Source organism: Molothrus aeneus, chromosome 1 (genome assembly GCF_037042795.1).
Source record: "Molothrus aeneus isolate 106 chromosome 1, BPBGC_Maene_1.0, whole genome shotgun sequence".
Lineage (NCBI taxonomy): Eukaryota > Metazoa > Chordata > Aves > Passeriformes > Icteridae > Molothrus > Molothrus aeneus.
Genome location: NC_089646.1, coordinates 2,017,902 through 2,160,577, shown reverse-complemented (window position 1 = coordinate 2,160,577; position 142,676 = coordinate 2,017,902). Strand labels below are relative to the sequence as shown.

At 47.1% G+C, this 142,676-nt stretch overlaps 1 protein-coding gene across 1 annotated transcript; it reads left to right on the top strand.

The window, feature by feature from the left end:
• The first annotated feature begins 25,053 nt into the window (after positions 1 to 25,053).
• On the top strand, positions 25,054 to 84,241 carry WNT9A (Wnt family member 9A). Its single transcript, XM_066553351.1, has 4 exons — positions 25,054 to 25,148; positions 67,220 to 67,479; positions 73,473 to 73,735; positions 83,768 to 84,241. Exons 1-4 carry the CDS (start codon positions 25,054 to 25,056, stop codon positions 84,239 to 84,241), a joined length of 1,092 nt encoding a protein of 363 aa, XP_066409448.1.
• Positions 84,242 to 142,676: the final 58,435 nt, after the last annotated feature.

Here is a 142,676-nt window from a genome sequence, read left to right as displayed (position 1 = left end):
AGCCAGGAGGGATCCACGAGGATCAACGGGTCCAAATCTTGGTCCTGCCCAGGACAAGCCCAAAATCACACTGTGGTTTAATAAGTGAGGACAAGGGAGAAAATGTAACCCCCTGAGGGAGGCTGCATCCTTCCCCAGTCCCCACGTCCTCCACCTCCTCCCAGCTGGCTCACACCAAACCCTCTTCCCAAATTTTAGGCTCCTCCCATTATAGGAATGTGTTTTGTGTTGATGGAGTGACAAATCTATTTTTTTGGTTTTGTTTTAAAAAGGAAAGAAGTTTAGAAGTTTTTTTTTCTTTGATTAGGTGAAAAAGGCATTTTATAGGCTTAGAGGACTTCAAACTTAAGGATAGCTAATTGGACAGGAGCTAAAAAGTTTTGCTTGGGCAATTTACTAGAAAAAGAAGAGAACAAAGGATCCATGAGGATCAACAGATCCAAATCCTGGTCCTGCCCAGGACAAGCCCAAAATCACACTGTGGTTTAATAAGGGAGCACAAGGGAGAAAATGCAACCCCCAGTTTTGCACCTGAGGGAGGCTGCATCCTTCCCCAGTCCCCACATCCTCCACCTCCTCCCAGCTGGCTCACACCAAACCCTCTTCCCAAATTTTAGGCTCCTCCCATTATAGGAATGTGTTTTGTGTTGATGGAGTGACAAATCTATTTTTTTGGTTTTGTTTTAAAAAGAAAAGAAGTTTAGAAGTTTTTTTTTTTCTTTGATTAGGTGAAAAAGGCATTTTATAGGCTTAGAGGACTTCAAACTTAAGGATAGCTAATTGGACAGGAGCTAAAAAGTTTTGCTTGGGCAATTTAGTAGAAAAAGAAGTGAGCAAAGAAACTGATCACTTTTGTGAGGTGTTTTACCAAGAGCAAGAACCTCTTGCACCTAGATTGCTTTTTCTCTGTAAAGAGTTTGTTAATTTGCTTTTTATTAAATCTTTTGTATTTCCAACACTGCAACAGAAGCCATCCTGCTGATTTTATGCCTCCAAAAGTAGCTGAGCTATCTTAGGTGAAAAAAAGACCTCCAAGAGCTGATGAGACCTGGCTCGAGGAGGCTCCTATTGCTTCAGGCCAAGACTAGAAACTGACTTCCACTAGCAAGGCCACCTTCAGCCCCTAAATCTTCACTCACCATAAAAGCTGCTGCTGGAGATTTATCCCAGCCTGGCCTGCCAATCCCAGGCTTTGCTGCAACTTGCAGGAGCCCTTAAACCTTCAGTGTGGCTTTGCTTCAAGACAGGACCTGAAGGAAGGATGGCCGAGGTCCAGCCTGTGCTGGAAGTGCCAACAAGCCTTGGCCTCCTCACACATACTTGGGAGGATTTAAAGGCAGTGGTTAAATGGGATGGGAATTGCTTTTATCTGCCCAGCAGCCAAGGCCAGCAGGAACACGCTCTTGGAAGCTGCACACCGTCTTTTTTGTGTTCAAAAGCTTTTTTGGCTTTTGAAGGTGTCCCAGTGGAGGAACCCAGGGCACAGGGGATCCTCCCTTTCCTCCACGTGGGACTGGCACCATGATATTTTCTGAAAAGTCCCTTCTCCAGGATTTTTCTCCTGAGAAGCTGAGAAGCCTCAGAAAAGAAATGTAAACAATAATTATCTGATCACGTCTCCCTGTGTTTTGCTGCTTTGGAATGTGGCAGGTGCATCTTTGATTGGTTCCACGTGAATTGTTTTTAATTAATGACCAGTCCCAGTCCAGCTGTGTCGGGACTCTGGTCCGTCATGGGATTTTATTTTATTTTATTTTATTTTATTTTATTTTATTTTATTTTATTTTATTTTATTTTATTTTATTTTATTTTATTTTATTTTATTTTATTTTTTTTAATTCCATATTTTACTTTTATTATTTTTATTTATTTTTCAATATTTTTATTTATTTATTATTCCATATTTTATTTTATTCCATTTTTTTAAATTTTTACTGTATTCAATTCTTTTTCAGACTTCTGTCTGTATCCTTTCTTTATAATTTAGTATAATTTTAATATATAATATAATGTAATATAATATAATATAATATTTATTATAATATAGTATTTAGTATAATATAATATATTATAAAATAATATGATATAATATCATTTCATAAAATAATAAATCAGTCTTCTGAGAACTTGGAGTCAATTCTCATCTCTCACCTCGTCCTGGGGACCCTCACAATTGGTGACAACATGGGACCACACAGAGCTGGAGACACCCAGGGCAGCCCCTGCCTAGCCCTGGACTAACTGGGACAGGCTGGGGCTGAAATTAGAGTTAATTAATTCCATAATCATGGAATATCCTGAGTGGGAAGGGACATGCAGGGGTCATTGATCCAGATGCTGGTCCTGCACAACAATCCCACCCTGGGCATCCCTGGGAGTGTTGTACAAACTCTCCTGGAGCCTCAAGGCTGTGCCCATTCCCTGGGGGGCCTGGGCAGTGCCCAGCACCCTCTGGGAGAAGAAGTTTTCACTGATTTCCACCCTAAAGCTCCCCTGGCACAGCTCCAGCCCTTCCCTGAGTGCTGCCACAGTCACAGGGAGGAGAGATCCACACCTGCTCTCCCCTTCCCCTCAGGAGGAAGCTGCACCTGAACCATTCAGGGTGGTGGGGACCTCAGGAGGGGCCTGGTTTTGGGTGGGATGGATGTGACACCCCTCAGGAGGGGCCTAATTTTGGGAAGGTGGATGTGAGACCCCTCAGGAGGGGCCTGGTTTGGGAAGGTGGATGTGAGACCTCTCAGGAGGGGCCTGGTTTTAGGAAGGGGTGGATGTGAGACCCCTCAGGAGGGGTCTGGTTTTGAGGGGTGGATGTGAGACCCCTCAGGAGGGGTCTGGTTTTGAGGGGTGGATGTGAGACCCCTCAGGAGGGGCCTGGTTTTGGGAAGGTGGATGTGAGACCCCTCAGGAGGGGCCTGGTTTTGAGGGATGGATATGAGACCCCTCAGGAGGGGCCTGGTTTGGGGAAGGTGGATGTCAGACCCCTCAGGAGGGGCCTGGTTTTTGGGAGGGATGGATGTGAGACCCCTCAGGAGGGGCCTGGTTTGGGAAGGTGGATGTGAGACCCCTCAGGAGGGGCCTGGTGTGGGGAAGGTGGTTGTGAGACCCCTCAGGAGGTGCCTGGTTTTGAGGGGTGGATGTGAGACCCCTCAGGAGGGGCCTGGTTTTGGGAAGGTGGATGTGAGACCCCTCAGGAGGGGCCTGGTTTGGGGAAGGGGGATGTGAGACCCCTCAGGAGGGGCCTGGTTTTTGGGGGGGATGGATGTGAGACACTGGTTTGGCCTGGAGGTGGATGCAGAAAGAATGTGGGAATGGGGGAAAGAAAGGCCCTGGGCTGATAAGAAGGGGATTAAGAGCTGCAAGGTGATTGTGATGATTTTTGTGTTTTCTACCCTCGCTGCTTTTGCCTGGCTCAGGCTCACACCAACAAGCACAAGGTCTCCCAGCAGATCACCCAAAGCAAACCCCAGCACATGCTCTGGGTGTCCTGTGCCTTGGCCATGCCTCACCCACACCAATCTCAGGACTGAGAGGTGGTCCTGCAGCAGCTGAGAGCTCCAGGGGCCTCTCTGAAGGAGATTTGTGTCCTTTCCATCACTCCTTTCCAGCACTTCCCATGTCTGAGGCATCTCAGCATGGCAAAGCTGCACCTCCTGCACCCACAGAACCCCCTGAAAATGCCCTGAGCTCCCCAGAGCCTGGCACCCCACTACACTTGGGTGAGGAACCACCTCAGGAGGGCTGGGGCTGCTCATAAATCAGGGCATGGTGGCAGGAGATGCTTCAGTGCTCAGCCCCTGACCTGTGGCCTGCTGTGTGTGAGTGCTGACAATGATTTACAGGCCAGGAGAGCTCTGCATGCCCACACACACTCCCAGGGGCCAAAATGCCCTTGCAAACTGCAGCTACAGCCTGCACTCCATCCTCTGGGAACAGGGCAGGGGATGGGTTCTGCTGCTCAACCCAGTGCCAGCAGTGAGAGGAGAGCAGATTGCTTCCCTCGTGCTCCTCGTGGAGGTTTAGGAACAACCAAAACAAGAGGGAGGAGGGAAGGGTGATGCCTCAGGTTTTAGCTTTTATATTTTCAGATTCTGTGCTGCTTTAGTGTGTGGGTCTGAGCTTCACATCAGGCCATGCTGAGCTCTGTGCACAGAGCAGGGAGACAAAACAATTCCTGCTCCAGCTGGGCACCAAGGACAAATGATCCAAATCTCAGCCCCAAGAGCACAAACACCGTGGGCTGGAGAGAGAAAAACAAGCAGGGTGGGACTGCAGGGGCTAAAGCTGGAATGGGACAATGAACTGCAAGATGCAAATGGAGCAGAACTGATCCCAGGGAGAGAGCCCGGGAGCGCTGGTGCATTTTGGGGCCATTTTGGTTCATCCTGGGTGCAGCCCTGGCTGGGCTCTGGTGCTGCCCAAGGTGCATCCATGGAGGCCTTTGAATAAATCCCTGCTTTATTCTTTAGCTCTGTCCAGTCTCTGTTCTAGGTCAGCCTTCTCAAGGTATAAAGGTCAATAATTCTGAGGGGTAAAAATGTGATCAAAACACTCCTGATCCTTTCAGCTGGAATGCTGAGAGCCAGGCTGAGGCCATCCCTGCTCCCCCAGGCTCTGGATTGTGTAAATCACTGGAATAAGGAGTAGCATGGCCCTGGTTTCCACTCCTGCCCCTTCCCAATTTGTGAGCGAAGAAAAGGCCATGGGCCAGTTGCAGTGTTATGGAAAACAAAAAGCAAATTACAGCAGTTTTTCACTCTTTCCATGCAAAGCAGAGCTGGATGGAGGGATATGGGGGTGTTGTAAGGCTGAGTGTGTCCCCTGCTGCAGAAGGTGTGGAGCCACCAGCTTTGCCCTCTGAGATCCATCTGGGATCCCTCTGAGATCCATGGACTCAAAGCTTTGCTTATTGGGCTGCACATGTTCAATTTTCCCTCTGCAAATCTATCCCAAACTGGGCAATCTTATGGGAAAAGAATCAGCCAGGGCACCAAGGTGCTCAAAATGCAGCAGAGCCCCTTAAATCCAACAAAGTGGAGGTTTCCCCACACCTCCCTCCCCTCAGGGATCCTCTCCCTCAACTGATTACAGGACACACAAGAAAACACTTTGAAAGTATCTCATGCAAGAAGAGAAAGGGGGGATTTTTAGGATTCTTTTTCCCCTTTCCCTCTAATTTAGGAAGCTCTAGCACCAATTCTTCACCTTTTTGCATGAAGTGACCTTGAGGTGCCTGCACAGACCTTCCGAGAATCATGGAAGCGTGAAAAGGTTGGAAGGGACCTTAAAGCTCATCCAGCCCCACCCCTGGATGGGCAGGGACACTTCTCACTGTCCCAGGCTGCTCCAAGCCCCATCCAACCTGGCCTTGGACATTTCCAGGGATCCAGGGGCAGCCACAGCTGCTCTGGGAATTCCATCCCAGCCAGGAATTCCCAATTCCCAATCTCCCATCCATCCCTGCCCTCTGGCACTGGGAGCCATTCCCTGTGTCCTGTCCCTCCATGCCTTGTCCCCAGTCCCTCTCCAGCTCTCCTGGAGCCCCTCCAGGCCCTGCCAGGGGCTCTGAGCTCTCCCTGGAGCCTCCTCCTCTCCAGGGGAACATTCCCAGCTCTCCCAGCTCCAGAGCAGAGGGGCTCCAGCCCCTCATATCCCTCTTTTTCTCTCTTCTGGCTTCTGTTATTGTCCAATCCTTTTTTTCTGGCAACAAAACACATTTCCTCTCACTGATGTTTCCAAAAGCTGGCAAATTTTTTTTAAGTACCTAAAAAGGGAATTTTTTTGCCTCCTGCTTCCATGCACATCCTTCCTGAGCTGTGCTCTGCTCTTGCAAAGCTCTTCCTTCATTACATCCATCCCATCAAAACAGCCCCTCTGAGCAAACCCAGGCAGGAATTCCTCACATGGAAATCACCTTTTGCTGGTAATTTCATGGAGAATGATGGACTTTATAGTCTGGACCAGAATGCTTTTTTAATACAATTAATCCCAGTGCAAAATCAGGTCCCTTTTGTCTTCATGGCATCCAGACACATCAGGAATGAAGGAATTTTGTGGGGCAGAGCTCCAGGAGGGATTTTTGAGCTCTGAAGGAGCAGTGCCAAGGAAGCAGGGACTCTTCCCACCTTCAGCCTGTGCTGTAAAACCTGCATTAACCAGCCATTATCTGAGGGATTGTGAGGACAACTGGAAAATTGTTATTTCCTTCTGAAAATCAGGTGTAAAAGACAGACCTGGATTTGTGCCCAGGGAGGGAGAAACCCCTGTGTGTGATCTCAGCGCCTCTCTGAGCTGATTCATTCTGTTCTAGAACTGAATTAATATTGAAACCCTGAGCTATTCCTGAGCTGTGGCACTCCTGGACTCATTGGGAGAGCGACTGGAAGGGGGAAATGAAGAAATTGGGGTTGTGGGGGCAGGAATTGGGGGAGAAGAGGGAGAATCAAGGGTTACAGGGAGGGTAAATATCCCAGTGCTGATCTCTAGGGGACCTGGTCAGCTCTGCTCCTCCAGGAGCTCTTGTTTACCTCACCTGAGGGTGACAGGAGCCCTGTGACCTGTGTCCCTCTGTCCTTAGGGTCACCCACCTCTGTCCCTCTGGGCATGGAGGCAGGGGCCAGGGAGATGCCCCAGTCAAGGCTCTTTGGCCTTGAGCATCCATTAAAGCATTTAATGCAGGGTGCCTGAGAGGGGAGAGGAGAGATGAGACGGTGTGGGAGAAAAGGGAAAGGAAAAAAGGGGGAAAAAGGAGGAAAAAAGGAAATAAAAAAGGAAGAAGAGGGGGAAAAAAGGAAAGAGAAGTGGGAAAAAAGGAAGGAGAAGTGGAAAAAGAAAGGGGGGGGGAAGAGGAAAAAAGGGAGAAGAAAAGGGAAAAAAAAAGGGGAAAAGAGGAAAAAATGGAGAAAAAAGAAAAAAAGGAAGAAAAAGAGGAAAAAGGGAGAAAAAGGAAAATAAAAAGAAAAAAGGGAGAAGGGAGGAAAAAAGGGAAAAAAGGGAGAAAAAGATGAAAAAAGGAAAATAAAGGAAAATAAAAAGAAAAACGGGGAAGGGAGGAAAAAAGGAAAAAAGCGAAAAAACGGGAAAAAGAGGAAAAAAGGGAGAAAAAATGGAAAATAAAAAGAAAAAAAGGGGGAAGGGAGGAAAAAAGGGAGAAAAAGAGGAAAAAAGGGGAAAAAAAGGAAAATAAAAAGAAAAAAGGGAGAAGGGAGGAAAAAAGGGAAAAAAGGGAGAAAAAGATGAAAAAAGGAAAATAAAGGAAAATAAAAAGAAAAACGGGGAAGGGAGGAAAAAAGGAAAAAAGCGAAAAAAGGGGAAAAAGAGGAAAAAAGGGAGAAAAAATGGAAAATAAAAAGAAAAAAAGGGGGAAGGGAGGAAAAAAGGGAGAAAAAGAGGAAAAAAGGGGAAAAAAAGGAAAATAAAAAGAAAAAAGGGGGAAGGGAGGAAAAAAGGAAAAAAGTGAAAAAAGGGGAAAAAGAGGAAAAAAGGGAGAAAAAAAGGAAAATAAAAAGAAAAAAAGGGGGAAGGGAGGAAAAAAGGGAAAAAAGGGAAAAAAGGGGAAAAAGGAAATAAAAAAGGAAGAAGAGGGGTGAAAAAAGGAAGGAAAAGTGAAAAAAGGGGGGGGAAGAGGAAAAAAGGGAGAAGAAAACGGAAAAAAAGAAAAAAGGAAAAAAGAGGAAAAAAAGGGAGAAAAAGAGGGAAAAAGGGAGAAAAAATGGAAAATAAAAAGAAAAAAAGGGGGAAGGAGGAAAAAAGGAAAGAAGTGAAAAAAGAGGAAAATGAAAAGAAAAAAAATGGGGAAGGGAGGAAAAAAGGGGAAAAAGAGGAAAAAAGGGAGAAAAGGAGGAAAAAAGGGAGAAAAGGGAAAAAAGGAAAAAAGGGGGAAAAAGAGAAAAAAAAGGAAAAAACAAAAAAAAAAAAAGGAAAAAGAGGAAAACAGGGAGAAAGAAAGGAAAAAAGGAGGGAAAAGCGAAAAAAAGAGTAGAAATTGGGGAGTAGAAGCTGGAGTTCAGCTGTCCCTGGCTGTGGTCACTGCTGTCACCTTGGAGAGAGGTAACAGAAACCTCTTTAGATCTCTACAAATTCATTTCTGGTTGAAGTTTTGTAACAGTTTCCAACCATCTCCATTGTCTGTGGGTACTGCATTCCACCATGGGTTTTGGAAATTCTTCTAATTGATTACTGCTCTGATAAAATAATTCCAGTTCAAAAATCCTCTCTCCATTGGATTCACTGGGAAGGGACATGGGATGTTTGGTCAGATTTTAACACAGCAAAGAACAAAAAATCATAAAAATAGATGAGGATGAGGAGCAGGTTTGGGCAGTGCTTTCTCTCTCTCTGTTTCTTTCTTTTTTCTTTTTTTTTTTTTTTTTTGGTTGGTTGGTTGGTTTTGGTTTGTTTGTTTGGTTGGTTTTTAGTTTGTATTTTTTTTTTTAATAGTGAATTTTCTGGGAATGGAGATTGGCAGGGAAGAGAAGATAACCAAAAAAATCCACATTGAAATTGTTTGGGGGGTACAAAAGGTGGGAGAAAATTTCTATGAGGAAAAAATGAAAGTATTCCCAATGCAGGTCCAAAACATCAACAGATTTCCTTGGATATTTCAAAATATGACCTTTTTGCCTGTAAATTACAAGCTGGCTTATTAAAAAAATAAATCCCAGAGTGCAAAGGAAAGGCTGGAAAAGGAGGAGTGAAACGCCCTCAGAAGGGAACAAAACTGAGCTCCATGGGTGTCCTGGGCTGAGCTAAAAGGACATTTGCTGTTCTCTGGCTTCATTTTTTGATGGAAAACCTTGGAAAAGAAGAAAAAAAGACCAAATTCCTTTGGTGTCTGCAAACTACCTGAGCTTCCTCCTGAACCCAGGCTGGTTTTGGGTTCTGGGAGACCCCACGTTGTCCAAAGCAGCTCTTGGGTGGCAGGAGTGTCCCCAGGGATGTGTCCTCCTGTGCTTCTCCAGCCTGTGGGCAGCCACACTTATCGCAACAAAAATGGGAAAACTGCTGCTCCTCAGTCCCGCTATTCCCAACCTGAAATTCTGGAGAAAAATGAGGCTTTTTGGCATTTTTAATGAATTGCTCTGAAGTTGTTGACAGATGCTGTGGCTCAAAACGTTGGGATATTTCTAGGACATTTACCAGGGGAGTTATTCCCTGAGTCCACCACCCCTCCAAGCCTTTTTGGGATGAGCAATCCCATCTTATGGAATGCTGAAGGAAAAGGGATCCAGCTATAGTGGATATTTTTGCTTTTGACAAAGGAGAGGAATGAGGAGGAGGAGTTCATCTTATTAGAAGGCTAATTATTATATTATATTATATTATATTATATTATATTATATTATATTATATTATATTATCATTATATTATATCATTATATTATATCATTATATTATATATTATTCTATTATTCTATTATTCTATTATTCTATTATTCTATTATATTATATTATAATATTATATTGTTATATTATGCTATGTTACATTTATATTATATTACATTTAAATTGAATTTGCTAAACACTTAATTGTCCTTTACTGTGCAGCACCTGGGACTGTCAGCTGACAGTCTTGATACACACACACTTGGATTTCATTGGTTAGTGAATTAAAACACTTACACTACAATTTAATTACTAATTTTTTTTTTAGGTAAACAATCTTCTACAATGCATTTCACTTGTCAACAAACACAAGCACAGCAAATAAGAATTTTTTTTCCTTTCTCTGAGGTTCAGAGAATATGAAACCCAGAAATATTCTTGGGAAGAATCGTGCCTTGCTTTTCTCTGTGAAGAGAAATGTGGCAACATCCAGCCAAGAGATCTGGCAACCCTTCAGCTGCAGAACAGCCAGAAACAAACTGAGCAGAAATATTTCTGTAGCCACAACATCAAGCCCACCCATTGAAAGTGTGTCAGGGATTTTCCAGCCCTGCTGAAAATTCCTTCTCTTTGCTTTTATTTTTGGAGGACGGGTGATGCTGGTGGTGTTATTTCACTTTTTTTGGATGTTTCCTGCTAATAAAAGTGTTTTATTTCACAGTGCTTTGCTTTCTTTGAAACTGGGCTTATGATTTCCTGCTGGAACTGAGATGTCATTGTCTTGAAGGCTGTCATCTGCCTGGTCCCCAGCCAGAGTCTCTGGGAGCTGGGTGTTGTCACCTGGCTTGGTTTGTGAGCACTGCCAGGTTTTGGCCAAGTTAGGAGAAGGTTCCTGTGAGTGATTCCTGCTCCTATGAGTAAAATGAGCCTTTTGAAAGAAAGCTCGAGGTCAAAAGTCCTTTTAACAAAGGCCTGGAGTGCCAAGACAAGGGGGAATGGGTCCAAACTGACAGAAGGTTGAGATGGGATACTGGGAAGGAATTCCTCCCTGGCTCAGGCTCCCAGAGCAGCTGTGGCTGCCCCTGGATCCCTGGAAGTGTCCAAGGCCAGCCTGGATGGGGCTTGGAGCACCCTGGGATGGTGGAAGGTGCCCCTGGGTAAAACTGGATGATCCTTAATATCCCTTTCAACCCAAACTGTTCTGTAATTCTGGAGTTTCTGAGCATAGAGTATTTTTCCTGCTGCTCTACCTGTTTACTGCCAGTGGTTTTGCCTCCCTGCCCAGCCAAAAATACAGAAATAATAATTTTACAAGTTCCAGTTGCTGCTCAAGTTCTTGCAAACCTCATCCCAGCCTGCTGCATCCCTGAAATCCTTTCCCAGGATTGTTTCCAGTTAAGCAACAAAGCAAAAATTCCAGCTTTCAACAGGTAACTCCAAACTGGGAAAATTCTGAATATCACTGGGGCCTTCTGGTTTTGCTGTCATCTGTGCAAATCTTTGACCAAACCCAGTCTGGGAGACAACCAGAAGCCCTGGAATCTTGGAGCATCCCAATTTCTGTGCCCACAGGGCTGGGTGAGCTCAGAGTCACAACAAGGCTGTGTTGTCTGGTGAGTGTTTGGGATGTGACATCACCATGGGGGGGTGTGGATAGCTGGGAAATGTTGGAACCCAGGACATTGCTCTGACTGCCCTGGAGGACTCGAGACCCTGGCAGGGGGCTCAGAGACCTTGGCACAGAGTCAAAACCACCTGTGCCTTTGATTTTAGCCCATGGAAACAATTCCCAACTTTGTGTGAGGAGTTACAAGCCACAAGGGTTTGAGTAGAATGACAGTGAATTTATCACAGGGTGAAAATGTAGAATTTTGGGGATTTAGAGTGGGGATTCAAGAGGCAAGATGGAGGAATCTGGGCATGTCCTGTCCTTCTTCTTCTTCTTGCCCTCCATCTTCTGTGTGATGTTGGCACTTCTGGATTGGTTTAGAGTAGAGACAGACTGTCTAACATGGGTGATAGGTATTGGAAAATTATTGTAAATAAAGTACAGGTAGGTTTTAGTATAAAAAGCCAACACCACCCCAAGGGTGGTCAGTGTGCCACAACCCGACCTGCTGGACAGATCTCAGCAGGTCAGAGAGAGAATGGAATGGATGAGAGAAAATAAACAACCTTGAAAAGCAGAGCTGAGGAATCTCGACTTCTTCTTCGGTCACGGGGCTGGGAAAAAGAGACTTTCTAATACCTTGGGAGCCATTTCAAGCACAGAAACCCAAGAGGGAAGCAGAGCAATGGGAAGCAGGGCCCATCCCCAGTGGAAAGCTGGGATGGATGTGGAGACTCCAGGGCAGGATGCTCATCCTAAAGGTAAGGGGTAACTCCAGATCTGGCCCAAAATCTATCATATATTTGGTTCATCTGCCAAGGAATTTTTCAAGGAATTTTATGTGGGGAAGCAGAGATGAAGCTCAATATGTAGGAAAGTTCATCCTTATTTGTTTCAAATAAATGTTTTCTTCAGAGTTTCAATTTGGGAAATCACAGAGTCATCAAGGCTGGAAGAGAGCTTCAAGATCATCCATTCTAACCATGAACCCAACACCAACATAATCACCCCAAAACTGGATCTCCAAGTGCCACAAAAGCAGGATTTTCACCCATTTTTCACTTTTCTTCCCAGCCCCAAAAGAAACCTTTTGTGTTCTGTTTTCATATTCACTGCACTGAAGAACCTTGGAAATCTGAGTCAAATGGAACTCCAAGAATCTCTGCCTTTGGGGCACTTCCTGCTTCAGGATTCCTGGAAAGCCTGAGGTGCATCAGGGAATGTTCCATGTACCAAATGTGCACATTGCAGAACATCCCCCCTGTCTGTATCCATGTACTAACCTGGGCAGGGGCAAAAAAAGTGGGAATCTTCCCATCACACTATCCAGTTTTTGTGTCAAATCCTGATTTTCATGACATCCAGATAGAAGAATTCCTTCCTTGGTTTTATCACATCACCAGTTTTCCTTCTCTTTTGAAATCAGAGGGTTGGGAAATTCTTTTCCCTGATTTTCCGGTGGCACCCACCAAGGAGAATGTTAGGAGTTAAGTATGGGACAGCTGAGCAGGAACAGACCCAAAATAAATCATGGAACTGGATGGTCTTTAAAACACAGGAATGATGGAATTAGATAGTCATTAAAACACATTAGGTGCTCTTTAAAACACAAAAAGAGGGAGTCTGAAACACACGTCTGGATGGAACTGGGTGGATTTTAAAACACAGGAGTGATGGAACTGCGTGGTTTAAGGTGTCTAAGGTCCCTTCCAACCCAAGCTCTTCAGTGATTCTGGGATGGTTTGATTGAGGATGAATGTGACAGACACAGCCAGGATGGGATGGAGCACCATGATTCCCAAAAAAGATTTAATTAGTCATAATTAGCTAGAGAGAAATTATTAATTCTGTCTCGTGTTCAGCCAATGCCTCCAGATGAGTAAATCTGGCTGACTTAGTGGTGCCTCAGGTTTAGCTTTTATATTTTCAGATTCTGTGCTGCTTTAGTGTGTGGGTCTGAGCTTCACATCAGACCATGCTGAGCTCTGTGCACAGAGCAGGGAGACAAAACAATTCCTGCTCCAGCTGGGCACCAAGGACAAATGATCCAAATCTCAGCCCAAGAGCACAAACACCGTGGGCTGGAGAGAGAAAAACAAGCAGGGTGGGACTGCAGGGGCTGAAGCTGGAATGGGACAATGAACTGCAAGATGCAAATGGAGCAGAACTGATCCCAGGGAGAGAGCCCGGGAGCGCTGGTGCATTTTGGGGCCATTTTGGTTCATCTTGGGTGCAGCCCTGGCTGGGCTCTGGTGCTGCCCAAGGTGCATCCATGGAGGCCTTTTAATAAATCCCTGCTTCATCCTTTAGCTCTGCCCAGCCTCTGTTCTAGGTCAGCCTGCACAAGGCGTCATTAGGTTCTCCTCAATTCCCACACAGCATTCCTGCAGCATGCAAAAGGGAGGCTGGAAAACCAGTGGCAGCTCCTAAACCTGCCAGGGTTTGATTTGGGCAAGATCAGCTTCCAAGGTCAGCACAGGGCAGATGGAAAGGTGGGGAACACGGGGTTGGCTGTGTGAGAGCCCAAACTGAGCCATTCCAAGGCAAAATCCACCCGGCTCTGTCAGAGAGGCACTTCCAGGATAGGCAGGCTGGGCTGGTTTCTGTATGGAGCCCATTGTTCAGCCCAGCTCAGGCCTTCCTCCCTGGTTAATGGCTCAGCAAAGTGTGTTGCTTAATGGTTAATCATCTACTTACATTGTTCAGGAGGAAAAGCAGGCAGATAATGCCCCTTGGCCTGCTGCTCATGTGACAGGCTGACTTCCCAGGCAGCAGGGAAGGGATTTCACACTGGGACAAGGAGGGAGAGGGAAAATGCCAGGCTGGGAGGCTCTGGTGGTTACAAAATGAGCAAAAACACACATGAATCCATATGTGGCTATAGATACACACATTGCTAAATCCATATGTGGCTGTAGATACACACACTGTGTGCACAAACAAAAATGTGTGTAGAGCAGAAACACACACAGATCCATGAAATGAAATGATGAAATTATTATTTCTACCTTTCACTTGCAAGCTTGGATATTTGGTCAGGGCAGTGAGATTATGATTGATGATTATGATATGATGATGATTTTATGTTTTATTATTATCTATAGTTGTAGTTATTGGTATGACTCTTGCAGTTATGTATTTTATCATATATTGTTGTCATTATTGCTGTGATAATGATTATTGATGATGATGATGATGATGATGATACCAGATTATCATCACCATCTGCAGTACCTGTGCTGTGGGCACTGCCCCATAAGCTCCTCCAGGAATGCAGAAACCTCTGGCACAAGGGCACATGGAGGAGTTCCTGTCTGGTCATTAAATTATTATTTCCACCCCAGATGATTTCCCAACTGGCTCTGATTCTGTGATATCTGATCATCATCTTATTTAACTGATGATCAGATATCGCAGAATCAGAGAATGGTTTGGGTTGGAAGGGATCCTACAAATCATCTGTCCATGGGCAGGACACCTTCCCCTAGAGCAGGTGGAATTTCACACAAATGGTTGTGAGCTTACAGGCAAACCTCACTCCAAATTCTTTTAGCAGCAAGTCAGACTGAGAGCCACCACCATTCAGGGTTTCAGGGTCTCAGCAGTATCTCCTCTTACTCTGATTGCAAGTCCTGATCTTGCACACCCCACCCTGCACCCTTTGCTGTCTGAATAGATCCATCAAAGTTGTCATGGAGGATCAGGGGGGCTCAGTTCTACTCTCTGCTATCGTTTTGGAGGCGTTTCTTGTTTGGACATGTCTCACACAGGGAATACACCAATATTTCAATTCCTGGAAGACCTTGGAATCACTGATGTTGGAAAGCCAAGATCATCATCATGAGCCTGGAGCAAAGGAGACTCAGGGCTGCCCCCATCACTCTCTGCAGCTCCTGAAAGGTGCCTGTGCTCAGCTGGCCCTGGGCTCTTTCTCCAGCAGCACTGACACAACCAGAGCACACAGCCTCAAGCTGCACCAGGGGAAATACAGGTTGGATATCAGGGAAAAGTTTTTCACAGAAAGAGTGATAAAGTTCTGGAATGGCTGCCCAGGGAGGTGGTGGAGTCCCCATGCCTGGGTGTGTTTAACAAAGCCTGGATGTGGCACTGAAGGCCAGGGTTTGGTTGAGCTGTTGGGTCATCCAACAGCTCGATGACCTTGAAGGTCTCTCCCAACCTGGCCATTCTGGGAATTGTGGGAATCACGTCCAACCATTCATCCAGCACTGCCAAATCCCCCTGAATCATGTCTCCAAGCACCACATCTGCTGTGCCCCTGGGGACATCTACCTGACCGCCTGGGCTCATCCACGTGAGAAATCAGTTTGTCAGTGTCAAGGAAGGAACCTCTGAGTCAAATTATCTCCCTCAGTGTACTCAGCAAATATCAAACTTCATCATTGCATCCTGGCCTAAACATCTCTGTGTGACAGTGACAAATGTGCATTTGCACCCCAAGTGGAGGGGCAGGCACTGAGTTTTTCTCTCTGTGACAGTGACAGGACCCAGGGAATGGCATGAAGCTGTACCAGGGGAGGGTCAGGTTGGATATCAGGGAAAGGTCCTTCCCCAGAGGGTGCTGGCACTGCCCAGGCTCCCCAGGGAATGGGCACAGCCCCGAGGCTGCTGGAGCTCCAGGAGGGTTTGGACACTGCTCCCAGGGATGCCCAGGGTGGGAATGTTGGGGTGTCTGTGCAGGGTCAGGACTGGATGATCCTTGTGGATCTCTTCCAGCTCAGGATATTCCATGATTCTATGATTCACCTCAATTTGACAGTAGTTTGATTCCACACATAATCAAAATTAAGCCTCCAACTCCATTCCCTTGAGCTGGGTCCTTCCAGAGCATCTGTCCCTTCCCATAGGGAAATGATAGGAGGAAACATCACCCCCAATACACTGGGAACATGTCCTTTATCTATTATTATAATTATTATTAATTATTATTTATTATTATTTATTTGATATTTATGTCCTTCTTATTTTTAACTTAATAACTAATCACTCATGTCTCGTAATGTGGATGTTTTTTGTCTAATTACAAAATACTCCTGAAATCCTTGAAGAAGAAGGTGAAGAAGAAGGACTAGTTACTGCTCTAAAACTTTTATCTTAGCTTTATATATATATATTCCTGTATTCTAAACCTTTAAACTCTAAGTTTCCCACCCTGTGATATCACACATTTCTATTCAAACTCCACACCCACAATCCCAGTTCTGTCATTCCATTTTGGAAGCTTCTCCATGGCCTCAGGTCAGTGCAGTGTTCTCTTGGGGGTCAGTGCCTGGCAGCACAGAAATCTGAAATTCTCAGCAGCCAGGGCTCCAACACTTAATAACTCCCTTGATCCATTCCCATCACCCTGAGCAGGATATAACCATTTCCCTATCTCCTAAAACACACAGCCTGGCCCCCCAAGACCAGGAAACAACACCCAGGAGGGGAAAAAAAGAGACACCTGAGCCACTCAGGGCAGACAGACCAGACACAGGACTACCCTCAGCAGCCTTGGGGCCTGTGTGACTCAGCAAGGTCAACACACTTCAAGTCCACTCCAGGAACAACAGCGCTGACTTTCTGTCATCATCCCAGGAGGAAAGAGGCAGGAGGAGAATGGTCTGCAAACACTTGGAGTGTTTGTTCCTCCCAGGAGGACACTTGGCACTTGGGAAGTACTCACAGCCTTCCAGGGCAGGGATGAGTAACCTTTGAAGTGCAGGTTCCCTTCCCACCTGGAGGGCTCCACAGCCTGGCTGGATTCTTGTGTCATGGAGCCGATTTTGTTGTTGTTAAGCAGTGATGTCACCCAGGATGGTGGGGACAGGTCATGGCCACCAGGCTGGAAAAGAGGATCAGCAATTGGAATTAATCCCTGTCTCCAGGGGAAAAATGTGCTGAGGGTTCTAAAAGCAGGGGGAATGGGACAGGCTTCCCCTCAAGGGAATTTAGAGTGAGGTAAACACAGCCAGGCTGAGCTGGCAGGGATCTTTTTGGCTGGGTCCAGACAGGAACTCCTCCATGTGCCCTCGTGCCAGAGATTTCTGCATTCCTGGAGGAGAGGAGCTTATGGGGCAGTGCCCACAGCACAGCTACTGCAGATGGTGATGATAATCTGGTATCATCAATAATCATCAATCATAATCACACCAATAATGAGAATACTCTATGTGGCATTCACATTCTCGGAAAAATCCTTTCCCCCAGGATTTTTCTCCTGGGAAGCTGAGAAGCCTCAGAGAAAAGGAAAACAATTCTGATCTCATTTGCTTCTCCTGTGTTGTGCTCACATGTGGAATGTGTTTGGAGATTGTTTACCCACAGGTGATTGTTTCATTGGGTTCTGGTGTGAGTTGTTTTCACTCTTTGGCCAATCAGGGCCCAGCTGTGTCAGGACTCTGGAAAGAGTCAGGAGTTTTCATTATTATCTTTTTAGCATTCTGTCTGTATCCTTTCTGTATTCTTTAGTATAGTTTAGTATAGCATTCTTTAATATAATATAGTATCATAAAATAATAAATTAGCCTTCTGGGAACATGGAGTCAGATCCATCATTCCTCCCTTCATCAGGGGACCAAGCAAATACAATAAATATATAATAAAACCATAACCATAATAGTCATCCTAATAACTACAACTATAGATAATAATAAAACATAAAATCATCATCATCATGATGATAGTCATCACATCATAATCATCAATCATAATCTCTCTGCCCTGACCAAATATTCAATGAATACCAAATATCCAAAGATAACAAAGGAAATCTGACATCAAAGGGTACCAGGGATGGCTTTTCTTCTGCTCAGGGACAATAAGTCAGAGCCCTCTCCCCCCATAGTCCTGGATCTGACCTGTCTCAGGACCCCATCCTCATCCCAGCACAGGAATCCACCTGTTCTTCCCAACACAAATCCTTTCTGCTGCTCCAGGGAAGGATGTGCCCCCCTGGAGAAGGTCAGAGCTGGAGAGCTGAGATGAAAAGAGCTCTCAGTTGATGCCCTGTGAAGGGCAGTGGAGGGACAGCCAGCCTTGTTTGGTGTAGGGGACACCGAGAGGTGAGGGGGTCACTGCATCCACTGGGAATAAACTTGTGCAGAGGGGAGGGAAAACAGGCTCTGAATGCAGTGACACAGGCTGGAGTTAAACATTAGTGTGACCTGTCTGCAGGCCTGGCTGGCAGGGCTGGGGGGTGGAGGGGTCACTCAGAAATCACCAGCTTGGTTTGAAACCCCAGGAACCTCAGGACACCCAGGAAATTCACTCAGGAGCTAAAATTCACCAAGGCAAATGGTAGAATAACAAAGAGGATTTTACTCAAAGGAGCAAAGAGAAAATATCTCCTCGTCCTCAAGACAGAAATGCAAAGTAACACGCAGAAAAACTTCCCCTGCACAAAAAATGAACCTATTCAGAATAAACACAGTTTATTTTAAATAGACAATAAACTGCCTGTTAAAATACACATTAAACTGCCTGTTTGTCCCCTCTGTTTTAGCCCAGCTCCTTCTCCATCCAATTCCAACAAACCCTCCATCTTTTGGGATCTCACCCCCCTGGAAGACACCTGTGCTCTGATTGCTTTGATTTCAAGCCTTTGCTACCAGGCTGATTTTTTTTTTTTTACTCCAGGAATCCAGGAAAAACCTATCTGAGGAGGAGCTTAAATGCACTTTCATGCCTGGTACAAAACCCCAGGATGGTCTGGGTTGGAAGAAGTGTTGTAGATCATCCAGTTCCAACTCCCTGCCATGGGCAGGGACACCTTCCACTATGCCAGGGTGCTCCAGCCTGGCCTTGGACACTTCCAGGGATGGGGCAGCAGATGAAAATCACAGGAACTTTCTCCAGTCTGGCCAGCTACATCTTTTTGAGGCCACTTTTCCCTTTCCTAAGGACCCACAAAATTCAGTTTCAATTCAGGTCCCAACTCATTTTCTGCAGATGGCATCTACAAGCTACAGAAAATCAGTGTTTCATCCATCCATCAGTCATTTCTACATCCTTCCTCCCTGCAGATCACTCTGCTGCTTCCTGAAGCCACTCTCCACTTTCCCCATCTCACTCTTTTAAAGCTTTTTTTCTTTTTTTTGTCTCCTTTTGCATTGTCCTAAAAAAGAAACTGAAATTCCTGGCTGTGCAAGGGAAGAGAAAGGAGATGATCCCCCAAAAAATGCCCAACACAGACCACTGCAAACCAATAAAAGCAACCAGAAGCTCTGTCCCCAGCCAGGTTTCTCTCTCCAGCAGGTCTAAATTGTTTGCCACGCTAATTTTCTGCTAAATAAAAACTTCAGGGTTTAAATTTCCAGTCCTTTATGAAGCCATTGCTCTTGGCCACGTGATCCCTACAAAAACAGCTTGGGTAAAACTCTTGACATTGATCCTGGGGGATTCCCCTTCTGAATGTTCCTGCAGCAAATGGTTTTATTTTATCACTTCCCAATAAAACCTGAGCTCTGGGGCTCTCAGGTCTGTGGCCAAAGGAAAATCTGGCAGCAGCCCAGGGCAACTCGTGACTATTTAGGAGACTCTTGGTGCCAGAGTTCATGCCCAAGAAAAGGATGAAAAAGCACCCCCAGGTCCCAGTGACCACAAGTTCACCAGTTTGGCTGCTTTCTTCTCCTTCCCCACTGCCCTTAAACCTCTGCTGGCCACAGGAAGCCTTTGCATTAACCTCCAGACCTTGAAGAAATGGGATTTGGATGCACATTGAAACACCTAAATCTTAGCATCTGCACCTTGATGGGGTTTGACCATGGGGACTTCCTGCCACCTAAAATCCCCCATGGGCTGCCCCACCTGCATGCAGACATCCAAAAGGTTTGATGGTCTGCAGGTGGATGTCTCAGGTGCCCCACAGTGTCTCAGACAACATTAAACACCCTCATTGTGTTACATTCACATTCTCGGAAAAATTCCTTCGCCCAGGATTTTTCTCCTGGGAAGCTGAGAAGCCTCAGAGGAAAATGAAAACAATTCTTATCTCATTTGCTTCTCCTGTGTTGTGCTCACATGTGGAATGTGTTTGGACATTGTTAACCCACAGGTGATTGTTTCATTGGATTCTGCTGTGAGTTGTTTTCACTCTTTGGCCAATCAGGGCCCAGCTGTATCAGGACTCTGGAAAGAGTCAGGAGTTTTCATTATTATCTTTTAGCATTCAGTAAATATCCTTTCTGTATTCTTTAGTATAGTTCAGTTTAGTATTTTTTAATATGTTATAGTAACATAAAATAATAAATTAGCCTCTGAGAACACGGAGTCAGATTCATCATTCCTTCCTTTGTTGGGGATCCCAGCAAATCCAATAGAAGGGGACAAACGCTGTCCCATGGGCAGGCTGCATTCCCAGTATTGTATTGTGGGGTGCCCTGTGGCAGGAAGGAATGATGGATCGGACTCCATGTTCTCAGAAGGCTAATTTATTATTTTTTGATACTATATTATATTAAAGAATGCTCTACTAAAACGATACTAAAGAATACACAAAGGATACAGACAGAATGCTGAAAAGATAATAATGAAAACTCCTGACTCTCTCCAGAGTCCTGATACAGCTTGGCCCTGATTGGCCACAGAGTGAAAACAACTCACAGCAGAATCCAATGAAACAATCACCTGTGGGTGAACAATCTCCAAACACATTCCACATGTGAGCACAACACAGGAGAAGCAAATGAGATCAGAATTGTTTTCATTTTCCTCTGAGGCTTCTCAGCTTCCCAGGAGAAAAATCCTGGGCGAAGGCATTTTTGAGAAAATGTGAATGCCACATTCCCAGCTCCTGTCTGTTATTTCAGCCTCCCTCTTGCCGGGACAGAAATGCCAGGCCCACTTCTAATTCAGGGAACTGAGGAAGGGAAATGTGAGTGGCTCCTCTCGGAGGAAACACCACCAAAGGCTTCTCAGCTATCTCGGGAACGGCCTTGGCCACCCGGCCCAGCCCCAGCCCGGTGAGGTTCCTGCCTCTCCTGCCCTGCTTGGGTTACTCCAACCTGGGAGTGGCTGCCAAATATCTGCTGGGGAATCCATGCAGGACCGGCAGTGAGGGATGAGAGAGATGAGCTCACGGGTATTTTCCTTGCCTCTCACCCTCCTGTGAGTCAGTCGCCCCGCTGAGCTGGAGTGGCTGCCCTGGAGAGGCAGAGAAACCTCCAAGGGCAAAATCCCCTGCTCTCCAATGGATGTTTTGGATGGTGGGTGGAAGCTGGTGTTGCACTGCAGAGAAAAACACCTGGAGCAAAGCTTTAGGGAGGGAAGGGGGTCGAGATCTCTCACTGCTCAGAGTGACCCCAAGAAAAGTTGGAAAGTCTCTTCCCGGCCTGGCAGTTGAAGAAGGAGTCAGAGCTCTTCATTTCTTGGTCTCAAGGTTGTTTATTGTGTCTTACCTATAAAAAATTTTCTCCTGTCCAGCCGAGGTCCATCCAGCAGGACAGACAGAGGCACTCTGCCTGCCCCCAGGGCAGTGTTATGTCTTTATACTAAAAACTACATGTACAATATTTACAATTACTTCCCAATACCTATCACCTGTGTTAGACAGTGAGCTTCTACTCTAAACCAATCCAAAAGTGCCACCATCACAGCAGAAGATGGAGGCCAAGAAGAAGAAGAAGAAAGGCTGGACACACCCAGTTCCCTCCATCTTGCCCCCCGAACCCCCATACCAGAAACCCTAAAATCGACTTTTCCACTCCATGATAACCTCACTAATATTCTACTTAAACTGTTGTGGCTTGCTGGTCTTCATCTAAGGTTGGTAACTTGCTCCATGGGTCATAATCAAAACCACAGGGGTTTTTGAGCTCTGTGCCAGGGTCCCTGAGCCCCCTGGCAGGGGTCCTGGCTGCTCAGGACAGCCAGAGGGATGTCCTGGCTCCTGACAGAAAAGAAGCCCTGGAGAAATGATGAGCTGGGATTCCTGCAAAAAACACAGAGATGGGAGCAAGGGCTCCTCTGGGATGGGGAAGCCTCAGGCAGGCTCTGCTCCAGAGCTGAGTCATGGAGCAGGAAAACTTGAAATCACCGTCCAGATCCCCCTGGGAAGAGCCTGCTGGGGTGGACACAGCAACGCTGGCTGAGACCCTGGGACCTGAGCTGCTGTGGGATGGTGTCACCCACAGGACAGGGACACAGGGAATGGGACATTGGGACCCTTTGCAGGATGCCACACTTGGACCCTCACAGGTCACTCCCACAACTGCTTTGCCTGCAGGAGCACATTCCAAAAGCACAACGGTGGGGTTGTGGTCATTTAAAAATTCTCTACAAATCCATTTCCCACAGGGTTGGGGTCAGGGTGAGGACACAGGGTTTGTGCTGCTGCCACACCAGAGGTGACAACAACTCTGGGGTCCTTGTCCAGCATTATCCTTGCACCTGGCATTATCTTTTGCTCCCAAAGAAAACAACAATGACCATTTGGAATTGCCGCTTACACCACCAAACTCCTTGGGTGCTTCCCCCTGGCTCTGCTGTGTCCCTTCCCTCCCGGACAGAAAAATTCCCTTTTCCAGAGCCGTGGCACTGCTCCTATGTGGCACTGCCCTCTGCTGTCGGTGGCTGCGGGGACAGCGCCCGAGGCCACTGCTCTGAGCACAAACACCGGGATTTATGTCACCTGGAGGACCTGGAAGCCACCAAGCTGTCCCAGGAAGACGCTGCATGCGTGGTCCCCGGGCATGACAAGCAGCAAAGTCCTGGAGGAGCCACTGCCTGCTTGGGCTTCCCTTTTTTCCCTGGCTGGAAGCAGAAGTGGGGACTATTTTTGGTGCTGCCTCGCTTTGGAAAGAGTCACACACACAGCCAGGGCATCACCCCGGGTCTGGCAGAGAAAATGAGTAACAGCAAGGGTCTCACTGCCTTTCCATGACCCACAGCTCAACCAGGGGCTGCCTGGAGCAGCTGGAGTTTCCTTCCACGTGCTGGGATCACCAGCTTCTTGGGGATGTGTGTGGAAAATGACTCTTAAACTGCTTTTTCCACCAGAGAAACGCTCAGGAAAAGCCTCCCAGTGATAACATTGCTTGTCCTGGCCTCCACCTACAACCCTGCCTTGCCTTTTCCCAAGCTGGAAGAGCTCGGGTGGCAGGATAAGGACACTCAGCATGACCCTGGCACTGGTCCTATCTCCCAAATTCTCCTCCAGGAAAGGCCTCTAGATGGGGCTTTAATGAAATATTGCTCTGCCCTCTGCCAGATTGTGATGGCCCCATGGGGCTTCTGACCCCCAGAACCCACAGGGGGCTGACTCGGTGCCACTTCACTGGGAGAAGGAAGCTGAGATATTCCCAGATAATGGTGAATCACATGGATTTGAGGAAGCTGGAGTGGATGGGGCACCCACCCCAAGCAAGTTTCAGCCCCCATCCCAAGGGGTGCTGATGCAGAGCCACAGTGGGAGCCCCCACATCCCATGCACAGGTGGATGTGGGAAGCTTTGAACCATGCTTTTCCACAAGGACACTTTTGTTTTGCCAAAAATGTGGTCAGGGACTGGGCTGAGATGTTTTAAACATTAAAAAATTTAGAAAAAAAATCTTTCTCCTTCTCACCCCAAAAATAAGCAGAATCCACACAGTTTGCACAAGGCTGGGAAGGCTGCAAATGCTCAGTGTGAGAATAAATTTATTGAGCTCCCAGTGAATTTTGTGCCACTCCAGGAGCTATTCCAGGATAGAAGGTTCATCCCCATGAACTGTCCCCCTGTGTGGCTCCTGAACCTGTCTGTCCACACAATCTGGGGGTCAGAAACACCAATGACCCCATTCTGAGCACCTTGCTGCTCATCATGCACCAAATGTCACCTGCTGGGCACAGCTCTGTGGGGCTGAGCTTAAACCCCCAGGCGTGGTGGCTTTGGAGATGAGAGCCCAGGGCCAAGTGTCCTCCTGGCTCTGTCCCCACGGGGACACGGGCTGGCTCAGCAGTGTGACACACACATGCTCAGGAGGGGAACCTTCCCGTCCTCGGGTGCTGGAATTACCTCCAGGATGACGATGACAGTGACATCGACAGACCTGGAAAAACGCTGCCGGCCAAAAGGGTGACATTCAGGGCATTAACTGCTTCCTCCCCGGGCTGCTCGGTGTCCCTGCACTGCTCACAGCGCTGTGGGTGTGCACACGAGTGTGCAACGCCGGTGCCTTCCCACATCCAACCTCTGCACGGCTGCCCAGATGTGCCAAACCTCCCCCTTGCCCAGCTGGCACACCCAGCCCTTTCACGACTGTTTGATTCTTGCACAGCTGCCCAGATGTGGCACACCCATCCCTTGCACATCTGCACTGATCCTTGCACGGCCACCCAGCCCTGTCACCTGCAACACCCACGCCTTGCACACCCGGCCCTGCTGCCCGTGCCATGCCCAGATGCCAATGCCTAGCACAGCTGCCCAGATGTGCCAAACCTCGCCCTTGCCCAGCTGCCCAGATGGCACACCCAGCCCTTTCAGGACTGCTCCATTCTTGCACAGCTGCCCAGATGTGCCATACCTCCCTCTTGCCCAGCTGGCACACCCAGCCCTTTCACAACTGTTTGATTCTTGCACAGCTGCCCAGATGTGCCAAACCTCGCCCTTGCCCAGCTGCCCACCCCTGGCACACCCAGCCCTTTCAGGACTGCTCCATTCTTGCACAGCTGCCCAGATGTGCCAAACCTCCCTCTTGAACAACTTCCCCGATCCTTGCACGGCCACCCAGCCCTGTCACCTGCAACTCCCACGCCTTGCACACCTGGCCCTGCCGCCCGTGCCATGCCCAAATGCCAATCCCTCGCACACCCGCCCTGGCACACTCATCCCTCTCTCCCCTGCCCATCTCTCTCCCCTCCTGCCCTCTCCCCTTCCCCACCGCGTCCCGCGCTCCCCTCTCCCCGCTCCGCTGGCGCTCCCCGCTCTCTCCCCGCCCCGCCGCTCCGTGTCCCTCCTCCCGGGGCGTGTCCCCCTGTCCCAGCCCGCCTCTCCTCCGTGTCCCTCCCCCCCCGCCGGCCCCTCCCCGGCCCGCCCCGCCGGCGCTCGGGCTCTCTCCGCCGGCCGCGCTATAAGAAGCGGGGCGGGCGGCGGGGCCGCAGCGGGCGCGGCGGGGGAACGAGATGAGCAGCGCCGGCGCCGCTGCAAGATGCTGGATGGACACGTCCTGCTGGGATGGCTCTCCTCCTGCGCGCTCCTAGGGCTGCTCGCCTGCGCCCCGCGGCCCTCCGCTGCCTACTTCGGGTAGGTGCCTCCTCGCTCCTGCTCTTTAACTTTTGCCCGAGTTTGTTTTTTTGGATGCTGAAGGGGTTTTGCGCTTTGTGCGGTCCCGCCCGAGGTGGGGATGCTGCTGTTCTCCTGCGGGCACCCTCCGTCCCTCGGGGGTGCGGGCATCCCCTCCTGCAGTGACAGCTGGCCCGGGACAGGGGCAGCGACAGCGCCGTGCCCGCGGCTGTCCCGTGTCCTAGCGCCCGGAATCCCCTTGGATTTGCCAGGCGGGACCGGGCGCTCCGGGAGCTGCCGGGCTGAGTCCCGGGGCCGCGGGCAGGAGCTGCCGGCGGCGAGCGAGCGCTTCGTTCCCCCGTTCCCCGCACGGAGCGGACCAGCAGCGCGGTTGTAACCCCCGTAGCGTGGGACAGCGCGGAGAAAACTCCTTTTTCCCCGCTATTAAAGCGTGGCTTTCAACACCAATTGCCAGCCGTGGGGTGCTGCCGGTTGGTTTTTGGGGGGATCCGCGGGTGCGGGCGCCGCATCCCCAGCGCTCACCTGTGCGCGGGGCGGGGCGCGGCCGGCAGGGGGCGCTCCCGGCCCGGCGCGCGTCGCGCAGGTGGATCCCGATCCTTTCCCTTCCCGACCCCCGATCCCGGGGATTTATCCCACTTATACCGAGGTTTTATCCTACTTATACCGAGGTTTTATCCCCCGCTTGTTATCCCTCTTATTCCCCTGTCCCGGCTCCGTGCGGTGAGCTGGACCAGCCAATTCAACCCGCTGCCCCGACCCCCTTCAACGCCCCCCGCAGCCGCGTCAGCTCCGTGCGGGTTTTCCCTCTGTGCTTTTTGGGGTGTCGCTGCCTCTTATCCTTAATTTTAAACCGTATGTCGCAAAACGGTGTCGGTTTGAGAGAGGAGTTTGGCGCGAGCACCTGTGTAAGAGGTTTTTGTGTAAGTTTACACAACAGTGGGGATTCTTGCTTCTTTTTTTTTTTTTCCCTTTTTTTGGGGATGTTGCGTTGTGACCACTGGTAGGAGCCACTGGACCAGCCCTGGAGAATGTTTTAGCAGGCTTGAGGTTTTCCCCCCTTCTTTCCAGTAAAACAAATCCTGGTGTTGAGGCTTGTCCATTGCTTGTGGTCTGGCAAAGTTTTCCAAACAGTGCTACTTACATCTTCTGTTTCCAACTCCAGAACCGTTTCACTTCCTGCTGCTGGGGCTGGTTTTCTAAGGAAACAGCCTGTCCTGTGTGTGCAGGTTTTTAGGAAAAGCCCTTTTCTCCCTGGGCAGTGTGCAGAGGGCTGTTCCCAGCCCGCTGGCTCATGTGTCTGCCCAGGACCACCGGCACTGTGCAGCTCAATTGTGCCTTGGGGACTGACAGGCTTTGCAAGGAGCTTGGCTGTAACTCTCCTATTAATCCTTGCTATGCTGCTATCTGCTCTAGAGCAGCAGGTAACTCATTCCAGTTCCTTCTGGGATTTCTCTCTTGGCTTGGAGAGGTTTTAGCTTTAGAAGGGACATTCTGAGCCAAGGGCAGTGTCTGCTGTCTGTCCTGACTGCTTTGGGGTTTTCTGTGTCTTGGTACAGCTGCTGTTTTTGGTTTGAGACACTCTCCCTGGCAGTGAGGAGATGCTGCCAGATGTGCACTCCTGGGCTGCTGTGCAGTGGAGTTTGCTTATGCAAAGCCTCCTTGTCTCTGGTTAAAGCCCCAGTGAAGGAGCAGCTGATCCCCTCTTTGTTCTTCCAAGAGCAGAGGTTGCACTTGCAGAGCTGCTGGGGCCACTGGGAATAGTCAGTGCTGAGATCCCAGCTCCTGATAATCCACAAGCATGTGGGGAAGAGCTGAGAAACCCTCCTCGCTGTGGGTTTCTCTCTGTTGGTAAGGAAAGAAATCCCACCTGGTAAAAAAGCTGGATGGTCCTGCACAACTCCCCAGTTCTCCCTGCTAGTCCCTGGGAAGGCTGGTATTGATCTTCTTTTTCTTCTGCCACGTGCATGAAGGAGCTGCTCCAGGTGAGGCAGCACATCTGTTCATTCTGATAAATCCTTGCTAACAGCTTGACTGAATGACCTGAGCTAAAACACACCCTCCAGGCAGGGAAAGGGATGCTTCTTTTGAGTCCCAAAGCCACCTTTTGGTGGCCTGCTGGCCCCTCTGGGTGCTGGCATCCCTGTGGAGGAGGTGGTGGGGCACCGAGCGAGGCAGTGCTCAGCAGATGTCACGCTGTGGCTGCAGCTTGGCTGCTCCCTTCCTCAGCCTGGAGGGGGATAGAGACAGCTGTGGATGATCCCTTCCCCCCCCCCCAAGCCCCAATGTCTTATTTCAGGGAAAGAATTCCACGTCTCCAAATGCGTGGCCTGGTGGGGAATGAGTGCCCAGGGACAGAGACGGGGCATGGTTACAGGGTAATGAGATTGTGTCAGCATGGAGTTATGTCTGTGCCTGTCCCAGGGGGTGGCAGGAGGGGATGCTGGGCTGGGGGACACCACGGCTGGAGGCTGCTGTGCTTCCTTGGAACGCTGGCTCTGGTGTTCTTGGAGGGATGCACAAGTGGCTGAGTAGGATAAATGCCCTCTGGAAGCAGAGTTTGGGGTGTGTGGGAGTTAAAGCTGTGGTGCAGGTGGGGCTCTTGCTGCTGTTCTGCTCCATCCCCCGGCTGCCTGACTGGGAAATGTGATGATCTGTGGAGGGAGAGAGAGATTTTCCCTTTTTCTGAGGGGAATTCTGGCATCTGGGTGTTGCTGCCCTCCTCCTGGAGCAGGTGCCAGCAGGACCCAGGGTTCCTGCCCAGGACAGCACCTGCAGTGATGCTGAGCAGAGCTGAGAGCCTGCAGGCACCTGCTCAGGAGGGGTTTTGAGGGGTTTGGCTCAGCCCTGACTCCTGGGAAGCAGCTGGAGAGCCTGGCTGCAGGCATCAGGGATGTGCTGATGCTACAGCTCCTAAACCTTGGCTGATAAGGAACTTTTTGACAGAGAGGAAAAAAACATGTCTGTAAAACTGAGCACAGCCCTGCTGGCTCTTAGTGCATTTAGAGCTGCCCCTCAGGAGGATGATGATGGGGATGGCTGAGTTCTGTGGGATTTTGAATTTTTGGGGGAGGCATTGCCTGGGGCTCGGTGTCAGCCTGCTGGGATGCACTGGCTGCCCCAGGAGTGAGGCTGCTTTTGTGTCCAGCCACGGCCTCTGCAGCTGGGCTGTCTGAGCACTAATTTGCACCATATTCCATTTGCAGGCTGCTGGGGGGAGTCTGGAGCAGCCCCAGGCTGCCAGGATCCCTGAGAAAGCATTGCATTTCAGTTTTCCTCCCTGCTCTGCTTTCCCAGTGCCTGACACGCTCTGGGCGTGGGTACCTCCCCTCCCTCCCTTTCCTCTCTCCAGTGTGGCCGGGGGTGGTGGAAATGCCAGAGCAGCATCTGGGAATTGTGTTGGGACTTGCACTTCTGGGCTTTAGAAGTGGCAGGTGACAAGATTAGCCATGCTGGGGTGACAGGGTGGCTGAGGAACTTCAATCCTGCTGTGCCCTGTGCTGGTGGGAAGGGAAACCAACCCGTGGGAGCTTCTGCTTTCCTGATCTGTGGGTCTGGGGTGACCCAGGCCATAAACCAACTCCTCTATTTTCTGTTGTGATTTAGAGTCTGATTCAGTTTTGATGCACCTCTTTTAAAAAAAAAAAATATTTTTTAATTCTTGCTGGAAGGAATATTTTTGCTGCTGGTTGGGATTTGCTCTGCTTTCCCTCTGGGAGCAGAAGGATCCCAGCAGCTCTGCCCCCTCTGCAAACACTTGTCAAGACAGTAGTAATGTTACAAGTGGCTCATGCTTACATAGTGTTTATATTGACAGATTGCAATGTTCTGCATAAATGTAACTGATCTGTCCCCTGCACGCAGGCAACAGGAACCCTCAAATGCTCACGGGGGGAGAGGGAGGGGAAGCATAGCTTGCCCTAATTTACCAACACACCACTCACTGAGGGCTTTGCAGTGTGGGAAGTGCTGTGTATTTTTATTCTCTTTGGCAGGTGCAGGATAGGTGCTCTGCTCTGGGATAGAAACCTTGCTGTTCAGGGTGTGATTTTATTTTTTTTTTAGGAGAGACTTGGAAAAGAGCAGGATGTTGGACTTGAAGGGGCTGTTCAGACACCTTCAGGGCTCCTGAGTGGGGCATGAAATCACCGCGAGTTCCAGTGTCAGCTGTAGGATAGAAACCTCATCCTTCAGCATGTGATTTTGTTAGGAGAGACTTAGAGCAGGATGTTGGACTTGAAGGGGCTGTTCAGGGTGTGATTTTGTTAGGAGAGACTTGGAAAAGAGGAGGATGTTGCACTTGAAGGGGCTGTTCAGGTGCTGTGAGCACTCTGGGGTGGGTTCCTGGGTGGGGCGTGAAGTCCCCGCGAGTTCCAGTGTCAGCTGTAGGATAGAAACCTCATCCTTCAGGGTATGATTTTGTTAGGAGAGGCTTAGAAAAGAGGGGGATGTTGGACTTGTAGGGCTGTTCAGGTGCCATGAGCACTCTGGGGCGGGTTCCTGAGCGGGGCGTGAAGTCACCGTGAGTTCCAGTGTCAGTTACAGCTCTGCTGTAGGAGAGAAACCTCTCTCATCCTTCAGGGTGTGATTTTGTGAAGAGAGAGTTAGAAAAAAGCAGGATGTTGGACTTGAAGGGGCTGTTCAGGTGCCTTCAGGGCTCCTGAGTGGGGCATGAAATCACCGTGAGTTTCAGTGTCTGCTGTAGGATAGAAACCTTGTCCTTCAGGGTGTGATTTTGTTAGGAGAGACTTAGAGCAGGATGTTGGACTTGAAGGGGCTGTTCAGGGTGTGATTTTGTTAGGAGAGACTTGGAAAAGAGGAGGATGTTGCACTTGAAGGGCTGTTCAGGTGCCATGAGCGCTCTGGGGCGGGTTCCTGAGTGGGGCACGAAGTCACCATGAATGTCACCTGGAATGTCCCCTCCAGGAGAAGCAATCCCAGGGGCTCTGCCAGCTGGAATGTCCCCTCCAGGAGAAGCAATCCCATAGATTCTCTGTCCCTGTTTTTCCAGCCCGTGGGCTGCTCTGGGCCACGGCAGGGCCCGCGTGTGTGTGGCTGTCACTGGAGGGTGGTGTGGGGCCACGTGCAGGCCGCTCCAGGCCGCGGTGGCTCCGCTGGGCTCTGGCGTGTGTGAGATGGAGCAGCTGCTTCCCAGCACGACCCAAAAAAACAAACCCTGGCCTGGGCTGGCGAGGCAGGAATGCAGCAGGCAGGCAAACACAGCTGGAGTGCCCGGAAAGGACGGCTCGGCCATCCCGCCCTGAGCCGCGCGTTCTGCCGCTCCCACACGGCTCTGCGGGGTTTCAGCTGCTGCTTTTTGGGGTTTTCCTTGGAAAACTGGAAGGGTTTGCCTGGTTTGGGTGGGTGGGGTGGTTTTTCCCCCCCCCACCCTTGCTTTTTTGGAGCAGGGTGACTTGTCACTGCTGTGAGTCCTGCCTGGCTTGGCTCCCAAAGTTGGCCTCTCTGGGTCAACTCAAAGCAGTGTTTAACCTCCATTCCTCTGGAGAGGGAACCCCGTGCCCAGAAGCAGCATTTGCTTTGGAGGTGCCTGGAAGTGGCACTGGATTTGATGAAGTGCCACGAGCGTGGTGACAAAGCCAGGAATATTTGGAAAAATAACTGTGCCAGACCTGCATCTTCATCCCTGGGGGGCAGGATTTGTCCCAGATTGTGCTGGGAAGTGCCTGGAAGCTCCTCCTGCCTGCAGAGGATGGAGCAGCATTAACTCAAACAAGATTTAGTAATTTTTTGGCTTAAGTAGTGGATTGATCACATTGCTTGACATTTTGGAACCACTGCCTTGTGCCTCAGTTTCCCTCGCCTGGGCCTGTTCCTTTCTGAACTCAGGTTAATGATGAGCACTGCTGCAGCCTCCATGTCCAAATATTGCATTTTTCTTTTTCCCAGTGCTGTAAATGACACCTTGGAGAGGGAAGATGGGTTTTTAGGAGAATATTGAGTGGGTACCTGGCAAAGCAGGAGGCTGGTGACTTCCTTTAGCCTGACTGGTGATGCAGAACCAGAGACCAGGAATCCACAGGACTCTGGTCTCCTGCTGAAAGGCCTGGTCAATGATTAACTTGATTTCTGGAAGCTGCTGACAACAATAAAAGGGAGTCCAGCCCCACAACCCCAACACAAAGAGCCCCAGAGTGTTTAATAATTAAAGGCCTTGTGCTTTATCGGGGTAATGAGAATGGCCTGAAGGCTTATTTGGTGGCAGGTAATTGAATTAGGCCATGGGATTGGGAAGGAGGGAGCAGGTTAAGTGGAAAGTTTGGAAGACTGAATGGAGAAGCCTCTGTGATGCAGCTTAGTCTGAATCTTTCTGACCAGAGCAAGTTTTGTCAGTTTTTGCTGCTTTCTTCATTTTTCTGTCAGATTAATTCATGGTGCTGGCAGATTTGGTGTAGTTTCCTCTTGGAGAATCATGGAATGATTTGGGTTAGAAAAGATTTTCTAGTTTCACCTCCTGCCATGGACCTTCCACTATTCCAGGGTCTCCAAGCCTTGTCCAGCCTGGCCTTGGACACTGCCAGGGATCCAGGGGCACCCTGTGCCAGGGCCTCAGAGCCCTCACAGGGAAGGATTTCCTCCTAACACCTCCCCTAAACCTGTTTTCTTTCGCTTTAAAACACTCCCACTCATCCTATCACCATGTACCTGTGTAAAAAGCTCTCCCCAGCTCTCTTGTGGATATTCCTGGCTCAGGGATGCTCCATTCTGTTCCCGTCATTTAAGGACATGCTGACAGTGTTGTTATTTCTAATAAATGTTGATATTTAACCATTCTTTAAGGTTTTTTAGTGGAACATCTGAGTCAGAAGAAACTGTGGAGGTTAAGCTGTTGTGGGGCTGGCTGGGCAGCCAGAGGAGGTGCTGGACCAGTGACCATCACTGGTGTTCCCACAGTATGAGGCATTTGTGATCCAGAGCTGCACAGGAGTGGTGGCACGTGGAAATCTTGGCTCAGGAGAGCTCAAGACTGAATTTGCCTTCCCTGTCTCCTGTTTCATCCCTGTGCCTTGATGCCTTCTAAGAGGGAGTTAGGTTTTGAAGATGTTAAATCAGAACATGTCCCCACTGTGGGGACCACCAGAGGTGGGAGGACTTCTGGAGCCAGAAGCTCCATGTAGATCCCCTCTGCTCCAGTTGCATGTTCACATAAATAATGTGGCCCCTTCAGGGCTTGTGTTTTGTGGCCACCTGAGTTCTCTAGAAGAGGAAGGGGTCAAAGCTTCCCTTGATGATTGAGGAGAGGATTTGATGCATTCAAAGTGTCTTGATCTACGCCTTCTCTGTTTCTGTCCCTGTGGTTCCAGCTGCCTCCTGAGAGACCCCTCTGGGGTGGGATGGTGCTGAGTTCACACTGCAACCTTCTGTTAAACACAAACTTCCCAAGTTCCCAACTCCCAGGGCTGTGTTGGAGGAGCAATCCAAGAACTCTCCTGGACCTGTTTTTCCAACCTGAAACCTTCTGAGCCTCTGGCTTCCCTCCATACTGGAGCAGCCCCTTCTCTCTGCAGCCAGAACAGCTCTCTGGTGGCTTGTGCTGTGTTCCTACACTTGGTTCCTTGACCTGAGGAGCCCTGGAGCACAGGACTTGGTGTTTGCACTCCTAAATGGTCATGGGGGGCCACTGCTCCTCCTGCAGAATGTGGTTGCAGGTTCTGGACCAGCATGATCCAGCTAGGATTTGCTTTCCTGACTTTTTCCAGCACTCAGGTCAAGTTGAGAGGACCCAGAAATTATTAGGATTATTATTATGGAAAGGGTTAACCCTTTAGAAGCTTTTTTTTTGACGTCAAGATGCAAATTTTTTTTCCTCTTCTCCTGTTTGTAACTGTGCTTTATAAGGTTCCTTCAGCTGGTGGCTGTAAGTGCTAATGAGCCTTATCTCTGCAGATACTGTCATAAAACACACTTATGAAGTTTATCAGCTCAGCAAGCTTTACATTTTATTGTAATGTGTGTTTGCACTTCCCCAAGTGGAACAGGGAGTATTTTGATTCTGTGGATAAACACAGCACTTACAGGATTTGCTGGAGCTGATAGAAAAATCTATCCTGATTTTTTTTAATTTTTTTTTTCTTTTTATTCCCTCAGCTCTTACCAGGAACTCTTGTTTCAAATGAATCAAGCAGCTCCTGATTGTGCTCTGTAGCATTCCAGTCTGTTATTATAAACCATTCTCTCAGGTGTGGGGAGCATTTTGTTAATTCAGTTGTTGGAGGATCTTGGGAGAAGGGGAAATGACAAATTAAAAAAAACATAAACTCTTTTTTGGGGAAGAACACAGAGGAAAACCTATTTTCTCTCCATCTACCACAGAAAATGCAAACTCAACAATGTCTGACAGAAATGCTGAGTCTGGGATACAGCTTGGAACACCCAATTCCTGTTGATTCCCAACAGGCTGGATGGCAGTTGGCAGGAATTTCATGAGCAGATCCATTTGGCCTAGCTGGTTAAAACAGCATTAATTGCTCATGGAGTTTGGGGCAAACTTTCTCTGATTTCTGCATTTGCCACACACTGGATGGAGCAATTTCCCAATTGGAGCAAAACTTTCCTTTCTTGGAAAAGCTTCTTGGGGTCTCTTCCTGAGAGTGGAGCAGCAAAATTGGCCATGGAGCAGAGCAGGAGGTGGCTTTTGTGGTGTGGAGCAGCAGATGATTTCCCCTAAATGTGAACAAAGCACTGAAAGAGAACCACAGGGACATCTGGGCTTGGCTGAAAACCTTCCCTGCTTATTGTATTTGTGGGGTGCCCTGTAGCAGGAGGAATGATGGATCTGACTCCATGTTCTCAGAAGGCTAATTTATTAATTTATGATGCTATATTATATTAAAGAATACTATACTAAAGAATACAGAAAGGATACTTACAGAAGGCTAAAAAGATAATAATGAAAACTCGTAGCTCTCTCCAGAGTCTTGACACAGCTTGGCCCCAATTGGCCATTGAGTCAAAACAATTCACATGAAACCAATGAAACAATCTCCAAACACATTCTAAAGCAGCAAAACACAGGAGAAGCAAATCAGATAATTATTGCTTTCCTTTTTCTCTGAGGCTTCTCAGCTTTCCAGGAGAAAAATCCTGGGCAAAGGGATTTTTCCAGAAAATGAGAATGTGCCACACCTGCTGGCTGGCTGAGGCAGTCCTGGCAGGAATGGGCACAAGTTTCACCAGAAGTTTCACTTGGTGTGCTGTTGAAATTCTCTCAATTTCTGTGCAGCAGCCTCCCAGCACAAAGAGGGTCAAGCCACTGCTGTTTTCAAGGCCAAATCCTTTTGGAAGAGGTCAATTGATGAGCAAAATAAATGCCAAAAATTAAGAGTTTATTTTGAAATACCCAGGGAGGTGTGTTGAGTGTGACCCCTGGGAGGGGACACAGGTGGCAGAGATGAATTGTTCTGACTCGGAGCCCACAGCTTGGCACTGGGATTTCTGCTTCTGGATCTTTAGCACCTCTTAACTCTGGCTATGGAGAGCCCTCAGAGCTCCTTCCAGTGCTAAAGGGTCTCCAGGAGAGTTGGAGAGGGACTTGAACAAGGGATGGAGGGACAGGACAAAGGGAAATGGCTTCTCACTGCCAGAGGGCAGGAAAAATGGAATATTGGGAAGGAATTCCTCCCTGTGAGGGTGGTGAGACCCTGGCACAGGGTGCCCAGAGCAGCTGTGGCTGCCCCTGGATCCCTGGAAGTGTCCAAGGCCAGGCTGGATGGGGTTGGAGCACTCTGGGACAGTGGAAGGTGTCCCATGGCATGTTCTTCTCATGACTTGCTGGGACTTTTGTAGCCTTCCCTCACCTGATCCTAAAGGGAACAGCACAGAGGGATTGCTGTGCCCTGCTCTGCTCCTCATGGCTTTCCTACAGCTAATTCCCAGTGTAGACCTCACTGGGAGCCCCTGTTGTCAGCCCCTGCTGAGCTGGGGGCATTGTTTCTTCACTATCTTACTATAAACATTAATAGAATATAGTTATATAACTACTATAAATATCAATATAATTAAATAATTATAATTAACAATATAATAAATATACTGTAAATATAATAATATAAACATAATACATAAGAATAATTATGTAATATATATAATATATATTACATGTAATAATAAATAAAATATAATCTATTAATATGTATTATATATTAATATATAATAAGAAGAAAACTATATAATATAGTATAAACAATAAGTATAAATATGTAAAATAATTTAGTATTATTATATATATAATTATATATAAAATAATAATAAATATAATTAATATAATTTCTCATTATCTTTTCAGATTAATGATTTTTTTTTTTTTTAAATCATGTTTGGTATTCCAGCAAAACAAAGCTAGGCAGCCCTGGTGGTGTAACTGTACTTTTTGTAGAGATGGCAGCTGAAGCTTTTAGGTAGTGGGGAACAGTGGCTGAGGGCTCATCAGACAAAGCTTTGAAAATTACTCAGATAATCAAAGAAAATGTGTTTTCACTTGAGTTAACATTGAAAGGCTGCTGGATTTTGGTGTTTCTCAGCTTTTTTGCATCCTGGATTGGGAAGCTGGGAGCCAGCTGAGTGGCTGCACTGGGGATGAGCATCCACCTTGGACTGGATCCACTGGTGTTGGCTGCAGAGCCTCTCCCAGGGCAGTCCATGACTCCAGGGGACCTTTCCCAGCTCAGGAACATGGAGTTCAGCTGCTCCCCAGTGCTGCCCATCTCCTCTGACAAGAAACCCAATCCTGCAGCCCAAACCCCTCAGGGGACAGCTCACCAGAGCTGATACTCGATTTAAAAGAACTGACTTGTTTGGCTTAATCTTGACAAAATTCTTTTCTAGCCCTAATCCTCTCCCAGTGTAAGGTGAGATCTTGAAATACCTGGCAAACCTGGAGCTCAGCTCTCTCTCTGCATCTCTGGGCCTCTCTGCAATCAAAGGTGAGGGGGGTAGGGGCTTTTTCAGCATTTTCAGCCCCTGCCAAAGATCAATCTCCTGCTGTGGGAGCAAGCAGGGAGTTCTTTCCCAGTCTGTGGTTAACAAGTTGATCTGACAGGCCAGAGGTGAAGCAGCCACTTGAGCTGAATTACAGGGTCTGACCAAAGATCCAACACTTCCTCTGGCTCGTTAGCACAGCTGTGCTGCATCCCTGGGGACTCTTTCTATCTCCTGGCTTGCCCCATGTTGACTCTGGAAATCCAGAGGCTTAGCATGAGTTTGGAGAGAGGACTGGAGCAGAAGAGCTGCCCTTGGGAGGGTGTGAGCTAGACTGAGGAAGGCTTTGAGCAGTCCCTGTGGTCAGTGTTACGAACTGTAATGTCCAAGCTGGTTTGTGGAGCTGAGGAAAATGTGTTTTCAGGCAGATCTGCCTCTCTGCAAGGTGCAGGGCAGGCACTGGGCTAAAGGGATGGTGATTGCAGGGGTGGTGGGACCAGGCATAATCCTGGATCAGCTGAGCTTGCAGAGGGATCCCCAACCACGAAGAAACAAATCTGATGTTGTGGAGATGCCTTAGGAGTAACTGCAATGGGATTTTGTGTTCCCAGAGCACAGACTGGGTTCAGCAGGGCTGTCCCAGCCAGGGCAGGAGAAGGGCATCCTCCCTCAGCCCTGCATCCCTGGGGCTGCTCCAGGCTCATGGAAAATCTGAGAGCTGGTGCTGGGAGGGGGCAGCTGAGCTGACAGCCTGGCCTGGGCTGACTCACAGCCACAAAAACGCCTCAGTTTGGGGCTGACCCTGTGGCACCATGGCTCTGGGGATGTTTCTGCCTGGATGTGCCCCCTCACAGACTCATGGTGAGCAGTGAGGGGTGACTCCTCTGCTCCCAGAGCCTGCAGAGAGCCAGGACTGAGCTGAGCTGCTCCCAGGGATGCTCTGCTGCTGCTGGCCACATCAGTGGCCTTGTCCAAATAGCTGCTCCTCCTGCCTGTGTGGGGCTGTTTATTCTGCTCCCAGGGCTCTCCTGTCAAGTGCTCTGGGTTGAAGGGGCTCTGGAGCTGCTGTCTGGATGTTCAGTTTTACCCCATTGTGGGTGAAGGGAGCAGAGATTGCGCAGGGTCTGAGTGGCTTTGGTGCTTCAGTGTCACATTCACATTCTCTGAAAAATCCCTTTGCCCAGGATTTCTCTCCTGGGAAGCTGAGAAGCCTCAGAGAAAAGGAAAACAATTCTTATCTCATTTGCTTCTCCTGTGTTGTGCTCATGTGGAATGTGTTTGGAGATTGTTTACCCACAGGTGATTGTTTCATTGGATTCTGCTGGGAGTTGTTTTCACTCTTTGGCCAATCAGGGCCAAGCTGTGTCAGGACTCTGGAAAGAGTCAGGAGTTTTCATTATTAACTTTTTAGCATTCTGTAAGTATCCTTTCTGTATTCTTTAGTATAGCTTAGTAAAGCATTCTTTAATATAATATAGTATCATAAAATAATAAATTATCCTTCTGAGAACATGAAGTCAGATCCATCATTCCTTCCTGCCACGGGGGTTCCAGCAAATACAATAACTTCAGCTGTGGCACAGGGCTGTTCTCACAGGGAGCATCTCTGAGCTGAGTCAAGGATTTGGTGCACATCCTTTAAAGCTTCAAAAAGACTTGTTAAACTATGGATTTTATTTAAAAATGCCTTCAATATGTGCCTGACAAAGCAGAACTCGCTGGGTTGGAGTTTCTCCTTCTGTTGCAGCAATAGAGGGGGATCCCAAGGTAAATTTGTGTGGGGGATCCAAATTTGTAGGGGATCCAAAGACAAATTTCTAGGAATCTTGCTGCTGAATTGGTGAGGTCTGAAGTGTTTAAAAGCAGGAAACACCAAGCTCCAGCCATGAGGTCTGGCTGCAGAACAAGCTGAGTGGTGCAGGCTTCGCTTTGGGGGTGCAGCATTGCACCTGCTCTCCTTTCCCAGAGCTGGGCTGGGAGATGCGTGGCTGGATTTCCAGGGCAGCTGCTGCCTTTGCTTCAAGCAGCAGCCACACGTTGCTCCTGCTCCTGTCAGCTGCCCGAGCTCCTCTGTTTGTGTGTCTAAAACTTGAAGGCTGGGAGAAGGAGGAAACCTGACCAGTGCAATGGAAACCTTCAATTCCCCGCGGTCCCAGGAGGAGCAGAGCAGCTCCAGGCTGGAGCTAGCAATGAACTCCGTTTGTACACTGCCTCGCCTCTCCAGGAGGAGCAGCAGCCAGGAAAAATATCAACAGTTCCATTAAAAAGTCTGCTGCTTTGCTAAAGTAGTGGAATAAACATACCTGGAGGTAAAGCAGCCCGAACCGCACAGGAAACATTAACGGCAGCGAACACACGCAGCCTCTCCCTGTGGATGTCCCCGAGAAAAAACACTGCATCCATGGTGATGGGGACATCAAACAGCAGCTGGGGGGATTATTCTTAGCTGGGGAAGCAGTGGCTTGCATGAAACAGGGGCTCTGTGGTTTCCTAGAAAGGCAAAACCTGGGCTGAGCCTGCCCTGTGCTGCTGGCGGCTCTGGGGAAGGGGGGAACCTGGGGTAAAAATTGAGGCAGGATGTGGTTTGGGGTGGTTGGTAGCCCTTTGTTTGGTTTTATTACCCTTCTTAGCTTTCTGATCGCTGTTTCTGTGGGAATTGTGTGGGGCTGACCTGCTTTTGCTCTAACTAAACTGGGATGAAAAGCAGTGGGAAGTGAGGAACACCCTGGGAGCTTGCAGAAGAACAGAGTGGGTGTGGTAGCACTAAATGGGGGATCCAATCACCCCCAGCCATCAGTGCGGGATGGACTTGGCCCCTTCCCACCTGCACAGACCCCAGATCCATCCCCTGACCCCTTTGGGGCAGGGGGAATGGAGGGAGAGCTGTATTTGATATTTCAGTGAGGGATAGTAGCCCTTTGGTTTTTTTGCCCTTTTTAGCTTTTCTGATCACTGTTTCTGTGGGAATTGTGTGGGGCTGACCTGCTTTTGCTCTAAGCAGTGGAGAAGCTGTGATGAAAAGCAGTGGGAAGTGGGAGCTTGCAGAAGAATGGGGTGGGTGTGGTAGCACTATAAATGGGGGATCCAATCACCCCCCGCCATCAGTGTGGGGTGGAGTTGGCCCCTTCTCACCTTCACAGACCCCAGATCCATCCCCTGGCCCCTTTGGGGCAGGGGGAATGGAGGGAGAGCTGTATTTGATATTTCAGTGAGGGGACATCAGCATGGCTCGAGTGGGAGATGCTGCCAGCACTTGTTGGAGCAGGGAGCTGCCCATAAAACCCAACTTCCCCTTGGCCATGTCCAGCAAATAGGGTCTGCCCAGGAAATCCACGTGGAAAATGCCTTCAGTTGCAACCAGGTGGCACCTGTCAGGCACCAGGAGACATTTCTATTAGTGCTCTTCTTGGAGTGGTTTGGATCCCTCCCAGGCCTGAGCTGTCCTCCCTGGGGCAGATTGATGGGATTATTGCATGCTAGAGACAGTCCCTGTGCTCCCAGGCCTCATCTGCACAGCCACTTAGCACAACTAATCTGAAGTGACTTTTAAAGTGGATTAGTTCAATTACTCTTAACTAGCCCTGGTGGAAACACTCTCCTTGGGGATTAAAGGTCCTTAATTCACTTTAACAGACTTGATTTCAATGCAAAGCAGGCTGAACTGAATTAAGGGCACTTTAGAGCCTTGTTTGGAGGAGGCACTCCAAAGCTGATGTGGTTTCACCACCCCACTTTGCATTCCTGGGCTCCATTCGTTCCAGTTGAGCATTGCTGGAGTGTCCCCTTACCGGTGACTAATGCAGGCAGCCTCTCACACAGAGAGCTGCAAACTTCACCTCAGCTCATGTGTGAACCAGCTCCTCCTGCATCTCCTGAGCCACTGCTTAAAATTGGTGTTTTACAGGTGTTTACTCTCCTTAAGGGTTTTATTGACTTTTGTTTTCTTTTCCAAATATTTTTTTAATTTTTTTCCCCCTTTTAACTCTTCAAGCCAAGCTCTTTTTGCTTTTTCACTTCAAAATGCAGGGCAGTGAGTCACACATCAGCTTTTCCCTGCTGTCCTGAATCTCTGGGTGAACTGGGAATACTTGGCCAACAGCACACTCCTCCTTTAGCTGGGGAGTTTCTCTGCAGTTGAGGGTGAGCTGTGGTTGTGAAAGACTTTTTGGCCTCGGTTTTCCTGAAGTTTTTGTGAAAAACAGTCACTCCATGTGGTGCACTGGATAATTCTTGCTTTGGAGGGAGCTGGGTGGGACAGGGCTTTTCCTCTGCATTTGAAGTGTTGGCTGATGTGGGTGTGGAGGAGAAGAGGGGAATCCTGCCAGTGCCAGGGAAGATCCCTGAGGGGAAAAATATCATGACTTTTTATTTCCTTCATGCTGATCCTAAACATTTTGACTGTGAAGGGCAGAAGATGTAGCAGCGACCCTTCTGCAGGTGGGGCTCTCCAGCCTTTGTCCTCATCCCACACCCCATTCTCTGACTTAATACCATCCTGACCCCTGTCAGATCCCTGCTTTGCATCCAAATTTAATCCCTGAGGAGCAGATTGTGGAGGGAATGGCTGCTGGATACAGCTTTGCCACCTTTCCTTTCCAAGGAAAGGAAGGGTTAAACGCAGTGACTGCAATGAGTGCCAGCATTGCTCTGGGTAAGGCTCCTCCAGCGTGCCAGAGCAAGGTTTATTTTACTAATAGCCCTGTGTAACTTCACCCTCCCCTCCTGCTCAGGATATTTCAGCTCCTCTCCTTAGTTCAGCATCCCTTCAGAACTGGGGGAGCAGTTTGGGTGGCCACAGCAGCAGCTGGCAGCTGTGTAAGGATTTTTTTTTTTTTTAGGGGGTCAATGAACAAACCCAGAGTTGCTTTAGGTTGGGTTGTTCATGGCTCTGCTGAAGGGTCCCTGCAGGCTGTGGAGAAGGGAACAGACACTGCACACAGGCAGGACATGGATGCTGCTGCTGCCCTGATGTGCTGGGGCTCTGAGACCTCTCTGTGCTGCAGCCCAGAAATCCCTCAAAGGCCCCTCTGTGCTGCCCTGCAAGGGCTGTGTCTCGCTTACAGCTCTGCCTGAGCCCTAAGCTGATTTAATCTCATTTTCTTGCCACCAAGGAGCTCCTCCTTCCCTCTCCACAGCAGCTGAAGGACATCACCAAGCTGCTCCTCAATCCCTGGTGGCCCTTCAGGCTTGGCTGGAGCTTGGCACAAACAGTGACCATGTGGCTGCTGTGGTTCTGCTCCAAGTCTGGTTTCTCTGGTGAACTTTTCTGGAGCGGTGATGGAAATCATGGCCAGATTTGGGGAGCTTATTCTTATTCTTATCATGGAATGGGTTGAGTTGGGTTGGCAGGAACCTTAAAGATCATCTTGTTCCACCCTCTTCCACTATCCCAGGGTACTCCAAGCCCAGCCTGGCCTTGGACACTTCCAGGGATCCAGGGGCAGCCACAGCTGCTCTGGGCACCCTGTGCCAGGGCCTGCCCACTTTCACAGGGAGAAATTTCTTTCTAATATCTAATCTAAGTCTTTATTCTTGCTCAAAGAGTACCCTCAAAATAAATACCTTTTTTAATTTAAATTTTTAGTTATATGACATTGTTTTTAATTATCTGGGCCAGGAGCTCTTTCTCTCTAGGTTTTGGTGGCAGTGCCTGGTGTGTTTAGCACCATGAAGTGCTGGTGTTTTCTTCTTTAAGACACAAAGCCATTAACTTCACCTTTAGCATCTCTTAAGACTTTTGGGGACTTTTTGCTCTGGGCAATATGGGAAGACTACTGAGAACACATCAATTTTGTGTAACTGTCCAACTGAGAAACTCTTGAGAAGACACCAAGTGTTGCTGAGAACTCTTTCACCTCGGGATATATTTTTATTTTGGAATGATGCTGGTTTTAAACCTCAGGATCTAGAAAAAGGTGCATTAATACATCCTTCAAAACCTTCTCCTCTCTTAGGGATACCTGGGGGTGCCCCCATCCCTGAAAGTGTCCAAGGCCAGGCTGGACAGGGCTTGGAGCAGCCTGGGATAGTGGGAGGTGTCCCTGCCATGGCAGGGGGTGGAACTGGATGACCTTTAAGGTCTTTTCCAACCCAAACAATTCCATGGTTCACTGTCTGTTCTAGGGTAGCTTTTTGAAGGCCTCTTTGAGGTCAGGCTCACAAAGTTTGAGTTTGTGACCATCATCTGAAGAGGGAGTCCAACAAGCTGCCTTCGAGGTGGGAGTTGCTCACATCCAAGAGCAGCCCAGTGTTGTTTTCCATCCCTTGTGGCTTCCTGGGGGGATTGTAGATCTCCAGAGCTGCTCTTGTCAGTAGTCAGGAGTGCTGGAAACATAAATGCAAGACCTGCTGGGTCCTGGGAGGTTTTCATTTTAGACCCAAATTAAATTATTTCACTTGTGGTTCCACTTCTTTCATCGTGTGTTGCTGTGACCATTGGGTGGGGGGCATAAAGGATCTGCTGGAGTGGCCCTAAAAATGAGCTTTCAGTAGGTAGAAGATACCTGGCAACACCTAAACTGGATTTTTCCTCCTGTAAACTTTCAATCTGACGGATGTTGACCTGTGGCATCCATGGGATTGGTGAGGTTTTCTGTGTAAGTTGCCCCCTTCTTTCTACTCCTGCAGCTTTTCCACAGGGATGGAAACTGTTTAAGGAGATCCTCAACTTCCATCTACAGAAATGAACTAATCAGTGTCAAAAATTGGGAGTAATGGATTGGCTGAGATGTTGGTGTATGGATTTTATGGGTTTTTGTGGCTTCATGTTGGGAAGAGCAAACCTAGGAAGGTTTGAAGAGCCTAAGAACTTCATGAGTTCTTGCTGTGATCAACTGGTGGTTGGGTGGAGGAGCTGAGCAGATTTAAATCTGGAGTAGAATCACAGCCAAGTCCTGTCCCTTTGAGGATCCAAGGGGGAAATTTCTTTGCCCACCAAGCTCTTGTCCAATTAGATGAAGCCAACCTCTTCCCCAGTAGTTCCAAAGAGAAAGATGATGTTCTCAAAATGACTGAAAACTCTTAAAATCACTCAAAATCTCTGCTGTGGGATTTATATACATCCTGCTTAATGGGTTCACACTGGAACACTTCTTGATCTCTTGCTGCCCTGCTTTCAGCAGCCTCTGGACAACCTGGGAGCTGTTGCATTTAGGCGCCAGGATAATTTGGTAAGGATTTGTCCTTTTTAATGGTTTCTTTCCCACCTCACTCTTTAAAGCTGCTCTAATTCCATGTTGCCCTAATTGTGATATGCAAACTTTAAAAGGAAAATCGCAGCCAATGTATTTTAAGATCCTTTTGGGCAAGCAGCCCCCTACTTAACGTGATAAATTTGGACAGCTTTTCTCACTAAGGAAAATAAAAAGCTTTCCAAATCAAGAAAATTATGTAAGCAAATCCGATGAGTGTGCTCTAAAATTAAACCTGCCTCACAAGCTTTGGGACCTTTAGTGTGGAACTAATGTTGGGGTTTTTTGGGGACTTTTTGGTTGGGTTTTTTTTTTTTTTTTTGGAAGCTGTGAAACCTTGCTGGGGAATGTCCAGTGGTTTCTCTCTGATTCATCCATCCACTTATTATGACCAAATGTGGAAGAACATAGAATTATCAGGGACCATCCTTGCCCAGGACCCACTTGCCATCATCCTAAATGAGCCACAGGAGGTATTGGGCCAGAAATATTCTGGAAGCAGTGGTTGCCTTGTCCTGTTCCTTCATGGATCTCCTGCCTTGCAGCATCCAAAGGCACGACTCTGTAGAATTCCAGAATGGTTTGGGTTGGAAGGGACCTCAAAGCCCATCTCAATCCAATCCCCTGCCATAAACAGGGAACCTTCCACTGTCCCAGGTTGCTCCCAGCCCTGTCCAGCCTGGCCTTGGGCACTTCCAGCATGGGGAATCCACAACCTCTCTAGGAACTGCAGTGCTGTTGTAGCTGGGTATGGATTTTCTGTGCTGGAACCAAGTTGTGCTGTCTCCTCACCTGTGACCCAAATTGTCTTGTGTGAGGTTCCTAAACCTGGGGTTTGCAAGCTGCTACAGACACTCTATCTAAAGGATAATTGTTCCAGGATGAAGATGGGATAGAAAGGTTTTTACTGGTCACTTTTCCATAAATCCCTATCTCCTCATTCCATGTGCATTGGGGAAGTCTCTTTTCTTGCTGCTGTCTTCATCCTCCCTCCCACAGTATCACCTAAACTCTCCTCCACTTTGTCCAAGGTGTGTTTTTCTGTGGCCAAAGTTGCTTTGGAGACCTTCATTCCCTTGGTGCAAACTCGGAAGGGCTCAGCATTATCCTCCAGGGATGGCAGTCAGCAGCTTCCTCCTGAGGGAATTGGAGGTGCAGGCTCTGTTCTCCTCTCTGTAGTTGATGCCTTGTGCAGGCTGCCCTAGAACAGAGGCTGGACAGAGCTAAAGAATGAAGCAGGGATTTATTAAAAGGCCTCCATGGATGCACCTTGGGCAGCACAAGAGCCCAGCCAGGGCTGCACCCAAGATGAACCAAAATGGCCCCAAAATGCACCAGCGCTCCCGGGCTCTCTCCCTTGGATCAGTTCTGCTCCATTTGCATCTTGCAGTTCATTGTCCCATTCCAGCTTTAGCCCCTGCAGTCCCACCCTGCTTGTTTTTCTCTCTCCAGCCCACGGGGTTTGTGCTCTTGGGCTGAGATTTGGATCATTTGTCCTTGGTGCCCAGCTGGAGCAGGAATTGTTTTGTCTCCCTGCTCTGTGCACAGAGCTCCCCATGCCCTGATGTGAAGCCCAGACCCACACACTAAAGCAGCACAGAATCTGAAAAATATAAAAGCTGAAACCTGAGGCATCGTAGTGACCAGAAACAGGACCCAGAAGAACAGCAGGAAGCTGTTGAGGGGTTTAGGTTGGATATCTTCTTCCCCCAGAGGGTGGTGGGGCACAGCCCTGAGGCTTCCAGACCTCCAGGAGCATTTGGACAATGCTCTCAGGGACAGGCTGGGATTGTTGGGGTATCTTTGCAGGGCTGGAGTTGGACTTGATGATCCCTGTGGGTCCCTTCCCTCTCAGGATATTCTGTGATTTGAGTGTCTCCATGAGGTTTCCCTGTTGGGACTCTGGTGCCAAATGCCCATTCAGTTTGGAATAGGAGGGAGACTCACAGTTTCTCCATGCAGAGCAGGAGTTAATTGACCTTAACATTTGTTCTGAGTCCTCTTTGGGCTGTTGATAGCCTGGGGTGACCTTTAGGGGTTCATGGCACCTTTCCTGGCCAAAGCCAGATATGAACATCTGTAAAACTTTAGCATTTCACCCTACAGAGTCTCACACTGTGCTCTTCACTTGTTGGCCCCAACAGCTGTGTCAGCTCAGCCTCCCAAGGTGTTTCCATGTGGGGAAAATCTCTCCTGATCCTGTTTTACTCCTTTGCAGCCTGGGGACAGGTTTCCAGCAAACACTCGGAGCAGTTGTTAGCGTTGCTATCCCTCCCCTCTCTCGTTCTTGGCCCTTGGTCCTCCCGAGCTCGTGCAGCCAGGAGACACTGAAATCCCAACTGTGCAGGACACAGCATGGATAAACATCTTAATCTCACGGATCCTTCAATCTAAATGTTTTCTGGGGCCCTCCTTCAGGCAGGATTAGCTGGGAACGGCGTCCCAAAGGTCGCAGCCTTGCTCTGACTCGCGCCGCTGCTCAGGATGCTGAACGTGTGTGAAAGCCTCAGCAGAAAGCCTGAGATGCCATCACTGTTCTCCGAGGAGCATCTGTGTGTCCTCTTGGGCTTTGGACTCAGGTCTTGGAGCTCTGCCTGCCCCTGTTAGCCATTGTGATAGCGTTGCCTGGAGCGCCCAAATGTGACATGTAGCAACTGGCATTTTGGCTACACTTAAGTGCAAGATTTTTCCAGTGTAGGTTTATATCTGGTTTGTTTTTTTTCTTCCCCTCTTCTCTCAAGTGTGTGCATATTACTGTTACGATTTATTTTCAGGCTCTAACTTGGGTTTTATCACTTGAAATGCTTTGGAAACTTTGAGGGTTTTTTTTTTTTAAATTAGTGGCATGGCCCATTTTACCTCGGAGGAAAATTCCAGGGTGAAGAATGCTTTTGATTCACAAAGAAATTATGTTAGAAAGGTTTTCCTCTTATCTTTGTGTTCTTTGGGCATTGCTTTCCTCCTTGAAGCTGGCATTTGCTTTGCTAAACTTCAGTTTGCTTCTTGACAGCTCTAGAATGGATTAGGGTTTATTACCAGAATGTCAAAGCCCTCAATGTGGACATCCTTCAGCAGAAAGTTGGGTGGGAAGTCATGATCCTGGGAAAATAGTCTTGAGATCTTGCTTAAAGTGACACAGGGTGGAAGAAATTAATACAAAGAGTATTTTGATGATTAATAGCAATATTTTTGTGCTAGGATGGGTTATTCTTGCTCCCTTCATCCTGAGACCTGTGACAATGAAGTGAACATCTCCCAGTCATTCCCTGCCTATATCTCCATGATTTTGGTTTCATTTTTCATTGCTCCAGCTGCCTGTGAGCAATACATTTTTGGGGCACTGCTATTTTGGGGCTGGACAGGGGTAAACTGGAGGGATTCCTTCCTCCAGCACCAGGAAAACAAATGGCAAACAAATGGCAAACAAATGGCACCCAGTGGAGCGCGAAGCTCCCGCCGCTCTTGTTCCCGCAGTTCAGGCCGCGCCCTTGCTCGCGGGGTTTCACAGAAACGAGCTGTGGGACATGCAGGTTGGTGTCCCTGGGGTTATGAGGGTCAGGGATGGATGCTGGACACCTCCCCAGCCTCAGGGGACGTCTGGCAGGAGGCTCTGGCAGCAGGGAGCCACCGAGGCTGGGAGTGGGACAGGGCTCTTGACACGGGGCCAGCGGGAAAGTCTCGGGCTCAGACGGAGAGAGGGGCTGGGGAATGTGATCCCGGCTCCCAGGCAAGGACCTGGCCAAGTTTTGTCACAGAGCTCTTGGGTTTCAGCTGCTGCTTCAGCAACGTGGTTGTGTAGGATTTGCTGAAAGAGCTGGGAATTCTGGTTTGGTTTGTCCAAGAAACCAAAGACCGGTCTCACCCTGGGTCTGCTTAAACTCCCAAGTTTCCTTGAATCTCCTGAATTTCCTTTCAATTACATTCATACCCTTCCTTTCAAATATGTTTTGCCACAGGATTCAGGGGAAAAATAATGACTCAGGCTAAATTGGAGTGCAAGCAGGGCTCAGACAAATTTTTCTTTTGCCCTGAGTCGTCTTCATGTATTGAGTGGGCAGCTCTGGTTCTGCTTGTCCTCCCTGCTGAGGAGATTTATTCATAAGCAAGTTTTTATTTTAATTTTTAATTGGGAATATAAGTCTCCTCTTTCTCCAGTATCATTATTAATGTATTTTTTTGAGATTATACTCTATAGCTGATCACCTTTGTGACACTTGGAAATGAATTGAGATCCTTCTGGTTTTATTTTTTTATATTTTTAGCTTGTTAACTCTAATTCTGATAGGCTCCATGTAGCTGTGCCCTGTATCCTCCTGGGAATAATGACTCAGTGTCCAGATCCACAGGAGTAGGTGGGATGTGGGATTTGTACAGCTAAGCCCACGTGCATTTTGGAGACAGATGGAAACTCCATTTCAGGCTGGGGCTGCTCTGGTTGTGATTAGCTCTAATGAGCATCTGTTGATGGAGTAGTTCAAGAATGGTTCTCAGCGTTCTTTATCCCTTCTCATGTTGGAATATCAAGAGCTGAACTGAAAAGGAGGATTCGGGTTGTTTGTGAAGACTTCCAGCAAAGCTGTCTTGCTTATGGAATATACCCAATGTGGGGGTTTTAACATTTATTTTAATTTTTATTTCCCTTGTTGTTGTGCTTCCATATCAGACAAATTCCACCTGCGTTGTTAAAAATATTAACTTTTTATTTATTCACACCCCAGGATTTCCCTGGTGTGTCTGTACCCTCGGGTACAGCCTGGACTCCCTGGAATTTGCTTGTCCCTTGTAGTGCTGGACACAATTCCCGGCAAATCCATGAAAAACTGAGCATAACCACCAAAGTGCATCTGCAAGTGAATCCAGATGTACTCTGTGATTTAATGCCAGCACCTCGGGTATCAGGAGACACCTTTTACTGCACAATTACTGCTAATTAAGAGCTCAGAGTTTAATTTGGGAAGCTCCAGAGGAGTTACCTCAGTCATCCCCTCCGTGCCTGCACCCTGCCATGGAATTCTGTCCCGTGATTCCATGCGAGGTTTGTTCTGCAATTCCTCTCCCCTTGCAGTGAATGGGCAATTACTGAATATTTCTTTTCTGTTCTCATTAACTGCCTGGCCCCAGGGCTGATTTAGAACACATTATCCATGTTCTGTATTCCATGGAAAACACATTTGGGTCCTCGTGGGTGTTTTTAAGGTGCTGTCTGACACAGAGCTCAGAGAAAGCTGTCAGGAGTTCACTTACTCCAGCATTGCTCCTGATGCTGAAAATCAGATTTCTTTTCATTACTTTGGAGTACTTGGAATTATTGTAGGTCATCCTGTATTTGTTGTCACAGCAGGGAAACCTAAAGCCTGGAAAATGAGGAATACTGATGACTTGGGAACAACTGTGTATGTTCTTTCCCTGAATTTGCCTTTTATTGTGACACTATGAGAATGAATTTTAATTCTCAAAAATGAGTTTGCTCCTCCCATTGCCCACTGCCTCCTTCCCCTTTAGTTGCCCTTTGGGAATTAAGAAAAGATGGGAATGTGGAAAAGGATTCTGCTGCCTTGCAGAGTATGGCCATTTTTCTATTATTTTTAGTAGAATTGATTTCCTACTGCATACATAGAATTATGCTGATGTTTCCTGGCCCTTGAGTGGCTCAAATTCAGGTAATTTGCCTGTAATGATTTTGTTCCTTTTGCTTCTTCCACTCCTAGTTCCCAAAGGAATTCACAAGGAATAATTTAGACCCCAAACTTTCAAATCTCTTCATCTCTTTCACAGATGGATTCTGTAGCATTCTGGGTGTTTTCAGAGGAATTTAGGGATGCAGATAATTATTTCAAATGAGATGTCAGCTCTGAATATTTAGAAAACTGATTGTCCAGGCCTGGGTTGGGAATGGATCCTGTGTTTTCAACACAAGCACTTTGTGTTGTGAGGCAGAACATCCTCCTGGGTCAGTGCTCTGTGCAGAAATTGCACTTGGCTTTTCCCAAATGTGTCAATTATTGGGGTCTCTCTCAGCTGGGACTTCTGGCCTCTCTGTAGCTTCTCACAGATGAAACCCAATGCCTTCCATTCAGCTGAAACCCAGCAATCTTTCCAAAGGAAAAGATTCAAACCCTGTACTGGAGATGGGTTGGGGAATAGACCCCCTCAAATCCCCCATTTCTGAGGTCTAAAGAGTAAAACTCTTTAGACTCAAAGGGAAATCATAGAATCACTCAATAGTTTGGATTAGAAGGGTAAAGGAGAAATCATCTCATGCTGTTGGAAGCCTGGTTACTGAAAATTTTAGACTTTCTGCACTGACAGCACCAAGAGAACGCTGCATTTGACCTGAGGCTGTAGAAAAGCTTCCCAAATTAAATGATAAAACTAAAATTATGAGTGTATAGTTCGAATTAATGTGTATAATATCACATAATGGAGAAGTTAGAATTTAAAATATTAGAATGTAGTAATATATATAAAACAAAATAGAAGTTTTAAAACAGAAACTAATCCTTCTTTTTCATGAGTTTAAGTAGTAGTATAAGATTAGATAAAAAGTCCACATTGTGAAACATGACTAGTTAGTTATTAAGTTAAAAGTGAAAATAATTCAAGTATCATTTCTTAATTAGACAATTTGTCCTTAAAAAGCCTTATAGAGAAAAAAAAGATAAAAACTCAACATCATGGCACTATCCTGCTGTGGGCAGGGGACACCTTCCACTGTCCCAGGCTGCTCCGAGCCCCATCCAGCCTGGCCTGGACACTTGCAGGGATCCAGGGGCAGCCACAGCTGCTCTGGGCATCCTGTGCCAGGGCCTCCCCACCGTCCCAGCCAGGAATTCCCAATTCCCAATCTCCCATCCATCCCTGCCCTCTGGCAGTGGGAGCCATTCCCTGTGTCCTGTCCCTCCATCCCTTGTCCCCAGTCCCTCTCCAGCTCTCTTGGAGGGTACCAGAAACATTTCCCTTTTTCCTCAAGTTCTTTGGGACTTGGAAATGCCCAGTGTGGGATATTGAAAGGACCCAGTGCTGAAAAGACCCAGGATCTCAGTTCTGTTCTGCAGGTGAAGATAAAACCTCATTTTTCTGCATAACCCATGATTTAGGAACTGCCTTTCTGCTCTGCTGCTTTTCTGAGCTTTTGATGGCTGTTTCAGGAAATGGGAACTCACACAGGTTGATTGAAGGTGTTGTGGATGATGTTTACCTGCCGGGATGACTCTAAACCTGTGGACACTCTTCCCGTGAGGGTTTTTCCTCAGGATACCTCCTATCAGGTTTCCTTGCACTTTTTAATTAGAATTGAAAATGATTTTCCCTTTAACTGAAGGGATGCAGAGGATTGGCAGAGGAATAACATTTTCCTTCACTTTTTAATTAGAAATGAAAATGTTTTTCCCTTTAACTGCGGGGATGCAGAGGAATAACGTTTTCTTGCATTTTTTAATTATAACTGAAAATGTTTTTCCCTTTAAGTGCAGGAGGGCAGAGGAATAACACAGTGTAGCTCTGCTTTTGTTGGGACTTCCTTCTCCAACACTCCCAGCTTGCAAATCAAATGGTTTCTTTACCTGCTTGGCTGCTCCTGAGGTCACCTTTTTTAGGCAGTGGTTGTAACTCGAGGCTTGCTCCGAGCTGCTTCTTGGAATTGGAGTGGAACAGCCCCAGTTTGATGAAGGAGGAGTCTCACAGAGCTGGGCAGCAGCTCTCAGCTCCATGAATATGGATGCAGCTGTGGCATCCCACAACTTCGCATCCAGCCCTAAAGCCAGGCTCTGTCCCCCCAAAAGTGACCCAAAATCTCCCAAGACCCAGTGAGGAACAGCTGCCACATTCAGTGGGGATTGGGCTGGGGTGGCACATGGTGACATAATGTGTCTTTGCCCTCTGTAATCTTTTACCCCTTCCACCATCCAGGCACACAAGAGCCGATTCAATTCTTAATCTTGGTGTAACGAAACCACCTCGTGGTTTTCTGTGTTTGAGTTGATCTAAATTGGGATGGCAGGGGCTCTTGAATCCGACAGCTTTAGGCTATTTTAGGTGGTGAAAATCTGCCATTGGCACTATGGGAGGCATTTATAAGCAACAAGCTAATTATGTAAAATGCACACTGTCCACTTGTTAAGATCTTCTTAAAGTTTCATAATCTAATCAGAATTCGCTATGTATAACACTTGGCTTGTTGTCCTTCCCTCTCTGCCTTTTTAATGCCACTTTGTGGGGTGGGTGGGTGATCAATACAGGAAGGAAATGCTTTCCTTAATACTGGTTGGTGGAGTGTGCCCCACGTGCTGCTTTAATGCACAAAGGATTTGCCTTTCAATTACTGAGCACAAATGCATTGCTTTGAAGTGGATCAGCAAACCAGAGCTTGGGTTGGGTTGGGTTGGAAGGGACTTTAAAATTCCACCCTCTGCCATGGGCAGGGACACCTCCTGCCATCCCAGGTTCCTCCAAGCCTCACCCAGCCTGGCCTTGGACACTTCCAGGTGTGTGGTGCCTTGCAGGGAAGAATTTCTTCCCTGTATCTAATCAAAATATCTCCTCTTTTAGTTTAAAACTCTTTCTGCTTTTCCTATCACTGTATTAAAAAAAAAAAAAGGCTCTCCCTCTTTTTCCCATTTTTTATGGATGCTGTGCAGTCCACAGAATAAAACTGTGGCTTTCCCTGGCCTGGGGTATTTTGGCTAATGTGGCTCTTTGTTCAGACAGACTTTTTGTAGTATAAAAAAGCCCCAGGTATGTGCTGAACTCAGCAAGGATCCTGAGGGTGTTCACCTGAAGTGTTGGCCAGGGTAGCTCTGGCTGAGGTCCTTGCCAGTGTTCTGTAGTCAAGTCACATTGGAAAGGGAGCTGGGGTCTGTTAAAAACATCAATATTGATCTGTTTGTCCCCTCTGATTAACCCCAGTCCCAGCCTCTGCTTCCCTTCCCCAGAGCTGGGCCTGGATGCAGCCCTTGGAGGAAGGTGGTGAAGGAACATCAGGAGGCTGGGGGCAGATGCTCACCCTGTTTGTTCTTTCCCTTTTCCTCTTGCTGGGACAGGTTGAGGTGTGGAGGAGCAGGGCTGGGGGGGCCCCAGGACAAGAGCAGTGCTCAGGGTGTGTGGAAGGCGGGGAAGGAAGGACCAAACAGTGCCCCTGAGTCTGGAGCAGAGCTTGGTTCCTGGTGTTGGTAACAGAATGGAGCAACAAGAACATTCCCCTGCATTGATGGCTCGTCCTTACCTGAGTTTGAAACCTTGGCCAGGGCTGCTTTGTTTAGCTGAGGTTTGACCATTAAAGTCCCATTTGAAACCTCAGGGCTGCAGGGCTCCTCCAGGAAGTGTCATTCACAAGACACCTTTGGGCATGGGATGAGTTTCCTGCAAGAGCCTTTGAGTGTCTTCCTGTTGGGTTTTGTAAGGAATCAACCTCTGTGCTCACAAGGGATTCCCACAACCTGTGCTGGGCCTCAGGATGAGGATGAACTTCCACCACCCCATCACCCCAAAGCCTCTGGTGCATCCTGCTCTGTGCAGTGCCCTGAATGTTTGTTTTTTCACCTGTTTAGTTTTGAAACCTGCCACGAGGATAATGTGACATTAGAGTGGAAAAGCTATCGGGGCTGTGCAGGGGAGGAATTGCAGACCCGTAAACTGCTCCCAAAATAGCTGAGATGATGTGTCAAACCGCCCAACCATCCCAATCCTCCATGAGCTGACCTCCCAGGGATATCTAATAGGGGCTGGTAACGTTGGGAGGGGAGGGGGAGCTGACACCCCTCCTCCCTGAATCCACATGCTTGTTTCTAGAAGTTGTCATTTATCCAGAAGTTGACCAAGAGCCAGTCCCTGCTTCCAGCTGGGACCTCCAGGTCCTGGATGTAAAGCTAGGGCTGGGGAAGGAGGAAGAAGCTCATTCTCCAGTTGTTTTTCTGTCCAAATGAACTCGACGAGCTCTTTGCACTCAAAGGTTTAATTTCATTTATGTAGTCTGGCGAGTAACCTTGATTTTCTCTTTAGCTGCTGTGCTGCTGGAGCGTGTGTGTGTGCACAGGGAAGCTGCTGCCTCGGCTCCAAGGAGTTTCTTGCCTGGCTGCCAGGCTCTGTGGTCTGGGCAAGGGCAGCTCTGTGGCTGCAGCATCGGCTGGGAACAGACCAGGCAGTGTTGGGGATGGATGGCACCATTTATCCCCCAGATGGGACAAGGCAGGGACAGCCCCAGCCAGACCCTGCTGCTGCAGAGCTGGGCAGCCTTCACCCCCTGTCGTAGACATCTTTTATGGAAAATCCTTTTTTTAGGATTTTTCCTCCTGAGAAGCTGAGAGGCCTCAGGAACAAAATGTAAACAATGATTATCTGCTGCTGTGGAATGCAACAGGTGCATCTGGGATTGGCCCATGTTGGATGTTTCTAATTAATGGCCAATCACAGCACAGCTGGCTCAGACAGAGAGAGCCCAAGCCACAAACCTTTGTTATCATTCCTTCTTATTCTATTCTTAGCTAAGCCTTCTGATGAAATCCTTTCTTCTGTTCTTTTAGTATAGTTTTAATGTAATATATATCATAAAATAATAAATCAGCCTTCTGAAACATGGAGTCAGATCCTCGTCTCTTCCCTCATCCTAAAACCCCTGTGAACACGGTCACAACCCCCCAAAGTGGACAGAAGGGCTGGCTGAGGTGTGAGGGAGACAAGCAGGAATTCAGTGGGAAGTCAGATGCATTCCCTGGCAGGGGGAGACTGACACTGACACATGGCTGTGGGAGCTGTGCCCACAGTCCAGCGTGCCCGGGGCTGCCGTGGGTGGGAGCCCTGCTGGGATTGATCCCAGCCCCATCCAGCCTGGCCTTGGACACTTCCAGGGATGGGGCAGCCACAGCTTCTCTGGACAACCTGGTTTTCACCAGCCAAGAATTTTTTGCAGCACCTCACCTAAATATCTTTATTTAAAACCATTCCCCCCTTTGTCCTGTTCCTGTTGGAGCCCTGGCTGCTGAGAATTTCAGATTTTCTGTGCTGCCAGGCACTGACCCCCAAGAGAACACTGCACTGACCTGAGGCCCTGGAGAAGCTTCCAAAATGGAATGACAGAACTGGGATTGTGGGTGTGGAGTTTGGATAGAAGTGTGTGATATCACAGGGTGGGAAACTTAGAGTTTAAGAATATAGTAACGGATATAAAGCAAGATGGAAGTTTTGGGGCGGAGGCTGATCCTTCTTCCCCTTCTTCTTCCCCTTCTCCTTCTCCTCCATGGGTTTGGGTGGTTTTGTGTAATTGGATAAAAAGTCCCCATTGTGGCCATGGGTGGTTGGTTATTGGGTTAAAAGTGAAAATAATTTCGGTGTCATTTCTGAATTGGACAGTTGATCCTTCAAAGGCCTTGCAGAGAGAGATGGGGCTCCATTTTTGGTTTGTTGGAGTGAAGCGCTGCAGAACTCAGGGTTTGTGAGAGTGTGACAGAGATAAGAACTGATAAACATCTGTGTCCCAACAAGAAATTCCATCTCACACATTTAATCCTGACCCTGGCAAAAAAGAATGAGATTTGACTTATTCCTTTATTATTATCTGTAAAAAGTCTCTCTCTCTCTCTATCAGACTCCTTTAAGCCCTGGAAGGCCCCAGTTGGTAAAATATCAGTGTGCTGTGTGCTTGACACCTCTGGGGCCGTTCCTGCTGCCATCCAAAGGGTTCCAGAGTGCAGATGGGTTCAGTGTTAAATGTCCAAATGCTGTGACTGCAGCAAGAAGCATCTTGCAGGTGGTTGGGAACACAACAGCTGCCATTTGGGGTCAAATCAAAGGTTTCTCCAACCGCTCATGGATCTCTGGGGGTTCCAAGGAGAGCTGGGAGCAGTGATGTGGCTCCTGACGTGTCCTGCTGGCTGCCTGTGGTTTAAAGGCTTCCTGAGCCCTCGTGTTTCATCACCCAGCTGCCTGAACCTCCCTTTCCTGAGTTTGTTTAATCCATTTTGGAGTCTGTTCATCATTCTGGGCTCCACAACATCCGGTGGCAGCGAGCCTTGACGTTTAATGATGTGCACTTTGGAAAAACGGCTCCCTTCTCAATGGCTGCCATTTATTATTATTATTATTATTATTATTATTTTATTATTTTTTAATGCTGTGCCTGGTCTGAGTCAAAAGGTCTGATCCCTGCACTGGCCTGAGCAGAGCTCTCCCTGTGGAGCTTCCAGCCCTGGCTGGATCTGCAGGATTTGGTTCTTCTTCTCCTCCTTCTCCTCCTTCTCCTCCTTCTTTCTTCTCCTTCTTTCCCTTCTCCTCCATGGGTTTGGGTTTTGTGTAATTGGATAAAAAAGTCCCCATTGCAGGGCATGGGTGGTTGGTTATTGGGTTAAAAGTAAAAATAATTGAGGTGTCATTTCTTAATTGGACAGTTGATCCTTCAAAGAAGGATGGGCAGGAGGTGTTTTGAGAGCTGGAATTACCCTTTTGAAGGAATGTCCTTACCCCCTGTGTGGTGCTTTCTGATTCCTTCTTGGTAAAATAAATAAATAGAAAGCAGCATCAGTGCAAGAAGCACAGGGAACAAACATTTATGGGGCTTTTGGGCCTCTTTGTTTAGATTTCAAATGCCCAATATCATTTATTCTGTGCAACTCTTCCCAGATGAGGGAAGCTGGTGAGAAAGATCATGAACTTGGATTTTCTTTGCTTGGAACAGAAAATCAAAGCTGTTTCTGAAGCATTTTGGCTTCTAGGAATTTGGGATTTGTGGTAGGAGCAGATAGGTTTCCATGGGGCTCAAGACCACTGAGCCCCTGGGCCACCTCCTTTGGTCTCCTGTCTTTAAAATCTTGTATAAAATCTTTTGCTGTGTTCTGTCATGTGATCCATGACATTTGTTGTCCTTTCCTGGTCCTGAATCCCACCAAAAACTGCTGAAAAGCAAGGCAGGGTGATGATTCTTATCTTCTATAACTGGCACCTAGAAATGTCCTTTGTCTTCTATGTCATTTTCGGCCCAATTTTAGATTAAAAATCATGAAATATCTTGAGTTGGAAGGGACCTGCAAGGATTGAGTCCAACTCCTGGCCCTGCACAGGACACCTCAACAATCTCAGCCTGTGCTTGAGAGCGTGAATTTCTCTAACCCTGTGTCAGGGATGGAGCTGAGATCCTGGGATGAGAGGATATTCAGTAGTGTTAAAAAAACCCCAAAACCCACAAAATATTCCCCCCTCCCCCCAAAAAACCCCAACAAAAGCCCCAATATTGTAAAAATCTGTCCCTTTTTGGGCTTTTGACTTTTTTTTTTCCTCCCCTCTAGACCGCGTGGAGTTAATGGGTTAAAACAAACCTTTTATTTTCTTCTCTGGGTTAATTCTTCATCTTCCATTGCACTTTTCCTGCTTCCCTGCATCAAACTCCCAACTCCTCATTGCCTATGCTGCAGGAGGCTCCGGGCCAAAAGAAATGATGTTAGGCTAAAAAATTAAAATAAATAAAATAAAAAAATCAAATAAATAAATTAAAATAAATTAAATACAAATGATCAGTGGCTGGCCAAGGAGCAGGGGTTTGGACTGGGGGTTCAGGAGCTGTCCAGCCAAGGAGGGGATGGTGTGGGGGGATAATTCCTGGCACAGGCTGCCAGGGGCAGAGCTAATGCCTCTTAACTCAGCACTGAAAGCCCCTGTTGCCGCCTGGCCCGTGCATTCCACTGGCACGGTTGGGTTGAAAATCCTTTGTAAATCTCCCTGATTGCTGTTTCATTCTTGAGAGGATGAAGGGGAGAGGAAACAACCTTTCCCTCCCCACCCTCTTTCTCTGTTTCTGCTTGTTTGTGGACAGAATGGGTCCTTCCTAGGGGAATTATGTCTTGGGGCTGAGGTTTTTACCTAAAATCAAATTGTCTTTTGCTCTGCTGGGCTGGAAACTTCCTGAGGAAGGTTTGGTGTAAGGAGAGGAGGGGGGAAAGAGGAGAAATTCTTCAGCCTTGTGGTTCAGGTGCGCCACCAAAGAGCCGAAATTGATTCTTTCCTCTGCTGAGTTTGTTCCCCCTCACTGGGGAAGGGAAGGCAAATCCTCCCTTCAGTGAGTTTTAATTCATAACCTGTGCAGGCTTCCTGCTTTGCAGGAGAGGGGAATGCTGCAGCAGCTTGGAGGAGCTCCTTGTGGTTCTCCTGGTGGAGCTGTTCCTCATGGCACCTCCATCCTGTGAAGTCCTCTGCAGGAATGGGAGCATCTCCAGCCCTCCACAGCTGAGCTCTGTCACATCTCTACCCTGCTCATCCACTGAGAGGTTTTTTCCTTTATATGTCACATGCCAAACTTTTTGGTAATTTGTCCAGGGGAAGGTGAGGACCTGTTTTGGCAGGAAATTGGATGAAAGTTTATTTATACATGCAGCAACCGTCCTGTATCTGGGAGAAAACCATCCATGTTTTGTCCCATTCCTAGAGCAATCCCTTCTGAACTGATTTAAAAACCTGCTGGTGGTTGGAGTCCAGTGTTCTCCCCAGTGCAGGCCTGGAGAAATCTCCCAACTTCCATGTGAGCTTCATCTACATCTGAAATAGGAAACTCTGTGGTAGCACCCAAAAAGAACTTTGGGATCAGAGTGGTAGCTGAGTGCTGGAAGCCATCAGGAGAGCTGTGCTGGAGAGGGCCAAGCAGGAGGTTTGCACCATTGGTTTAGTTTGTCCAGAAGGAGCTGTTGTTTTCCCTTTTTGCTGGATGCTGGAATAACTCTGGGTAGGACCTGAGGTTTTGGATCCTTCCATGTCCACGTGTCCATCCTGAGATGGCTCAGAGGAAGCCACTGCATGGATCTATCCAGGCATGGTTGAAGAGAGCTTGAATGATTGAAACCTACAAGAATCTGCATCTTTTTTCCCTAAAAAAAACCCCAAAAATCTGTTTGAGCAGATTCCACAAGGAGACTGGTGCTTCCTTCCCTGGTGAGTGGGATCTGCTGGGTTGGAAGTTCCCCTGTGCTGTTGCTTTTATCCTCTTTCCTCCTCCTCCCCATTGCTCAGAAGCTGATCCAAGGACCTTAGAGGATTTCCCTCTATCCCCAAACCCCAGAAACCTCCATTAGAAAAACCCATCAAGCACATGCTCTCCTTTGGAGCAGGGCTGTGGGGTTTGGCTGCTTCCCACCTTGATGCTGTGAGCTTTGAAGGGCCTCTCACCCCCACTTGGTGTTTTTGGGAGTGTGTAATGTTGTAGTAAGTCCTGTGAGGAAGCCCTGAGGGAGCTGGGGGTGCTCAGCCTGGAGCAAAGGAGACTCAGGGCTGCCCCCATCACTCTCTGCAGCTCCTGAAAGGGGCCTGTGCTCAGCTGGCCCTGGGCTCTTTCTCCAGCAGCACTGACACAACCAGAGCACACAGCCTCAAGCTGCACCAGGGGAAATACAGGTTGGATAGCAGGGAAAAGTTTTTCACAGAAAGAGTGAGAAAGTTCTGGAATGGCTGCCTGTGGGAGCCCAGGGAATTCCTCTGGCTGCCCTGCAGGACTCGAGCCCCTGCCCAGGGGGCTCAGAGACCCTGGCACAGAGCCCAAGACCCCTGTGCCTTTGATTGAGCCCTTGGAAAAAACAATTGCCAACTTTTATATGAAGAATTACAAGCCACGAAAGTTTAAGTAGAATGACAGTGAATTTATCACGGGGTGGAAAAATAGATTTTTGGGGTTTTTGGACTGGGGGTTCAGGGGGCAAGATGGAGGAATCTGGGCGTGTCCAGCCTTTCTCCTTCTCCTTCTTGGCCTCCATCTTCTGCTGTGATGGTGGCACTTTGGGATTGGTTTAGAGCAGAAGCTCAGTGTCTAACACAGGTGATGGGTATTGGGAAGTAACTGTAAATATTGCACATGTAGTTTTTAGTATAAAAAGATAACACAGCCCTGGGGCAGGCAGAGTGCCTCTGTCTGTGCTGCTGAGCGGAGCTGGCCTGGACAGGAGAAAGAATTTTATAGATAAGGAACAATAAACAACCTTGAGACCAAGAAACGAAGAGCTCTGACTCCTTCAACTGCTGGTCTGGGAAAAGAGACTTTCCAACACATCTCAGGGTCACTGTGAGCAGCCAGAGACCCCGAGAGCTGCCCGGGGAGGTGGTGGAGTCCCCATCCCTGGGTGTGTTTAACAAAGCCTGGATGTGGCACTGGGGGCCAGGGTTTGGTTGAGCTGTTGGGGCTGGGTTGGACTCGATGACCTTGAAGGTCTCTTCCAACCTGGTCATCCTGTGCATTCTGTGTGTCCAGTAGCCTCTGTGTTGGGGCTGTGACTCCTGTAGAAGCTGCAACTGAGATTTGGGCAGTGCTGGCTAAGGAGGAAGTGACATTTGAGAGGTTGTCACCTAAAGAAAGCTCTGGCCAGGCTGTTGAGAGGAAGATAAGGATCAAAACAGCCATTGGGGCGTAATTGTGATGGGAATTGCTGTGCTCTTTGCTGGAGTTTATAATTGCTTTATTTCATGGTCTCCCACAGCCAGGCCCCATTGTTTGGGGACAATGACAGGGAGAGGTGAGCCCAGGGCAGAGCTGGCTGGGAATGGACCTGAGGGAGGAGAACTGGCACGGCCATGAGGGCGGGTGGAACTTGCAAAGATGAGTTTTAGCAAAGCTGGGTTCGGTTCCTGGCTGGGGTTCAGCTCTGTCCTGTAAAGGCCTGTGTGGTTTGGATTCCCTCAGGCTGGGAGTAACACTTTTCCTCCTGTCACCTTCCTTGACCCTCGCAATGTCACAGCATCTTGTCAGGGGATCACTGGAAAAATTACACCGGGAAAGGGGTGAGGTGGAAGTGGGGAATTCTGACAGAACAACCTTTGTGAACACTTGCTGAGATTTCATTTTGGAAGCCTGAGGTTTGGAGAATCCATAACCTTATTTTTATGTAATCTAAGGAGATCTGGGATATTTTAGAGTTCACGTGGGCACTTAAAACTGTAAACATTTAAAAGCCCAAACAATGCAGAATGTGATGGTTGAGCCTTCCATGTTCAGCTCTTCTTCCAAATATCAAATCTTCACTACTTACCTTGAAATTCAGATTATTTTCTTGGACTTCTGGGTTTTTATACTTCAAATATTCAATAGCCTTTGTGGGAGGATGAGTGTGATAAATCAATTTAGGAAAGATTCACAGAGTAGGAATGTGATGAAAGGAGAGAAAGAGAGCAACTGGAGGTTATTTGGTACAAAATAAAATAATATAGGCCTGGTATTCAGCATAACTCAGACTCCTTGAGCTATGCAATCATTAATTTAGGTGTTGTGGTGAAGACTCGTGGTCAAGCTGTCAATTTTCCAGAAGATTTTTTAATTATTAAAGGAAAAGTGGTGGAAGGAGAAGAAAAAGGGCTGAAAATGTGGCAATTCCACAGGAAAAAATTAGTGTGGAAAGTGGAATTAGAATTAATCCAGTCAAGGTACAGATGGACCAAAGAGAAATTTCCTAATCCAGGAGGAAGTGGGGTAGGAATGCAGAATTTCAGCAGCCCTGTCATTCCAGGTGGGAGCAGCAGAGGAAACAGCTCCAGTGGCACTTGCAAAGGAAACTCTGGAGCACCTCAAAACTGAGGGTGCCCTCACAGGTCTGTGTAGGTGCCTTAAATCTGCCTCATCCTGCTCCAATCCCCAGCAGGAAAGTCCCCACTTCAACAAGGGAAAATCCAGGGGCACTGATGGAAGTGTGAGCTGATGAGGCCATAAAAACTCTTGACCCCTGAGATGAGTGGGAAGCAGGATCTGTCTTGAGTTGCCTCTTGGAAGGTCAATAATTCCATGATGTCACAGATAAAACTTGGCCTGTGTAGTAGAGCCAGGGCTCTGCTTGGGATCTCTCCCAAATCCTTGGGTGATTGAACTCCAGGGAAAAAAAAAAAAAAGTAATTAGCAATCTTTGAGATGAAGTTCATGACCAAGGAAGTGACAGGAATAGAGTGTGTGCAAACCAGATGGGTCTTGCTTTTTACATCAATTAATGATAAATATGGAAAGTGGAACTAGAATTAATCCAGGCATTGTACAGATGGACCGAAGAGAAATTTCCTAACAGAGGAGGAAGTGGGATCGGAATGCAGAATTTCAGCAGCCCTGTCATTCCAGGTGGACACAGCAGAGGAAACAGCTCATCTTGGATCCCAGCTCCAGTGGCACTTGATTTAATTATAAACCTTCTGATTTCCTGGCTTCAGACTGGTGGAACTGGAATGGGAATAGCACAATGGATGCTGCAATGGTTCCTCTCAGGCTGCTGGGGCAGCCAGGTCCTTCCTGATTTTTGGATCTTGCACTCAGAGCAGAAATTGGGGAAGGTTAGGTCAAAACCCACAGAATATCCTGAGTTGGAAGGGATCCACAAGGTGCAAAATTCTGCAGCAGAAATTTAAAATCCTGAATTCTATGAACAGTCTCTTGACTCTGGAGGTTGATGTTGCTCTCAGAGTCAAATTCCAGAGGGGTAAATCTTCCTGGGTTGTGTGCAATGAGCTGTTTGCTCTCTCTCCAGGTTCCTGGTGGACACACACACAGAACCCTTTGGAATCTTGGAATCTAGCTTAAAACAGTTTGGCTTAGAACAGCTGGTTCTCAGCTTAGAACCAGCTAAGTTTGGCTTAGATGGTCTTGGCTTTAAGACCATCCAGTTCCTACCTTTTTCCACTTAGAGGTGTCCACTCCGTATCCCACTCAGCCCCTTCTTGGAGCAAAATTACACAATCACAGGGTTCTGGCTGGCACTTTAATTGTAACAGCCATGGCTTGGGTGTGTAAAAAACAAAAAAACCATAGACACACACAACCCCTGAAAGATTTCCTTGGCAAGAACAGCTTGGCCTTTGTGAGGAGCTGAGAAAGCGTCCGACTGACACCGTTGCCTTACAGGACCTCGCTCAGCTGAGGTTGCATAAAAGGGCTTTATGGGATTAGAAGGGCTCCATGCAGCAGCGTGTCAGGTGGGGCAGCTCTCCCTGCCTCTGCCTGGGCTTTGTTATTGATGCCACGCTCTGCAAAGTGCCACCTCACCCCAGTCCCCAGGGCCTCTGGAATGTGCGTGCGGAGCCGAGGGCCCCCGAAGGGAAAACGTGTGTGTGGGTCTGTGTGTGTGGCTTCTGCTCTTCACCTGGCAGGGTTTCTGTGTGCTGGTCAGGGAAAACCCCTTTTCCCCCTCGATTTATCCTTGGCTTGTTCCAGGGGTGCTTCTGAGCAGCAATGCAGGCAGGATCTCTGTTCATTGTGTTACCCAGGTTGCTCTTCCAACAGCTGTGGGAGAGTTGTGGCACTGTGAAGAACCTTGAATCCCATTTCCTGCCATCTGCTGGTCCCTGGATCTTTATTTTGTCTGTGTTTAGGTGACTTTTGTCACCTAAACACCGTTGCTATCAGCCAGTTTTCTGGCCAGTTGATCTGTGAGAAACTGGACTTTGAAATATGCCAAAGCCAAGCTTCTGCTCTTCACCTGGCAGGGTTTCTGTGTGCTGGTGAGGGAAAACCCCTTTTCCCCCTCAATTTACTCCTTGGCTTGTTCCAGGTGTGCTTCTGAGCCGAAATGCAGGCAGTGTTTGGCAGATTCATTGTGGTGTCACCCAGGTTGTTCTTCTGCCAGTTGTGGCTCTGTGAATCTCCATGAATCCCATTTCCTGCCATCTGCTGGTCTCTGGATCTTTATTTTGTGCGTGTTTAGGTGACTTTTGTTGGAGATACACACCATTGCTATCAGACAGTTTTGGAAGGTTGATCTGTCGGAAAATGGACTTTGAAATATTACAAAGCCAAGCTTCTGCTCTTCATCTGGCAGGGTTTCTGTGTGCTGGTGAGGGAAAACCCCTTTTCCCCTTCAATTTATCCTTGGCTTGTTCCAGGGATGCTTCTGAGTAGTAACGGGTGGATCTCTGTAAATCGTGGTGTCACCCAGGTTGTTCTTCCAACAGCTGTGGGAGAGTTGTGGCACTGTGAAGAACCTTGAATCCCATTTCTGCTGGTCCCTGGATCTTTATTTTGTCTGTGTTTAGGTGACTTTTGTTGGAGATACACACCATCACTATCAGCCAGTTTAGGCAGGCTGATCTGTGGGAAAGTGTAATTTGAAGTATCCCAAAGCCAAGCAGCTGAGGGGGAAAGGTGGGAAGAGGGTGGGAATCACCAATTGCTCTGCAGAATTCTTGGCTGCAGCATCAATTCACATCTCCCTCCTCACTCCAAGAGAATCTGCTACAGCATCCTTGGAGCTTTTTCCCAGACCATTTAGGTGAACAATCCCTGCTCAGCTGGAAAGAAAAAAATGGGGAGAGGGAGCTTAGGAAATGTTTGGATGCCTCCCTCCCTCTCCTTTGCCAGCTGAGGGATTCTGGTGCCAGCCATCAAAGTTTGCAGGAGTGAATCTTTAGAGTACCAGGAAAGCCAGGAATGAACGTCCTGGAGATCTTGTTACAGATCTTTGCTGCAGTGAAGCTCAGGCTGAGGCACCTCTCTCCTGAATGAGCCTCCTGGGAGCTTTGGCTGAGTTTTGGGAGGCACCAGGGCTGGGTGATGTCCTCCTCTCCTTGGGGAGGAGCTGGGACAGGCCAGGAGTGAAAGGGTTAAAATATGCTTCAAACAGACCTTGCTGTTTGGCCTTTCAGATTTTTCAACAACAACAACAACAACAACAACAACAACAACAACAACAACAACAACAACAACAACAACAACAATAATAATAATAATAATAATAATAATAATAATAATAATAATAATAATAATAATAATAATAATAAATATTATAATACATTAAATATTATATACTATATATTATACATTATTATATTATTATAATAATATAATAATAAATATAATATAAAATTATATAAATATATTATCTAATAATATAATAATAATAATAATAATAATTATTATTATTATTATTATTATTATTATTATTATTATTATTATTATTATTATTATTATTATTATTATTATTATTATTATTATTATTATTATTATTATTATTATTATTATTTTGGGGGGAGCAAAACTTGAGGGAAGATATTTTTCCATGTTTCCCACCAATCCCTCTGTGCTTTTATCACTGCAGGGTTTTTCTGGAGATATCAACACCTTTGAGTGTAACTGAAGGAGAACATTTTCCTGCCCACCTTTGTCTTAAAAGTCCCACCTCAGCCATTTTTGCTCCCTCCCTGAGATATATCTGATATTAAATCACCTCATCAATGCCTCAGTAATGACTGGATCTGTACTGGATGTGCCTGGCTGGGACTCAGGGCAGGATTTTGTGCCCATTGTGCACCAAGGTTTGGGAGTTAAAGCATCCTGAGCCCCTGTGCTGCTGGCAGGATGCATCCCACTAATTAGAGAGAAATACTCATTAAAACCAGCAAATCACTGCTCCTGTCTTGGGTTTTTAGTGGTTGAAATGGCTTTTGAGGTATTAAAGAGTCTTTTTTTCTAGCTCTGCATCTGAAGAAGTAGAGATGCTTTGGTTTTTAAGGTTGTTTATTTATTTTTTTATCTATTACATTTTTTTCTGACTCACTGAGGTTTGGTAGGTCTGTTTGTGGCACACTGACTGTCTTTGGGGTGGTGTTAGTTTTTTATACTAAGAACTATGTGTACTTTATTTGCAATAATTTAAAAATACTTATCACTTATGTTAGACAGTCTGTCTCTAATTTAGAAGTGTCACTATTAGAGCAGAAGATGGAGGACAAGAATAATAAGAAGAAGGACAGGACACACTTAGATCTCTCTATCTTGCTTTTTGAACTTTTATTCTAAATCTTTAAAATTCTACTTTTTTCACATTGTGACAAATTAACTGTTATTCTGCTTAAACTCTTGTGGCTTGTACATCTTCACACAAAGCTGGCAATTTTCTCTGTGGGCTAAAATCTCTTTTTAACCTCTTTGCCAGGGTCTTGAGCCTTCCAGGGCAGTCAGAGGAATGCTCTGGGTTCCCACACTCCTGCAGGACAGGTGGGCCTTTAATAAGGGGTTTCCAGCATTTCAGCAAATTGGGTGAAGGAGCTCCTTTCTCATTCCCATCACCCCGTTTTTCCCAGTGCCATTAATTAGAGAGAAATACTCATTAAAACCAGCCAATCACTGCTCCTGCAGGACGGGTGGGGCTTTAAGGGGTTTCCAGCATCTCAGCAAAGAGGGGTGAGAGAGGTCCCCCTCCCATTGCCATCACCCCATTTTTCCCAGTGCTCCTGCAGCCCTGGAGATGTCCCAACAGCACTGGAGATGTGCCCAACCTTCCCCAGTGCAGGACTGCAACATTCCAGCGTGTTCCCAGCTCTGGATTCCCAGATTTTCCCAGCCATCTTTTCCTTTCTGGCTGTGGAATGTGTCTGCAGGTGCTGTGTGAGCCCTGGTGGTGCTTCCCATGGACTGTGGGACTGGCACCTGGCCGGAGCAGGGCACAGCCAGCACTGTGGGGCACAGCAGCCTGGCCAGCAGAGCTCTCCTGAGCCCAGCAGATGTTCCTGCAGCCTCCCTGCTCCTGGGGACCATGCCAGCCTGGTCCTTTGCCAGCAGCTGTCACTTGACACCAGGAACAGTCCCCTGGCATCTTTTGTTGCCCACTGTAGAGTCAAGAACCTTGTGCTGGTGGAGGGAGGGGACGAGGCAAAGGGACATGAATTTCTTGGGGTTATGGGATTTTTTTTTTTTAGGTTTTGAGTTTGTTCTGTCCTGTAAAAGCTTTTGGCAGCATCTCCTGGGAAGTGTGTCCTGCCTCGGGCTGTGGCTCGCTGGGTTTTGTGTCAGGATCTCCTCTGCTGAGGGCAGGGTGGCTTTCCGTGCCTTCTCAGGGTGTCTCTTGGGCTCTGATGGGACAAATCATGCCCTGTCCCTTCCCCAGCTGGGTTCTGGCTCTGCTTGGTGTGCTAAAATGATTTTTTCTTTATGCCCAGGACAGTGACAGTGGTGCTCGTGTGTTTTTGCCAGTTCCCCAAGTTCATACAGTGAGGCACCTCAAATGATTTCTTTCCACTTTCAGTTTTAAACACAGTCCTGTGGTGGAGGTGGCCAAGGGTTTATGCCCAAAGAAGCTCTGTGAGATCTGCTAGGGAGCATAAATCCAAATATTTCCTCTTAGCTTTTTCCTGCTGCCACCTTGCACACACACTGCGAGGAGCCTCACTGTAAATCAAATCCACAGGGAGGCTCAGCCAGGAGATCCTGATCCCACCAGTGACCCCATTTCTATCACTGCATTTCATGGAATCCCAGAATGGTTTGGGTTGGAAGGACCTTAAAGACCATCTAGATCCAAGCCCCTGCCCTGGCTGGGGATGCACTCACTAGATCAGCGTCCAGCCTGGCCTTGGACACTCCAGGGATGGTGCAACCACAACCTCTCTAAGCAACCTGGGGCCTCTAAGCCAGGGCCTCACCACCTTCATGGGGGAGAATTTCTGAGCTGGGGGTGCTCAGCCTGGAGCAAAGGAGACTCAGGGCTGCCCCCATCACTCTCTGCAGCTCCTGAAAGGGGCCTGTGCTCAGCTGGCCCTGGGCTCTTTCTCCAGCAGCACTGACACAACCAGAGCACACAGCCTCAAGGGAAATACAGGCTGGATAGCAGGGAAAAGTTTTTCACAGAAAGAGTGATAAAGTTCTGGAATGGCTGCCCGGGGAGGTGGTGGAGTCCCCATGCCTGGGTGTGTTTAACAAAGCCTGGATGTGGCACTGGGGGCCAGGGTTCGGTTGAGCTGTTGGGGCTGGGTTGGACTCGATGGTCTTGAAGGTCTCTTCCAACCTTGTGTGATTCTGTGATTCTATGGAAGGAAGGGTCTTTAATGGCAGGGCAGAAGCACTGGCCAGAGCACACAGGTCTCCTCCCCGTGCCCAGCCAAGGCTGCAGCAGGAGTGTCCCCAGCCCAAAAGGTCTCTCTAAACCATCTCTGCTTTGCTGTCTCTGCCAGCCTTGTGATTCTGTGAACCCTTGCAGTAATTTTTTGTTTCCCCTGCCCTCACCATGGTGTCCCTGTGTTTCTCTGCAGGCTGACGGGGAACGAACCCCTGACCATCCTCCCTCTGACCTCAGAAATGGAGGAGGCGGCCGTCAAGGCCCACTACAAGGTGTGTGACCGCCTGAAGCTGGAGAAGAAGCAGCGCCGGATGTGCCGGCGCGACCCCGGCGTGGCCGAGACGCTGATGGAGGCCATCAGCATGAGCGCGCTGGAGTGCCAGTACCAGTTCCGCTTCGAGCGCTGGAACTGCACCCTGGAGGGCCGCTACCGCGCCAGCCTGCTCAAGAGAGGTGGGGCTGGGGGCGTCTGGGGGGTCCTCAGGGGAGGGGAGTCTGGGGCCACCTCAAGAGAAATGAGTCTGAGGGGGCCTCCTCAAGGGAGGTCTGGAGGGGAGGCCTCTTCAAGAGAGGTGTGTTTGGGGCCTCCTCAAGGGAGGGGAGTCTGGGGGTCTGGGGGCTCCTGAAGAGAAATGAATCTCGGGGCTCCTCAAGGCAGGTGAGTCTGGGGTTGTGAGGGGTTTCCTCAAGACAGGTGAGTCTGGGGGGCTCCTCAAGGCAGGTGAGTCTGGGGGGCTCCTCAAGGCAGGTGAGTCTGGGGGGCTCCTCAAGGCAGGTGAGTCTTGGGGGGCTTCCTGAAGGGAGGGGAGTCTGGGGGATGAGTCTGGGGGGTTCCTCAAGAGAAATGAGTCTGTGGGGTCTCCTCAAGGGAGGTGAGTCTGGGGGATGTGAAGGGTCTCCTCAAGGGAGGGGAGTCTGGGGGCTCCTCAAGGGAGGTGAGTCTGGGGAGTCTTGGGGGTCTTCTCAAGACAGATGAGTCTGGGGGGTCTCGGGGGTCTCTGTTCTCATCTCCTGCCCTGATGGCCAATCTGGGCCATCCTTTGCTGGTGGTTCTTCCCCTGAGGTCCACCAAGAGCTCTGCGCAAGGCCTGAGCTCATCCCTGGAAGTGCAGGGCAGGCAGAGAATGTGCTAATGGGGGTAATTTATGGGCTTGCCCTCTCTGCTTCCCACTGCTGGCCCTGGCTGCTCCCTTTGGAGGCTGGAGGTGTTTGTGCAGGTCTCTGCAGTTCCATTTTCTGCCCATTTCTGCTGGAAACTGAGCTGCTGCTGGAGGAGAGCATTGGGAAGCTCTCAGAGCTGTCCCCTCTTTCTTTATTATTTCTCCTGTTTATTTCTCCTATTTATTTCTCCTGTTTATCATTGCCAGTCTCTCAGGAAAGAAGTTGAGAACATGCCTTTTTTAAGGAAATAAGGCAAACCTGACTGTTCTGTGCTGTCCTGTTAGAGGGGACAAGGGAAGCCCTGTCATAGTACAGGGCAAAAGTGGCTGTGTGCTGTTACTGCCATGGATGTGAGCAGTGAGTAATTAATTCACCTCTTCCCAGCAGCTCAGGTGGAGATGGCCAGAAATTAGGATTATTGGAGGAGAAAGTGATATTTTTAGTTCTTTTCTTTGTACCACCACATATAATCCAGTTTCTTCCACCCTCCCAGTAAAATCCAGTTGTTATTTCCAGGCTGCAGCACCATTTTACAGACAGCATTCAAGGGGCTCCAGGGCTTTGGTGACTTCCAGAAAACCCCACGCTCAGCAATGGGCCTGGACCTGGAAAAGCCAGGGTGTGAAAGGCTTTAAAGATAAGAGCAGAGGTTTGCAGGGCTAATTAGTGAGGAGGAGTAATTCAGAAGCACCGGGGCTTAACTAATGCACTGTCACTGACTGGTGGAAACAAGGAAAGTCCTTATGAAACCCAAGAGGTCCGGGCCAGAGCTGCAAGACATTTAAAAATATCCCTGCATGCCAGAGGAGTCCCTGGATTAGTGGTGCCTTGGGGAAGCCAAGCACTTTCTCATGCTGACACCTGGAGGCCACAGCTCGTTCCTTCAGACCTGCCTGTCCCCTAGGCAGGGCAGCCTGGAGTTAAAACCCCACAGAGACCCCCCCCCCCCCCCATCTCAGCCCTTGTCAGGGATCTGGGTGATAAATGAGAGCTCTGAGGGCTGCAGGGCTCTGCTGCTGTCTCATTCTGCCGTGGTTTATATCCCTGCAGCATCTCTGCCCTGCCCCGCTGCTGTAAATCCTTCAGGTGGTGTTCCTGAGCAGTAACACAGTGCTCTGTAAATCTTCCTCCTCGTCCTCCTCCTCCTCTGCGGGAGCTGCTGGTTCCTGGCTCAGCATTGCAGCAAGTGGTACCCCAGGGCAAAGGCTGGCATGTATCACCCACTAGGACACAGCTTTCCAAATCCATCACTGAGGGCTTGTTTCTCCTCCTCGTCCAGGGAGAAAGGAAAAAAAAGGGGAAAAAAACCCCACTTTTTTCACTTAAAAGCAGAAACTTTTTTTACACTTTGGTCACCAGACCAGCCCTGGCTGCTGGTTTGCAGCTTGGGCTGATGCAGCCCCTGTTTCTTAAAATAACAGGGGATTGTTTAAGGGACTCGTTATCCTCTTTGGATACTCGTGCACAATTTTGGAAATGGCTGAAACTGGATAGCCAGGCCCGGCAGACTGTCAATGCACCGGGGCTTAGAATGCCTGCATTGATTTAAAGCTCATTATCTTGTTACAAAATATCTTGGTGCAATCAAATAGTGCGTGGTGGAGATGGCTTTAAAATCTGGCCAGAGCCAAATGTCACATGGAGCTCGTTGGGAGCTGTGAGATGATCCCCGTGCTGATGGGCACAGGGAATTTGGGAAGCTCTCAGTGCTGGAGAAGGGGAGGAGTGGAGACAAAGCTGGTGCAAGGGGAGAAGCTGGCAGATGAGCTGCTCCTGCTGGCTTTCTGTCAGGTCTGGAATGCGTCGTGGTCGCACGGCGCTGACTTTCTGCTGGGATTCCACAACTGCTCTGGATTCAGCAGGGTGGAGAGCTGGGCTGCCCAGTTCAGCAGTTCAGGCTGGTGGCTGGGAGCTGAGTGTGCAAGGACAGCTTGGATGGGGTTTGGAGCGACCGGGCATAGTGGGAGGTGTCCCTGCCCAGGACAGGATGGATCTCAGCGTCCCTTCCAACCCAAACCACAGGCTCAGAGCTCCAGGTCAGGGTTTGCACACCCCATCCCAATGAGGATTCTCTGTTTGGAGGGTTTGCACACCCCATCCCAATGAGGATTCTCTGTTTGGAGGGTTTGCACACCCCATACCAGTGAGGATTCTCTGTTTGACACTGGTGCCTTTTCATTCTGTCTAGCTGTGGCAAGAATTCTCCAATCCAGGAGCACAGCTCTCTTTGGTAGTGGCATCCCTCTGGCAGGCATGTGGGCAGTCTGACCTGGGGTGTAACCTAGAAAAACCAAAGGATTTTAGTGAAAAAACACAGTTTACAAAGGATGAGAGATGCTTAGAAGGCTGATGGCTGGTTGTTAAGTGTGCAAGGCCAGATGGGATGGGCTTTGAGGCGACCTGGGATAGTGGGAGGTGTCCCTGCCCAGGACAGGATGGATCTCAGCGTCCCTCTAACCCAAACCATGCCATGATTGCTGGCTCAGAGCTCCAGGTCAGGGTTTGCACACCCCGTCCCATTGAGGATTCTCTGTTTGGAGGATTTGCACACCCCATCCCAGTGAGGACTCTCTGTTTGGAGGGTTTGCACACCCCATCCCAATGAGGATTCTCTGGAGGGTTTGCACACCCCATACCAGTGAGGATTCTCTGTTTGGAGGGTTTGCACACCCCATCCCAATGAGGATTCTCTGTTTGGAGGGTTTGCACACCCCATCCCAATGAGGATTCTCTGTTTGGAGGGTTTGCACACCCCGTCTCATTGAGGATTCTCTGTTTGACACTGGTGCCTTTTCATTCTGTCTAGCTGTGGCAAGAATTCTCCAATCCAGGAGCACAGCTCTCTTTGGTAGTGACATCCCTCTGGCAAGCATGTGGGCAGTCTGACCTGGGGTGTAACCTGGGAAAAAACAAAGGATTTTAGTGAAAAAACACAGTTTACAAAGGATGAGAGATGCTTAGAAGGCATTTTCTACCCAGAGGAGTCATCTGGGTACCCATGAGTTTTTGTTGTTGTGTGAATTGAGAATTCTCTCACCACCTCCAATTGAGTATTTGCAGTGCTGCAGGTGTTTCTGGGCTGTCAGAATATTAAAATAACAAAATTTGTTATTTTAACTCTCACCACTCTTTGCGGTGTCCTCAGTGAGTGTAGAGCTGAATCTTCTTTATTTTAGTGTCGTTTCTAGTGAGGAAAAGGTTCCTGTTCTCCTTTTCCAGGTGAGCAGTAGAATGATTGGATAATTCCTACCACAGTCTGGGAGGAAGTGGAACCTCAGAACCCTTGGAAGGACCAACCCTCAGTCTCCTGGGGTGGATTTTCCTCAGTCTTCCTGCTCCTGGGAGTGTTTTGGGAAGGCAGACTCTGGGAATGGCCACATGAGTTTGCTTGGAGTGTCATGAACCTCCCAAGGAACAGTTCCAAAAATGACCTGGCAGTGTCTCTGCATGTCCTTGGTTGACACACCAGCTCACAGATATATCCACTACTGTCACCATCCACTTGTGTTATTTTTGAGTGGGGGATTTCTTGAGTCCCATCCAAAGCTGTTCTGGAATTGCATCTCAAATATGCAGTCGTTTACAGCTTCCATAGCTGGGGAATGGGCAGCTATAAATACTGCCATGTTTGCTTTTTATTTCTGGCTTTTATAATTTGGATTGAAACCGTGGCTCCCTCTGGGTGTCATTTGCCTGTTGGGAGTGTGGATGCTGTCACATCCCTGTATAGGTGAGTGTGGAGGTGTAAAGAAAGGCTGTGCATGGGAGGTTTGAGGGGTAAACTGGGTTTTTTTGAGTGAGGTGCTGTGTTAGGTGACACAGCTCCTGCTTCCCAGCCCTCAGGTGTCATCTGTCAACAATTCTGCCAGTCTGGAGTAGGACCCAGTGATTCAGGAGGAGAGGGAAGAGCGAGGAGGACTGGAAGCCTCTGCTGGGTTCCTGCAGTTTGGTGTCCCCTTGGTAGCAGCAGTGGTACCTCCATGTCCTGTCCAAAACTTCATGGAGTCAAAGCTTTGGCTTTGAGGGGACCTTAAAGCTCATCCAGTTCCACCCCCTGCCATGGGGAGGGACACATTCCAGTAGACCAGGTTGCTCCAGGCCCTGCCCAGCCTGGTCTTGGATGCTTCCAAGGATGGGGCAACTCTTGCTTAACTCTTTCCATTTTCAGGCAGAGACTGTGAATGACACAGAGTGACAGCCACCGAGCTGGCCAGATTCCATGTGTGTTCCTGAATCCTTGTGCCACCTCTGTCCGTCATTCCTTGCCCTCCCCCGTGCCCTCTCCACCATCAGTGATGCAAGTAGAGCTTCCCATGCTGTGAGGGAGTCAGGAGGGCACAGCCCAGGCTTTTCCCAGAGGTGCCCAGCAGTGCCACAGGAGGAACAGGCAGGAATGGGTGCCCAGGGAATTCTACCTGAACTTGAGGAAGAACTTCTTTCTTGGGCAGTGACTGAGCACTGGTGTGGAGTCTCCCTCACTGGAGATATTCCAGAGCAGTCTGGATGTAATCCTGAGCCCTGTGCTGTGGGATGGCCCTGTTGGAGCAGGGAGGTGCCACCAGGTGCCCCGCCATGGTCCCTTCTGTCACCGTCTGGGGGCTGTGTACAAATCACGAACAGGACGGGGCTGCTGTGGAACGTGCCTTGAGCTGTTTTATTTTCCAGCATTAGTCTCATTCCATGATTATGACAATGGGAAGATGCCACCAGCTCACATCCTAGGCAGCAGACTAAGAACTTCATGTTACAACTTCCTTTATAAGTTTTTTGACCAATCACACAAAGCAAAAGCACATTGACAGTAGTTCCATCCAACCCCTATAACCACAGGTACCTTTGGTTAAACAGTGCTTGCTCATTTCAAATACAACACCTGCTGGTAAGCCTTAAAACACAATACACAGAGCTCTATTATTAAGCTTAGAACTTCCTAATATCTCGCTAGATAAACTTTTCTGCAGCTTAGGGAGTTATTCTAGACAAGCATTAATACACAGACCATTGTTCTATTTGTCTTTGCTTTTCCACAGTTTAAATAATTTTTCTGCTGACCTATCTCATGGCTGCTGCTTAGCTCTAATCACAGTTCTACTGCCTGTGAGGCCTGCCTTTTGCAGCTTTCCCAAACCCCTCTAATTTTGTGAATTCCCACACCTTCCAACCTTAGCACTCTCTTACTCCATGACGCAACTCATGCTCTTCTCCCGATAGGTTTTACCTCCATTTCCTGGGTGTTTTTCCTTTCTTTAAGCTGCAATTAGAGCCTGTCCCTGCTGTCCCTGCAGGTTTCAAGGAGACAGCCTTCCTGTACGCCATCTCCTCGGCGGGGCTGACCCACGCCATGGCCAAGGCGTGCAGCGCGGGGCGCATGGAGCGCTGCACCTGCGACGAGGCCCCCGACCTGGAGAACAGGGAGGCCTGGCAGTGGGGAGGCTGTGGGGACAACCTCAAGTACAGCAACAAGTTCGTCAAGGAGTTCCTGGGGAGGAAGCCCAACAAGGACCTGCGAGCCAGGGTGGACTTCCACAACAACCTGGTGGGCATGAAGGTGTGTTGAAGGCGCCGCGGGGTGGTGGTGGTGGTGGTGGGGGAGGTCAGGCTGCTGTGGGGTTTTGGGGGGAATGATGCTGGTTTTGGGTGTGGAATAGGAGAGGTGGAGGTGAAATGGATGGAGTCGTGCTCCTTCTGGAGGGGAGAAAGCTGAGCTGTGGGATTATGCTCTGGTTTTTACTGTGCAAAACCGTCGGAGAGAGACCAGAGGGAAAGAAATGGGACTGGCCAGGTTTAGGAAGTATGAGGTGGAGACAAAGATTGCTGGTTTCCCACAGGAAGGAGAGGGTTTCACACCACAAAGGGATGGAAAGACAGGTTTCTCAGGCTTACATGAGGTAGAACATGGAGGAAAGGTTTTATGCTGCCACAACATGTCCTTGAGCGACGCTTCTCTTGCAGCAGTTCAGTAGAGCATGGAGAGTGTAGCATCTCCTTGGCCAGGTTTCTTTAAAACTGGCTGGAGAAACAGCTGGCAGGGAACCAGGGTGGAGGTATTAATTTCTGGCTGACCTCAGACCTAACGGTCCCTTCAGTTTTGCCTTCTGGCAGAAACCTTCTGTGTCACCTAGAGCACAGAAACCTCCTGTGTCACCTAGAGCGGGAGACGGTGCTTGGTTGTAGAGTCCCTTTTTTCTTTTCCCATCTTTATCCTCTCTTCCTGCTCTTTACACCTCCTCTGAGGCTGCCTAGGGGCCTCCCTGCAGGACTGCCAGAGTTCAGGAAGCATTTGGACAATGCTCTGGGGCACATGGTGTGATTTTTGAGTTTGTCCCATGCAGGGCCGGGATTTGGACTCGATGATCCCTGTGGGTCCCTTTCCAGCTCAGCATTTTCCGTGACAGATGTAAAGGACAAAGTGTCTGTGAGTGCTGGGTCATCCCAGCAAGGGGAAAAGGAAGAGGCTTTCCACCTTCTCCCATAAAATGCTTGGCTGTACCTAGGCTAGAGTTGCTCCAACACGAAAATCCCTCAGATTGGCCAGCACAGGTGCTTAGGATCAGTGTTTCATTGCACCAACCTCCAAGGGGGACATACTGCAAGGCCAGAAATAGCCCTCGAGCCTTGTTATTGTCTGTGTGATTGGATGCAGGCTTGGGGCTGGGATGGGGGACCTGGGTCTCCAGTTTCCCAGGCAAATGCAGCCCAGCCAGTTGTGCATTCTAGGAATGGCCACCCCAGCTCAGTTGTTGCTGTGTCTATGTATAAAATGTCATTCCTCGCTACGGAATTGGGGCATCGGGGAATGCCACCAGCCAGGGCTGGCCAGCAAAGAGTCTCCCCCTCTCCCCACTACCAGATGCTCCTAGACAGCGCTGAGATCAGGATTAGAAATATCCTGGATTTAGCTGGTGTCTGGTTTTGGCTGACAGCTTTCCTGCTCTGGATTAAAGGGCTCAGTGTCTCTGAACTCCTGTGGCAGCTCTTTGACGTGTCAAACAGGCTTTGCAGGGAACTTGTCTCAACCCTGGTGTTGGTTGCTCTGTCCCATCTTTTGCAGTTGAGTGTGTAGCAGATGGGATGGCAGTGGAGAAGGTGGCCCTTGGAGGCTGTGTTTCCATGCTGGATGTTTCTGTGAGATGTCCTGGCTCTCCTCTCATTCCAGAGTCACACAATACAGTCTCATCAAAACCTCCAAGGATGTGACTTTGGCTGCCACTGGCATGTCCTTGTAGCTCCAGGGGTATCCACCAACAGTGGCAGGGCTAAAAACCTCCTAGATGGGTTTGGCCCAACTCCCAGTGTTCCCAATCCCAGGAGCTGCAGTCAGGATGTCCATATGGCTGAGGCCACTCTTGGATTTAGGATTTGTGTCCTTAATTATCATCTGTTCTCTACACTGCACGACTCTGAGCTAAACAAACTCCAAGGATGAGCGGGAGAGGTTGAACATTCCCCTCCATGTCCTGATCCTTGCGAGTTAGCTCCCAGGGGAAGATGCAGGACTCTCCAGCATCCTCTGCCTCCACTCCCCTTGGCACAGTGGGACTGTGGCCACTGGCAGTGGTTTCTCAGTGTGGTATCTGCAGCTGAACAGCTGAGTAACAGTTGTGACGGTTGTCCAGACACCCAGAGCCCTCCTGGCAACCCAAGTCACAGACCTCTGCTGCAGGTCAGTGATCCACTGCTCCTATTTTTGTCCACTCACAACGTCCCTGTTGAGTTGGGATTGCTGTGTGACAGCTTTCCTTTGCCTGTTTGCAGCAGCAGTTGAAATGATTTCTCTGTTTGTGCTGCTGGATATAATAATTCATCGGGCCATGGCGTGGTTGAAAGCCAAGCCAAGCAGCCCAGCAGGCTCACAGCTCCACCATGGAGCCAGGCAGAGAGGGAGGGAATGTTGAGGAGGAAGCTTTCAGGAGGGTGGTGGTGGAAGATCAGGAGAGCACATCTGTATGGTTGGGATACGTGGCCCTAAACCCCTGGCACAATTCAGTGTCACTAAGATGATGATCAGAGATGAGGACCCAGGCTGGCTTTTTGACTACAAAGTCCAAACTTGCAGTGCTTGGTTCAGATTCCAGAATATTGAAACCAGTTTGACCCTCTTGATGTGGTGGATGGATTATCTTTGGCACTGCTTGCTCTCAGGTGTGGATTAATACCAGGTTTGATCTCTGTTCCTCCTCCTGTTCCCACTGCAAGTGCAGGGATGAGAGGATGGAGGCTGAGGGCAGCACTACTGCATTCCTTGCTGAGTTTGTGGATATTTTCCTTGTGGAAGGAAGTGAGTTAAAGATGATTCTCAGCACATTTTCTGTGCCTTCAAAGAAGCTGCCCACCAACCAACTCCTGCCATAAAGACTTTGCCACTATCAAGCAGGGTTTGCTCACCCAGTGACTGCAGCAGTCTGAAACCCCTTTGGACTCACCTAGCGTGGTTATTGGAACAATAACCAATCTAGATTTGATTTTGGGTGGATCAGAGGCAGTAGAGGGGTGCAGACAGCCTTGATTTGTGCCATTTTGGAGCTGAGCAGTTTGGAGCTGGGGTTCTTGCAGCGTGTGGATGTGTGTGTTCACTGAGGGAGTGGAGAAGTCTCTATGAGTGATACAGCACAAGCTTGGTGGTCTCTCACTGATTCTTTACGTGTCATTTCTCCCATCTAATTACTCCCCACCATGGCAAAACATACAAATAGTCCCTTGAGACCCAGCAAAAAAAAAAAGGTCCTGTGCTGGACTGACTAATTTGGCAAGCAACCCTCTCCCCTCCTGGTCACCACACCAGTTTCTCCATGGTGTCACACCAGCAAACAATCCCTGTATTTCTGCAAGGGTGACATGATCCTATCCCGCCTAGTTTTAGTGTCTCTTGGTAGACGTTCTCATTTAATTATGAATTTACTTCTGCTTTTTTACAACCTTGATGGGCTGCCTGTAATTTTGCTGCCACCAGTGAAATAATCACTGAACATGTTGTGCCCATGGTGGCTCACCAAGTTATATGATATGACCTCAGTGGTTAATGAAAGGGTGAGCTTGTCTAGTTTGAGGATGAGGTAATTAGACCAGGACTTCTCCAGCCTTCTCTTTATTGAAAAGCGGGAGTTCTGAATAGACCACTTATTAAAAAAGCAATTTCCCTTCCTTTGCCAGATCTACTCTCCCTCATTCAGCCATTCTTTCCGAGGGGTCTTGGGTGGAGAGGGTTTTTTGGGGGGAGATGTGTGTGTGGAGGGGATGGGGGAGAAGTCAACTGTATTAAAGCTCCGTGGCCAGCAATGAAGTTTCTGAGTTATATTAAATGAAGCCCAGGCAGCCTTGCTAAAGCTCTCATCTTCTCTCCATCCTCCCCCCTTTTCCCCCTTGTACACACAAGTGCAGCCCTCTTTTGTAACCCATTAATGAAAAGGCGGAATATTAGAGCACTCAATTAGTTCCACTGGGCTTGAGTAAGTGATGTTTTAATTAAATTTGCCCAGTTTCTCAGCCAAGTATCATTAAACATGACTTTCCAACTCCCTCTCTGGAGCGTTGCTAAGTTTCTTAATCCCAGGAGTGCTGACCTCTTCCTGAGGTATGTCTGGTCAAGCATGTCTTACAGATCCAAGGGGCACAATTAAAAGGGGCTGCTGTTACCCTAGGAAAAAAAATTATCATGTTCTCACTGCCTTTTCCCTTCATCCTTCCACAAACCTTTGCCTGAAGTCCATGTATAACCACAGTTGTCTTGAGTGTTTAATACAAAATTATGGGGACGTAGAGATGGAGAAGAAGAAAATGTCTCTCTTCCAGCAGTTTCCTGCTTTGAAACTGGTTCCTTTCATGAGGCTTCATTGTTTTTTGCACAAGATGCTTTGGTGTGTGCAGAGCAAGTGTTTCTGAGGGATCACAGAATCCTGGAATGGCTTGGGTTGGAAGGGACCTTAAAGGTCGCCTTGTCCCAAGCCCCTGTCATGGTCCTTGTCACCCTTGTGGGCTTCAAGTCCAGCCCCACCCTGAGACAGCTACACCTGGAACCATCTGGGGTGCTCTGGAGAGGATAGTGGGAGGTGCCTGGACTTTCCCTTGCTGTTGACTTGCTTATTTTGGAATTCCATCTGAGGAATGGCTTTTCCCCCCCAGGCAGCGCTGGCAGGGATCTCTCTGGAGGGCTGGAGATGCACTCTCCATATCAGGGAGATGTTTGCCCAGCTATCATCTGTCTGAGGAACTTCATGAGCTATCACATAACACGTTATCAGAGCATGCCACCCTCTTCATTTCTGGAGCTCTGTTGAGCAGAGGGGGGAAATTGAGACCCAGAAAGATTAAGTGACTCACTAAAGGTCACACACAGGCGGAGTGAGGCACAACTCTCCCGTTGCAGGGACAGTGTTTACAAGCACTGACCATCCATTCTCACACAGTTCCTGCTCATTAACACAGTTCCAGTCCAACTCCAGCTTTTGCTGCACCCTCATGATGTATAATAATTGCTGTTTTGGAGTTTAATCCACTTGGTGCATGCAAAAAACCAAAAGACATAAAGCATCCTTCTTGGCTGTTTTTTAGGGATGTGTTTGCAGTGAGAAATGGGGCATCACATGTTTACCAAGGTACAAATCAAACCCAGCAAATAACAGCCTGAGAAGAGCTCTTAATGTACAGATCAGTTTTCAGGGCCACCACTGGTATTAATTGCTGCAGGTTATGACAGGTAGGAATGCCCAGGCGTGCTCTCTGGATTTTCCACTTCTTTCAGGCTGAGAATGGCTCAGCCAAAGCCTTTCTTAGGCCTGGAAATCAATACTCTGGAAAAAAAATTGCTTGCTGTGTCCCATAAGTGATTGCAGTTGGTTGTTTATGTGGACCTTTTTTAGCATGGGAAGCATGCTAGGAATACTGAGCATGGGGAAAATACTTCTGAAGTTCTCAGTTTTAAGTAGGGTTATGTTGTTCTATGCTTAAATGTTTGTGTTTTAATACCTATGTCACAGAAATATGAATGTTCCCATTTTTTAAAGAGGGAAGGCTGGTGGGAGGGGAAAGCTGTTCTGAAAAAGCAGGTTGAGAACAGCCTGAAAAGAAGGGGTTTTTTTAACAAGGTAGAAGAAAAAAGAAAGGACAACTTCTAACAATCTGTGAAAGTTTTATAGTTCAGCCAGTGGCATTGGCCAGTGTGAAGGGACAAGTCTGGTCCACTGCTTGTGTGTGGGGACCATGGCTGCTGTCCAAACAAACGTTAATACTTGAGCTGAGAGAATGACTAAGCCTATTTAAATTGGAGAGGGCTCCGTGTACGGGGCGACGGAGGGGATTGGATTTGTGGGGAAGCATCCCAAAGCCCTTCCCAAAGCCAGGCAAGGCTTTTCCCTGGATGAGCTGCCTGCGAGGAGGGTTTGCTGCCTCCTCTCCCCCAAACCATAGCGAATGGTTTGAAGCCCTGGAGCCGCAGCCCAGCCATGACGACAGCGGAGCAATGAGTGCGGAATTCCCACGGCCGGGTGTCCGCCCTGGGCTGCTGCTGCCCAGACAAGAGTTGTCTGAAAAAAAAAAACCAAAAAAAAAAACCCCACTGCCAGAGCCCCGTGACCCAGCTGGGAATGAATGGGAATCCTGTCCTCGGCGTTTCAGCTAAAACACTGAGAAATTGTGTGTTGCAGCATGTCTGAGACTGATCATGACGGGGGCACTCAGTCTGAGCTTCGCGGCGCACCATTGTTGGGAGGAAGGATTACATGTTGCATAGCAATGCTCTGCTGTGATCCCTTTTCCCCATGTAAAGCCATTTGGGAAGGCAGTCCAGCAGAGCTATCTGGTTTCCTCCGAGCAGGAAAACCCCAGGAAAAAATGGTTCTGTCTTGCTTTGTGTTTCCCTCATTCTGCGTTTGTCAGTATTGGGTGTTCTCACGGCAAGGTCAGTGGGAATTTGTGTTCCTAAGTCAAGCTAAAAATCCTTATTTTCCTCCCAAACTGTTCTGTTTGATACTGCCAGACCAGGTGGTTGTTCAGAGAAGAGTGGGAGGACAGAATTCCCATGTGTGATGCCATCCCTGACCCACCGCTTGTCTTTGTTTGGCTTTGTTTTCATGGTAGGAGCTCTCTAGAGCACACAGTACAAAAATGATGCTCCTTCTCGCTGCTATTCCTGAGTTACTGCAACACTGCTGCTGTCTGGTATCTGTGGAATTGGGGCCATGGGGAGCATGAAACATTTTGTGCCTTGGATGGAAGCTGAGCCACTCTGCTTCACATCTGTGACAAAGGTGCGGGTGGCCACCCTTGGTGTGGATGAAGTGATTATTCAGTGGTGAGCTCAGAACAGGTTCAGGTCTGTGTAGGATGGAGGTAAATCAGGCTCTGAACTGTGATGAGCCCTGAAAAGAAAGCAGGAGCTGCTACAGCTCTTGAAATATGATTTTATATGGTAAAACCTTATTCTTCCTCATCTAACCAAGACTTTTTTGGGAAAAAAACCTGTGTTTTTCTATCCTGGAAGAAGGATAGAAGACCTTCAGGTTTGAAAGCATGATCCAGACATTTGTCCTAGGATCCAGCCAGCAAAGCTTTCTCCAAGCAACCTGCTGACTTGGATCAGTCTTGCTCTGCTTCCTGAAGAAATGAGGTGGATTTAAGTGTCTCTGACAGGAGCTTGCAACAAGAGGAGGAAAGGTCGTTGTGGAAGCTGGGGAGCGGGACGGGAACCTGAAGGGCTTTGCCAAGATTCATTTTGGCTCGTGGGTGGCTGGGGCTGCAGGCAGCAGTTCCCCATCACGCAGCGCCTCGAGGAGCTGCAGCGTGACTGACAGCAGCAGGGGAGGCTGCCTGGGCAGGGAATTTTTCTAGGATTTTCACTCTTGCTGCCTCGTAACATTCTTGAGCCCTTCCCGGTCCTTCCAGGAGAAGCTTTACGGGGCGGTTGGGAGGCACCGCGCTTGCACGGCAGCCACAGGAAAATCCACACTGAATTTCATAAACTGCTGCATTCATGGGGACATGGGCAATGGAAACCTTTTATGCTTTGGTCCACCAGAGCTGTCCCAGCCACTGCTTAACAAGGAGCTAGAAGCGAGTCAGGAAAATCCACACTGGGGCTCATGTGGAACTTTGTTTGAGCCCAGATGAGGAGAATAGAATTAATCTACCCAAATACACTAATTAGTACCCCTTGAGGGACCTTTATGCTGCTGGAGGGACAGCTGGTGTGAGGAGAATGTTTTAAAGCACCTCAGTTAGTGCTAGGTGGAGATATTTAAACACCTGAGTTTGGCCCAAAGGGCAGGATTCCGCTCACAGACTCTCCTGAACTGAGGTGCCTCTGTGTGGGCTGGGTCCCCAGGCTCCTGTTGGTGATAGAGATGTGCTCAGCTGTCAGTGGGAGCCTGGAGAGCTGTTCAGTGGAGCAGGTGTTTGCCTCACTGCAGGGTCCTGCCCTGCTTTGGCTGCCCCGACTGCGATGAGAGTTCTGAGGTGTTTCTCGAACTGAGGTGTTTAAACTCGAGTGTTTGCCTCGGTGAGGTCAACCCTGGCTGGCTGGTGCGATTTAAGTGCCTAAACCTACATGCTTACACCTGACTGAAGGTCCTGTGCCATCAGCCAGCTGCCAGTCCATCAGGATCAGGTTTTCCAACACGTGTTGGGCTGTATCCACCAGCCCCATGTGGACGCCTTGGCTGCAGTGCTCCTGCAACGTCAGCACTCCTGCAGAGCTCCAGAGAGGTGGCTCCTGACAAGAACAGCCCCGACTCCAGGTTCCCTTCCTGAGTTTCATGACCCTGTCTTGTTCAATCAGCTCCAAGCCCAGGAGCAGGACTACAAGCTGAGCCAGTTCCTGTTGGTTGCTTGCTTTCCCAACTCCTGGGCAACGGGGGTTGTCTCCTTTTCCAGGTGGAGCAGATGCAAATGCGCTGGGGGAGGAGGAAAGGTTGAGGAAAGCCTGAAGTGATGAATGACTCCAGTGTGCAGCCCTTTCCCAAGTATCCCAGCAATTTCTGCCCGGTTTGCTGATGGTGTGGGCGTGAAATCAGGTGGAGGAGCTTTGTTTCACACGAACTCAGCTCTCACTTCTGGACAAGCAGTGAAACGGGACTTTACACGAGGGAGGGGACGGGTGAGAGTTGGGGTTTTCCCCCCTCCCCCTCGGTGTTGAAATGTGTTCTGCACGCTCTTGTCTGACATTGTGGGATTTCTTGTGGACTTGGCGAGACACTTTGGCACACAAAGCGTGACAGCCCTTACCCAAGCCATCCCAGCTGAGCGCTATAACCAGCAACACATCTCCCCCTGTAACCCGCCACCGCTCTGAATGCTACTGTGTATTATTGGATTGCACTTGCAAAGGTCTTTGGCTGTCACAGGAATGAAGTGTGACCATTGGACAGGCTCTGCTGAAGGCTGCATTATGCATATTGTCTTTCTAAAAATGTTTCTGGAATATCACAATTGGGCCAGGCCCCAATTCCAAGTCCATGACCTATTGCACGGTTGCACATGGGGCTCAGCAGGATTTGTGCAGCCAAATAATTAAGAACCGGATGGTCAGGAAATGGACTGCAGCCAGTCCTCTGCTGTCAGGAGGCCACAGCAGAGCCAGATGCCATCATGGGCACGGGGGGAGGTTGTTTTCTTCTTTTTTAGGTACCGTAGATGCCCAAAGGAAGGGCACTTTCAGCAGTACTTTGGTGCCTTGTCAGGACCCAGCTCTGTCAAACAAACTCTGTCCTCACCTGCTGTTTTAAGGGGTGGTTGTACCTTACCCATTTAAAGTCAACAGAACCTAATTTTGGGGAAGGGGCAGGGTGGGAGAATTAGAAATACAAATTTGTGTTTATAATCTGTGGGCAAAATGTGGGGTATCTGTGGTTGTCCAAATAACATCTCTGCTCATGTGTTGCCCATGGAGGTGCTCCAGGTGTAAATCTCTCTCTGGAGAAGGGGAGCTGGAACATTCCAATGCTGCTTCTATGTAGATGGGTGTGGTTTTGTGCTGTGAAACTTCTTTATTGCAGTTGATTTGAAAAGAATGGGATCCTTTGTTTAGCATCAGGCAGCGGATGGTGCTAAACTAAGATTGCTTCTTCTTGTACTTGGGTTTGGGGTCCTGTGGTATGGAGAAGGTTCCTATCATCCACATTTCTGTTCTGGAGCATGTGCCACCCCACCTCTTTCCATTTCTTCCACTTTTATATCTTACCTACTTATTATTGACAAAGTTAAATAGGTGTTAAAATATGTATTAATCTCTTAGTTGTATCACAATTTCAGATCTCTATCTACACGATGAGTGTCAGCAGTGGACAATCTTTGTGCACCTTTTCGATATCTTTAATTAGCCAATTAAGCAAAGTTTTTGCAGGTGAATGTCATACTCTGGGAACTGAGAGCCTTTTGAAGTATATCCTGTAGGATGTGTTTTGAATGTCATACTCTGGGAACTGACACCTCTTGAAGTATATCCTGTAGGATGCCTTTTCTGTCTGCTTCCAACAGATATTTTTTGGTATTGTCTTCAACTTGGTGTCCCTGAAGCGTCTTCTAGAAAATGTCATGTTTTACTTGATGCTTTGATGACTGATTCTCTTTGGGGCCGTGTGTGTGTCTGCAGGTCATCAAAGCCGGCGTGGAGACCACCTGCAAATGCCACGGCGTGTCCGGCTCCTGCACCGTCCGGACGTGCTGGAGGCAGCTCTCCCCCTTCCACGAGATCGGCAAGCAGCTGAAGCAGAAGTACGAGACCTCGCTCAAGGTGGGCAGCACCACCAACGAGGCCACGGGGGAAGGCGACATTTCCCCCCCTAAAAAATCCATCCCCGGCCACAGCGATCAAATCCCAAGGACTACGGATCTCGTCTACATTGACGACTCCCCGAGCTTCTGCCTGATGAGTCGCTATTCCCCCGGCACCTCGGGACGGAAGTGTTACAAGGACAAGAACTGCGACAGCATCTGCTGCGGCCGGGGCCACAACACGCAGAGCCGGGTGGTGACGCGCCCGTGCCAGTGCCAGGTGCGTTGGTGCTGCTACGTGGAGTGCAAGCAGTGCACCCAGAGGGAGGAGGTTTACACCTGCAAGGACTGACATGACCCGCGGCGCCTGCTGCACGGGCCAGCTTGGAGAACTGCCTATGGAGACAAACAGGGTTTGATTGACCTTCTGGCATCTGGAAGCTATGTTGAGACATAAGCACTTTGTAGGGTACAGGTGACCCAGCTGTGTTGCTGTTTTGTTTTGGGGTTTTTTTTGTTTTGGTTTCTTTGTTTTGTTTATCATGTAGACTGAATTTTCATGAGGTCCAACCATGTGGAAATAAGTGCCTGTCACACTGGGGTTAGACACCAGTTGACCTTCTCCTTCGTCTACGTAGTTTGACGGATCATTTCTCCTTGGAACATTGTTTCAGCCATCCTCCATGGACTCCTGGGCTAAGAGATTCCCTTTGGCATGAATATCCTGTACTTCTTTATTCCTGGAGCTCACCCTGCTGCTTAGAGAGCTGATACAAAAGATCTTTCCGCTTTGAGTGCGGTCGTGCCGGAAGCGGACATTTATTTCTCCTAAAACTGGAGAGGGATTTGTAGGGAATGATGGGTTCTTCCAGTGGAGTTTCTGCACATGGAGCAAACCAGGCTCTGACAAAGAGACCCACGGGAGTATCAGCTCTTTAATGACAGCTCCGTGTCCGCGTGCACTGTCACCACGTACAGCTCGGAAACGTTGGGTCCACCACGCTGCAGACAGAAATAGATCCAAGAAAGAGGTTGGGAAGACAGCAGAACACCAGATGTGCCTGTCCCCTTCAGTCCAATCCCCTTCTTTATTTAAAACAATTCACTCAAATGCAGGCTCTTTAGCACTATTGCTGTCTTAAATTGAATTCACTTTTTTTTTTTTAAACCACTAGATACTTTTGTTTCATTTTCACTTTGCGCATGATTTATTTTTCTCTCCTCTTCCCACCTCTTGCTGATGGAGGTCAACCTGTGGTAACTGCTTCAGAAATCCCAACTGAAACTCGTTGAGTTGAATTTGGACGTGTTTCTCTTGAGCAGGACAAGAGGAATCCGAGTGCCTCTTGGAACTCGGGGCTGTCTTGCCTTGTGGAGCAGCCGTTTTGGCCTGGATCAGACCTCTGGAGGAGTTGACTTTTCTTTCCTAGGTCATCATTCCATTTACTCTAAACCATGGCAGTGATACATGACACAAGCTGTATGTAAACCCTATGACCTTAAGATGATTTTGGTTTTGGTTTTTTTTTTTAACCACTAGATCGAGAACTGTACTTTAAAAACACACCTGCTAAATCCTAACAAACTCATGGATTTGGAATAACCAATCGACACAGAGACAACCTGAGAGAAGCCAGAAATTTGACTGCAGGGGTTGATCACTCCAAGGCTGTGAAACACATGACAACCTCCAGCATTTCTTTTTTGCTTGGAAGAGGAGATTTACAATCCAGGACTTGGCGTGCCAATATTCTTTGTATAAAAGTGGATTGGAGGCAGCCAGTGAATTGCTTGAATGAAGCTTTCTAAGGAAAAAATGGGGAGAAGAGGGTGTTTTGTTTGATTTTTGGTAGCAATTTTTGGTTGTCCAGTAGTAGCAATTTCCACCGAGTTTATATAAGCCATTGATCTGGTGTTCAAAAGAGGAGATTCTCAAGCATTAGTAAAAATCAGTAAAAAAAAAAGAGAGCAATTTCCCAAGATGAACCATTATTTTTCAAAGTATTTTTTCCTTATTTTTATTTAATTTTAATTTTTCCCTCCTAATTGTACCCACTAATATTTAAGCTGTTCATATGCATCTACTGGGAAGAGAAAAGATAGATTTGGGGTTTTCTTAGTAACAAATACCTGCAGTCCAGCCTGGCTCATTGGCATCAAATCTTGAGGAGGGGGCAGGGGGGAGGGACAGGATGTTGCTGTTTAATAGCACCATGGCTCTGCAGAGGGAAGCAAAATATCTCTTTTTTGGTGTTTCCTTATTTGCTGTACAATTCTGGAGGTTGGGATAATGCTGGAGGAGTGAAGGTGGAATCCACATGTGGAATTCCCACCTTCCACCCCAGCAAAGCACCAGGAAGGTCTCACAGCTTTTGGGAAAGTCACCCCTGAGCAGTTTATCTAATGGTTTAAAAAATAAATCACCTAGAAACCTATTATTCGGTGTGTATATATAGATATATATGCACACCTTGACACATAAATATACATATATATATAAATATTGAACATTTATTTATTGTAAAGCCCTTCAGAAGGACCTTCTTATGGTTTCAATGTGGTATTATGTTAAATTCTCTTTCTCCCTTTGTCTCTCTCTCTCACACATATGTGCAAACTCACTGTTACATTTTTGTGTGTTCTAGAATAGCTCTTCCCCTTCAAAGTAAAGCCAGATCCAAACCTGCTCAAAACAGGAACTTTGGGGTCTGAATTACTATTTCTGGCTCCATTCTTTCTTTTTTTCTAATCTGTTCTTAATTAAAGGATGGGCTGCAATTTATGTGCATTATTATTATTATTATTATTATTATTATTAATTATTATTATTATTGTTATATTTAAACCATGGGCCTCATTTTCCTCCTTTTCACTGGTGTCTCTGTCTCCATTGACCTCGCTGGAGTAACTCCACATTGCACTGGTGTGAGAGGAGAATGAGTCCCTAGAAGCAGAAGAGAGGGGAGTGTTGGCATGGATATCCTGGCCAGAAAAATGCTGGGATGGGATGGGATGGGGTAGGGAAGCTTGGTGTGTTCAGCAGTGTGGGGGAGAGAGAGATGGGTGGGAAATCAGGCAGATTGTCCAAGCTTGTCTAGAAGGAAGCAGCAAAGAGTGAATGAACTACTGAGTGAAAGAGCTCTTCTGTGTATTATAACTCACGCACTGAAGCCTGGATGCTTTCTGTAAGTATTTAAAAGAAAAAAAAAAAGACAAAAAAGAAAAAAAAAAGGACAAAAAGAATTACAAAAAAATGAATAACAAGAAAAAAAAAAAAACCACCACAAATTGTATTTATGTTCATGTGGATATAGTACTTGCCTGTTATATATTGTAAATAGCAAGGTTTATTCTCCTGTGGTTAAAAAAAAATTATAAATAACTAAATAGTAGCGAGGCACATGTGTTAAATGTATAGGCAGTGTATAAAATATACTAACACTCTGAAATCAGGAGAACTTGTCTTCTTGGCCTTTTGACCTAGGGTGGTAAAACAAATGTGGGTTATTTTTCTTCTGCCCCCTGCACCACGCTGTGGGTGTGTTTTGGGTGGGGGGTCTTTAGTTCCAGCGTTTTCCAATGTTTGCCTTATCGTTGAAGAAGGAATTGGGGCAAAAGCCTCCTTTTGGAAAAATCCAGTGGAGCTTAAGTCAGAGCTGGGAGAGAATCTGTCAAACCATCCCAAATCCCTTTGGAGTGCTAGGCCTGGGTTTTCTGATGGTGAGAGATGCGTTGGAGTTGAATTGGAGCACGAGTGCTACTCCATCCACAAGTTTGGAAAACCCTAAATAAGAGACTGGCAACTCCTGTATAAAACACTGGGGAGTGTCCTGTAAAACCATTTTTGTCCCAGCTGGATTAAACTGGATTTTTCCAGAGAGGCTGATCCTGCCACCACACCATTGGATCTCCAGTGCAATTCAGTGAAATTGCCTGGTTTTGTAAAACTACTTCAGCGGTGGCTTTGGGTCCCTGAACTTTTTCATGGTGTCATTTCATATATATATATATATATATAAATATTAAAAAAAAAAGTGCAAAGCAACTTTCCCCCTTTTTCTTATCCCCAGAGAAATAGGATTTTGCTCAGATGTAACTGGAGAAGGACAGATGGGTGGAGGGGAGATCTCTGGTTCCTGACCCCCTTTCACCCCCTGTCCCCCCAAAAGTGTCAAAGTGTTGGTTCTCCTAAGCTGATCCAGCCAGATCAGTTTTGGGGTGGGGGGGTGCAACCATTATTTATATAACTTTTTTATTAATTTTTTTAAAAAGAGAAGTTAGCTGATGGAAGAATATTTTTATTGAATAGCGCATTTTAGTTATGTCAGAAATATAAAAAAAAATATATATAATATTTTTGTAAACAAGGCAAACTGAAAACGTTTGCTGTTTTATATTAGAATTTTCTATTAAAAGAAATAAAAACCCACAGAAATAATTGTTGCACCCGTCATCTGTTTTTTAACAAGCTTCTATTCTGTGTGACTGACTCATTTATGCCGGATGTGGAGAAATGCAAAACAAGTCCTAAACATTATGTTCTCCTTATCTTCCAGTTATCAAAAACTCCAGTTGGTGAAACAAGCAGTGCTTAATCAAAGGGGATTTTTAATTATTATCATTATTAATGCTAAAAATGAGTTATGAAAAATGAGTAGCTTATAATGGAAAGATAAAAAAATCTACCCCAAAATTTCAAGTTTACCCTTTTTTAGCTGGACATCCTGCTTTTGAAATGGGTCTGGATGGAGGAAATCCCAAATCTATTTGCAGTTATTGGGGATTTGCCATTGAGCTCAGTTGGCTGGGGAAGAACAGCTCTTAAAAAGGTGGTTGGGGAAAATAAAATCAAAATCTGAGTACATTGGAAGGTTAAATGAAGAGGACCAAATTCCAGGCTTGATCCAACACAAGCAACTTTTATCTATTTGAATGGGGCAGTATAAAACTGGGGAGCTAGGGATTTGCTCTACTGTGACTCAGGAAGTTTGTCCATCACCTTGGGAAGCAGGGAATGATTTATGGACCCCCTGTTTTCTTAAGAACTTTTGTGATTGCTAGTTTGGAGACCTGAGCAGGGGCTGAAATAATTTCTGAGGAGATTTTGTTGTCAAGCAGCTCGTTGACATCTGCCTTCCTTCAGGCCAGGTCTGGAATTCCTTTGTCCGCGGTTTTTCAGCTGCCCTGTTTTAGGGAACATACAGTCGGGTGTTTTGGCTGGGGTAGGGTTGGATGAGACCCCAGATGAAGGGACAGATTTCTCAAGGGTACTTTCATGGAGTAGATGCTGCTTAAGGTGATTTTCTGGTGGATTATGGTGCCTGTGAAAAATTCCTCAGTTGATGCTGCAGTAAAATCCAGTCTGTTCTGTACCCTGTGGAACAGGTGCAGTAAAGCTCCTCATTCCCAGTTTATCCAGCTCTGTGGGCACATCTGTTGGGTTGAGTCTGGCTTCTGTGGCCAGCTCACCCTGGATTTCAGTTTTTAGGGTGCTAATTAGGTGATGACTTTTAGAAAGTGACGTTTTCCCACAAGAAATACAAGATGTGGCCTTTCTGGACCGAATCACTTAGTACGGCACAGGATCAGGTCCAGAGGAATCATGGAATGGTTGGGGTTGGAGGGGGGTCTTTAAGATCCATCTCATTCCAACCTCCTGGTTAGATCTGCTCAACCCCCCTGAAGAAGCCTGGTCATGGGTATTGCCACTGAATAGCTTTTAGATCTATTTTTCACCAACTAACATTGGATTTAACCAAATTATTCGCAAAGAGAGTATTTCTGTACAGAGGAAATAAAAGAAAAAAAGGGAATCGTGAGGCTTTGTGGGTGGGGAGGAAAGGAAAATGGATTTGGCAGCACAGTTTTACTCTGGCTTCCTGTAACTACAATTCTTCAGGTGCAGGGAGGGAGTGGGGAGTGAGGCCAGGAATTGTACAGACACATCGAATCCACCTGACATTGAATGCCAGGGGAAACATCAGAATTTTGCCTTTCTCTCAGTTGTTGCTGAGTGTTTTCAGAAATGGGATAAAACCCTTCTTAGCACTGGGCAAGATGACCCAAGAGGCCAGGAGATGACTTCCCTCAGGAGTGTTGGGAGAGGTGTTGGCACTGATGTGGGTCTGGAATCATCCCCCTGGGGAAAGGAGCCCCTGGTCTGCAGGTCTGGGGCGCCTCTGGAAGGTGCTTGGCCCATGTGGAGGTGCCAGTTTTCCCTGCTGACAGTCGAAGGGGATAAAGACATCCAGATTAGTAGAGGTGAGATTGAAATCAGGAAAATCAGGAGATGTGTGGATAATCCTTCCAGCTCCCCTTGAGCATGGATCCATCTGAAACACCAATCACCAAATCAGCCCAGGAATTTTCCTTGGACCACCCCACCTTTAATAATTTGAAGCAGGAATGTAAAGTCTAGGATTTGTTTTGCACACCTGGGATGGCATTTCCTTTTAAAGGGAGGTGGGAATACTAACATGAAGGATTAGTATTTTTCTTGTTTTTCTTTTTGTTTTGTTTTGTTTATTTTCCAATGTCTTATGGGAGCCTAAGTTATTTTTCTCTACCTCATATGTACAGCTTGTAGGTATAAATCTGATTCTGAGTGACTGTTGAGAATGTATTTAAGTTATTTAACATCTTTGTATAACAAAAAAAAAAGAAAAAAAAGCAAGAACAAATGAAACAATAAATGTATTTTAAATTATACTTGAAGCGTACTCCTCTTTCTTCACTTCTGTTGGAAAAGTCTTTGTACAGTGGTGGTGGGAGATCCTTCCTTCAGCCTTATTCATTAACATAAGCCTGGCCTTGGGGCCAATTTAAGCCCCAAAAGTGGTACCCTGAACTGGAGAAATGCCTCTCCATCCATTGCAAATGACATCATTAAAAAAGCCCCAGAGGCTGAGGGACTCCAGCAGCTTCCCATGGGATTCCATGGTCATCATACTTTGCTGGAGAAGTCAGGATACCTTGGCAGAGTGTCACTGTCAGGATGTGATTCCAAAACAACTGGCTGGAGCTCAGAATAGGTTGGACGTGGCCAAATTTAGTCTGGGGGAATGACAACAATTAAAAAAACTGTTGTTATCCCAGGCTTTGACTTGCTTGACCCGTTGATGTCAATGTGTCCATGCCTGGCACATTGTCTTGCTTGATCAAATGTCCTTTTCTTCACAATGGACCTCTGGAGCTGTTCAGTTCCTCATTGCAGCTGAGCTTTAAATACCCAGAGTTGGGAGAGACCCACGAGGATCCTCCAGTCCAACAATCCCACCCTGGGAATCCCTGAGAGGATTTTCCAAACTCTCCTGGAGCTCAGGCAGCCTTGGGAATGTGTCCATTCCCTGGGGAGCCTGGGCAGTGCCGAGCACCCTCTGGGGGAAGAAAATTTCCCTGATACCCAACCTAAACCTTGGAACAAGACCATTTTTAAAATCCCCTCCAACCCAGACCATCGTACGCTTCTGTTACTTTGAGAACTCTCACTTGTGTCTCCAAAGGGTTTCCAAAGTCCCTTTGGTTTTCCAACTCTCTCCTTCCCATGCACACAAAATTCTTGCATTTATTCATTTATTTTAGCTTCCAGTCCCATTTCCTGCTGTGGGAAAAGCACCCAGACTTTTAATCCACCCCTTCAGAGCTGGTTCCTTTACACAGAATCAGCGCTGCCATCCTCAGACAGAAATGCTGGAGCTTTACCCAGATTGTGCTGGTGTTGGGATGGTGTCCCACTGCTGTTCTCCTCACAGATGATTATTCACCCAAGGAATTGTTTGCTAAACCAGTGAAAACTCTGCTCAACCCATGCTCCTCCTGCTTTTGCTTTGCTTTGTCCTTTCTTGTGGTGAGAAACATCAGCTCCAAGCTCTGAGGAACCAGGCAAACACTTTGATCCAGGTATTTTTCATACCATCATGGAATGGGTTGGTGTTGGAATTCAGGACATCCCCCTGGCTGTCCTGGATTGCCCGAACCCCTGCCAGGGGACTCAGAGACCCTGGCACAGAGCCCAAGGTGCCCGTGACTTTGATTATGACCCATGGAGCAAATTACCAACCTTATATGAAGTCCTGCAAGCCACAAAAGTCTAATTAGAATAATAATTAGTTTCTCACGGGGTGAAAAATAGATTTTTGGGGTTTTTAGAATGGGGGTTCAGGGGGCAAGATGGAGGGATCTGGGCATGTCCAGCCTTTCTCCTTCTTCTTCTTGGCCTCCATCTTCTGCTGTGATGTTGGCACTTTGGGATTGGTTTAGAGTAGAAGGTCACTGTCTAACACAGGTGATAGGTATTGGAAAGTAATTGTAAATATTGTACAGGTAGTTTTTAGTATAAAAAGATAACACTGCCCCAGGGCAGGCAGAGTGCCTCTGTCTGTGCTGCTGAACAGACCTCAGCTGGACAGGAGAAAAATTTTATAGATAAGGAACAATAAACAACCTTGAGACTGAGAAATGCAGAGCCCTGACTCCTTCCTCGAGCGCTGGGCTGGGAAAAGAGACTTTCTAACACATCTCAGGGTCACTGTGAGCAACAGAAGTCCAAGAGGTTGGGTTGGAAGGGAGCTCAAGGATTACCTAATTCCCATCCCCCTGCCCATGGGCACCTCCCACTAACCCAGGCTGCTCAGCTTTGAAACCAGAAGAGCGAACAACTGGAGATGATGGGATGGGAGATGGATCTACCTCGGCTTTGCTTCCCACCAAACCCTGCAGGGCAACCCCCTGCCTTCTTCAGCTTCCCAACCGGCCTCCCATTTGCACTTCCTGGCAGCTGGGTAATGGGAACTGGCAGGTTTGGAACCTCACAGGCAGCCCCTTAAGGAGCTGCTAATGGGAGTTGTAAAGCCGCAGGAGCCCGAGGATGTGGCGGGGTTTTGACAGCTGTTCCCGCAGAGGAAGTGGGTGACTCAGAATGCATTGTAAGAATCTGGGATTAAAACAAGGATCAGATGAGAGATTTCACCTCCAGAAAAATAAAATAGGTTTCTTCTCCCTTTTGTCTCTGGTTGTTTCCCTCCGTGTCACTGAGATGCCTTGAAGGTGGTTTCAGGCTGCAGCTGGGGATGTGCTGAGCAGGAGGGGAGCATGAGAAGTAAAATCCAGTAAAAACAGAGTTTCCTTTAGCTTAGAAAGAAGTTATGACTTGCCTGAATCTCTTAAAAGCTTCAGGTACACTGAGGGATGTGTTTTGTGTGGAATTTTGTGTAAGCCAGCTGGGGAACCAGAGATGGAGCACAGATGAGTGGAGAAGAACATGTGAGGAAAAACACAGAATGAGGATAAAGAGAGAGAAAAAACAATGAGAGGGCAAATTTTATACTAAGCTTCCTCTTAAACAGGCATGAAAGACTAAAATTTGACTATTATTTAGTGAAAAATAAAATTAATCACCAAGAGATGAGATGAAAGAGTCAGGTCCCAGAATCACAGAATGGTTTGGGTTGGAAAGGACCCTAAAGTTCCTCTCATTCCACCTCACTGCCGTGGGCATGGACACTTTCCACTACACCAGGTTGCTCCAGCCTGGTCTTAAACACTGGATATTGATTCATCATCATCATAATCATCATTAACATCATTAGCCCATTAACATAGCTCAAGCTGTGTAGTGGTTTTGAACATCTCCTTTTAGAGGTTCTAACTGAGCTGCTTAAGGGATAGAAGCAATGCCTAAACTTTTTTAGTCAAACAGAATGACAAACACAGGGCCAGAGAGATGAAAGAGGGCCAGAAATGAGACATGACTTGGCCAAGCTCATCCCTTAATCTCTCTGAGAGCTGGGGCCAGGTCGTGGGGAGTGCCCTCAAAGCTGTTTGAGATGTGGAGGCACCACAGGTGAGCAGGGCAGAGCCCCAGGTTGGGCCACATTTCAGAGCTCACCTCCTGCTCTGTGCTGTGGGATGTGGGTGGGAGAGCAGCAGGGCTTTCCTGCTTCCCAAGGGATTTATTTCAAGCTGTGTCCTCCATTTCTGCAGTGGGGAACCAAAGCTGGAGGTGATGGGGAAGGTGCGACTCCCTCGTGTGCTGGTGGCTCCCGGGTGTAACTGCTGCCAAATGCAAAATGGGGAATTTCCCTCAAGATCTGGGATATCCAGGTGGTGGGAAGCTGCTTGGAAAAGAGGAGGAGCCATCCAACCTTCCTCATCCTCTCCCAGGTCATCTCTGCTCCTGTTTCCAGGACTTATTGTCGGTACAGGGAGTGGATTGGACTTTTTGGCTACAGCTCCATGAATTAATTAAACACAGCCCTCCTGCTGATGCCACCTGGCCTAAACCAGCCCACATCCAACCTGTGAAATGTCCTGGCCTTCCAGAACAAGGTGGCTCCATCCAGAATGTCTCCTGGGAATGGCCCTTGGCCCGTGCCAGCTCCTGGGCCATGCCAAGGAATTGCTTGGGAGCGTGCTTGTACCTGAGCCAGCAGCACGCCAGGGATTTTCTAATATTTTAACAATATATTTGAGTGAGTTCCACTGCCCAGGAATGTTCCTTGCCACTTTTTAAATGGGCTAGAATTGATGTAGAAATTCAAGTGCTCTGCAAATAACCCTCACAAACCAAGCCTGAAGTGTTTTGGGTTGGTTCTTTGATTCTGCTGGTGGTGAAATCCCATTTCGGGAAGGATGACCCTCCTGGTTGGACTTAAAGGAATTAACTAAAGGAATTAAAGCAAGGAACAAGTCCATGGAGCTGCTCCAGCACATCAGCCTCTAGGTACCCCTGAAGTAACAACGAGTATAATTGGACCTTACAAAACTCCTAATATTTTGTACAAAACATGACCAGACCTTGAAAAAAGCCTCATATCACATGACAAAGTGGGGGTGATCCATTTGGGGGCTTATCAGTGTTTGTGGGCCCTTAAAACCCTTCCATGGCTTTATTCCACATCCTCAAGGACTGAACAGCCACAGCTTCCCTCAATTATTTACATGAGGTCCTATCTAAGGAATGCAGGGGTGCCACCTCCACCTGGGGTTAATGGGGGACAATCAGTGGGATTTAGAGGGAGGTGGTGCCTTTCATCCTCCTCTTCCTCCACTCTTCGTGCCTTGGGTTGTTGGTGTGTCTGGCCTCAACCTCATTTATTTCTTTTTTGTTTGAATTCCCCGAAACTGGTAAAAAAAAGTGTGGCTGTGGCACTTGGGGTGTGGTTAAATGGTGAATATGGTGGTGCTGGGTTCAGTTGGACTCGGTGATCTTAAAGGTCTTTTCCATCCTAAATGATTCCCATTAATGATTTACGTTCCCATATCCTATAAAGTTAAAGGCTGGCAGCATTCCCTGCAGAATTCCAAACTCAGCGATTGGTACAAAAACCTTGAGTCAACAGACAGACCCTGATGGCCCCTGACCAGACCAGAATCCCAGATCCACATAACTAATACCAGAATATCAATTCTAAACATCAGAATATCAATTATAAACATCAGAATGTCAATTATAAATACCAGAATATCAATTATAAATACCAGAATATCAATGATAAATATTAGAATATCGATTATAAATATTAAAATTCAAGTCCAGAGCCTGCTTTTTAATCCATTTCCCACCTCTCCTTCGAGGATGAACTCCCCAGAATGGCATTCCTGTCCTGGCTTCTCTTTCATTCCTGCCCTTCTCAGCTTCCCAGGGCAGTGTTAATTTGCAAGGTGCTAATTACGAGGGCACTCACCCTAAATTAACACTCATTTCTCCCTCTCACTTGCAGGGAAGAATCTCTCAAAGGATTAGGACAGGTTGGATGGGGCTTGGAGCAACTTGGTCTGGTGGGAGCTGTCCCTGCCCAGGGGACAGGGATGATCTTTAAGGTCCTTTCCAACCCAAACCAACCTGGGATTCTCCTTTTTTAAAGTAAATTCTACTTTAAAGCTTTTCAGGCTCTCCCTGAGTGATGTCCCAGGAGAACTGGGCAGCCTTTTGGGAGGCCCGAGGGGATAAAATGAAAATAAAGTGTTTGGGCCCTGAGGTGTTGACCAAAGGGATCTCCAGCCTAAAGAAATCCCCCAAAACCTGCTGGGAAATTCTACCAGTTAACCCTGCTTGGTGAAGCCTCTGTGTGTCTGAAATTTCACTTCTTTTTGTAAGAATTAAGGATGAAAAAAATGGGGTTTGTTACTTCTAAGAAGGTAGCACTAAAATTATCATGGTCAGAGCTTAAAAAAGGCACAAAGAAGACATTTTTGACATTTTGGACATTTTGTCTGATTTGGTGTTTTGGTTATGAAGGGCCAAATGTCCCAAACATCAAGGCTGGTGTGGAATCATGTTTTCCATGAGCCACCCCTCTCTTGTTCCTCTATTTGTTGTCTCCTGAGGCAAGGAAACTCCAATAAAACCGAAGTTTTCCCCTCCTCAGGTGGGAATGACCTCACTTGTGCCTGTTTTCCTTTGTAATTCCTTGTGACAGTCACTGGGACACAAACCCAGCTCCAAAACTACAGGGCCACAGTGAGGAGGGGGTTTGCTTGTAACTTTATTTCTGGATTGCATTTGCCTTTAACTTTGAATTTTCTCTCTTAAAAATCCTACTTCAGCTAAAAATCCTCTCTATCAGCTGCCATTTGGAAAAATAAAAAAAAACCCAAAGAAGCCATTCCTGACTTTTTTTGGATGCTCTGCGCTGGTGGTGACCTTGCCCAAACCATGTTTGGTTGAGTCTTCCTCAGTTTATTGTGGCAATAAATTGGATTTTGAGTTGAAAGTGGGATCTGCAGTGGGAGGGCTTTGCTGGGGAGAAGCTGGGCTGAAGGTTTCCTCTTTCAGTCATGGTTTGAGGCTACAAAGGTGGGAGTAGCAGGCACAGGTGAATTTTTCTGAAGCTTTGGCAAGGCTTGGTGACAGAAAATGAGCTGGAACAGGTTATTTCAACAGCATAAACACAACCCAGGTGAGAGTGGCTGCTGTGGATTGGATAACGTTTTGGGTTGTTTTCTTTTTATCTGTGAAAAAAAACCACAATTTTTTTGATTGAAAAACTGAAGAAATAATTAGAAATTCAGCTCTGACGCCTCAAAAATCAGAGTTCAATGATTTCTATTCCCACTTTCCCCAATGGATTGGTCTCCTGGGCACAACAGATTAACCTGATGTGTGAAATGTCCCTTCCACGGGAGATGAATTGGCCAGGAAGTTTGGGCTGTGTCTTAGCAGTGACAAGAGATATTTGAGTTTTAATTCTCATTTTAAAAAAAATAGTATTTTCAGTGCATTGAAGTACAAAGGAAAGGACAGCAGGGAGGAAATCTGATGAAAAAGCAATATTTTTCATGAAAATCAGAATATATTTTATAAAAAAAGGTAGCTCCACTGCAAAAATTTATGGGAATTTTTAGGTTTTTCTGCAGATAAGAGGATTCTCAGAGATCATCAGGATAATCCTGAAGATTCCTGATCCAATTTCTTGGCTCCCAAGGCCAAACTCACCCAAACCACCCCAGTTTTACATCTCACTCTCCTGAAATCACATCTGAGATGTGCTGCAGCACTGTCAGGGGGGAAGGTTGTTTACGCAAATCTGTATTTCATTTTTATTTTTGGATTCTGTGTTGGGAATTTCTGAGAAATCCAGAGCCAGTTCTAGCAGGCTAAACACACTCAAAATGCAAAACAAGCAGCTGTGTGGGAGGCCAGATAATTTAAGTATTCAGGAGTTATAGAACTGAAAATATGGTTCATAATTTAATTATTGTTCATTTTAAATTAGTTGTTTTTAAAATTCCTGTTATTTTCTGTACAAATGATCCTTCTGGAATATTCTTGCTTTACACAGGGTTTTTAATTCCCTGCTTAAAGTATCTGTGTGAAACATTTGCTGTAGGAATCACCAATGGAAGGAATATGATAAGAGTTATTCCTGATTATTTTGAGGAAAAAAAAGCATAAAATGGGAGTAGTATCTGAATTATTTATTTATTTAAAACTTTTTTGCTGGATGCCCTCCCCAGCTCTCTGTCCAGCCTGGCTCCCATTGGATGCACACCTCAACTGGAATGGAAATTATTATGACACCTGTCAAATATCCTTGGGAATCAGTCAGCAATTCCTGACTTCCCTGCGGTTATTCCCAAGCATTTTCTTTTATTCTGGAGTTGGGGCACAAAGTGTGGCTCCAACACTTCCTTTTTTCAGGGTGGGAATTCTCCCCATGCTCTCCCCTGCCCCAGGGAAGAGCCAGCTGCACATTTGTCTTGGTTTGAACAGACAGGTGTCTGCTGAGGAAGGCAGGAGCCTCCCTTGAAATGGAAAATATAAACCCCTCCCTCTGAATTATTATAGTTTTGAAATTATGTTTTTTCTCTTGTTATTTTCTCAGGAATTTATTCTGTGATGCATCTTCAAATATCAAATTTCTAGGATGCAAGAAAAAAAAATTAAAGAGCCATTATTAATTCCTGCTTTTAGACAAAGATAAGGGAGTAGGAATAACAGCTCTTTACTAGGAAAACTAAAAATACAAATGCAATAGCACAACCAAGGAAAAAACCCAACAACAACAACAACAAAAAAACCCAACTAAACCAAAAAAAAACCAAAACCAGGGCATGTTCTGACACAGAGTGAGAGCAGTCCCTGTCCCCTGTGTGTCAGGGGGTGGCACAGCCCCATCCCATGGGGGCTCAGCCCTCCTGCAGTGCCAGCTGTGGCTCTGCTGGAGCAGGGATCCTGCACAAGGGGGGAGTTTTCCTCTGCAGCTCCAGGGCTGCTGGAGATGGGCCTGGGCTCCCTCTGGCAATGCAGGGCAGCAGAAGCTGCTCCTCTGGCAATGCACTGGGCAAAGGCTGCTGGGCTGTGCCAGCACCTCAGATTGGACCCAGGTAGGAATGCTTGGCTCCTCCCCTGGGCGGAGCATCTCCCCATGGGATGCTGGGATTGGATCAGCCCTGCAGGGACACTCAGTGGCCATGGACAGCAGAGATCTCCTGCAGGGAGGATTGGCTGTGGGAGAGAGAAAGAAAAAACTGCCCCATGGACAGCAGAGAACTGCCCCAGCCCTGACAGATGGCAAAAGGCATACACACAAATCTTACACCCCAGGACAACATTCCATGTTCCATCCTGGCATGGACACTTCTCCCTTCCCACAGGGATGTGCCCAAGCGGGTGGAGGACATGGAGCAGCAGGAAACACCCCTGGAGATGCTGATGGGTGGGGATTGGATTGGGACATCTGCTCTGCTGGTCTCCACGTGGCCTGAGCTCACACTGGGGTGATTTACAGAATAAACGGGATTCTGTGGGATGCAGAGTTTTAGGAACTGTTGCCATGGCTCTGCCTCCCTTCCCCACGCTTCCTGATTCCATATTGTCTCTCCACAGCTTCACCAGTGCTTCCAAACCTGGAATTACCCCCTATAGCTCCCATAACTCCCTAGAAAGGCTCCACTTCCCACACCCTGATGTTTTTTGCGCCAGTGACCTCAGCTCCTGGCATGTGGAAGCCAGGGGAAGATCCCAAATGGATGCACACAGCATTCCCAAGCCACTTCCAGCAACCATAAATAACTGTGTTTGGAATCAGCTTGATGATAGAAGTCAAAGCCTTGCATGTTTGGGGCTGTGACATCTTAATTAGCCATGAGCCAGGCCCAGGAATTTTTGCCAGCTCACAATTTTTGAAAATTTACGATGTCTAGAAATTAGATATTTAATATTTAAGAAAAAGTTGGGACTTTTTCAATATTCCTTTTTCTTTATTTTTTATTTTCTTGGGAATATATTCTGTTATACATTTTAAAACATCAAATTTCTAGTATGCAAAAAAAAAAAAAGAACGATTATTAATTCCTTCTTTTAGGGAATGTTTTGCATTTCTGCAGCTACCTGGATTTTCTTTGCAATCTTCTTCCTCTCTTTCTGGTTTCTTTCTCTCCATTTCTCTTTTTTATCCTTTCTCTCTTTCCTTCTCTTAGTTGGTAACAGCAAAACCCAGTCAATGATGTTGCTGCTGCTGTTCTAATTGTGTCTGGGGAAATTTGTGTTAAGGCCTGGTCTGAGCTGTATTTTGGACCAGGAACTGACCTGATCCTGCAGATGTTTTAATCAGGATTTATATTTTTTAAGTCATTCAAAGAGCTTTGACGGGTCCTGCACTGATCCAGTGTTATCTCATGGTGTCTATATCTGTATCTTATCTTTTTACAACCCCTTATCATTACTGCCATGTGATAAAGCTGAAGTCATCTGCACCAGCGTGAGGCAGAGGTACAACCTCCACTCCTTCAAGGACAGGTGAGACCCTTCAGGTTATCTCAGAGGACACGAGATGCCCAGTTCTGGGCAGCTGAGTTCAGTCTTGGACATCCCGAAGGCCAGCCTGGGAGATTTCACTGCTCTGGTCCCACTTGGAGAAGCCTTCATGGAATCACAGATTATCCCAAGTTGGAAGGGACCCATCAGGATCATCAAGTCCTGACCCTGCTCAGAGCATCCCCAAGAGCCACACCCTGCACCCAAGGGTGTTGTCCAAACTCTTCTTGATGGTCTTTCAGGTCAAGGAAAACTCAACCCCAAGGAAAATACTGGGGACAGCTGCCAGCCCCAGGCTCCCTCTGCTTTCTTCCCGAGTTCCTTCCTCCCATGGTGCTCACCACGGGGATGGAATTTGCTTCCCTGTGCAGTGAAGGGCTGTTCCCACCCCACAGGAGGAGTCGCATCAGTGCCACCCAGAACGAGGGACTCAGCAGAAACAATCCCTGTACCCTTGGAGCCCAACCTGATGACCACAGCAATGGCCCAAATGTCCTTTTTGCCACCAGGTGGAGCTGGGAGAGAATTCCTTGGAAGGGGCCAGCTGACAGCACCCCAGGATGAAGGCACAAACAAAAAGAGGAATTTTTGTTTGCTCTTCTGGTTGCTTCCGGGGCTTCTCACAGAAAATTCTCATCTTTCTCACAGGGAAATTTCCTCATGAAAAGCAAAAAAGGGGAAATCACAGACTGTTTAATTTGCAATGAATAAACTGGCCCCTCAGCTTCGGAAGGACCTTGGGACACTGAGCACATCCAGAGGGGACAAGGAGGCTGGAGAGGGGCTGGGAACACAAACCCTGTGAGGAAGCCCTGAGGGAGCTGGGGGTGCTCAGCCTGGAGCAAAGGAGACTCAGGGCTGCCCCCATCACTCTCTGCAGCTCCTGAAAGGGGCCTGTGCTCAGCTGGCCCTGGGCTCTTTCTCCAGCAGCACTGACACAACCAGAGCACACAGCCTCGAGCTGCACCAGGGGAAATACAGGCTGGATAGCAGGGAAAAGATTTTCACAGAAAGGTGATAAAGTTCTGGAATGGCTGCCCAGGGAGGTGGTGGAGTCCCCATCCCTGGGTGTGTTTAACAAAGCCTGGATGTGGCACTGGGGGCCAGGGTTTGGTTGAGCTGTTGGGGCTGGGTTGGACTCGCTGACCTTGAAGGTCTCTTCCAACCTGGTCATTCTGGGAATTCTGTGGACTCCTGCATGGCTGGTTGGAACCTGATGACATTTAGGATCTCTAAACCCCAACCTCTGTGGGATTCTGGGATTCTCTGGCTTCAGAGGAACAGCAGGTACAGCGCTGTCATTGTTCACCTCATGCACGACTTCTTGGTCAGTGTTCACTCCTGCCTGTGGTCACTTCATGGCCCAGGACTGTCCAGGCTTTCTGGGAACAAGGCTGGCTTCAAGCTATTCCCATGGAAATTCTGTCCCCACGCCTTGGTGACTGCTCAGGGAATGGCAGCAGCATTCCTGGGCATCCTGTTGGATCAGCCCTGGGCCAGTGGGTGTGGAAATGCTCTGCCCTTGCTCTTCTCCCATCCACGAGAGGCTCTCAAGCCCAGGAGACACTGAGACGGTTTCTCCCACCCAACGGCTCATGGGAGCCCTTCTGTAGACAGGTGGGGTTGGTCTTTTCTCCCAGGCAACACGGAGAAACCTCCCCACCACCAGCTAAACATCCCTCCCTGGGCAGAGCAGAGCAATGTTTTCCCAGAGCGCTCACCAGATCACAGAAACCCAGAATGGTTTGGGTTGAAGGGACCTTAAAACTCATCTCATCCCACCCCTGCAACCTTCCCTTGCTCCAAGCCCACCCAGCCTGGCCTTGATCACTTCCAGGGCCATACACGATTTCCCTGAGCAACCACCACCTTCACAGTAAAGGGTTTTTCTCTCTCAGTTTTACTTGCACCCAACCAGGGTGTTTCTAGCCTGTCTTTTTTTGTTTCCCCCAGCTGTGCCATTCCTTCCTCAAGCTGGTTTATGTCTTTTCCATACACTCGGCATCTTTCACAGGGCTGCTGGAAAGGCTTTGCAAGCTCCCATGGAGGTACCCTAGGTAATAAAATTCATGTTACTGAATGCTGTGCAAACAAGTGAGGTCACCCTGTTTAGTAAATCTGTTTTTCCCCCGACTGAGGATAAAACCTTGTTCTCTCAGAATGCTGGAAAGTCTTAACACCTTCCTTTTTTTCCCTCTTTTTTTTTTTTTTTCTTTTGCTTCTTTTGCTCATTTTCAATTCCCTCCGTCGGTTCCCCTTGTGAGTATCCCACCTATTTATCCAATGCTGTTATTGTTGTTGGATGACTGGAAAAGATCTGCCTTTGGTGAGCAGTCTCCCAGCCCACAATGCTGCCTTTTTCTCAGCAAAGACGCTGAGGATCACTAATACCAGCTTTATTTTCCTTGGCACTTCCCAGAGCTGGAGCCACCCAGCCTTTCCTTGCCGAGTGCTTCTTAATCAATATTAAAGGGCTGAGAGTGCAGGCAGCTTCCCTCTGCAAATAATTATTAATCAATGGTGTGGGGCTTTGGTGGGGAAGGGAGTTCAAGAAGCCTTTGGGATGGGGAGGGTGCCTGAATTAGGTTTTGGCTGAGGGGATGGGTGTTTATGTCAGGTTAGATAGAAAAAAGGACTTTTTTTTACAATGAGGGTGGTAAAATGCTGGCACAGAGAGGTGGTGGAAGCCCCATCCCTGGAAACATTTAAGGACAAGTTGAACAGAGCTCGATTTAGTTGAAGATGTCCCTGCTCTTGTCAGGGAGGTTGGAGTAAATGACCTTTAAAGGTCCCTTCCAACTCAAACCATTCTGTGATTCAAGAATCCACCTCAAGCCCAGACTTAATTTGAAATTCTGGAGTAGCTCAAGTTGTATATTGACATTTCTTTAATTTAAGGAACATGTAGATTCTTAATTGAATCAATATATTTTGAAAACCAAGGGTACAAGAATTTAAATTCTCAGAAAATAAAGAACTGGCTCAACGTAAACACTGTTTGAATTTAGTCATTGGTCCTGCACTGCTCCTGAATGCACTGATTAAAATATTTAAATCCTTTCAATTTAAAAGGATTCAATTCCAATATAATAATTTTCTGTGAAATGCATCTTCTGGGAAAGCAACAGTTGGGCAGTTGAAATTCTTGGAGAGCAGAAACAAAACCCACTCTTTATGACCTTGATATTGCCCTCCTTGCGAGCCAGCGGGAAATTTTCTGCAGGAATGTTTTCCCGTTGGAAAAAGCCAATTTGATAAAACTGATATGGTTTGTAAACAGCAATTCTGACAAGCTTTCTCTAAAAAGAAAAGTTTTGGTTTTCAGTTTCAGGAAGTGTTTTTATTCCTGTATTTTTTTAGATGCTGCAGCACGTTGCTCACATAAAAACAATAACCCTCAACTCAGTCCCGAATTTTGTCTTTATTGACATTAGTATCAGCTGCAAGTGTCCTTTTCCCTCAGAGCCCTGTTTAGTAGGAAATCTTGAAAATATTTTGCTTTCCCTTGCATCCAGACTGGAAAGATATTTGAAAGCATGGGATTTACCACAGAATGGAAAGTTGGATTCCTCTCCAGCTCCAGCACTCGCAGGTAACGGGTGCTTCATGGTGCTTTTGAAAAGGACACGGGACCAGATTGTGGAAAAGCCTTTCCAGGAACGTGGTAGAACCCCCTGTTGCTTGAGGAATGTTGAAGCTGATTTGACAAAGCCCTGGAGAATATGTTCTTGAGGGCAATTTGGGATTGGCAGGCAAGTGGCCGGGTTGCCTTGAGACATTCTTTATGCTTCCATGAAGGGAGGACAAAATGTTTATTTTGGTTTCAGGGTTTAATAGGTTTGGAGATATTTCAAGCTACTGGAGGCTTCAGAATTATTCAGCCCAGAGACTTCTCCTTAGCTTTCTATATTTTTTTTTTTCAGTACTAAGAGCAATCTGGGCAGTAACAAAACTCCAGCTCTTGACACAAAACCTCTCTCGTGTCACAGCTGGGGTCAAAAAGCACTTTTCCACCTGAAAAATGAGATTTTAGAGGGCAAAGTTTTCTCATTCTGTCAATGCGCTACTAAATTTCCTGGAACCTTCAGTCAGATGGACTTGAGAAAAGTTCAGTCTGAGAAATAAAATGCCTGAAATGAATATTAATTCCTCAGATGAACATTCCCAGTTGTTTTCTGCAGGAGGGTGAGTGTCTCACGGCCTCCTCGTCTCCATTTCCGTTGGCTGTTGACGTTTCCGTGAGGCTTTGCAAAAGAGGCAAAGTTTTTTTTGCTGTTTTCTCCAGAACGTGGAGACTTTCTTGCCTTTCAGTTTTCCAACTGCACGTCAGGGAGCCAAAGCTCCCTTGGAAATGTCAACTCCAAGGGGAAACAGGTGATGTGAACTCGCCATGAGTAAGGCTGGAGGGTGGCTGCAGGAATATGACATTCCAAGAGTTTTACATAAAAATGCCGATCCGCTGGAGCATGAAATGACCCCGCTGGTCTTTTTTTTTTCTTTTTTTTTCCCCTTTTCCCTTCTTTTCCTGCCTCTTTTAATTGTGTGTGTCCTTTTCACTGTGCTGTGGGTTGTGTGTTTTGGATGAGGAGGAACCTCCTGCTCTCTCGTGCGATGGGATCCAAGGACGGGCCCACCAAGAGCAGATAAAACCTCGGGAAATCTCTGAATCCAAGTATGAGTCACCAGAAGAGTTGATTTGAAAGGACAGCTGTACTAACATTGACTAAGATGCCTATTAAAAATATTGGCAGCCATGGAGGGATCACTCAGTATTTGATCATCCATTTTGGAAATTAGTAAAACAATCCACAGAGATTCTGAATAATATTTTCATGTCAAGATAAGAAGTTTTAATTTGTGGGTGTTTTTTAGCATTTTACGATTTCCTCCCAATTTTGCTCAGGAAATCATAGAAACACAAAATACTCCTACTTTGGTGGAACTGATATTTGAAACAAAAACAGAAGCCTAGGCTACGTTTGGTGAACCTAATTATGATTTTCCCCCATGATCCATTATTCTCTTTATGTCTGTGACAAACTGCCTGAGGTTTCTGGGAAATGAGGAATTAATTCCATGTCCTCGGGGGCTCAGTTTGTGTGTGGTTTAATGCCTGGGTAATGCACAAGGTTTTGGGGGCACTTGGAGCCTTTCTGGGAAAATCCTCAGTGGTGAGGATGCCTTTCCCGTGGGACCAGATGGACATTGCAAGATCTGCTCCATCCCCCAAAGCCTCATGTTCAGGTGTGGTGTTGGGACCACAAGGTTTGTCCCTGTACCTGGCAGTCCTAACCCTCCATCAGGAGGATTGTATCCATCAGGAATGGCTTGATAAGGCCAGGAATGTGTCCACTCATTCAGAGAGCCTCTGCAGCCAAGGTTGATCCTCAGATCCTTGGGAATAAGGAGCTGGTTGTTCTTCTGCGTGAATCCCATGGTGGGATAAACCTGGCTCCTCCCAAAGTCAGGTAGAAACACAGGGAGAGGGTGAGGATGATTTTGGTGAGGAAAGACCCACAGCCAGATTCCTGGAATCCCCAGAAGGATTTTCCTTGAGTTTCCTTCCAGGGAAACTCAACCAACCTTCAACCTCTGTCTGTCAGTCCGTCCTGCTTCCCCTCCTTGGCCCCTCATCCCTTGCCAGAGTGGGGTGCAGCAGTGTAGGGGCTTTGCTGTTTGCTCTCTCCAGAGGCTGGGATAAATGGCAGCACTGGATTAAGTGTGGAGACCTCTTGGGAACTAGGGAATCACGGAATATCCTGAGTAGGAAGGGAACCACAGGGATCATCAGAGTCCAGATCTGCAGATGGAGCAATTCTACTTCAGCTCACATTTCCTCAGCTCTCTGCTGTGTTGGGGGCTTGGGGGGCACCAAGGTTGCTTTTTCTACTTGTTGATCATTTTGATGAGAACAAAATTAATTTTTAATATGGAAATCTTCTTTAACTGAAATTTTAATTTAAACTTGTAATTCTTGGGGGTTTTGTTTTCAGGTTTTTTGGCACTTTCTTTTTGATTTGGTTTGGGTTTTGTATGTTTGTTTGAGGTTTTGTTTTGTTGGGTTTTTTTTCTTCCCAAAGGAGAGAGGGCCAAAACCTCTTTGCTTTTGTCAAAGTTAACAGTTGGACTTTATGATCTCAAAGGCCTTTTCCAACCCAAATGATTCTGTGATTCTCTATTTGTGCCAGCCTGTGTGAAAATGAAAGCAGAAGGTATCAATAATAGGAGTAGGAAAACATATTTTTTTCCCAAGTGCCATAAATATGATCCTTTTTTAAGAGCTTTCACGTGCTTTTCTTACCTCAAGACAAAACTGAGCTCCCTGAGCCCTTGTTAAAAAATATCAGAGGCATGAGGGCCATGGGAGATCAGCCCAAGAACTGGTACCAAGAAGAGTGACCAAGGATATGCTGAAATTGGAATTTAGACCTCCAATGTCCAAGATGATTTGCAGCCTCACACAGGCCAGTGCTGGAGGGAGGGTGATGGGTTGGTGGTGCTCATGCCATGACAGCAAAGCCTGGATTGTCCTCTTCTCTTCTCTTCTCTTCTCTTCTCTTCTCTTCTCTTCTCTTCTCTTCTCTTCTCTTCTCTTCTCTTCTCTTCTCTTCTCTTCTCTTCTCTTCTCTTCTCTTCTCTTCTCTTCTCTTCTCTTCTCTTCTCTTCTCTTCTCTTCTCTTCCCTTCCCTTCCCTTCCCTTCCCTTCCCTTCCCTTCCCTTCCCTTCCCTTCCCTTCCCTTCCCTTCCCTTCCCTTCCCTTCCCTTCCCTTCCCTTCCCTTCCCTTCCCTTCCCTTCCCTTCCCTTCCCTTCCCTTCCCTTCCCTTCCCTTCCCTTCCCTTCCCTTCCCTTCCCTTCCCTTCCCTTCCCTTCCCTTCCCTTCCCTTCCCTTCCCTTCCCTTCCCTTCCCTTCCCTTCCCTTCCCTTCCCTTCCCTTCCCTTCCCTTCCCTTCCCTTCCCTTCCCTTCCCTTCCCTTCCCTTCCCTTCCCTTCCCTTCCCTTCCCTTCCCTTCCCTTCCCTTCCCTTCCCTTCCCTTCCCTTCCCTTCCCTTCCCTTCTCTCACTTCTCGCTTCTCTCCTCTCTCCTCTCTCTTCTCTCTTCTCTCTTCTCTCTCTCCTCTCTCCTCTCTCCTCTCTCTTCTCTCTTCTCTCTTCTCTCTTCTCTCTCTTCTCTCTTCTCTCTTCTCTCTTCTCTTCTCCCTCTCCCTCTCCCAATAACTGTTATTTTCCAGTAGTAATTGTTATTTTCCACTCAGGCCCTCAGTGTCTGTACATAAATTCTGCCATGCACTGATCCTTGTCTTGACCTCCCTATTCCAGAGGAGGGGATCAAGGGACAGGAGAGATTTCCACCCATTCCTTGTCCCTGCCTGTGCTAGCACTCAAGGAAAGTCCCTTTTTCACCAGAGATGATTTGCACTGCTCTGACTCGAGCCAGGCTGTCAAAACCTCTCTCCATGAATCCATGTGTTGCAAAAAGTGGGGGAATCTTCTGCCTTTCCAGCCTTTGAAGGAAAGGGGAATGACTGGTGAAGAAAACCATCAAAAGAGAAGCAGAACTTCATCCTTCTCCCCAAAGTCATTCTCTTGCCACCGTGGTGCCAGATAAAATTCAGATTTGTGCTGCTCCCTGATGAAAATCCATTTCCCCCCGTGCTCCTGTTGACAACCTGCCAGGAAAGGTTATTGATACCATCCCTAAAGCCTTTGCACGCTGACCTGCTCTGAAGGAATCAAATAAAAACCTATTCCTGCCCCAGCCTGGGCCCACCCAGGGAGAAGCAGGCTGGTGGCTTGACAAAACTCGGATTATTCTGTCCAGAAAGCTGCACTTTTAATGGATTAAACATCTCTGTCTTTTGTGGTTGCCTGCTTAAGAAAGAAAATCATTACAAGAAGAAAATGTTGAACTGGTGTATATTTTCATCTTTTGATTCAGAGTCATTTTTCTTTCCTCCCTGCCTTCCTCCTCTCTTGCTTTTCTCTGTACAGAGGAGTAAATTTTGCCTCCGTGATGTTTCTTTGGCTGAACATGATTCAGCACTGCTGGTGCTCTAAATCAAGGTAATCAAAATAATCCTGTTCTTTTAATCCAGCCACTGGACCCAACCCTGTGTACTACATATATATTTTTTTCTGAACGTTTGGCTCTGACATCACTGAAATATTGCAGCAAAATATCAGGAATAAACCAGCATTGTTCGTTCCTGCTTTCATCCCCAGCCAAGCACCCGCTGCTCTCCACAGGCCTCAAAGAAGACCTGGCTGCCTAGAAATGCCCAAGCAGGATTCCTTCTCCAGTGCTGGAGGAAGAGGATTCATTAAGGGGAAAAGCTGGAATTAAAGATTCCAGGAGAATTGTACTGTTTTGGGTTGGAAATGCAGGATGTGGCTGGGGCTGTGTATTCTATTGCCATCTGTCAGAGCTGGGGCAGTTCTCTGCTGTCCATGGGCAGTTTTTTCTTTCTCTCTCCCACAGCCAATCCTCCCTCCAGGAGATCTCTGCTGTCCATGGCCACTGAGTGTCCCTGCAGGGCTGATCCAATCCCAGCATCCCATGGGGAGATGCTCCGCCCAGGGGAGGAGCCAAGCATTCCTACCTGGATCCAATCTGAGCCTGGCACAGCACAGCAGCCTTTGCCCAGTGCATTGCCAGAGGAGGAGCTTCTGCTGCCCTGCATGGCCAGAGGGAGCCCAGGCCCATCTCCAGCAGCCCTGGAGCTGCAGAGGAAAACTCCCCCCTTGTGCAGGATCCCTGCTCCAGCAGAGCCACAGCTGGCACTGCAGGAGGGCTGAGCCCCCATGGGATGGGGCTGTGCCACCCCCTGACACACAGGGGACAGGGACTGCTCTGACTCTGGCAGTGCTGTTCTGTATTACTGCAATTTTTTTAAAAAATTTTTATTTCTCCTAGTAAATAACTGTTATTCTTACTCCCATATCTTTGCCTGAGAGCCCCTTAATTTCAAAAATTGTAATTAAAATTAAATTATATTTATTTATTAAATTATAATTAAATTATACTTATTTAATAAACAATCAAATTACTATTAAATTTAATTAAATTATAATTATAAAAAAATTAGTGTCAAAATTATCATTTAGAGGGAAGGAGTTTACATTTTCCATTTGAAAGGAGGCTCCTGCCTTCCTTAGCAGACAACTCTCTTTTCTGGCCAATCTCTTTTCAAACCAAGACGTGTACAGAGGGAAAAACCCCACAACAACAACAACACAACAAAAATCAACGATGATCCTGGGCCAGCTCTGGGCTGATGTCAACCAGCAAAGCTCTCACAATGTCCAAAGATTTCCCTGCTTAATCCAGATGGAGATTTGACCCAGGATATTCCATCTGAGGCTCCTGTTTGCCATGCAATGATGTGGAGTCAGTGGTGGTTTTTCCCATGAAGGCCTAAAAACGAGCTCCCGGGTTCACCTTCTCCACATCCACTGAGCTCTGCTGATCCATCCCAAGCTCTGCTGTGCTCTCTCTCCCCTCTCCAGCCCACCCAGGCTGCTGGAGGTCACTTCCACCAGTGGGAATGGTGCTGGTGGAATGGCTTTGCCTCTTGAGGGACTGAGAGGCTGATAAAGAATTTGGGAACTCCACCAGCAAGGCGGGTCATATCTGATATCCCAGCTTTTGGTCTTTGCTCGTGCTCTAAATCTCTTCTTTGCTGCATGAGTGGCTTTCTCCTCTTGTTTCCACATCTAAACCTCCTGGAAAGCAGAAGTTTCCTGCTCAGATGCAACATTTAATCCCAGCTATGTTGTTTAAAGGATTAAGCTGATATCTTACGTCGTGCCAGAATGGATTATATGAGGAAATTGGACAAAACTAAGTATCAGTGTAAGGTTCCATTGCTCACTGGAGATGTTCCCAAGTTTTGTACCTTTTTTAGGAAAGAAAACACCTGCTGCCTTCCATGTGACCTCTACAGGTGATTACCACTGTTAAAAACAGATGGTTTGGTGCCTAAATCTTAAAATGCAGAGCATTATAGATATAGATGTACCTAAATCCACAGCTTCTAAAAACTCTGTGTGCATTCTTCCTGATTTTTTTTTTTTTTTTTTTGAGAATATGAGGTCTGGAAATCAGCATGAACAGTTAAATTTTGCACCCAGTCTCTCTCCACTGATATCAGGGAGGCTGCATCAATTCCTCGTTTGATGGCACTGGGAAGTTGCTAAAAGTTCCTGGGAAGGAACCAGCTCAGAGTTTCAAGGAATCTCACTGAGGAGTTATGAGTAACAGGAAAAAAACCAAAGGCCAAAGCTGGCTTTCCAGCTAACCATTTATTTTCCCAGAGAAGTCCCTTATTAATTTTTATGGTGCATAAATACCAGAAAACGAGACACCATTAATTAGTGACTGGTTTGGGTCTTCATACTCAACTCGGTTCAATCCAAGCCAAACCGGGATTTTTTTCCTTTAATTTTTTTTTAAGAGTAAAAGAAAAGTTCAGATGTGGATTGACAGATAGATTTTGGTGTTTATTTGATTTTCTGAGCAAGTCTGATCCTAATTTAAATTAGTGCAGTTTTCTTTTTGTTCCAATCATTGGGACCCTCTCTCAAAAAACATTTTGCTTCACCTCCACCCCAAATATTCCAGGATGTGCATCATGGTGCTTTAGGGATGGATGCAGTACCTGGAAGAGTGAATTCCATTTGGTTTAGATCTTGGTCCAAAATCTATTGGCTCAACTCAGCTATCCATGTGCATCTTTGGGGAGGTGAGAGAGCCCTTTGGGAAGTGCCTGGCTGAGATGGATGACTGTTGGATGTGCAGTCCCTCTCAGACAACATTCCCACCCCCAAAATAGGACAAAAAGGGCGGGAGATGATCCCCAGCAGATCCCTGCACAGCCCAAGAAACATTTTGGCTGACAGAGTGCCACCAATAACATCTTCCTCCTCTGAGAGAGGAACCCTTGGAGCTGACCTTCATCCCTCATCTTTCACAAGGGCTGTCACCCTGAAGATTAGGGTGGGCCCCTTGCTGTAATCCAGGGAGACAGATATTCCCTTGATCCTGATTAGCAGGAGTTTGGAGAAGACATCCCTGACAGACCTGGCCAATCTGTAGTTTCTCTTTGCTTTCAGTTCCTAGCAGGTGTTATCCTCACATGGAGCTTGTTTTTAGGCTTCTATGAAAGACCCATCTTCAGAAAACTGCAGATAATCACACCAGGAATCTGCTCTATGAAATTCCTGAGCCTGGGAGGATTTGATGATGCCTCAAGGTTTGGCTTTTATAGTTTCAGGTTCTGTGCTGCTTTAGTGTGTGGGTCTGAGCTTCACATCAGGCCATGCTGAGCTCTGTGCACAGAGCAGGGAGACAAAACAATTCCTGCTCCAGCTGGGCACCAAGGACAAATGATCCAAATCTCAGCCCAAGAGCACAAACCCCGTGGGCTGGAGAGAGAAAAACAAGCAGGGTGGGACTGCAGGGGCTAAAGCTGGAATGGGACAATGAACTGCAAGATGCAAATGGAGCAGAACTGATCCCAGGGAGAGAGCCCGGGAGCGCTGGTGCATTTTGGGGCCATTTTGGTTCATCTTGGGTGCAGCCCTGGCTGGGCTCTGGTGCTGCCCAAGGTGCATCCATGGAGGCCTTTTAATAAATCCCTGCTTTATTCTTTAGCTCTGTCCAGTCTCTGTTCTGGGTCAGCCAGCACAAGGCACCATTGAGTGCAATGAGCTATTGGCCACTGGCACTGGTAAAGGATGATGTTCCTCTGAGCCTGCATCTGCCAGTAAATAACACAGAAGTCTGACTTTTAATCCATTTGCATTTTGGAGATGTGCCTTAGGTGCTCTGTTAACCCTTCTCTTGCCCAGCTGTGTTTCAGGGCTGGCTGCAGAGCTGGTTCCAGCATGACTTCCAGAAGTCCACAAGAGGTTTAGAAAGAGCATTCACTGAGTCTTCAGCACCTAAACTCACTTAGATACCAAGAAAAAACAAATAAAATCTAAATATCTAAGCCCATTTTGGTTTGAAAACCTTGGAGATTGGATTCACTGGCAAGATCACACACTGCTATGTCTGAACAATAAATCCTCAACCCAAAGCAACAATATCCTCCTGCAGAGACCAAGCTTTGGCTTTTGTGTCAAGGTCTCATTGCAGATCCAGCACTTCTGCTCCAACTCCCACCAAGTCAGGAAAAGAAATTCACCTTACGAGGTGTTTCTCTGTATCCTCTACTGTCCCACTGGATGAAAGATTAGATTGGTTACACCTCATGCTGGTTTGAGGTGTAAAATTCTTTGGAAATCTCTCCATCTGGAACAGATTTGCTTCATTTAGGGTGAGGGTAATGCTGGAATGTGACTGGGTCCAGCTGAGAGATGAGTTACATTGGTCACTGCACAGATGGTCCAACAGCCAAGCTACAAATTTACCTTCCAAATAAAGAATTCCTCCTTTTTCCCCATCCTTTTAAAAATTTTGATTACACAAATGACCTCTCTATCAGCTGAAGGAGTGCTCATGTTTGGCTTGAAAAGATGGGTAAGGACTGAAAGTTTCAAAGATTTCTTCAACCCCCAAAAGGAGGAGGTGGAAAGGAGGTAGAATGGACATTTTCTGCCTCACTCCACTGTGGTTTCCTCTCCAGCTCTCAGTGTCCCACCTCCCTCACAGCTGTTGTGTGGTAAAACCAACATGGAACATCCATCAACCCATCCATGTCATTGCTTGGGTGTTTTTCACCACTTGTTGCTTAATGAGATAATTATTAAACAGAAGAATTAACTCCAGAAGCCAATATAAACCAGAGCAAGAAGCACAGCACACTGACAGCGCTTTGCCTCCAGGCTCTGCCAGCCCTTTGGAATGAGAAGACAATGTAAAACTTGGAGATCTGGGTGTTCAGACCGCAGAGCTGGGAAAACGGAGCTGTCTGAATGTAGGGTGGTGAGAAATGGTGTGAAAATTACAGGTCTTAGGCTGGAGCACAGCTGTAGAGCACCCAGGGGTATGCGCTGCTCTGGCTTTCTGCTATTCTTGGCTCTCTCAGTCCCTCTGAAGTGGCAGATGACATCTTGAGAGTCCCCATGATCCGTGTGCCCTGGGAAAACTCCGCGCAGGGTTTGCTCAGGAGGAAACCTGGAGGTCCCGGGGAGGCCAAAACTCGGTGTCATCCAGGGGAATTCATTCCCAGGAGCTGCCTGAGTGCAGCAGCAGGGATTTGGGAGCCTTGGGAAAGGCTTGTGGGTGTTCAGAGGCACTTTCAGTCCTTACCCACCTTTTCAAGCTAAACATGCACACTCCCCCAGCTGGTAGAGGTAGAGAGGTAGAGGTCATTCGTGCAATCAAAATTTTAAAAAGGTAAATGTTTAAAATGTTCTCTCTGGGCTCTTCCTGCCTTCCCTGCTGTTCCACCCCAGTGCTGGGGAACGTGTGTGGGCAAAGAGAGCTTTTCCAGAGGCTGGTTTAGAGCCCGGCGCCTTTACCAGTAAAACTGGACTAATTTTTCAATATTTGCCTGAAATCACTGTTGATGTTGCAGTTTAACTGAAGACAGACTCACTTGTGGCTTAGGAGATGTAGGTGCAAGTCCCAAGTGGGATTCTGGACAAGCCACTTGAACCTCCCCTGTGCCTTGGGTTTTGTTTTGGTTTTTTTTTTTTTTTTTCCTCAGAAATGAAATGTTTTGGTTTGAAGCAAAACTGTTTCCCCCCTCTATAAAATGTTTCTCCCTCCCATTTTTATATTTCAGATGGAAAATTTCTAAAAGTTGGGGTTTGTTTTGTTTTGTTTTTTCCCGGTTCCAGTTCCTGTTGGAGAATATTTTTTTGTGGAAAACACAGCTTTTCCCATAAAGTGTTCTGAACTCCACCAGAGGAAAGCACAATATGACTTCTATTATTCTTGTGGTGCAGCTGGGGTCAGGACACATTCACTGGTCACGTAGCCTTACCCAGTGTGCTCTCCTGGAATGGGAATTCTGATGGGAGAGGAGCCCTCAAGGACATGGTTTGGGGTTTTTTGGGTCTATTTGCTCTTTAAACATTTCTAACCTCTTCTTAAATGCAGCCTTCTGCTCCCTTTTTTCTACTGTTTCCAAAGGGAGGCATCCCAAATCCATTCCTCAGGAGTTTTTTTTTTTTTCTTGTGTGGAAGTACCACACACAGCTCTTATTACCCTCCTTTGCCTCTCCCCATCCCCACTCCTCATCCTCTTCCCTCCCAAACACTTGGGCTTGGCTCATTCCCGAATCCAGCTTGGTTTTCCCTCAAGGAGCCTTCCCGCAGCTCCTGTTGCAAACCACACATTAGCAAAGCAACGAGCTCCTCCAAGCCTCTGGGCTCTTGTGAATCCAGGAAAAAAAATAATAAAATTCCTCAAAGAATAACAAACATCCCTTCCCCCCCCCCGCCCTCTGCAGACCTGGTGAAAAATCAGGATGTTCCCATCCCGAAGTTCATGGGGTCGGCATCCCTAAAATCCACAGCGTGAGGGGGATTTTCAGGGAACACTGAACTCTTTCACCGACCCCTTGGTGGATTCGCTGTCTGGTTTGGAGCAGAACCCACGACCTGGAAGGGAATGTTTAATTTAAAAGGGAACCTGGAGTTTAATTGTCCTTTGGTTTTGGCTGTGCTGCGAGCAAAGCCCTGGTGTGCGTCTTGCGGAAAGGCAGCAAACCCAAATCTAGTCAGGGCTGATTGGCTTGGGTTTATTTTGTTTAATTCACATGAACATAAACCAAAAATGGTTTAGAAGTGGGGTGTCTGAGCGGAGGAGCCGGGATGGGATCAAGGAAAGGGACCAAGGGGTGATTTTCCAGCAGTGTGTTCATCCCCAGCTCTCAGATCTCCAGCCACAAACTTTGATTCTCACTCGCCCCCAGACAAGAAGGGGAGTCAGGGCTCTAAGAAAGACACCAGGAGCCTTCCTGAGGCTGCAGTAATGAACTCTAATTATTAGTTGGATGTCTGGGTTTCTACGTGGGGATGGATCAGCACAGAGAGGCAGACTGGAAGGCACACAAAATGTGTGGGATCTGCCTGCCCCTGGCTTTGAAGAGAATTCTGTAACTTAAAAAACACTGTAAACTTTCCCAAGAAGTTAATCCTCTTCCTTACCCTCTCCCTCCCCCAGATTGCTTGAATAACATGAATCATTCCACCCTGCACATGGCAGATGAGGAAATTTTATTCTTAAAGCATCAATTTTCTATTGGGTTTTTTTTTTTCCCCTAGAATAAAGCGTTATCAAAATCAATTTGTTTTCACACGGTATTTCCATCTTTTTACATGAAAAACAAACTTCCAGATTAAAACCTCTCAGGAGCTCGACAGCCACCAAGATGCTAACACATTGTGTCACCGTTCCTGGCTTTGTCACTGTTCCTTGCTTTGTCACTGCTGCTGGTAAAAAAGCCCTGCTAAGAAATAACCAGCCCGTGGTCAGACAGCCCGGTCAGCACCAGTGGGAAAGGCTGTGCTGGAAACATCCCTGGCTCTTTTCTGGGTACAAACCAAATTTTGAGGTGTTCTTTAGGTCACAGGTATCAGTGTTGACTTTCAAATGTTATAAATTCCCTCCTTTTTTTTTTTTCTCTTCTTTTTGACTGATGTCTTATTGTTTTTTTAGGGTAGCTCTGCCCAAATCCCTCTTTTCCCCACCTCCTTGCTTATGTGTGTAACAGTGCCTTGAAGCAAGAATTTCAATGATGTTTTGCTCAGACATGCACGGACTGACAAAAGCAGAATTTAACATCCATACAATGTACAAGGAGGGAAATATTTTGGGGAGATAATGGGGACAGAGCTGGCATGTCCTGGACACTGTCACCCTTTGGGATGGACTGGTGGGGTGAGTCTGTTTGCTCCCTGGACAAAGGGAGAAGGTTTTGTCTTTCAGCATTTCCCACAGGGAAAAACAAATGGGGTTTTGCCACTCTTCCTCCTTAAGAGCTGTTCATACAATGTTAGAATGGTTTGGGTTGGAAGGGACCTTAAAGATCCTCCAGTTCCACCCCTTGCCATGGCCAGGGACAATTTCCACCATCCCAGGCTGCTCCAAGCCCTGTCCAACCTGGTCTTGAGCAATTCCAGGGATCCAGGGGCAGCCACAGCTTCTCTGGGCACCCTGTGCCAGGTTTCTTCATCTTTAGAGTGAAGATCTTCCTAACATTTAATCTAAACCTACCCACCTCCAGCTTAAAATCATTCCCCCTTTTCCTGTCACTCCAAGCCCTTGTCCAAAGCTCCTCTCCAGCTATCTTGGAAGTTCCCTTTAGGCTGGAAGGGTCTCTTGGGAGCTTTCCCTTCTCCAGGATGAGCAGCTCCAGCTTTCCCAGCCTGTATTTATCATTACCCACCTCCTTTCCAGCTCCTCCCTGGCTCTTGTTGGGGCAGCCTTTGCCCTGTCCTCACCTCCTGGGTGATAAATGCTTGATAAGAGTCACAAGCAGATGAATTTTGGGAGGGTGTGGGCAGGGATGTGAAGTCAAGGAGAGGAAATTAAATTCTCATTATGGTAAATCGTTCCAGAGCTCGTCTGTGCATCGGAAATTTCTGTACATCCCCAGAAAAAAAACCACCCAAATCTAATTTTGTTCCATTTTATTTTTGCCGCGTCTCTGCCCCTCCCTTGAAAGGATCTCCATTTCCTTCAGAGCATTTTGCACAATGATTGCCATTTTCTCTTCTGCCCATCCTCTCCCCATTTTCCAGCCTGGAATGTAGGATTAGATGTTGTAAGGTGGCATTAGGAGCCATAAAGGTCAATATCCTGCCTTCCAAAGTCACTCTTGGGCTCACAAGGCTTTGTTAATGAAAACCCCACAACCCTCCCCTGCTTCCCTCTCCCTCCCGAGAAAAAGGATTTAGGAAACAGCTCAGAAAGGGTGAGAAAGGGGGAGGAAAATAATAATGACCAATAAATTAAATAAAGACCAAGCCTTGTCCTGCCATGCACAGGAGTCAGGAGCCCTTTTGCATTTGAGACACCCAGCAATTACCAACTAATCCATTGGGCAAATGCAAGATGGTGCCTCCAGCCATTCTTCCCAGCCCAGCTGCGTTGTGTGGGGAATGTTTGCCAACAGAATTAAGGGACAAGCAGAGAAAATACCTTTCTTGTTCCCCTCAGGGCAGCACAAGAGCGGCTGCACAAAGCCTCGGGCTCTCTGGGCTGCAGCTTTTGGGAGGTGGAGGATGTGGGGATGTCTGGGAAGGCTGGAGGAGTCCTGGAGCTTTTGGGGGAAATTCCTGGGTGCTCCTTGGCCCCCTCCCTGCTGGGGGAATTCATCCTCTGCAATTCCATCCGCTGCTGGCCACGGTGCAAGGCAGGCTTGGGCACAAGTTGTGGTGGGAAAAAGGAGAATGGGAAAGCCCAAGATGCCACAGCCATGGAAGAATTTTTGCACCATAACTCAGGGATTTGGCTCTGGAAGATCTGGACAGGGGTTGGCATAGGGAGGGGACTCCAGACTCCATGGTGAGCTTCATTTGCCTGCCTGTCTTGGTTTGAACAGACAGGTGTCTGCTAAGGAAGGCAGGAGTCTCCCCTGAAAAGGAGAATGCAAACCTCTCCTTCTGAATTGTTGTAATTTTGAAATTAAGGGGCTCTCAGGCAAAGATATGGGAGTAGGAATAACAGCTCTTTACTAGGAAAACTAAAAATACAAATGCAATAGTACAAACAAAAAAACCCCAAAACAACCAAACAAAAAACCAACAAACCCCAGCCAGAGTGAGAGCAGTCCCTGTCCCCCTGTGTGTCAGGGGGTGGCACAGCCCCATCCCATGGGGGCTCAGCCCTCCTGCAGTGCCAGCTGTGGCTCTGCTGGAGCAGGGATCCTGCACAAGGGGGGAGTTTTCCTCTGCAGCTCCAGGGCTGCTGGAGATGGGCCTGGGCTCCCTCTGGCCATGCAGGGCAGCAGAAGCTGCTCCTCTGGCAATGCACTGGGCAAAGGCTGCTGGGCTGTCCCAAAGCTCAGATTGGATCCAGGTAGGAATGCTTGGCTCCTCCCCTGGGCGGGGCATCTCCCCATGGGATGCTGGGATTGGATCAGCCCTGCAGGGACACTCAGTGGCCATGGACAGCAGAGATCTCCTGCAGGGAGGATTGGCTGTGGGAGAGAGAAAGAAAAAACTGCCCCATGGACAGCAGAGAACTGCCCCAGCTCTGACAAATGGGAAATAAAATGCACACATATTTTACAACTCAGGACCCTCCCCCCTGGGGATTTTTGGGAGACTGGGGCTCCTGAGCACCCAAGGAGGATGTGTGGTGTCATCCTGATTGCATCCAAGTTTGGAATGGCTCCTTAGCCTTCCTCTGCTTGTTCCTCCCCCAGGAGCCCTCTCCTAGGACTGGGAACTTCCATTGGCATTTGGAAGAGTGTCCTTCACACCTTTGTCTAAAAAACAAACAGGCTGAATTCGGAATTACCACGAGGGTCTGAATGTTAGGAAATGGAGCACAGGGCCAAGTTCAGCTTTTCTCTTAAAATCCATGGCAGTCAGAAAGATGCTGTCAGTATTCTTTGTGTTCTACCTGGATAACTGAGAAATTTGATGTTTCTTTGTCTGAAGTCAGCAGAACTTTTCAGGAAACCAAGGACTTCCAAAGGCAAAGAGCTAGGAAGGAAGGGTGCCTACCGGATAAAATTCCTGCATCATCATAAATGCCAGAAATTGGTCACTGACTCTGGTTTTCTCATCCAATCTGTTTTCCCAAGCTTGGGAATATTTTTCAGGCTCTGATGGGAAATTTTACCCTGAACCTGACATGGTCTAAGGTAGTATCTTCCTGAAATAACAAATTTTTCTGTGATGAGATGACATTTTTCCATTAGAAAATTTTCCATCACAAACAATAGGGTCAGAGCCCTTTGAAACCAAGCAAATTTCCAAGCAATCTTATCTGAGTGGCATTTACAGTTTAATCAAGCAGGATTGTCATGCTCTAAATAAGAAGTTATAATTTTGCTAGGTCAAAAATATTTTGAAGGGAAAATCCCAATAAATGATAATATCTCCAAAGCATTAAGAGATAATAACCACTTCTGTTCTGGTTATTTCTTGAGTAATTCCATAAAAAAGAACAGTCCTTACCCTTGCTCTGGGCTACGTAGCTTTGTGCCTGTTGTTATTTGAAATCCTATAAAATTCTAATTTCTAATATCCAAAGATGCCCCAGTAAAGTGTGAGAATAAGCAACTGTAGGGAATTTAACTATTATAATATTATTTATTATTTATTTTTTATTATATTATATTATATTGTATTATATTTATATATAATTATAATTATTTCAGGTTTTTTACTAGTTTCTATTCTTGGTTAAGGTATTTGAAAATGGAGAATATCCCCTGAGATTATAATTAATAATCTCTGCATTGGTGTCTAGAGCTGTTCAAGTGATAGATGAAATAGTAGATAAATAAATCAATATATTGATTTATATTGAATAAATCAATAAATTGAAATACCTTGGATATTAGAACCATGTCCCATAGACTCCCATCTATTACTGCCCTGGATTTTTTTAGGGGAATATCTGCACAACTTTATCCTTGAGAAACCCTCCACCCTAACACTAAGTCACACAAATCCTGTTTTACACTAAGTTTGGATTGAGCTGGAATATTTGAGAGGTCTCTTTTCATGCTCAGATTTCCAAAATCCTCATCAGGAATCTGCTGGAGGCTCCACACTGAGCATTAAAAATAAGTTTAGCACCCAGCCCAGCAGCTCCAGTGAGCTGCAGGGATCTGCTGGGAGTGACAGCATTTCCCCTGCCCAGCCCCAAAAACTATGTTTTTCTCAATTTATTCTGCTATTGCCTGTCTTGGATGCACTGGCAAGGACAAAAGTCAAATCTTTTCAGGGGTACTAATTGGGATAATAATAACTAAAAAATTACTGCTCATCAGAGGGCAGAACTTGCCCCCAGATCTTTCACCTATTCCAAATCCTGGATTTTGCATAAAACCTGATGTGGGTTATTGGCTGTTTTTCTCCTTGGGCATTTCCTAGGGACAACTGAAGACACAAAAATAATTCCAGCTGTGATGGACCACGTTGAGTGATGAAAAGGAAGGAAACGGAATACACCATATTTGTTCTTTGCAGAAGATTTTGTGGTGGGGCTCCTTTCCTTTCCTTTCCTTTCCTTTCCTTTCCTTTCCTTTCCTTTCCTTTCCTTTCCTTTCCTTTCCTTTCCTTTCCTTTCCTTTCCTTTCCTTTCCTTTCCTTTCCTTTCCTTTCCTTTCCTTTCCTTTCCTTTCCTTTCCTTTCCTTTCCTTTCCTTTCCTTTCCCTCTCCTCTCTTCTCTTCTCTTCTCTTCTCTTCTCTTCTCTTCTCTTCTCTTCTCTTCTCTTCTCTTCTCTTCTCTTCTCTTCTCTTCTCTTCTCTTCTCTTCTCTTTCTTCTCTTCTCTTCTCTTCTCTTCTCTTCTCCTCTCTTCTCCTCTCCTCTCCTCTCCTCTCCTCTCCTCTCCTCTCCTCTCCTCTCCTCTCCTCTCCTCTCCTCTCCTCTCCTCTCCTCTCCTCTCCTCTCCTCTCCTCTCCTCTCCTCTCCTCTCCTCTCCTCTCCTCTCCTCTCCTCTCCTCTCCTCTCCTCTCCTCTCCTCTCCTCTCCTCTCCTCTCCTCTCCTCTCCTCTCCTCTCCTCTCCTCTCCTCTCCTTTCTTCTCTTTTTTTCCCAAACAAGGCTCATGTATTTTAAGGAAACATTTGTGAATCTGAACACAATCCTCCTGAAGCTGCAAGATACAGGAATTGTATCAAAGTGTAAAGGAGATCAGAGGGTGCAGTGAGTGTGTCATGGTGTCGCCAGCAGGAGATCTCAGGAAAATGTGATTTTGTGTGGTGCATCCTGGTCATGGTGGGGGCACTTTGTCTGGGATGATTTTAGGAATGGAATCGTAGAACAGTTTGAGTTGGAAGGGATCTTAAACATCACCCAGTGTTGTATTTGTACTTTTGAATGTTTGTGTTTGAAGGGGAAGGGTGTGGAAAGATCCTGAAAGAAGTCCAAGAATCTGAGCAGGAATGGCTCATGAGGCACAGCTGCCATCAAGGGCCTCTTCTGCTTCTCCATTGTCCAGACTGGCTCCAAACTTCTCCTGCCTTTGATCCCACTGCAATTCCCAGGTCCATCCTCACCCAGAGAGAGCACAAAGCACTTTAATGAAGTAATTAACATCCTCCTCTGATCACTTTGCGTGCAGCTCAGCACAGGCTCAGCAGTGTTACTGTGGATGATGGGAAGAGTGAGGTGTAACCTTTGCCTTAATCCCAATTGATCCCACACTTCCCATAAAACGTGGAATCTAAGAAAATACTCTCAAGAACCAGCTCTAAGTCTAATCTTAGCCTTTCTTTCAGATTTCTTGCTTTGCTGCTTTGTTATATTTGTGTTGCTTATCACACCCAGCGTCACTGAGTTGGGATCCAGCTGGGAATTCCAGGGCTGGATCTGGCCCTTAGGAGAATTCCCTCTAACTTGCATTTGCCTTGGAAAGGTGGCTGTGAAAGCAATTCATGAAGTCCACCAGAAAAACACATCCTGTTATTTCTCTGGATTAGAAAAGAAAGGTCAGTGTTTGTTTTTATTCCGTCTGTGGAGATTCTAAGAAAGGGTCCCGGTATTGACAACCAAGGAGTGCTATTGAAGAGGCTGGATCCACTTTTATTGTGAAAAATAGAAAATATTCCTCTCCTGTTTTTCTTCTAGCTTGGAGCAGCCTGTTTTGGTAGCAGTGGCCAAAGGCTCTGGAGTGTTGGTGGTGACTGACGTGAAACAAATTTGTGGTCTCAGCCCATTTCCCAGTACACTCAGGGGCTGTGTCATCCTTAACATCTTTAATTGTCCAGGGATTCAGCAGAGCAGCCAAACCCTGCTCTGGTGCAGGGGTTAATTGATGGTGTTCTGCAGAGCAGAGGCAGCGGTTGGGAAGTGGGAAGAGGCACGGTGCTCTGACCCTGATTAAGTGTGGATTTGTGGAGAAAGCCATCCCCATTTCTGAACCTCGAGGAAAACCAAAGCAAACCAAATAAAGGAAAGCAAAGAGAAATCACAGAATCATTCTCAGCTGGAAAAGAGCTCCGAGATCATTGAGTCCAACCATTCCCCCAGCACTGCCAAGGCCATGACTAAACCCTGTCCCCAAGTGCCGAATCCACACATATTTTAAATACCTCCAGGAATGGCTGCTCAACCACTTCCCTGGGCAGCCTGTTCCAGTGCCTGACAGCCCCTTCAGGGAAAACATTTTCCCCAATATCCGACCCAAACCTCCCCTGGCCCAGCCTGAGGCCGTTCCCTCTGCTCCTGTCCCTGTTCCCTGGAGCAGAGCCCGATCCCCCCGGCTGTGCCCTCCTGGCAGGAGCTGTGCAGAGCCACAAGGGCCCCCTGAGCCTCCTTTGCTCCAGGCTGAGCCCCTTCCCAGCTCCCTCAGCCTCTCCTGGGGCTCCAGACCCTTCCCAGCCCTGTTTGCTTCTCTGGACAAGCTCCAGCCCTTCAATGTCCTAAATCACTTCCTCTTCCCCTTCTCCCATCCCAAGGCTGGGAAAAGGTGGAATGTAGCTGTTCAAGCCTGATTTTGGTTTTCACCCCAGTCTGGGGTGTTTTATCCTCATCCAGATTTGCCCTAGATTTGCCTCCCAGGACAGCTGAGGTTGGATTTTCTCCCCTGGCTCTTTGGATGGGCAGTGTAGTTAATGGCTGATGTTCTCAGGCACCTCATGGATTGTTGTTGGGTTTTAGGGAAACCATAGTGACAGTTTTGGGCCTCTTTTTTTCTACCTCTGTCAAAGTAGGGATTGAAGCTCTCAAGACAGGATTTCACATTCAGGCTTAGATGTTTATTTTCTCTTATCTATGTCACAGTCTCACAGCAGTGAGTTCTGCAGCCTTTCATTAACAAGGCACAAAATGGCAAACTGGCTCTTGTTATGAGGTCTTTTAAGGCTAAACTGTCCAATTAAGAAATTACACCTAAATTATTTTCATTTTTAACGCAAGAATTAATCACTTATACTCCAAAATACGGGCTTTTCTGTCCAGTTACACAAAACCAACCAAACCCATGGAGAAGAAGGTGAAGAAAAAGAAGAGGAAGAAGAAGAAGAGGAAGAAGAAGAAGAAGAAGAACAAGCAAAGAAGAAGGAGCAGCCTCCATGCCAAAACCTCCATCTTGCTTATATCCATTCCTGTATTCTAAACCCTTAAACCCTGAGTTTCCCACCCTGTGATATCACACACTTCTATCCAAACTCCACACCCACAATCCCAGTTCTGTCATTCCATTTTGGAAGCTTCTCCAGGGCCTCAGGTCAGTGCAGTGTTCTCTTGGGGGTCAGTGCCTGGCAGCACAGAAATCTGAAATTCTCTGCAGCCAGGGCTCCAACACCATAGGATTTAGATGATAGAATCAATGGTTTGGGTTGGAAAGGACCTTAGAGGTCACCTTGTTCCATCCCCTGCCATGGCCAGGGACACCTTCCACTATCCCAAACAATTAAATTAGAGGTCAATGTTAGTAATATTCCTGCTCACCCATTTATCATTTGATTTATAACCAAGATAAAGGATTTAGTGCATTGAAGGGGCTTTAAGCCTCCTTCTGACAAGTCAGTTGTCTTGCTTCAGTTTCCCCAATGTGAATAAAAAGTCTGGCATTCCTGGTTTTCTAATATCCATGGTTTTAAGGGGCTTTGCTTTATTGTCCTTAGCAGCTTGCCTGCTGTGCCAGAAGTGTTTCAGGCCCTCAGCACTCCACTCTTTGTGGTGACAAATACATTGTGGGCAAGAGCACTAAAATCCCAGCAATTTAGCTGACTCCTGTGTCCTGTCCCGTTATTTCAGGAATTATTTCTCTGCTGTTTAGCACTGTTTAGCACAGTTGATTCCACTGGTGGCCAAAGGAAGAGAAGGAGACAGTTTGACCAGGACAAAATCAAACCCAGGACTCAGCCCAAAATAGAGCCGTATCTATTTTTGAGAATCTGATTTCTAGTTTTAATTAAGGAAACCTTCAGATGGTCAGAGAGCCCTGTGGCTTTGCAGCAAGCACAGGAGGTTCTTGGTTCAGGGCTGGGAGAGCTGAGCCCTCCTCTGGGGCGCAGTGGTGGGATGGGGATGCTTGCAGGGAGAGGTCATCCCCACATCCCGAGGGTTTGTGGGCTGCCTCTGAGTGCCAGGGGTTGGCCTGGAGGGTTTTTGGGATGGTGTCACCCAGGGAGGGTGACAAGCCCTTTGTGACACACACAAGTGATTTGTCAGGGCTTTGGGACGAGGGCGACTTGAGAAGGATCCTTTGTGTGGTTGGACACAAGGTTTATTCCAGCCAGGAGGGTTTTCCACTTGGGAAGGAGCCCAGCGGCTTTAGGAACATCCTGTGACAGAGCCCATGGGTCATTGCTGCTCCTGGAGCGGCCCTGGCACCCCTGGCTGCAGCTGGATGCTGGGTTTGGAACTGCCTGAGCTCATTCCTGAGGGATGGATGGGACACAGTCCTTGGATCCTGGCCATTCCCATGGGATGGACAAAATCCCTGGCTCCTGGTCATTCCATGGGATGGACCAGGCACAATCCCTGGCTCCTGGTCATTCCATGGGATGGACAGGACACAATCCCTGGCTCCTGGTCATTCCATGGGATGGACAAAAGCCCTGGCTCCTGGTCACTCCTGTGGGATGGACCAGGCACAATCCCTGGCTCCTGGTCATTCCATGGGATGGACAGGACACAATCCCTGGCTCCTGGTCATTCCATGGGATGGACAAAAGCCCTGGCTCCTGGTCATTCCATGGGATGGACAGAATCCCTGGCTCCTGGCCATTCCCATGGGATGGACACAATCCCTGGCTCCTGGTCATTCCATGGGATGGACAGGACAGAATCCCTGGCTCCTGGTCATTCCATGGGATGGACAAAAGCCCTGGTTCCTGGTCACTCCTGTGGGATGGACAGGACACAATGCCTGGCTCCTGGTCATTCCCATGGGATGGACCCGGCACATTCCCTGGCTCCTGGTCATTCCCATTGGATTAAATGGGACAAAGTCCCTGGCTCCTGGTCATTCCCACAGCATGGACAGGACACAATCCCTGGCTTCTGGTCACTCCTGTGGGGTGGGCAGAGGACACAATCCCTGGATTCCAGTTATTCCAATGGGATGGACACAATCCCTGGCTCCTGGTGACCCTGCCAGAGACTGGGGCTGTGCTGTGTCACTGCCTGAAGGGACACTCAGGGTGACAAACAGCCAAAGGCTGAGGATCTTTTGGGAGGGAAATAAGTCATGGAAGCAGCACTGGAGAGCCTGGGGATTTGATGGGAGGGAAATAATTCATGGAAGCAGCGCTGGAAAAGGCAGCCTGAGGATTTTTTGGGAGGGAAAGAACCCATGGAAGCAGCACTGGAGAGGGGAGCTGAAGTTTTGATGGGAGGGAAATAAGTCATGGAAGCAGCACTGGAAAAGGGAGCCTGAGGATTTCTTGGGAAATAACCCATGGAAGCAGCACTGGAGAGCCTGAGGAATTTTTGGGAGTAAAAGAGCCCACAAAAGCAGCACTGGAATGGGGAGCCTGAGGATTTTTTTTTTGAGGGAAAGAACCCATGGAAGCAGCACTGGAAAAGGGGAGCCCGAAGATTCAATGGGAGGGAAATATTTTCTATGGAAGCAGCACTGGAGAGCCTGAAGATTTTTTGGGAGGAAAAGAGCCCACAAAAGCACTGGAATGGGTAGGCTGAGGATTTTTTTGGAGGGAAAGAACCCGTGGAAGCAGCGCTGGAAAAGAGGAGCCTGAGAATTTTTTTGGAGAGAAATAATCCATGGAAGCAGCACTGGAATGGGGAGCCTGAGGATTTTTTGGGAAATAACCCATGGAAGCAGCACTGGAATGGGGAGCCTGAGGAGCTGTGGCAGCGCTGCCGTGCCTGTGCCAGATGTGACTGGGGTGGATGCAGGGGCATCCAGCTGTTGCTCTGCTGGGAAATGCTCCCTCCAGCTGTTCCTCCTCACCAGCACGGACAAACCCAGCCCTCACCCTCCAAATGGATCAATAATCCCGGCCTCTCCTCCCGTTCCTCAGAGGCCCTTGGCCAAGGTGGCAGTGGGGAAACCAGCTGGGTGGATGTTTTGTTTCACGATGAGGATATATTTGTGTCATGACACGTTCAGGTCTCAAATAATGAGCTCAGATTTTTCTTTCCCTCCCCCCCTCCTCCTCTCCCTGTTCTCCTTGCTTTCCAGGGAATGCTGGCAGGTTTGGCTCTGTGCATCATACCACAAAAATCTCACTCCTCCAGAAGAAGCCTAATGCACCAAGGAGCTTTCTACCAGGCTGATGTGTCCCACATGCTTTCTATCTCAGCTTGGATTTCTTCAGGCCAGACAAAAGGATCAAAGGCAGGGAGGGGCAGGGCTGGGGGGAGCTTTAATCCTTGCAGGCGTGGAGAGCAGGGCAGCAGAGCAGGGCTAGAAAGGCTCAGACGTAGCCAAATTTAAGGGCTGGTATTTCTGAGCTGTGCCTAGAAATTGCCTCTGAGGATTTCAGAGCAGCTGGTGTCCCTTTCAGCTGCCATTTGTACGGCTGGAGCACAGCACAGGCATCAGCAGGGAAGACGAATCACGGATGGAATTGGGGGATGCAGGAGCAGGGAATCAGTTGTGTGGTCCAGGTTGCCTTTTTATGGGGTTTTTGTCACGTTATCTTCATGGGGCTAAGGCGGGTATTGATCCCAAGGCTGAAATGCTGCTGGGATGGGAGGAAATTTAAATGTCTTCAGCTAAATCAGTCTTCAAGGGACACCAGAGAGGGTCTGCTAAGGGTGTTCACCTTTCAGCAGGTGAATATCTGAGATTCTGCCATTCTTCTCCAGCTCTGAGGGTGTCCTGCAGTCAACTCTCCATTTGGATGAGTTACCTGGGAAAGAACATGAGTGGAATTCCAGCAAGGGAAAGAAGGATGCCTGCAGGAGGAGCTACCCAAGAGTAGTAATTTAAAATATATTCCAGCTCACAAATATTTGAAGGACTTTTCCAAACATAACTCACAAGGGTTGCTGTGCTTATTAAATGCTTGTTAAGAAACTGCACAGTGTTTCTTACACAGAGTCTCTGAGTTTTGACTGGGGATCATTAACACCCACTCAGTAACATTTCACATTCCAGGCTCTGGATTTTTAGGCAGTTTAATGTATTCAGGAAACTCCAGGAAAGAGGAGAAGATGGTGACAAATGAACATCATCCTGGTGACACAAATGTCATTGTCCCATAACTGTCCCCCAGTGAAGAAATTCTTTTTCCTGGCCTCTCAGAAAACCGAAAAAACGGGTTTTATTCTGAGGTGCCCTGTGAGGGTGAGGGATTCAGCAAGGCACTGTTGTCCCCAGGTGAGCAATGAGGTGACATTGCCAACAAGGGTTGGGAAAAGACATCATTTCCTTTAAATGTGGTGGATCAGGAGTGTCACAGCCCACAAATGTCCAGCAGCTCTTAGACTGGAGTCTGTGTCTTTGACTGTTTTTACGTGACAAAGGATTGTATCCCATGGATGCACTGGATCATCTCCATGGTAGGATATCATTCCTGAGTCAATAAAGGCACCCCCATCTCCAAAACTGCCACCAAACATCAAAGTGGATGTCCCAGAGTGTGGGAACCCAGGACATCCCTCTGGCTACCCTGGATGGCTCAAGCCCCTGCCCAGGGGGCTCAGAGACCTTGGCACAGAGCCCAGGACCCCTGTGCCTTTGATTTTAACTCATGAAGAAAATTACCAACCTTACGTGAAGAATTGCAAGCCACGAGAGTTTAAGCAGAACAATAGTTAGTTTGTCACACGATGGAAAAGCAGAATTTTGGGGTTCCTAGAATGGGGGTTCAGAAGCCAAGATGGAGGGATATGGGCATGCCTTGTCCTTCTTCTTTCTTCTTCTTGTTCTCCATCTTCTGGGTGATGGTGGCACTTTTAGATTGGTTTAGAGGAGAGACAGACTGTCTAACATAGGTGATAGGTATTGGAAAATTATTGTAAATAAAGTACAGGTAGGTTTTAGTACAAAAAACTAACACTGCCCTGAGGGCAATCACTGTGCCACAGACTGACCTGCCAGACAGACCTCAGCAGGTCAGAGAAAGGATGGAATAGATAAGAGAAAATAAACAGCCTTGAAAGCCACAGCCAAAGAATCCTGACTCCTCCTTCACTCTCAGGGCTGGGAAAAAGAAACTTTCCAACCCCTCGGGGTCATGCTGACCACAGAGAGCCCGAGACCAGAGGTGGGAAACCAGGGTTGTGTCATGGCCAGCCTCGGGTGGGGCTCTGTCCTGCCTGTCCAGCTCTGGAGGACTCTCAGCACGTCCATGGGGGTTGTGCTGTGGCCTTGGGGCTCAGGATCTCCTCATTCCCTGGCCCTGAGAGTGATGATCCCATTCCATGGCCAGTGGCCACATTCCCCCTTGCTGGGACACCCTGGATCCAGAGAGGGATCCAGAGAGGGTGAGAAGGGACAGCACACGTGTGGAAAAGTCCTGCAGATCTCCTGAGCTTTGGGCTGCCTCCTCCTTCCCCATCCCCTCACACAACAGGCATCCCTACACCCCTATTTACATTTATATTATTTATATTTATATTTATATTTATATGTCTTATATTTATATTATTTATATTATCATTTTTATTTTTAAAAATTTTTATTTTTATTTTTATTTTTATTTTTATATTTATATCTATCATTCTATCTATATAAGTGATACTTATAGTTATATAGTTATAGTTATTTATGTTTCTAATTTTTCTATTTGCATTTGAATTCATTTTAATTTTTTATTTTTATTTTTATTTTTATTTTTATTTTAGTTTTAGTTTTAATTTTTATTTTTAATTTTTTTAATTTTTTTTTTTAATTTTTATTACATTTGTACCACTTTTATTCAGGACAGAGGTTATCTAGACCCCAAATCAGACTTGCCAAGTCCAAGAAGACAAAGCCAGGCTTATGCTGACAGCATGGAAAGAAGGGAAGAGGGATAGAGGGAGAGAGGGAGAGAGGGAAAGAGGGAAAAAGGGAAAGAGGGAGAGAGAGAGAGGGAAAGAGGGAGAGAGGAAGACAGGGAAAGAGGGAAAGGGGGAAAGAGGGAGAGAAGGAAAGAGGGAAATGGGAAAAGAGGGAGAAAGGGAAAGAGGGAAAGAGGGAAAGAGGGAAAGAGGGAAGAAGGGAAAGAGGGAGAGAGAGAAAGAGGGAAAGAGGGAAAGAAGGAGAGAGAGAAAGAGGGAAAGGGGAAAAGAGGGAGAAAGGGAAAGAGGGAAAGAGGGAAAAAGGGAAAGAGGGAGAGAGAGAAAGAGGGAAAGAGGGAGAGAGGAAGAGAAGGAAAGAGGGAAAGAAGGAGAGAGAGAAAGAGGGAAAGAGGGAAAGAGGAAGACAGGGAAAGAGGGAAAGAGGGAAAGAGGGAGAGAGAAAGAAAGAGGGAAAGGGGAAAAGAGGGAGAGAAGGAAAGAGGTCCTGCCCCGCCTCCTCCCCGTCAGCCCAGCCCAGGTTTTACCATTCCTTGCCGCTTTATTTTCCTTGCAGGAAGGGCTGGAGAGCTCCCCACACATTTTTGTTCCCTCTGCCCCTGCCTGGGCTGGCAGGAGGGGTTGCTAAGCACTCATTGTGAGTGTTTGTACACACTCGCACCAGGTTACCGCGAAAATTTGGGAAAGACTCAGCCTGGAGGTGACGTTTTCATGGATACAAGGTGACTCCCTGAGCAGTTTTCCAGGGGTGCAGGGAAATTCTCACTCTTTGCAAACATCAATAGGATTTTATTTTATTTTATTTTATTTTATTTTATTTTATTTTATTTTATTTTATTTTATTTTATTTTATTTTATTTTTTTCAGATAATGCCAGTATTTTTGTTGTTCTTACAGCCTGCCCTATGACAAGACATCAGCAGGGATTGGGAAAAATCCTACTTGGAGTAAAAGTGGGAAGAAGCTGTGCTTTCAAGGGCTGCACATCATTAAATAAATTCATTTGCATCACCCAGGGACAGGGAGGGGGCATGGAGAAAGTTTATCCCTGCCATTTGTTTGGAAATTGGGAGCGGATGCAAACCAAGCCCCTCTCTCGGGTGCTCTCAGCCTGGAAGAAACCAAAACCCCCTCCCATCCAAACCTGACTCCAGTGCTGCTTTCCAGGGGTGTCTCACCAGCTCTGGAAAATCCTGATTCCAGTGTCTTTAAGGGCTGCACTGGGAGATGGGAAGGGATTCTCAAAACACAGGCTCCTGGAGCCACGACAGGACTGAGTGCGAGAGAGGTTCAGGGGAAGTCTTAAGCAGCAGGAGGGCAGAACAACAGCCCTGGTGCTGTATCCTGATCCTGCTCCAGTGGATTTACAGCTGGTTCCTTTCCTGGAATGAGAAGATTAGGATCGCTGGAGCTGCGTGTGCGTCTTCCAGCGAGGAGAAGTAGGTATGCAGCAGCTGTAAAAATAAAGAGCCCTCTCAGGCCGTCGTAGTAAAAAGGTTTGGAAGCTGTTGAAAGTGGGGTGGGGTGGGAAAATCCTCAAATTTCCTACCTTTTCTTTTTTTTTTTTTTCTTTTTTTTATTCTTCTTTTCTTTTTTTTTTTTTTTTTGGGGGGGTATTGTGAATTTCAGCCTGCGAATTTTGAACTTGGTTTGAAAGAACAGAAAGAGATTTACATGAAATTGGGAGGGAAAGGCTTAAAATTACAAAAAGGCTTCTAGACTTCCTTGAACACTCACAAAAATCAGGGATTTTTGGCTTTTTTGTCTCATTTTGATTTTGTCTCATCTTGCTGCCTTTCCCGAGGGCCCTGCTGGTGTTGGAGGGCCTGGCTGTGAGGGATCAAGGCCACAAAACCTGATGAGAGGAATTCCAGAGCAACTTGACAAGGCTGGGCTGGGTGCTTGGTTTTGTGCTTGGTTCAGCTCATATCCATGATTTGGGACCTGAAAACCCATGGGAATCGTGGAGGGACAATGCAGGTGAGTGGGGATTACCCACCTGTGACTGAACTTGTGATTCCCACTGAAGGAAGCAGAGTGGAATCATGGAATCATTGAGCTTGGCAGAACCCTCCAAGATCATCACCCAGCAGTGCCAAGCCCACCAGTAACCCACGTCCCCAAGTGCTACACCCACAGACCCTTTGGACACTTCCAGGGTTGGATTTTATCTCCCAGTGGTGAGAGATGACACTGGGATAAATGAGACCCATTTTTTTTCTGGATCTGGATGACTGGCACCACCATGAACTTTCCTCCCAGTCCAGATCCAGAATCAGGGGATTCCTCCTACCTGGGGAGGTCCCCAGCCCACAAGCTCCAGGGAATGGGATGGTGCCTCCAAAGCTGCCAGGCAATGCAGGTTTTCTTGGGATAACCAACCCATGATGGTGTCCATCATTAATTTGGTGATTTTTCTGGCGCAATTAGGCTTTTCTGGAATTTCACATTTAGGTGAATTTTCTGGGATTTCACATTTAGGTGAAACTCCCCCACCTAATGCAAATTCTTAATTCCAACCCCCTGAATTTCCTCATTTGATACCAAAACCAGGGAGGAACTACAAGGAAAGCAGAGTGGACTGAAATGGTTTCTTCTCAGAGAAGAAAAGTTTCATAAAATTTTTTCATTAAAAAAATTTCATTAAAAATGTTCATAAAATTTTCATTTCATGAAAATACCCCTCTTGCCTACCAGTAACTGAACTCTGTCAATGTCTTTACACGCTGAGGTGAAATTATTTATTGTGAACTTACTGGCTTGCTTATTCTGCCTAATTTCGAGTCCCCTGGGCCCCTTCCACCTCTTTGTTTACCTCTGGGCGTGCTCCCTTGCTCAGGTGGATGTGGTAACTTCTTCCAGGAAGGTGCTCCTGGTTCTGAGCTCCATGAGGCTCCACACGGGCAGGAGACACCACAGCACACGGTTTTCTTTCTCTCATCTTGGTTCCATTTATTTCCTGGGAATGGAGGCTGATATCCTGACTCAAATACACATCCAGAACCTCTCCTGACTCCCAAAGTACCATCTTCTACAGGAAAAATATTCATAATAACACTTTGGGAAAGCTGCCCTTGCAAAGTTTCTTCCTGACTTGTGTCAGCAAGAAATCAGTTTATTTTGGGAATTTCCATGCTGTCCCAAAAGTCCATGTTAAAATTCCTTATTAATCTTCTTACAATATTATTAATCAACATTTCTTTTAAATACACAAGGACCATACTGGAGTTTGCAGAATTATTTGTTGTGCAAAGACTTTTTCCCCCCCCCGTGCTTTATAACTTTTCACAGCCCCTCACAGAATTTGTTGAGCAACCCCTGAGATTCCAGGCTGGTTTGGACTCAGTCCTAGAAAACAAGCCAAGTAGGATAAATAAAATAAAACATCTGGAAGTCTAGCCATCAGAATATCATCAGATATCCTCTGATTCCGAGAGTATCTTGTGTATGGAAGGTAATAATCTGAGGCATTGGGCTGTTCATAACACATAACTCTCCCAAAGAATGTGGAATGAGACACGAAATAATGTTGATCTGTGTTGATTGTCTCGAAAATTTACTGTGGAAAATCATGAGGTCTGTAATGAATAGTTGGATCGCTCAAACAAATGTCTGTGCCAATAAAACCTAAACATATATTTAAAAAACAAAGATAACAGAAGTCAGTCTCGCTGAGCAGAGATGGAGGGAACAATGTGAAGGATAAACACTGTTGAAAGGGGGGAAAAGGCAAATAAGGTTCTAATTAGGGGGGAGGCACTGAATAGATTACACAGAAAAAGATAAAAGAGAGGAAACCTAATTGGAAACACAGAAGTGTGGTATCAAACAATCCGAAATATGTTATCTGGGACAAATGGGGGTTTGGATCTTTCCACAGCGAGGAAAAAAAGGTTGATGCTCTGGAGTTTAGGAGACAGGAAGCAGAGGGAAGAAAAAATATTAGTCAGGACTAAAATCCCATTTCCCAAATTGACAAAGGCCGTGCAACCCTTCCTCTGTGTGGAAAACTGCTGTTTCTTCCTCAATCCTCTGGAAATTCAAGGACATGGAGCGATGTTCCATGTCCAAGGTGCTCATCAAGGACCTGCTCTTTCTTCAGGTCTTTCAGTGCTGGTGGAAGCAGAACCCAAAGTTCAGCCTGGCCACAGCTCCCACACCATCTCTCCATGGTGGCCCAGGAACAAAGAGTATTTCCCTGAATTTATTGACCATGATATTAACAGTGCACTTCATGGTGTGGCAGCAGGAAAGATCAGTGGGGTGTTGGCTGGAGATGGTGAAAGAGATGGAGAAAGGATGAGAGAAAGATGGAAAAAGGGTGGAGAAGAGATGGTGAAAGGCTGGAAAAAGACCTTGTGTTCAGTTTGGGATGGTGTCTGAACAGACACCTTATCAAGGGCTTTGAGGGTCCTTTTGGGATCCAACCCTAAATCCAGATTCTGAGGAAGGATGGACAACTGAAGGAGCAGGAAATTGCTTTCCTGGGATTATGGCACCCATGTTGATCTTATGTGCTGCACCTGGAGGCTTGAATATATTTGTTCTCTGGAATATTTTTGTTCTCTGGAATATGTTTGTTCTCTGGAATATTTTTGTTCTCTGGAATATGTTTGCCTTCTGGTATATGTCTGTTCAACCCCCAGCACTCTGTGGAATTTTCCTCCGTGGTGTCCTTATTGTCAGCTCCAGAATAAAAAGCACCAAAAAAGGGGTCCATTTTCCCCTAGATTCCTTATATTTAAAGAGAAAGGGAGATACCAGATCTTGGAAAACTCTCTGGTTAATACTGACTGCCTTTCCTCACTTTCTGTCTCCCAGGTCGTGATTTCCTTGAATCAAGGCTCCAACTTTGAGTTTTAATCCACTGAGAGTGAGCAGAGGTTCATGAGACCCTGCAGGTGCCCACAGCAGTGGGCTCCTCCTTTGAAGGGCCGTACACAGCTTTGGAAAGTTCTTTTGTAAGAAAAGAAAATCCCATTTCCAAACATCTCCAGGCAGGATTGATTTGGACGCGCGGCCGCGCTCGGCAAATTTCCCCCCCCTTGCCGAGGATGCTCCTCATGGATTTGGCTGCTCCCGCTCCAACCAGCACTGCCAGCAGTGCCAGCTCCTCAGGAATTTCCAGCACAGGCATTTTTGTGGTCATTTCTCCTCGTTTCATAGGGCCTTGCTCAGCAGTACTTGGAACACGTTGGCCCCGTGGATTTCTGGCTGAGAGCTGTGATCCCTCTTGGAACAGTCTGTCTGTCTGTCTGTCAATTCTATCTGTATTTTGAGCAAGCTCAGCTGTGCCTGGGGTGGGCCTTTCCTTCCCAGGGATAGCCATCCAAAGGCCCATCTCCTCTCCGAGAAGCAGCTGCCCTGGTTTTCCTGATTTTATTTTTATTTTAGTAAGGAGGACCATGGCATCATCTTTGCCATGAGTCCCCTTCTACCTGCTCCATAGATAACTTAGCTTGCTCCTGGAGAGAAGCTGCATTTTTAATCTTCTAAAAAGGAAATATATTCAAAATTTTGAATGTGGCCTTCTCTGCTCTGCTATTCATAGCAGAAGTGTCAGAGATGCTTTTCACTCCTTCCTCCTTCTTCCTTTTTTCCCCCTAAATCTTGATGAATAAACAAGAAAAAGAGGACAATTTTAGCCTTCCTTACTGTGTTTTTGAGGGTCAGCGAACAATTAAAACTTGCCAGTGCAGTTCACAGCACCTTTGGGGTTGTGAAAAGATCTGATTAATAATGTGGAAATAAAAGTTCACTGTTCTGTTTGCTCCATGATGGCACCAAGTGACCCAACCACCCCAGAACTGACAAAAAAACCCAACGAGCCAATGGTGAAACATCTCTAAATAAGGAGAGAAAAGACGGATTCTAAAAATGAACGATGCCTCATCTCAGCATGTGGGAAAATTCTGAGGTTATTGCTGGGGGCCAAAATATAAAAAGCAGCTCTCCATATGTTCTCTTGATGGATTTGAAGCAGGGGACCGGGCTGTGGTTGAGGTTTGCAGCTCAGATATGGAGTGATACAGTCACAGAAAAATTTGGCACGGCAGCCGAAGGTCGGGAGCGGCGGCACAGACACAAATGGAAAGCTGGGAGGCAGGACAAAGGTTAGGAAGTAGCAAAGGGATCAAAAACAGCCTCAGGAGCAAGACCTGAATGCAGCCTCTGGAGTGACTCATCCGTGTGCTGTTCCCAGCAGGAGATGGGATGGAGTTTGTTTTTTAGATTGGATATTTGGAAAAATTTATCCGCGGAAAGGGTGCTCAAGCACTGGGCCAGGCTGCCCAGGGTAAGTGGTGGAATCACTGTCCTTGGAAGTGCTGAAAGATTCATGGACAAGGTTCTTGGCCATTTCTGGACAGGAAATGATCTATTGGTGGATGTGGCAGCACTGAGGCAGGGGTTGGGCTGGATGATCTGAATGACCCCATCCAACCTTCCTGAGTCCATGGTTGTCCCCTCATGGTTCAGCCCCACCAAGCTGAGTTTTCCCAGATTCCTGGTGGGAGCCTGGATTCCTGGTGTGAATCTGAATTTTCTCTCTTTATTTTTAGCATTGGATGAGGCTGCCCAGGGAAGTGGTGGATTCACTGTCCTTGGAAGTGTTAAAAGATTTCTGGACAAGAAATGATCTATTGGTGGACGTGGTTGGGCTGGATGATCTGAGTGGTCCTGTCCAGCCTTCCTCATTCCGTGGTTGTCCTCTCATGGTTCAGCCCCTGCAGGCTGAGTTTTCCTTGATTTCTGCTGGGAATCCATCTTTTCTCTCCTTATTTTTAGCATTGGATGAGGCTGCCTGGGTAAGTGGTGGAATCACTGTCCTTGGAAGTGTTAAAAGGTTTCTGCAAGAAATGATCTATTGGTGGACATGGTTGGGCTGGATGATCTGAATGATCCTATCCAACCTTCCTGATTCCATGGTTGTCCTCTCATGGTTCAGCCCCTCCAAGCTGAGTTTTCCTGGATTCCTGGTGGGAATCCGTCTTTCCTCTCCTTATTTTGGTTTGCCAGGCTCCCTCCAAGTCCCTGCACATGGGAGCCTCAATCACCTGCACTGATTGTCTCCCTTCCTTCCCATTCCCAAGACAATTTTCCCTGGAAAATTGTCCGTAAGATGGAGCAATTCAGGTCAGAGGAGGCTTCAGCTCACCTTGTCCAAACTCGTGCCCAAAGCAGGGTCAGAGATGAGGAGAACTCAGGGCTGGGTGGATGAGCTCTCACCTCACACCCAGTTTTTGTGAAAGGATGAAGAAAAAGGACACGGGAAAAGATTTTTCATCTGACATTGAGGGATGGCCTTTCATGAGCCAGGCAGGGTGGCATGCCACTTGTCACCCCCAGCCCTGGGTCAAGCAATGATGTCAGGCTGGCAGAATTCCTCTGAGCCTCTGGAAAAGCCACTGGTTTCAAAATGACCCAAAGCTGTGAAGAAGGGCCCTTGTTTCTCTTGTTCCAGGGATTCTGAGTTCAGCATTGCTCATCATTTGCAGGGAATGGAATCAAAAGATGGAATTCTGGGAGCAGAGTGACTGATCCAGAGCTAAATTAAAGAACAGTGCTGAAGACAACACTGGGTAAGTCTGGCTGCTCTAGGAAGTGGTTTCAAGGCCTCCACTGCTACAAAATTACTTTTTTTTGTGGCTTATTGCACCATCTGAAGTGTGCAGTTGCACCATCCTCATTCTCTGAGTGAAAACTGGGGTTGGTATAAAGGAAAGAGGAGGTGCAATGTTCATTTCAGTCAATATTACCCATCTAAAATTAGATATCTTATATAAAATATTTTAAAATATTTTTTTTATGTTTTCCTTTAGAGGGAAAATTATCTGATTCCAGAGGATCCTGCCATAAGTGAATCCATGTCAGAGGATCATTCTGAGGATTAGGAATGGAAGAGGGGTGAATCAAAGTGAGCTAAATACTTCATTTCAGAATATTACCTCTGATCTGCAAACCTGTTCTGCTGAGAATTCTTTTCCCAACATTAAAGCAGTAATTTACTCAGCAATAACAACAACAAAAATCTCCAAATTAGTTAATTATTAGGCCTTGGACACTCCAGATTCTGATATAAACTAATTTTCCCCTTTGAAGCCTATAATTTTTATTCCCTGCCCTTGATCACAGGCTTCTCACTGGGAGCAGAGGAGGCTTCAGGATTAATTACCAGGCTTAGTGTGATGGGTGCCCTTAATGACTCCTGCTCAGTGATTTTTCCAACTTTGTTAACTCCCCTTGACGTCCTGACCTGCTTCTCCCAGATCCACGAAGCAGCCACATCTCCTTGGATGTCTGTCTTTGCAGAGAGCCCTAAGAATTCCCTGAGGCTGAGTTATCAGCTGGTTTTCATCTCATTTCCATCTTTTTTATTGTTAATTTTTTTGTTGTTTTCCCGCCGCCCCTGCTTTCCTGGGCTTTTGTTTAGATCCAGAAAAATCAATAAATGTCCCAGCAAAAGGCATTCCTGGAAGGTTGGGGTGCATGGAGCCACAGGAGCCATTAAAAGTGTCTGCAGGGCACAGTTCCCAGGCCGTGCTTGTGGGGGTGGGATTTCTCTCATTTTAATATCAGATGTCTGCAAATTATTGAAGTCTGTGCAAGTCACTCAATTTCTGCCTTTACAGCCTCCAGACACCCCTTCCCTCCCTGGCCTCCAGCTTCAATTTCATTCAAGGCCTCTAGAAACCTGTTAGAAAGAAAAATAAAAGCAAAGCCAACCAACCAAAACACCCCAAATGGGTTTTCCTTAGCAGCAGGTAGAATTTGAAGGCTGTCAGACAGGGCTGTCTCTGAGCATCTCAGGGATTTTTAAAAATCTATTTTACTTCCAGCTGCTCTCTCCTCTCCTCTCCAAATTTTCCTCACCAGAGACTCACTTAACCCCAGCCCATTACAGCTGACTTAAAGCCCTGCAAGTCAAATAAAGAGCAGCCACATTTTCAGCAAAGTAGGGTCAGTTCTGGTTTAATTCAAAATGGAAAGCCAGGTGCTTTAAGTGCACTTTGCAAGAGGGGGTTAAGTTACAAAAATAAACTTCCTCGCACTGGCACAAGCTCGTGGAGAAGGAGCAAGAGAAAAATTATGCTCATCCAATTCTATACAGCTTGGCAGGAGATGGGAAAAGCAGAGCAGGGTTTCTAGGAAAGCTCAGGGAAAGTCACTGCTTAGAAAGCTGATCTGGTGAATTTTGCTTTTTACCTTTTTTTTTTTTTCTCTTTTTTTTTTTTTTTTTCCCCTGGATTCTCACAAAACCACACAGGCCAGGAGGGATTGACTTCAGTGTCTGCCACAGTGCACTGGTCCAGAAAGAAGCTTTGTGCAGATGATTCTGTGTGTGCTGAGTGTTTCTGTGGCCCTGTTTGAAGAGATAAAAAGAAAGCCCCAAAGTGCAAAGAGCACCTAAATCCTCTTAAATGTTCCAGCCATGAAAAGCCAGACACAGCTGATGTCTTTATCTATATTTGATTTAAAAATCATTTAAGTTATGACCTTAAAATGAGAGTTATTATCTCCAGATCCCTTGGAAAGACAAGGATTGGATTTGGAGATGTGAAACTGATCCCATTCCACTTTTCTCTCAAGCCCTTCTCATCCTGCAAAGCACCTGGACCTTCTCCAGGTGTCCACGGTCCTGGTTATCCAGGAACACTCATCCAGGCCTCTGCTCCTGCTTTTCCAAGGGATTTGGTGCACACTGATAAAGAGGGTTGGGATCCTTGTGGGGTTTTGCTTCACATCCCTGAGCTCTGGATGATGGGGCTGGGACTTTTCCTCTGGTGCAGACAGTAACTGTGATTTCACTCTGGAATGGGTGGAATTAAGGGAAACAAGGATTCCTTGAGCATTTCTTCCTTTGTGATCCCATCAGCAAAATGGAAACTCACAGAGAATTAATTTATGGATAATTAAAATTCAGGAAAAAAAGTGCAGTGTGAATGAATCAGGAAATTCTAACGTTTAAAGACAGCTTTTCACAAAAATAAACTGTTGGTGTTTTGGTTTTCAGGAGCATCTCAGATGGTGTTGGACACACTGTTGGTGTTGGTGTTTGGGAAAGGGAATAAAGGCCTTCAATCACCCATGGCCAGCTTGGAAAAAAGGAAAATGACTCTCCCTTTAAAAAAGCTGGAAGGTTTAAAATGGCTCCAACATTTTGAAGGTCTGACCACGCCCTCAGTTCCACTGGGAAGATGGAGCAGTAATCACATGATTTTTTCACTTGCATATTCCCCATAATGAAGGAAAAACAAGGTAAGAACGCATGGATCCAACCAAAATGGGGAAATCCAAGGATTGCAGGAGTTGTTTCCCAGTCTTTACCTGGAGGGATTTGTAGGCATCCCTCACTCTGGAAGACAAGTGAATAGGAGGAAACATCAGACTTCTTGTCAAAAGAAAATATAAATTCCTAATCCTCAGAGGTGCAGAAGAAACCTTAAAGAGGCAGAATGGAAAAAATTCCAGTATGAAAAGGCAAATAAAGAGCCTACATTTAGTTTTGCAGAAGTCTGATGAAGTTTAAGTCCATAATAAGCCCGGGGTGGGAGGGGGGAAGGCAGTGAGAGGGGCTGACTCATGTTTTTTGAATGTTTGGGGTTAGCACCAGTGTGTTTGGCGAATTCTTCTGTGTACTTAATACGTGTGAAGGAAATTATAATTGGTCCATAGATGATTTGTTAACTAAAAATAGGGGCTAAAGCTGTAAAAATATTTGTAACATAAAATTTCAGCAGCTCTTCATCATTCTTTAGTGCTTTTCCCCAAGCACGTTGTGAGCTATGGGGTCTCTAAACACCTCTCCAGGGTAATTTATTGGAGAGCTGATGGCAAAGCTGAAGATGAATTTCAGCACTTGGGGTGAGATCTGCAAAGGCAGCTGAACCAGACGAGGACCTACCAAGGAAATGGAGCAACTGCTTCTCCATCACAACTTGGAATTCCCTCGCTGACCTCGGTGTTGTCACCCTGCCAGCACCTTTTGGGCTGTTAGGGATTTGTGTTTCTGAGTGAAGGTGCAGCAGCTGAGGTCTGGCTGTCTGAGCAACCTCCCCTCGGTGGTTGGAGATGTCCCCAAAGCCAAAAACTCATCCCATCATTTGCTGTCATCTTTCCAGTCCTAATTTTTCATGTTCTTTCCATATTTTGAACAACTTTCTGCCACTTCTTCCTTTGAAAAAATAGCAAAACACCTTTTTGGACACCCCTTTTTCACGCAGCCCAAACAGAACATTCCCAGATGTCCTCAGCAAACTTTGCCTGAGAGAGGAGCCCTGAGTGAGTCAGCCCTGTGTGGTCTCACTCGTTACGTGGCACGTCACCTCATTTTTTTGGGTACACGTAGGGAAAGTCACAGGGTGAAGCTGGAATTGATTGAAAGTCCAGTTGAACTCGGTGGAAAAATTCCTCTCTTGACCTTCCCAAGCTTTGGCTGCTTTCCAGGCTCATGATGTTCACACCTCCTTAATGCAACCCCCGGCGCTTGAGTCATGTCGAGCTGGGGCGGGGGAAATGTCAGGTAATGTTGCCTCAGCAGCCACCCTGGAGGGGACTCAGCCTTTCCCAGCTCTGCCCCACTCCAGCCTGGAGTTTATGACACGCTCCTTGTCCCAGTGCATCCCAACCCAGCAGCGGATTTGGTCTCCATGCGACGGGAGCTGCCCCCAACACCTCGGCCTTGACCTCGGCCCTGCTCCTGCTCCTCTCCATGAGCTCTGCCCCCTCCCCAGCCATCCCCCTCCTCCTCTTCCTCTCCTCAATCCCATGACAGAGCCATGGCCGGCTCCAAAAATCTGTCAGCTGGAGTTCCTGCTCCCTGAAATTATGGGGGATGTTCTGTGGGATGGCCGAGGCCTGCTCAGTGTTACCCCCTGTCACTTCTGGTTTGCCCTTTATTAGTCAGTGGATGAAGTTGAGCAAATCCCACAAATTCCTCTGCTTTCCTCTTTTTGCCTTCTCAGCTCATCTCTCCTTTGCTGCTCTGCAACTCTTGACCAACCCCTTCTCTGTGGCATTCACATTCTCTAAAAAATCCCTTTGCCCAGGATTTTTCTCTTGAGAAGCTGAGAAACCTCAGAGAAAAAGGAAAACAATTCTTATCTCATTTGATTCTCCTGTGTTTTGCTCCTTTGGAATGTGTTTGGAGATTGTTTACCCACAGGTGATTGTTTCATTGGATTCTGCTGTGAGTTGTTTTCACTCTTTGGCCAATCAGGGCCCAGCTGTGTCAGGACTCTGGAAAGACTCAGGAGTTTTCATTATTATCTTTTCAGCATTCTGTCTGTATCCTTTCTGTGTTCTTTAGTATAATATAGTATCATAAAATAATAAGTTATCCTTCTGAGAACATGGAGTCAGATCCATCATTCCTTCCCTCATAAATACAATACTTGTTTCCCACCAAACCCAAGTCAAAAATCAAGATTAAAACCACTGCTCCTTAAGCAGTTTTCACGTGTGTGAAAACACCTGAAGGTTATTCCTTGTTGCAGAAGGAGTGGAGACCTTGAGAGGGAATTTATCTGGCAATGGGAGCACCCTGCTGACAGTCAGTAAATTTTATTTTTAATTTCAGTCTGCACAATGGGGTCATGAAGGCAAAACCAAGAAATCCTTGTCCTCCTTGCTGTCACCTATCCCAGAGGTCCAGAGCAGATGCCTGCACCAGAGACAAGGCACAGCCTCCACACCCAGCATTCAGAAATGGAATTTATTTTTTCCCCTTAGGGGAATTCTGCTGCTTGAAGGCGCTGGATTGAATTACAGGTCACATCTTTATTTGGGATGAAATCAGCAGTTACATGGATCCCCATCACCTGACAAGCCAATTTTCATTTATCCAGGTCATTATCCATCCATTCCCTCCCTGCCTTTCCAGCATGGTCTGGTTTGAGTAGAACATGACTGATGTGAAAACATGGAGGGATAATTTGGAGGAGAGAAGTTGGGATCATGGATGGATCACAGGCTGGTTGCCCCATGGATGGAATATCTAGCAGTGTGGGAAGCCAGTGTCCAGCAGTGCTGGAGTCAATGGTTTCCTGCAGTCAGGAATCACAAGAAAATTTTTTATTTTTATTTTTATTAAAAATAAAAAAATATTATCATCAAAAAATTTTTTAAAATATTTTTTATTTTAATTTTTTTATTTTTATTTAAATAATTTTTATTTTTGTCCCAGATTAACCCATTAGATTGTTGTGACCCTCAGTCGTTAGACTGAGAATAAATGGATGTTTTATTCAATTAAAAAAATAAAATTGATTTAACAAAATTTTACTAAATAAAAAATCCCTCATATCACCATTTTATGTTTGGCCCAATTTTTCAAGAAGCAAGGCCACCATTATCCACCTTCTTTGCATTGACCTAAAAAAAAAAAAAAATTAACTAACACTGAAATTAAGAAAACACCTCATTGTTTTCTTTAGAAAAGAAACATCACCCAGCCACCAGCATCCCCATCCCTGGAGGTGTCCAAGGCCAGGTTGGATGGGAATGAGATGAATTTTGAGGTCCCTTCCAA

Excerpts from the sequence above, each read along its gene's own strand:
- WNT9A (XM_066553351.1), top strand. The coding sequence starts at position 25,054 with ATGCTGGATGGACACGTCCTGCTGGGATGGCTCTCCTCCTGCGCGCTC. Across the intron at positions 25,149-67,219 it reads CCCTCCGCTGCCTACTTCGG|GCTGACGGGGAACGAACCCC; the intron begins GTAGGTGCCTCC and ends GTTTCTCTGCAG. Across the intron at positions 73,736-83,767 it reads ACAACCTGGTGGGCATGAAG|GTCATCAAAGCCGGCGTGGA; the intron begins GTGTGTTGAAGG and ends GTGTGTCTGCAG.